The 144,179-nt window shown below is 38.1% G+C and overlaps 1 protein-coding gene across 2 annotated transcripts; it reads right to left on the bottom strand.

Annotated features, from left to right (window-relative positions):
• Window positions 1-30,081: 30,081 nt before the first annotated feature.
• On the bottom strand, window positions 30,082-96,729 carry ADAMTS18 (ADAM metallopeptidase with thrombospondin type 1 motif 18; the record flags this gene model as incomplete). 2 transcript variants are annotated; one of them, XM_079541421.1, is made up of 23 exons in its annotated part: window positions 30,082-30,197; window positions 33,261-33,408; window positions 34,320-34,532; window positions 34,900-35,091; window positions 37,279-37,483; window positions 41,734-41,860; window positions 42,898-43,036; window positions 50,866-51,110; window positions 52,264-52,387; window positions 52,559-52,689; window positions 54,082-54,254; window positions 59,627-59,775; window positions 60,138-60,233; window positions 60,673-60,826; window positions 62,299-62,436; window positions 65,289-65,394; window positions 66,041-66,200; window positions 67,022-67,105; window positions 67,587-67,786; window positions 69,885-70,167; window positions 94,230-94,546; window positions 96,373-96,457; window positions 96,568-96,729. In XM_079541421.1, the coding sequence occupies 23 exons, from the start codon at window positions 96,718-96,720 to the stop codon at window positions 30,082-30,084; spliced, it is 3,738 nt and encodes a 1,245-aa protein (XP_079397547.1). The 2 variants fall into 2 exon arrangements, with proteins under 2 accessions (XP_079397547.1, XP_079397546.1); XM_079541420.1 differs by having other exon boundaries at window positions 96,619-96,720.
• Window positions 96,730-144,179: the final 47,450 nt, after the last annotated feature.

The raw sequence follows: 144,179 nt of genomic DNA, 5'->3' as shown, positions 1-144,179 counted from the left end.
TTCTCACAGAATTATTTCAGATCTATTGATGAAAATGGTCCATCAGAGCTGTGGTATTACTAAATAATTCCCAGACTTCCTCTGAAAGCCCTAGATGTAATAGGATAAAACACTAGATTTTTATTCTCTTACTCATAATAGTTGTTCAGAAAAGTTCTCTAACCTTCAAGAAAGTTTTGAGCCCAGATCAGCAGATTAATGTACTTTCCTCAAACCATGTTATGATTCAGGGAAATCAAATCTCAGAGTGATTTGTGTCCCTCTTTTGCCATGGTTATAACTTTATAGGAATCTTAGGATGTGCGCTAGTTGTTCTTTACATTCAGTGGCTGTTAGAAAAGGATTTATATCTGAAGCTTAATGTGTGGCTGTACTGCAGGTTGCCCAGTTTCCTAATACATCACAAGGCTAATTGTATTCAAGCATGAAGCTGAAGTGAGATGTTTTCCACAGAGGTCTTCCACTAAAGTCAAGGGGACTTCAGATCAGCAGCAAAATGTCTGAAGATTTACTTCCTGGTCCACAGCAGCTGCAGCCATCACAGTCATAAGCACTGGTCTCCACGAAGGAATCTTTCAGGGCAAACACAGCATAGAAACGCCCAGAATAGCTCTGTGCTTATGTTAAGCATTTTATCAGCACAAGAGGAGAGTTCACACACCTCAACAAAAGACGAAAGCAATGTGGAAATAAGCTCTGGCAATTAACTTCCTGTTCTTCTGAGCAGAATAGCCGTGCTAACTGATACTAATGAAACTGCCAGCTCTGATCTCTGAGCAGAGGAATTGAACATAGTGTATAAGCTACCCTCATCTGCTGGCTCCGGAGCACAGCTGCCTTTGGCTATAGAGTTGTTGCACTCTGGAGTTACTATTAAGCCAGTCACAGTACTGTGTATTAGGAAGGTAGCACCTTTACTCATAGCTTGAACTAGAGACAAATTAGGTATTTCTCATAGTCAGAACACAGAAATTATTTAATTTGGGGGTTATTTATTTCATAATTTTTGTATAAGCAACCTAGACTGGTAAGTAAGCTGCAGAAGAATGTGAGAAAACTGAGTTCAAAAAATCTAGTTACTGCTTGCAACTGCCTGAACAGAATTTTGTCCCTGTACTCCTTCTCTGCTCTGGGAGAAAAGTGAAGCTAGATATAGTCACACTCATTAGATCTGTTCCCTGTGTGTCTGCTTTCTTTCACACAAAAACAAGATCTCCAAGGTTGTCTTGAATTATCCTTGTTCATCCTGTACAATCAGAGCTGATGGGAAGGAGTCTGGAAGATTTTTCATCTTAAATTATCAATAGTTTTAACTAAGGTGCCACATCAGAAGAGCAGTAATGAAATGCATAGGCTAAATGCACAGCTGTGACTTTCAGATTTTGCAAGGCTGTCAGCTAAAGAAAATATATCTTTACCGGTAAAGTGGGGAAATTTATTCCATAAGACTTTGAAAGAAAATAAATTTGGAACTTCACAGTGATATTTATTCAGAGTCACTTCTCAGCGAAGAACCACTTCTTAATATTCTCACAATAGTAGGAATCTCATAAGCATCTCAATGCACCTTAAATTCTTACCTCTGTCAAGAGTCAGCAGCAAAGTTTATAAAAATATCTGTTATCTTGTATTTTGCTGGAGAGACTCTTTTAATCAGTTCACAGTTTTCTGGTACAAGTCTAATTTTATGTAGCAAGAAAAAGATGAGCATATCTGCACTAACTTTGCAAGTTCAGAGATATTTTGCTTTGAAATGTACAAACAGATAGGATCCATGACCAGAATTACAAACGTAGATAGGCATAACACATTTGGCATTGCATTTATTTTCTTCTGAATTGTTTCTCCACACCTTGTCATTGCTTGTGTAACATATCAACAGACCCAGGACAGATACAGTAACATAAATGCCATTAGGCCGCATTCACAGTAGAACGGAGGCTCTGATTTTGTATTTACTAATATATATGCTAACATTATTCATATTTTAGAAGAAAGCTACACATGAGATAATACAGGGGAATAACAAGGAACAAGAAAAGTTCAGTCTTAAATGCTTTATTACTGCTATATCTGGAGAATCTCTACTTCATTCTATGTTGAAATAGGAATATCCATACTTCGTATTTGTAAGGTCAGAGCACACATGTGATGGTTTCTTCATGCTTGGATTTTACTAACAGGAAAGTAAGAGAGGAGCCAGGATGAAGGTCTGTGTGTCTTCCAGTAGAGACTGGGTCCAGCTGCTACAAAGTAATTTACTTCCAGGTGGCGCGTGAGTGGTAATGAGTGCTTAAGCTCATTTAGGATCGGGGCCTCGCTCTACTTCCAAAACAAGCTTGGCACTAATTAGCTCTTTAAATCACTGCCAGGTGAGTGTACAAAATGAACAAACGTTTATCTTCAATGTAGTCATTTCCAAATTATGGTTAGATGTTTGCTGAGCATAGAAGACATCCTGAGTATGTTGTGCTTTGACTCTACCTGCTCTGTAACTAAGCAGAGAACTTGTAGTTCTGGCATTGCTCCTGGACTTTGCAGTGTCTTTGCTTTCAGTTTCAACCAGGTAAGTGATAAAAGGTCCTTTTTAGAAATGGCTGCAAGTATCAGAATTCACACTGTGAGAAAAAGTTTAAATATTCAGAAATTCTTTTCCAAAGCAACAGTTGAAAATCACTGTAAGAATTTCTGCACTCTTCTTTGTCGTTTATCTCAAGAAGAAAAGCAAATCCACAAAACCTTGAGAAATGAAATCTGTCTTTGACTTTATTTCTATACCTGAACTTGATACATGTGTGTTTGAAAACTGAGTTTTTTGCTAATTAGCAACTGCATGTGTTTGCAAATGTAATGATACTGTGTCTAGTTTTTTTTATTAGGATAGGATAGCTTAATTATACCAATTAAAAGCTCTTACAGATATTGAGCCTGTACTCTGCTAACACTGCTAATACTTTTTACCTGCTACAGTGCACTTTGGGCATCTCTTAGTTTTGGTAAATCTGAGTTGATGTTGTCTTAGATATGGAAGAGAAAACCACAGCTGTATAATTTAGATATTTATTTTTTTTTTTAGAAATTTGGAAGGGCATATTGTGAATTGAAGAGAGTTGTCCCTTTGTTCTTAAGCTTTAAACTTTGACTGAATATATGCTTGTCTTTGTTATAAGCTTTAATTGTAGGCATTGGAACTGTAGTTGACTTCGCATGTTCTTGGCTTGCTGACTTTGCTCTACCCTCTTAACAGAATAAATGATCTCATGTAATAACAAACCTGACAGATCTTCATAATTGATCGCTATTCTTCACAGATGAAGGGCATAGGAAGCAAACAGAATAAAGCAGTGTAAGTATCGTGAAATGCAAGTATTGATTCTTCTAATAGCAGTACTGCTTGTCTCTGTAAGTGCCTACTTCAGCAATAAGAAATTATGGAGAAAAATAGAAGTGAGAAGTAAAAAATTAAGATCAGATGAGGGGGGAAAAAAGTATTACAGATAGCTCAGTGAGGGCCTGCCAGGTAGTCTTTTTGCCTAAAGGTTCAGCCTTATGCAAAGCCTTTAATTGTATCAGTAGATTATTTTTGAGTTTTTGAAGGCTAAAGCAGTGTAACTGAGGTAGGGGTAATACATCAGCTCTGCTGGAACTGGATACAAGTTAGTGGTGTTCAAGACCCCTTTAAATATTTGAAATGATTTACAGATGAGTGATTGGTGTAGACTGAGAGGTACTGTGGGTAATGGATAGAATGATGTGGGGGGGCAGCTTGTACCTCTTACAGCAGGCTTGCAATCTAGCAAATTGTGCTTTCAGAGTCCGATGTCCTTGATAAACAAGAAATGGCAAGACTTATTAAAGTGCAGTCCAATCATTGTTATACCCTGATACTGGATGAGATAGGTGTCAAGTTCTGTTATTGCTGAAGTTTTCACAGCATCTGAACGATCTCATTTGAGGTGTGTGAGGAGACACACTGGCATAATATGTGCACACCTATTCCCAAACCTGCAAAACCACTGCAGGAACCCTTTAACCTGCTCTTTCATCTTCTCTTATACATCACTGTTGTCTCGCAATCTGCTCCCACTGAGCACGCTGCAGTTGTCTAACAAATTTCACATTCAGATGGTTGACTCGCATTACACTCCACAGGGTCATATGAATGTTCTGAAACTGACAGTTGTGATTACAAGTTAGTTGGGTAAGAAGAGGACCCCTGGGCACAAATCTCTGATGTACCTGAAAATTTTTTTGGCAGCAGTGACTAAATCTATCCCAAGCCTACAAGGTCAATTTGCAGCTCAGTTGCTATCCATATTTATCTGCCTCACACATGAAAATTTTGTTATGACAATGATAGGATCTCTAGAAAATACCTCAAGTAGTTTCTGTGGATAGCGTGTAATGCTTGCTCACTTGAAACAATCTTCCAGAATATTTTGTTTTCCTGATGGTGATATCTTCTATTATTTTTAAGAAACAAAAAGTTCTTGGGGTAGTACAGTTTGCCTTGGTTTCAGATGTTAGTGGCCTGTAGCTTGGTAAGTCTTGGTCACACTGCTGTCATGGAGTGTAAGCATTGTTCTACTAAACAGTGGAGGGAGTTGCTTGTCTGCTAGAAGTAACTAGGGTACAGCATAAGATCATCAAGTTACCTGAATTTCACATGCTAGGTATGACATCTCACATCACTGAGGTACTTGGGATTTTCCCTCCATTCCATATTTTTTCTGTTCCTGTTTGCACTCGCTACCTCTTAAGCACTTCCAGTTTCTGATGATTTGTCAGTAGGAGTTTGTGTAATCTCACATATTTAATCACAGCAGCAGTGTGACAAAAATACCAGGTTAACTACAACTACAAAGGGGAGGAATTGTTCACACGTGTCATGTACATTTTAGAGTTAGTAGGTTTTGGTTTTTTGGGTTTTTGTTTGTTTGTTTGTTTTTTGAGCAAACAGAAGGGGCAAAAAATTTGGCTGCTGAAACTGGTTTTAAAGCATATATAATAAGGTGATACTTGAAAAGTTTTGAGTTTCATCTCTTGCCAGAGAACTGCATGTTTCAGTCCATAGAACAACCCAAGCACTGCATGGCATATGTGATACAGGTACATGCCTGAGATGGATAAAGGTTTTTACTATGAATTTGTAATTTACTAAACGAAATGGTTGACTCTTCTCAATTCCCAGGGCAGTCCACCTTTGAGCTATTACATACTGCTAAAAATAAGAGTCTCATTGCTCTGAGGTACCTGTTTAACATTGGGATGGTTTAGCTGATATTGTTCTCTGATCTTCTTCAAGAAGAAAATTGTGTAAGGAACGTTTCACAGTGGCTGGGAGAAATTGTGGTATTTTTGTGATAGGCAGTAACATGGGCACTGAAAGATGCTGGGGAGAATAGCTTCCTCTAGCACAGCCTTACATGTCTTCTGTAAGTTTTAATGTATCTAGGTAGCATGAGAGTTCAGGAACTTAAGCATTCAAATACTGTCACTGCAATTAATTGCACCAGAGGCCTAATATACCATATGCTGAAGCCAACGGGAGTATTTTCATCAGCTGGAATGAATTTTGGATCAGGTTCAACACAGAAGAGTTGCAAACTCTGCAGCTTTTCACTCTCAGAGAGAAGCTCTCCGCTATGTCAGCTAAAAGAAAACTCACTATTAGCTGAGTTCATATCGTCATCTGAGATACTGAACACATATACAAATTCTGCAAATGTAGAAGGTAGCATGCTAGATAGGCACAAAATGCATGTTAGTATCTTCAGAAGTACCAACTCTGTGCACTGTGCATGTGCTGTTATACGCCTTACACAAAGTTTCTGCTCAGTTGAATTAGTCTTTTTAGTCTAGTAGTTAATCATAAGACCATATCTTAGAAAATGCTCTCTGTTGAGTAACTTTAAGATAGGGAACTAAAATACAGGGAATGGAAATGCATGTTTTTTTCAGCACCAATATGCAGTTCTTCCTTGTGACCTAAAGAAAAGTTGCTTCAGCTCTTTCTCCATCATTATTCAATTGCTAAAATAGCAGTTACACTCAAGTAGGGATCACAAAATGCTAACAGTGTTCTATTGTGAATGTACGTTCTTGCTGTTCACAGCCTGGAATACTAGCCCTGCAAATTTTCACTTTTTATTTACGGCTTTCTAAGCGCATTTCTAGAGGGAGATGTTACAATCTCTGTCAGGGATACAAACAATAAAATATTACTACATAGACAGCATCTCTGAAGCTACAATACAATCCAATCAAACTGACACAACTGATAAAATTTGGTGCCACAACTCTTGCAGAGTCTTTACAGCACTCTGAAATGCTTGAGTACAGCATGGTTTTGAAATCAGTATGATGTTTTTGCTATAAAAACGCACTACATCAGTGCTAAAGAATAGTGTCCTTCATTGCAGTGATTTAGTGCTCCATCTCAACCCCATTCTCATCAGGAATTGGCCACCAGGGACAGCTTCAAGTGTTTTGCTCCTTTTAAGTAAGAAATCTAAATTAGTGGAAGCTTCAAATGGGAATGTATATTTTCTTTTGCTCCCAGAAAACACTCTGTCCTTTGCATCGATAACACTGATTGATTGATTCTAAATGTGCTAATCTTGTTGAAAATGGTTTTATTGTGCTTTCTCTGAGTCTAGTAAATGGGGACGGGAGGTGATAGTTACTGTAGATACAGTGTAATGCAGCTGGTGAGTCAATTCCTATATACCAGCATGTGGGAGTTGTATTGCTTTAAAAAGTATTGTAGGGCTGAGTTGCAAAAATAATGCCTCCTGTTTCATTTTGGTGGCCCAGGATGTCTGAGGCAGATGTTGGTGATGTGGCAGTAGAGGTTGAATCTTCCCACCAACACTGCATTACATTCTGTTGCTGTGCTACAGACAGCAGCAGAGAGGCAGTGTGACAGAATGGCGCCTGATGTGGCAGTGTGTATGAAGCAAAGGTGTGGAACTGAATTCCTCCACGTGGAAAAAATGGCTCCTATTGGCATTCATCGAAACTTTCACTGTATTATTTTCAGAGCAACTTACGTATTTCTTGAAGAACTAACTTTATATTTATTAGGAAAGCATTTCTTCCCTAGAGGAGAAGTTTTGGTCTCATATTATCACTGTCCACTTGATGACAGGAGAAAATATTAACCATATTCACCTTTGAGATCTTTCTGATTATATGGTACACAGTATTACAGATTTTAAGACTAGAAGAGGCCAATCCTCCTATATGAATCTTGTCAAAGAATTTGACTGACAATTTGACTGACTTCTGCAGCTAAACCCAAGAAACTTGTTCAGTAACTATCAAACTTTACCACTTTTTGTTGTTCTTTCTTCTTCCCCCTAGGAGCAGTGTAAATTTAAATGAAAGAAGCTTTACTGTGCTTTGAAATAATTTGGTACGTGTTGACTTCTAAGTATCAAATACTGTTATTAGACTTGGTGGGAAGGGTGAAAAAGACTGCATTTTTGCGTGGCATGGAATACACTCTTTGTAAGGCAAGCTCAGAGCAAGTCTCCCACCCCAGCACATTTCCTACTGCTTTCCCATATTGCTGCAAGTGATGCCACTGTCTGGCTATACAAAAAGAAACAGATCTTAGTTTTTCAAAGCTGCATCTTTCCTTCTTTCATCTGTTCTCTGCTTATCTCTTGCTGTCCTTCAGACCCCCTCTAGGAGGAAGATTAAAGAACAATATGGAAAAATAAAGGAAACAACAAGAGTGTTTATTTTTAAAGATGACTTTCTCAAGAGCCTCTGCTCTCAAATACTTACTGTCAGGTTTTAATTTTGTTGTTTGCTTTTGTGTTTAAACAAATTCCACTCTGTCATAAGCACTCCTTGTATAATTTCTAGTGTCAGGAAGAGAAACTTGAGCTTTGAATTAATTGTATAAAGGTACAATTATGAGGAGAAGCACACGGCAGATGAAATAGTGGGTGAGTTTTCTGTCTGTCTAGCCATCCGTTCATTTATTGTTCATTTCCATCTGTCTTTGCCTCACTTCCAAGATTGCATTGTGTATTTTTCTAAGTGCTATTAAGTGCCAGAGGTTTGACTGTTACATTAGCTTACCTCAGTAAGAAATAGTATTTGGTTATACTGAAATTATTTTCTGTTCAGATTTTTTAAAAATGTATTTATGTCTGCAGAAGGCTTTTATAAGGTTTATTGTGTAGCCCTTCTTAACTAGAGATATTCTCCCTGCTACACAAGACATACTTCAGGGCTTTTCTTTCCTTTGCTGCTCACATTGTATTATTATTTTCTGTAAGACTTAGAAGCGAAGTATTTTGCTGAATAAGTCTTACAAATGGTGAGGTTTCATTAGCATGGAAAAGGACAGGTTTCGGTAAGGTGGGTGGGATTGTATTAGTCATTTAAGATGACTTTCCTGAATTCTAAGCAGGTCTGATCCTACTGGTAGTTGTTCCATTAGAAGGGACATACATTTCTTGCCTTTGTCTCCCCTGCTCGAGTACAGGGATGGTAATGCTACTTTCAGGTGCAAATAGCTGGTTGGAAAGGATCGTTAAGCAATACTAAGTGTTGACTGTTTGTATACAATGTTGGAAGCTGTAAAATGCTGCAGTCTCAGAAGAATCAAAAAACACCAAAATTCTTTTCACTTTTCTTTTCTGGTGTTACAGCAGTATTTTACATGTCACATGAAAATCCGTGTATGTCAGAATGCAAAATCTGCTGCGTGGATTACCAGGAGTTTCAAGTTAGAGGATTAAAGTAAAACTGCTAAAATGTCACAGAATGCACGTAGAATAGTGACAGGAATATCCGGTGAACTGAATGATGTGATGTTAACAGTTCCAGGATGTAGAAAATGAGATGAGTATTTTAAGTTAGACAGCTAGAGTTAATGGCCAGGCACCAATGTCAGGACCTGCTGGGGGAAGGCCATGGGAACTGACCCAGGTCAGATCTGGTCCTGAGAGGGGATGCACGTTTTGAAGGAAAGAACAGGGGCTGGGGTGAGGCTGTTTAACTTCAGGTTATCGAAGCAAGATGACAATTTTAAAGACTTAAAAATACACATTCTGTCACTTTTGAACACCTAGAGGTGTGGTTACTGCTTTGTTCTCACTGTGGTTCTCTTCTAACTGAGCATTCAAACTTCTTCTGGTTTCTTGTCCTGAAATAAGGATTATGTGAATTGACTGAAAAACTCCACAATGTTGCTTAAGATCTTAACAAATTCTCAGCCGTAGCAGGGGAACAAATCCTTTCTCCTTGCTGTATTTCCAGGATCTATGTCCTTCCTCCTTTTACACATAGGTGTCCTGATTTCCTGTGTTAGCTATGGAATACTTAAACGTTGCTGGACATTGAACATCATTGTAGAATCAACTCATCCTTGAAATGCCATACAACTCTATCAGCAACTGCTGTGCTATTATGAAAAGAGAGATATGCAAGTTATTTCTCAAGTTTGTCAAATGCCTACTTTTTTATCAGCTAAAATATATTACTGTTCTTTTTCATTATTATTTTTCACTGAGAATACTTAATGCAGTAGACTTCAATAAAAATCATTTGGGTAAGAATTATAGGATTAAGACATGTAGGATTAGACTCTCTTTTCAAAGAAAAAAATGTTTTTTTGTCTGTAAGCAGTTATTTTCTTGCACTACAACTGGAAGTTCCCCAACAACCTATGCCTGAATTTCTGAAAGGAATAATCCCATCATGATGATTCCCATATGTTTTGTAAAGAGGAAAAATAGCTGTTTGTACTCAATTTGCTTGAAAAATATGCATTCAAAATATGTTATATATTTATGGTGGATACATACAACATATTTTAATGTTTTGTAAATAAGTACTTCTTTGGTTTGATGACCATTTTCATGTTGTAAGCCTTTTTGAGATACCATTCTGTTAAAATCTTAGCTGACATGCTTTGTTTACTGCTTTCTTATGACATTTCAGTGGTTTGGGACCTGCATTCTAATACCTCTCTAAATCTGATTTATTTTGTTGTTTTATTTTTGAAGTTGTATGGTTACCTCGAGGCTGCTAGGATGTTCAGAATGAAAAGAAGCGAGGAATGTTCAGTCTGTTTTACAAACCTGGCAGCACCATGACATGAACTGTTCTCTGTGTGCTCTCATGGGAGATTCCTGGTCTGAGGAGTCTCCAATCTTTCTAAGAATACCACAGCCAGCTCCTTTGTCATGTTCCCTTAGAGAATCTGAGAACATAAGAAAATTGTGCTTAATGTCCTCAGAATTCCTTCCTGACTATCTGCTTATGGGAGATGTCATACTGAAAGCCACCCATTATAGACTATACTAATTGCTCTGAATTCCATGACTATTTAGATGCCATAATGATGTTACTGATTTTATCAGTGTAGTCAGTCCCATGTGTAGAAAATGTTTTCATGTTATACTCCCATCAAGCTATGTGATAGCTAACTTTGTTACCATTTTCCTTGGCACCTCTATGTGTGGATGCAGAGAGAACTGCAGTATCTGGGATATACTTGTGAGATCCCTCAGGGTAGTACTAATTCCTTAATGGCTACTGCGATTCATTCCAGTGAAATACTGCTTGCATTTTGTGATGCTGTTCTCAGACGAAGCAACATTTCTACTCTGACAAATAGACTAGATTTTCCTTAAAGTGTTTCTGAAAGAGGAAGAGAGCTGTTACAGTGTCATGTCGGCTGTCTTTCCAACCCCTCAGTATTTTTGGCAATAAATACACGAATAGGAGAGAGATGAAGCTGTGAAATTGAATCATGATATCTCAACAGATGGTCATAAGAATCCTAAACATGAAGTGAGTGCATTGCATGTCTTACATGACTCTGAGATTTACTCATTCATGTTTTACCTTAAAAAGAAATAGCTTTGCTAATCTAGATCTGTACTACATTATTTTCAAAGATACAGTATCTCCATTGCACTTTAAGGTAGATTATTAGTTATTCTGAGCCAGGAGGCATGTAAAAAATGATGAAAGGGAATAGGCTTCTATTGAATTTATCAGAATAAGTTGATCAGTTGTATGTGAAAAGGAAGGTTGGAAATAAAAGTATGTTCTACATCCTTGCCATGACAGGCTATGGAATATTTATTATAAATGGAGACATAAAGCAGGAATAATCTTCCCCATGACCTCACTGTGATAAACTGGCTTCCTAATTCTTGCTGAGTGCTGATTATTGCTTGGCTAACACTCTCAGCTGAAGATGAAGCATGTGCTAAGTTGCAGGAATTCTTACAAGTAGGCTGAGCTATTTTCAGAAGGGCAATTTTAAGGACACGTTCTTGTTTTTACTTGCAAGATTATTTGTTTCTTAAAGCAATACAAGCAGATCCACATATACGGAAAACCATCAGGCAAACAGTATGAATGCAACTGCTCACTTAAGTATTCCATTTTGTACTTTCAATGAAGTAGGCTTGCAAAGTGGGGTTAGAGAGCTTGGTGACAGGCTGTGAAAGGCTTTCTCCAGAAACGCTTTTTCTTTTTTTGGAGGTATATATCAGAAGAACAGGTGAAACATTAATAAACTTGCTTCCATTTGTAGCAACTTGAATAGAATGCTTCTAGCTAAGGGAGCTCAGGATGAAGTGGATATAGCATGAAAGAGCAGAATGAAGTGGTACCTTATTTTGTCACTTGCTGGAAAGTTTTGAAATATATTTGTGCACTCATAAAAGGAAGGAAGGGTGCAGCTTCTTGTAGCAATTTTGCCACCTGCTTTCAGATCTCTGGAGAAGAGTTACAATGAAATGTCAGGATTAATGCTACTAGTCACGATTTTCCACTTAAATAAGCATTGTGCTTTTCATTATGTAAGAAAAACATGGTTTTACCACTATTTGAATTCAGACGAAACTGCTTCCAGGCTGTGCTTTGGCAGTGGTAGGCCTTAATCAAAGATTGACCAGAGCTTTTTGGACATAGGCCATCTCCTCCCCAAACCTGTAACTGTAGCTTAGCCAACCTTTCCACTGTGCTGACAGCAGTGTAACTAAAACTTTGAACCGTTTAGGCTTAACCTGGACATGTGATTTTAATCAAGTGTACTTGAGCAGTTGTCTTGTTGCTCCATTCTCCAGGATGTGCTGTTGCCAATCTAGCACCAACTTTTGATCATTTCCTCTTATGTTTACACAACAGTGAGTGGTAGACATGAGCTCACTTTTCCCATGTTTTCAGAGCCTTGTAATGGTAGCCTCTCTGCAATTTTGTTCCACAGATCTCTTGATATATAGATACAGGGACAAGGTGAAGAGTGCTCAGGTTTTGCTGATACCGAGTAGTAAGAATAGCATTCTGCTGGGTATGACTGTTTTAGCATTTCTATTAGTAATGTCCACGAAATATATATAGCAAGGGCTGATCATTTCATTATGATCTAAACACCTATAATTTGCCTTTAAAATTTTTCCCACATGACATAAGAGTTTCTCTAAACAACTGATTCTACCATCTCACCGTGCAGCCTGTTTCTATGACACAGCACTTCTGTTCCAAAATTAAGACCACTAGGGGAGATCAGTGGAGGGAACTGTCTCTCAAGGGCAAAATAAAATGTCAAACGGTAGGAGTGGGCACTCTATTAAGTTCTGGATGAGCTGTGGGAAGTTTTTGCTTATATAAAGTGGCAGAGCAGCAGTATTGAACAGATTGTTGAATGAATGAAAGTCCTGGAACAGAATTTAAGGCTGTGCTGTCTTGTAGGTTCAGAAGCTGTTCACATTTTTGTTGCTACAGGCTGAAATTCTGTAATGTCTTATGGCTACTGTCAGTGCCACAGAGGGTAATTCCAATCACAAGATTATGTCAGGACAAAAGGTCACAGAGGGGAAAAAATAATAATAATTTTAAAAAGTAACATCTGAATGACTGTTCACAAAAGAGGTGTTCTCTGTATCAGATATCTATAAACATGCAGAGCTCATCCACTTTTCAGGAGCAGAGGTCAAATACTTGCGAAAAGTGATCTCTAAACATGATGGGAACACAGAATTAGAGAAAATACTCAGAAGGATTGCTTTTAGGGTTTGTCACTGAAAAGATGTTAACTGCATAATGTAGAAGTTAGCGCCATACAAATATTACCTAAAAGAAGAACATAGAACTTTTACAGATGTAACAAAGAAGAAATATATTTTACACTTTTACAAGTGTTAAGAAGTATTAGCTGCTGTGTAGTCAGATAGCGATGAATTTTACACTTAAGGTGAGCTGCATAAAAGCAAGAATGTGTTATATATGTAAGATAGAAACTCAGTACCATCATGGCTTCAGGGCTAATAGTGATTGTTAACGTTCAACTGTTTTTGTAACTACAATCTTTGGTATAATGCTGCCTTAAAACAGTAGTAGGTAGCTATTTCCTTGTCTATGTGTATAAATACTTAAGATCAAGAAAGGAAATCACACAAGAATAAGCTACAGGACTTTGTAAGCTATGATAATATCAATTGTACTGAAGCAGAAGAAATAGTTGCATTATCTGTAAACATCTACTTATTGTAGATGTTGCTGGGCTGTTGGCAAATCGGGTTGCATTTGTGAGAGGACAAAGGGACTGTAAGTCACAGAAATATAGAATATCCTGCATTGGAAGGGACCCACATGAGTCACTGAGTCCAACTCATTGCTCTACACTGGACTACTCAACATTCAAACCCCCTGTCTGAGAGCTTCTTGAACTGCAGCTGCTTGGTGTTATGCTTGCTTTCTCAGGGAGCTGTTTTCATGCCCGCCACCCTCTGGTGAAGGGTGACACTAACACCCATCTGACCCTCCCCTAATGCTGCTTCATGACTCTCCATCTGTCTATGAGGAGATGTAGACCACCATAAGTCACCCCCTCAAATCAAGGGACCTCAGCCGTTTTTCATTTGCATTGCCCTTCAGACCCTTTGTGACCCTCCTTTGGATGCTCTCTAATAGTCTTATATCATTAAATCTTCCTGAAATAAATATGTGAATGTTATCTCTCCTCCTCCATAGATTTTGTGTGGAACCTTTGTGCAGCTTCTACAGAGAAGCATGCCATATGTGCAGGTTAGCTCTTCTTGAGATGTTAAAAAAAGTAAAATCAAATCAAATGACACCAGCCCTACATGTATAGGTAGTGTCAGAACTGGAGCTCTGAGGGCTGGATGACAGTAAATTCCTAAGGAACAGGGTGGAAATTTGGACAGAAAAGCAGAAAGCAATGTGGAAAGGAAATGAGGCTCAGACAACAGCGTGAGATCTCAGTGTGACTGTGCATTTTGAAGTGAGCTGAGCCACGCGAGGAGTGCAGGAAGATTTTTGAGTGAGACCTAATTAAAATCATCTGGCCCTCATGAGGGAGAGGTCTTTTTCTTTGCAATTGTTTAGTGTGTGTGAAGGGTATTTAATTAGACATGTGGAAGTGGTGTTTGAGAGGGATTCAAAGTATGCTACTTTTAGTATATTATTATGTTATTGGATTTGTGGATTACAAACAAGTCTGCAAGAACAAAGAAACTGTATTTTCAAGCTCCAGCAATGGTTTAGGACTGACACAGTCTACAGCTATGGTAGTTCTCTGTGTCTGATTTTTGGGAGATAGCAAGTAGACACTTGTAGAAACTATACAGCATCCCAAACAGATTGTAATCCACAGTGTTTGTTACTTCTTTGACCTACTCACCTTCGTACAGTTATTTTGTGGCTTATTAATCTTAAACTTTGGAGAATGGTGATTTTTTTTTTTTTTTTTTTTTTTTTTTTTTTTAAATATATTTTCCATTAGTGTCTTAATGTTTTATTTCAGCTGAACTTTTCATTTTCAATGATCACAGTTTTAAAAGATACCATCTGGGAGCTTTCTCTTTTAAGAAGTCGTCATAGGAAAAAGTAATTTAAGAAGCAGTGGTTAATATGTAACCACTGGACAGATGAGGTTCAAGCTCTGGTTGCTTTGCTATAAATCCCCATGTTCTGCATCTTCCTAACATGAGGATGAAATTGCATATTCTGCCTTTGTGGCCATCCAGAGCACTAACTGAAGATATGAAGCCATAAGTATGGAACTTTGCAGCGATCTCCCAGGAATAACTTTGCAAAGACAAACTCAGAAATCATACCTCAATATTCTGTGAACATTTATGGCTGTCTGTCAGGGGGCATTAGTTGGTTTTTGTTTTTTCTTTCACAGGGATGGAATTTGGTATGTAGTACTAAGTACACTTACAGCAGTAAATGTAGATGCTATTCTTTGTATGAACAGTAGTCATAGGTTCTCTATAGGTTCTCTTGTATCACTTAAGTCTTTATGTTATTTTCACAATGTTCAAGTTTCAGTAGCAGAAGTGTTTCCTTGAACACATATGCCAGTGATGCATGCTCTCTGTCCAAATTCTCAATTGTAAACCCTAGACTCTGGACTTTGGCTCCATTTTTTTTTTTTTTTTTTTTTTTTTTTTTAATGTTTTGTGGTGTAAAACTTTTCTATCAGTAGAAGTCTTTTAGTTTAGAAATAGTTATATAATATATAGGTGAGATGAAAAAATATATTACAATCACGCATGTACACTTGTTCCTAAACAGTTTGAAATTCACTTAGCCTTGATATCTTTTTTTTTTTGATACTTAAGCTTCCACCCAAACATTAATTTATAGAATTGCTAGGTAATAAGGAATCTTTTCACAGCAGTTCAGTAATTCAAGAGCCTTTCTCAGTTACTGCATTTACTATGAGGATAAAAACCTATGAAGCTCACTGGTAATTTTAGCATTGTAACTGTAGAGTAACTCCAGTCTCCCACAGTTCACTGAATTTTCTTCCAGCTCTTGATTCCTCACTAAGCTCGCTAGGTGGCTGTCTAAGAACACATATTTTTATTCACTTGCTAAAATATAATTCTTTCACTGCCATGCCATTTTCTGATCTCACGCTGGAGAGCACCCTTACATCAGCCATGGCAGGGATCAACTGCAAGGTCTGGGCTGAAAGAGCCCCTTCTCCATGAGTATTGGACATCAAATGTCTCTAATTAAAACCACTTTCAGCCTCCAAGACCATGAGAAAGTCTGAAGTGCAGAATGAAGTATTTATATGAGCTAAGTCTGAGCCTTGCTTGAACAACTTCCTTGCAACACCAATTTTTCAAATTCTAGATATTATTCATACAAGTAAAATCAGGGAATAAGAAATGTTATGCATAACTAAAGATATGTTGTTCTTCCAGGAAGCTAGAGGTGAGGCAAAGCAGCTTCCAGAAACCAGAAGCTGTAAGTTGTGAAAGCATAGATTCTGAAAAAAAAGAAGCGTGCCGTTCATTTAACATCCTTCACATTGTTAAAGTCGTAGAATCATCTAGATTGGATGGGACCTTCAAGGTCATCGTGTCCATCCATCAACCTGACCTACGGAGTCCCATCAGTAAGCCACGTCTCTTAGTGCCACATCCACATCTCTTAAATGCTCTTAAATATTAGAAATTCTTCCTAATATCCAATCTAAATCTCCCCAGCACAACTTGAGGTTATTTCCTCGTGTCCTATTGCTTTTTACCTGAGGAAAGACGCCAGTGGCCTTGCTGCAGCCTCCCTTCAGATCATCATAGAAAGCAATGAGCTCTCCTCTGAGCCTTCTCTTCTCCAGGCTAACCTGGCCAGTCCCCCCGCCACTCCTCAGAATTTTTGTTTTCTAGTACCTTCCCCAACTTTGCTGCTCTTTGTGTGTGCCTGTGCAACTCATTATCCTTTTTGTAATGACAGACTCAAAGCTGCAGAGTTCAAGATGTGATTTCACCAGAGCCATGTGCAAAGGGACAGTCACTTCCCTAGTCCTGCTGGCCTTTCTTGGCCACCTGGGAACACTGCTGGCATGCATTTAATCTGCTGTTGACCAGCATCCCCCGGTCCAGTTCTGCTGGCCGCATTTTTAGGCACTCTTCTCTGGGCCTGTACCGCTGCATCCAGTATTACTTTATTGCCAGCTGTCCTTACTACCAGATGTGGTCTGAGTTTGGCTTGTATGTGCTGATTTTTGTATGGTTATGAATCCTTTGACTTATGGGAAATTGCATCTGATTGAGATGAAAATTGGACCCCAAGGCTCAGACTGAGCTGATCTTTGGACACGTATCTGTTTTCCAGAGCTTTTCATTGGAAATCCTGACTTATGAAGGAAAATATGTGCAGATCTCTCTCAAGTCCTTGTGTCATCCTATTGTCTTCAATACTGCAAAATATAAAGCACAGAATAAGACCACACAGGACTGCATCTCTGTAGAGCATATCTGAATCTTTCTTGCATGGTCTGTGTAATTCCGTATTACCCCAGAAAGATGAGATATGGAATAAGCAGTGTCTTGTCTTTGCCTTAGTATAATTGCAGCAAAGCTGAATCAGCACATGGCTGGGAATGATGTTAATTGTATATGCATAGGTAGGGAGAATAGTAGGGAATATTAATGTTATCTGTACTCGATCTGTTTTTTCCCATCATTGTATTTTCAACAGGATACTTATGTTCCATAAAACAATATTTTTTCTTTTAATGTAGTCTTGTTGAAAACCTTAAATTTACCTGACACTTCAACAATATTCAAGTGGAAAAACTGAAACTAGATACTTCAGGCTGGGGGCTGGGTCAACTCTATATCTTCTGGAAAATCTTCAACTGTGAAATAGTTTGTTTCCTGTCATCAGGACACGAAATGCTGATGTACAGCTCACCAGTGCCTTCTGAGAGTTGTAATTTGCTTGTTTGCTGCCCAGCTCTCATATTTTTGGCACCTTGCAAATATATGATACCTTTTCTGCATGAAGATAAATGCATAGTTTTAAGCCTTCATTTACCATAAATCTTAATTTGCATATTGCAAGTTTAGCTGAAATAATAACAAATTGCTGAAATGTTTTTGCATGGCCATCAGGAGAATAGAAAGCTGGTGTTCTTGGCTGAGTATCTGCAGGATTAACATGAAATGCTAAAACATGATGCTGGAGCTGATCAAACCATGCAGCCTACACCTGAGGGGAATTTTTCTCATGGAATTCATAAAACTGTCCTTATTTCTTTTGATTAGATGTGACTGTTAAGTTTTAAATAGAAAGCAGCAACTTATACATGAACAGCAGTGGGAGCCTTACTGTTCCAAAGCCATAACTTGTAATCAGCATAGTTCCCTGTCAGAGTGGATTATCCTAAGACACTTCACAACCAGCTCTGCTCTCACCTCCCCCATGGCTTCGAGGGGGAGAAAAACAGGAGAGAAGCAGCGAAGAAAGGGGATGTAATTGTCTGAGAGAGACGGAGCTACGTGCCAAAATGTCTGAAGGTCTCAGGACTGTATGTTTCTCACATTGTTGGTACTTTATTTTTAATCAGCTGCTGTTTTCAAAAAGATAAATACACTGTTTGTCTCCCTCATATATATAGTTAGTATGCTGCAGTAATGCAGTTTGGAAGCTGAGGTTTAAACTTTGCTTTCAAAGAGTTCTTTGGTAGTTGCTGGCTGGGATCCATCCTGTAGGCACAAGGTTCAGAAGGTTAATGAGAAGATCAGGGAAGAGCATTTACAAAAGCCACCATCAAGAATAACCCAGTTCTTGAAGTACTCTGTCCTTGAGCAAAGTATGACTGTCATCTAGGAAGCTTTCTTTACTTTGGTTATTTCCTGAACAAGAACAGATAGCATATACAGAATAGGTATTTTTCTTTTTTTTTTTTTTTTTTTAAACTTAATTTAGTTCCTCATATAAACAAAAAGAACTAGCCTGGAAAGTTAATACTATGTATATTGTATATACACTGATAAGAACAGTTGGGTGGCAGATCATAAAATCTGCCTTGGTAAGGGAATCTCTATTCTGACCTAAAAGCAAACTAAGACATGATCTCTCATTAGAACAATGCTTTACCAGTGTCAGTAAGAGGGCACCCATTGCATTTGGTTTCATGCAGGTGTGAGGTACTAGCTGTGACCACCCCAAATAAAAATTATTTAACCAAGCTAATTGAAGAGGGATACTTGCTATACTGAACTGGGGATGGATGGTCAAAGGGCTGAAAGCAATGACTTGTTTTGTCTAATCGGATCTGAACACAGCAGATGATTGCATCATAAGTGTAATGTCCAGGATGAACCAAAAGATTATCTGCTCTTTTGTTCTCCATTCCCTCTTCTTTCCCCAGTGAAAGTAACAAGCTGCAAATTTACTGTCTAACACCTTATAGCAGACACGACAAAATATTAAATACTCAAAACATGGTAATCCACAGAAAAATTGTAGAAGAGGTTAAAATATATGCAATAATACTGGAATGTGTCTGAAAATGTCTGGATGATCTTATGTGGGTGAGAAAAAAGTCCCCCTTGTTGTTCACAGATGCAGCAATGGGTATAAAAGGAATGCACAGATCATCCAATTAAGAACAAGAGAGTATCAGCATATCCTGGACAATATCTCTTTTCTGCTTGTTGCCAGTCAGAAGATAAGTTCCCTTCTATTTTCAAGTTATGCTTCAAGGTGGAAAACTAATTTTTGGCTCCCACTGGACATGGGTCAAAAACCAATGTGGTTTGATGCAAATACTGTCTAGCAAACACAAAGCTCTTTCGCCTTGCATTTAGTGATCACAATAGGTCAAAGCTCAGGACCAGTGTAATTTCAAACTGTACTTCATAGTTCTGGCATCAACGCTCACCTATTAGACAAGCAGTTCTGTGAACTCGCTTCTCAGCTACTTAGCTCAGACGAAGCTCTTTCACCACTGCTCACACCCAATCTGCAACACTGTGGCATGGGCACAGGTTCTCTGGCTTAGCTCTACCTTACAAATGGCAGTATGACTGGTGAAATCAAATAGGATTCTTAAAATATACTGCAGTGCAGAATTGCTGTAGTAAGTAATAAATAAAATGAGTCATGAACGTGCCAGATGTTAAATGCCTTAATTACGTTCTTTATGTCAGCTACCTGAGAGTTGTGCTGATATGTTCTTGAATCAATATGGCTGATGTAGCATAAGTCTAGTCTAGCTAGAGGTTAGTAGACACTGACACTGAGCAAGCTGTATACTTAAACAAGAAGCTTATAACCAGTTCATAATTTTCTTTGCAAGTTCAATTGCAGTTGAAACAACAAAAAAGAAATCAGAATTAGATGTTAACTGGCCACAAGACACAACAACAATTTGAGTTCAGAACGTGTAATATGGTAGACATATATCACAGTTGCTCATATACAATCTTAAGGTCTCACTCAATAGCTGAATACTTTCCAAATTAGATGTTACAGTTTGTTCATAAGCAATTTTGGTTTGTAACTAGCAGTTTAGAAGTGGACACTGAAAGCCTCAAAATTAAATTGTGGTAAATGGTACAGTTTGAAGAAGTATATACTACGTTTAATTGGAGCTGTGTTTACAGCCTATTATTAACTGCTGGTTGACTTTTCCCCACACACCAGCAAAGACAGTAATAAGTAAATCATGGTAGTGATGGGCAACATAGTATTTGAAATGTATTTTTACAAAGTCTCAGCTGATGAACTTTCTGCTGACAGGCACTATCTGAGTCCAGAAATGAAATGTTCTGATCTGATTAAAATACTATCTATCAATGAGAGCGACTGTATAGTAAAGTTCTTTGAAAGTTAAACTTCTTTTAGAGGTCTTAGAAGAATGCTATTTCATCTTTCACAAAATATGATTTGCATATTTAATCTTCTTATTAAACTCCAACGTGCAAGTGGTGAAATATCATTAGCAGCGTGAATAATCTAGAAGCACTTTCCTTTTTGAGAGGTTTATCTATTTGGGGAAGAACAAAGAGAGAAAGAAAGAAAAGAGAAAAGCCAATTGTGCGATGTTTGGGAGATTCAGGCTGGACATTAGGAAATGCTGTTTTTCTGAAAGAGTGGTCAGGCACTGGAATGGGCTGCACAGGGAGGTGGTGGAGCCACCGACCCTGGAGATGTTCAAGGAAGTTTAGACGTTGTGTTGAGGGATGTGGTTGAGTGAGAACTATTGGTTATTTGTGGATGGTTGGACTGGATGATCTTGTAGGTATTTTCCAACTTTGGTGACTCTATGATTCATCTGAATATTAATAAGATAACATTGAAAACAATTTCAGCAATTTTTTTTTTTTTTTCATCTGTCAACGACGTTTTTTGTTTAGAAGTATAGAGAAATCATTGGTGTGGGGAGAAGACTTCAATTCTTTCTTACTTGTTCAACAGGTATGCTGCATATGCAATGTGGACATGTGAGTTCCAGTGCTCTGAGGACATATTGCATCAGAATGGCTTTTCCTGCAAAATGGGTCATAGCTGTATCCAGGGAAACCATCAATGGTTTGGAAGTTCCTCTTATCTTTCTTTATGGAAGGAAAATCTATCTGTTTCTGTGCTAAAATGCTGCTTCTGCATGAGCCCTGCAGGAATCCTGGCTGCCACTACAGTTTTCTGCAGTGCCCGAGGTAAGGAGTCACAATGGTTGCCATACATCACCATCCCACGAGCACTATGAAAGTTGGTCAGAAAGAGCATTATAGATAGGATTAAGTATTCCGTACAAGAACAGCTCTTGAATCCTGCAGATGTCCTGAATATCTTCAGCTGCAATCTAAATAGAGCTGTGAGAGGGCCAATATTTCCGTGGAAGCACAGGAGTGCAAGCAGGGGATTCCTGCTTTGGGGAGAAGCCTTTAGGCAAATCTGATGCAGATATTACATACACAGATATAAGGAATGGAATCCTTATGTGTGCTTTTCTATGAAACCCATTTACTTACCATAGGTAAGAATTTCCTAAGTAAATATTCATATCGTAAACCTATTAATATGATTTTTGAATGAGCTTTTGTGTCAGTTCTCCTGTGTTGTTACAAAAGGATTATTGAACATTATCACAACAGAACATAATAAACTAATGCTTAGCAGCCCAACTCGCCTAAAGGATGTTAGGGTCTGTCTTAAGTCGCTGTGAGTAATCAGCATTTAAGAAGACTGAAATATATGGTGAGAATGGCTTGATTTAATGCTTGGAAAGTAAGTCCAAAAGTGAGGGTTTAGCTAAAGGTTCATGCCTCCGTTGGCAGAGTTGAGAAATTAAATCAGATACTGTTCACCATTGAGTACTTATTATTGAATAGAAACTGCATAAAATATTTATTAGTTTGAAGTACAGCTCTTAGATTTTATTTTTATTTTTATTTTTTTTTCAGAGATCACGAGGAAAATTGCTTAGATATGACATTCAATTTTGAGGTCAGAAACTCAGGTTTCACCATTAGTTCTATTCACCTGGGACATTCAGACAGATCCTTATCCGCCCCTCTGATTATTATCCTCTATTGATAGTTCAGGCCGGCAGTGATGAGATCCCTGTTAGAAGCCTGAGGATTATAAAAAATGATTTTAGGAGACTGGGGAAGTTAGTTGATGGAGCGGGCATACAAGCAGTGTTTGCCAGCATTCCCTTGGTGACAGGGATGAACGCTGAGATGACCAGGAAAAGCCATCTTATAAATGCATGGCTGAGAGGCTGGTGCAAGCGTAAAAATTTTGGATTCTTTGATCATGGGGTGGTCTACTCGGCATCTGGCCTGAGGTCTACTGATGGGAATTGCTTGTCTCCAAAAGGGAGACGGATACTTGCCCAGGAGCTGGCGGGACTTGTAGAGAGGGCTTTAAACTAGATAGGAAGGGGGAGGGGGATAAAGCCAGGCCTGCTAGAGAGCAGCCTGGGGAAGTGGTAGTGGGATTAGGTGAGAGGCGAGGGGCTCAGCTGAGGTGCGTCTACACTAATGCACGCAGCATGGGCAACAAACAAGAAGAGTTGGAAGCCATTGTGCAGCAGGCAAACTATGACCTAGTAGCCATAACGGAAACGTGGTGGGATTGCTCCCACGATTGGAGTGCTGCAATGGATGGCTATAAACTCTTCAGGAAAGATAGGCAAGGAAGGCGGGGTGGAGGTGTAGCTCTCTATGTTAGGGAATGCTTTTACGCTACTGAGATTATGACTGGGGACGATAACGTTGAATCCCTATGGGTAAAGATCAGAGGAAGGGCTGACAAGACAGGCACCCTGGTGGGCGTCTGTTATAGACCCCCAAATCAAGATGAAGAAACAGACGAGGTATTCTATAAGCAGCTGGCACGAGCTGCACAGTCGCCTGCCCTTGTCCTCATGGGGGACTTTAACTTCCCTGACGTATGCTGGGAGTACAGCACAGCACAGAGGAAGCAGTCTAGGAGGTTTCTGGAATGCGTAGAGGACAACTTCCTGATACAGCTGGTCGGAGAGCCCACGAGAGGAACTGCCCCACTAGACCTGCTGTTCACAAACAGGGAAGGTTTGGTGGGAGATGTGGAGGTTGGAGGCTGTCTTGGACAGAGTGATCATGAAATGATAGACTTCGTGATTCACGGTGGAGCCTGGAGGGGGAATAGTAATACTGCTACCTTGGACTTCAGGAGGGCGGACTTTGAATTGTTCAGGGGACTAATAGGGGGAGTCCCCTGGCATTCAGTCCTAGCAAGCAAAGGGGTCCAAGAGAGCTGGTTGCTCTTCAAAAAGGAAGTCTTAAGGGCGCAGGAGCAGGCAGTCCCCCTGAGCTGCAAAATGAGCCGGCGGGGAAGAAGACCGGCGTGGATGAATAGGGAGCTATTCCTGAGGCTCCGGGAGAAAAAGAGAATCTACTGCCTGTGGAAAGAGGGACAGGCCACTCAAAATGAATACAGGGAAGTTGTTAGGATGTGTAGAGGTGAAATCAGAAAGGCAAAAGCCCAGCTTGAATTTAACCTAGCTGCTGGTGTGAAAAGGAATAAGAAACTCTTTTATAAATACATTAACAGTAAGATGAGGACAAAGGAGAATATCCACTCTTTGCTGGATGAGGCTGGGAATGTGACCACTGAGGATAAGGAAAAGGCGGAGGTTCTGAATGCCTTCTTTACGTCTGTCTTTAAAAGTCAGACCAGTTATCCTCAGGATACCCCTCTCTCTGACCTGGTAATCTCGGCCGGGGAGCACACTAACCCCCCTGCGATTCTGAAAGAAACAGTCAGAGACCTACTGCTCCAGCTGGACTGTCACAAGTCGATGGGGCCAGATGAGATCCACCCAAGAGTGCTGAGGGAACTGGCGGAGGTGATAGCCGAGCCGCTTTCCATCATCTGTCAGCGCTCCTTGTTGACTGGTGAGGTCCCAGATGACTGGAGGCTTGCCAATGTGACTCCCATTTATAAGAAAGGTCGTAAGGAGGATCCGGGGAACTACAGGCCTGTCAGCCTGACCTCGGTGCCAGGGAAGGTTATGGAGCAGATCGTCTTGAGGGAGATCATGCGGCATGTGCAGGGTGACCGGGGGATCAGGCCTAGCCAGCATGGGTTCATGAAGGGCAGGTCCTGTTTGACCAACCTGATCTCCTTCTATGATCTAGTGACCCATCTGGTGGATGAAGGAAAGGCTGTTGATGTGGTCTACCTAGACTTCAGCAAAGCCTTTGACACTGTCTCCCACAGCATTCTCCTGCAGAAGCTGGCAGCCCGAGGCTTGGATGGGTACACTCTTGGCTGGGTAAGGAGCTGGCTGGAGGGCCGGGCGCAGAGAGTGGTGGTGAATGGAGTCAAATCCAGCTGGCGACCGGTCGTGAGTGGTGTTCCGCAGGGGTCGGTGCTGGGGCCTGTCCTCTTCAATATCTTTATAGATGACCTCGATGAGGGCATCGAGTGCACCCTCAGTAAATTCGCAGATGACACCAAATTGGCTGGAAGCGTGGATCTGCCTGGGGGTAGCGACGCCCTACAGAGGGATCTGGACAGGCTGGAGAGCTGGGCTGGAGCCAATGGGATGAGTTTCAACAAGGCCAAATGCCGGGTCCTGCACTTCGGCCACAACAACCCCAGGCGACGCTACAGGCTTGGGGCGGTGTGGCTGGAGGACTGCGTAGAGGAAATGGACCTGGGGGTATTGATTGATGCTCGGCTGAACATGAGCCGACAGTGTGCCCAGGTGGCCAAGAAGGCCAATGGCATCCTGGCTTGCATCAGAAACAGTGTTGCAAGCAGGAGCAGAGAGGTGATTGTTCCCCTATATTCAGCACTCGTCAGGCCGCACCTCGAGTACTGTGTCCAGTTTTGGGCCCCTCACTGCAAGAAAGATATTGAGGCCCTGGAGCGTGTTCAAAGAAGGGCAACGAAGCTGGTGAGGGGTCTGGAGCACAGGCCATATGAGGAGAGGCTGAAGGAGCTGGGAATGTTCAGCCTGGAGAAGAGGAGGCTCAGGGGAGACCTCATTGCTCTCTATAACTTCCTGAAGAGAGGTTGTAGTGAGCTGGGGGTCGGCCTCTTCTCTCGTGTCATTAGTGATAGGACCAGGGGGAATGGTTTCAAGCTGCGCCAGGGGAAATTCAGGCTGGACATTAGGAAGTATTACTTTTCAGAAAGGGTGGTCAGGCACTGGAATGGACTGCCCAGGGAGGTGGTGGAATCACCGACCCTGGGGGTGTTCAAGGAAAGACTGGATGTTGCGTTGAGGGACATGGTTTAGTAGGAGCTATTGGGAATAGGTGAACGGTTGGACTGGGTGATCTTTTAGGTCTTTTCCAACCTTAGTGATTCTATGATTCTATGATTCTATGACAGTTGAAAATGAGTCAGCAGCTACTTCCTTTAACCCTACACAATGTGCTGACTGTTAGGAAGTGGGTTTTTTGGCCAGTGATCTAATTACCTCTGTCCAGGGCAGAGACAATGACTTGCCATGGGCAACGCTGCAGGTAGCAACCAGTATTTGTGCCATCTGCAGTACAAGCCAGTCAATACAGCCCCATTATGTCTATCACTGCATGTTCTCATGGGAAGCAAGTGCTACTTGTAAGTTGCAAGATAAAGAACTCCAGAAATATATACATCAAAGGGCACATTTCAGACAAACCAAGTCCTGAATTCATTTAGAAGAGAAGAATAGCTGTGCTAATGGTGCATGATGTGCAGGAAGTAGACAGGAAGGTCAGTTTGATTTGGCTTATGTTTATATAAGGAAAAATTTAGGGTATTTTCTTTAGCAGCTGTATCTTCTTGTTTCAGAACTCTTTCTGATGGCAAGATGACTTACGTCCTTGCCAAAAACTCACATCTCTGCAGTCCTTGATAACTGCCAGGCTAACAGGTTGAATGATTCATAAATATTGCTTTCCTCTCATGATAGTCACTTTCTTGGTCAGGACTGCTATTATTATTAACAGTTTCCCTACTAGCTCTGCTTTCCTCTCAGACTTAGCAGTGCTCAGTATTTGCTTTCAAAGTGCAATCAAGATAGTTCATCAACATTTTGCTTTCAGATCTCATCTGCAATGTCCAGGCAGACAGTGACCCATGAGTAATATTTCTGATCACAATGAGCTTACTGTTAGCACATTTTTTCCCCATTGTTTCCTGTTGTATTCTGGGGCAGTAAGCCTTTCATGACGTACTTAGAACGTTGTACACAATGGGGCTTCAGTGACTCTTAGAAGGGTTGGGCTTCCATTACAATAGAAATAATAATGGTAATTTATTTTATTGATGCATTTGAATAGAATTTGCTGAAAAGTAAAGGAAATAGGGTTTGTGGATTGTGTTACTATAAAACCACGAGCAGCAAAATATTCAGCTCTCTCCAACATTTCATGTCTTCTGGGCATCCAAGGTAGTTGAGTTTGATTTACACAATCAAGCCATTCATTAAATATCTGTTTGAATTTTAGGCAGATGCATCCTTTACCTGAGTGATGAAATCTGAGTACAGGAAAGAGATCTATTCCTTTGTGAAAAGACCCCATTCTGCTTCATAAAGTGAGCCTTGCAGCAATATACTTCTAAAAAACTGCCAAGCTTTGTATACCAAATACCGTTGTGAGGGCTTAGCAATAAAGCAGTTGTGGACTTGGGGTTGATCCAACCACACAATAGCACATCTTTAAGCAATATTTCCTCTTTCAACATCCATCTACAGCTCTGTAATTCACTGACAAGCGTCAATTCATTTTAATTCCAAAATTCTAGACTGGAACACGAAGCAGTTAGAGTCTGAATTCTTCTATGTGCTTAATAATTATTTAAATCACTAGTCCAAGTCACGTTCAAAAGAGCACTTGCTGGGGATCTTTGAGGAGCAGACTGAGCTATCATTTATTAGCACCTACTAGATTACACTGCGAATCAGAAGTAAGGTTGGTATTTTCTAACAACAACACTCCATGTAGCTCGCTGTTGTAAAAGGCCTGAGTGCTAATGAGTGAATGGACAAGTGGCAAGTAAATGTTAGAGAGTATATGTAAAATATTTCAGTGAGTAGATGTTGTCCCTGTTAGTCCATACTGGGTAATGACTTGGAAACTTGTTAGTTCCACAGGCAGGTAGGAGAGATGCTGCTTCTGTGACATACGTGCTTGATGTACGTGTTTCTGCTGTCTTTAGCGGGTGAAGGGTGAATGGATGGATCTGTTCTGTGTTGCATATAGGGATGCATCTGTATTTTTGTGCATTTTAGCTTGTGTTATTATGGATAAAAAACTAAGAAGTGATGTCCATTTTACCTTGTGCCAGAAAGGGGCAGAGCCCAGAACAACTGTTTCAAGGTAGCCATTCAAATGAGAACTACCATCTACTCTCGAAAGGCAGCTACAATATACTCACTTTGTTGAATAGTCAGTCATACATTCCACATTTACCAGTATAAAGGAAACTTCAAAAGTGGACAAGTTTCACATGACCTTGGAACATATGCCTGACTTTGAGTCCCTGAAAGGAATGACCTCCCCACCATTCATCATAGTGGCTTGTTAACACTCAAATGCACTGTTTTGAGAGCTCCTTACCAATGTTAACCCATACAAAACCTGAATGGCAAGGGCAGGGTTAGGCAGAGAATTCATACGTAACTAAATTTCCACTGCCCCAAGGAGCCCACTCTTCTGGGGGCTGCTTTAGTTGCTGTGCCTCCTCAGAACTGGAGTGGGTTCAGAGTCACCAGCATTAGGCAATTATGTGGTAGAAGAATACAAGAAAATGTTTTAAAGGTATTAAGGCATGATCAGCATAAACACAAACAAATGCATACACCACTTATATTACTTGATATTTATTTATAACCTCCATATTTTATTCATGAATTTTACAATTCCAAATATAATGAAACAGTTAAAGTACTTTATTACAAAGCTTATAAAATAATTAAATAATACACTTATATTTTTTGCTTTTTTTTTTTTTTTTTTTTTTTTTTTTTACATCATAAGTCATATTTTGTGACACTGCCATTTTCTTTTCTCAGTTTTCACTTAAGGAAGTGAGCAAAGAAATATAAAGGAAAAGCTATGCATTAATAAATTAATTTTTTTACATCAAATAATAAAAAGGACACAATTATTAAAACAAAACAAAACAGAAAAAAACCTTGTTGTTTTCCTAGAAAAGAATTCATAATTATACAATGTCGAATATCAAGACAGAGCAGTGTAGATTGAGATATGTTTCCAATCATCATTTCTTACACTATCATAGAATACATGTTTTTAATTTAAATTGTTGCAAAAGGAACTGATAATTTTAAGTGACCACTGTCTGGCATTAGTGCTGAGCTGGCTAATCTTATGCTGAATTGATACTTTAAAAAAAACAGTAAAATGCAGCTACATTCATCAAAAGAAGTTGTGGGATTGGGTGGAATTAGATAAATATGTCCCTTATAGCCACTCCCCAGAAAATTACAGTAGAACACAGCTCTGTCTCAGAACGGGTTTGGCAAATATGTTGGGTTGAATTTTTTTAAATTCAGAAACTTTTTAAGCTGTACCATTTGATGTACAGTGTCACATAACATCTTGGTATGGAATGATGATAAATATTGTTTACATTTGTTTTGTTTGCCGGTGGATTCTGAATTAAATGTAAGCATTAAGAGAGTGTATAAAAATAGAAATGATTTTTATTTGGTTAGAGAAAATAGTCTGCTTAGTATTTGCAATTTTTTCTTGTCACCTGTATGAAAATATAACTATTTAGAGAAGTTTGGCATGAATTAATGGACTATAATATTTCTGTTCTTTCATTTGGGCAACTGATGAAACAAAATTTGCAGAGATTTGAGATTAAAAGGAAGACATTCTTCAGTATCTTGGCATTTAAACAACCTAGCTTCTGAAAAAAATCTACTTTAATATATCAAGCTTAAATTTTAAATTTACATATCTTATGTGCTTAGAAAGTTGAAAACATAACATTGAGCTCAATAAATCTGAGTTCCTTGAGTTAGCTGAAATATGAAATTCTATTTTACTTGTAACACAGCAATGTTAAAAGTCCAAATATTCTAACACTGAATATTTCTAGGAATACATTTCAAGTTACTAGTTAACCACCTCTGAGTTTCTAGACAAAGCAGAAAATGAATTCTTCAGAACAAAAACATAAGCATGATGCAAAACTTGCTTTTCCAGCAGCAAGTACAATAGAGAAGCACCATATATCTTTGTAGTGCACTATTTACTTCTCGTGGTCACACGTGTGACACTGGGTTCTCCAAACAGTCATTTGAAAGTCTTTCTGTGAAAATGGCAGTAAACAGCTTCCTTGCCCTGGGACGATATTATCATAAAAGATAAAAAAAGGAAACACTTCTGATTCTGTGATCTGTCATGCTGCCATGCTGTAACCTTATTCCTTGAGATCCCAATCTCTTTTGCTTTGCATTCTGCTAAATTAGCCACAAAAGGCATCCTTGCCTGATTTTCTTCCTCATAACGTGACAGTGCAAAGTGACACTTGTAAGGAAAGAACTGCCCCTTGAGTCTGAGTGTTCAAGTGATCCATAGTACCCTGTACTTTAGTGAGGTCAGCAAATAAAATAAAAAAAAAAAAACCACATTCATTTTTCAACATATATCCAACAATTACTGTACCTCAGACATTCCCTTAAAAAAAATGTCTCTTCCATCAGTGGTTTACATGGCACCATGTCTTGGCTCAAAGCAAAGTTAATTTCAACATAAATTGAAGAAGAAAATTTTGCCAGTGAAGGGTTCAGATAACATGCTGCTATCAGTTCTTCTTTGTGCATGATTTACAACATTGCTTGCCATAGAATTTGTGGTTACAGACACCGTGCTGGGGTACCAGATGACACCAGCTGAAGAAATCCACACAAGAAGGATCATCTGAGAGAGAGAAATCCAAGCAACGTTTTAGCATTTCTACAAATCAGACAGTAGTTCCACCAGCACCTTGCAAAGTGACTTAATTTTCTGCATTTAGCTTTTTAGGGAATGTAAGGAATCGCACTTCTAACTTAAACACTTCAGTTAGGTGCCACGGATCAGGCTTTCAGGACTTTGACTATGCCATAGTGGTGAAAACTTAACTAGTGGGAATAGAGACAAGATGACAATGTCTTGTTCTGAAAAGCCCAGCTTCTAATTACAAAAATAAGTTAGAAAAAATGTATCGTTATGATTTCATTTCACCAACTTATGTGCAGCTCATTTATGTACATGGCCCAGTAGCTTTAAAAGCATTTCGTAGTTACTCCTTACTAGAGTGGATTCTTTAGTTTTCTTTAGAAGAGCAGAGTGGTGATTCATATGGATGCTTTGTAAACAAATCGACAATGTCTGTGAGAGCAGCAACACATTTCAGTGAGATTGAGCAAAATTTGTAGCTAAACTGAAATCTCCTATGAACAGAGAACAGAATTTGTTTACATGATCTATAAAGGGACTTCAAAAGGAGGCACTGAAGAAAATCTAGCCAATGTTGTCTGCACTCTCAGATCAATCATGTGGTTTTGGGAATTATCTTGATCTCTGTGTATGAATTTCTTTTGATTAGTTCACTACTTCACTTTTTTAACTTTCTTTTTTATGATGGTAATAGTGATACTTTTGTACCTTTATCATCCTCCAATTTATTTGAATGAATAGAAAAGTGAAAAATACTGCTCAGCTTTTAAAAACATAATCCCATCTGTAAATGCTAATCCTAAGTAAAGAAAAGACTGTCCTTGAACAAGGTGTTTTATAGGAACTAGGAAGCTCAGTGTCATACTGCATATGCCTTAATTGAGTGTTAGGAGGGATGGATCTGGTAGTTTAGCACCAGCTTTCACTTTGCTTCAACTACTGCCCACCACACAGAACTTGGCACTGGGGAACAGACAGTGCCACTTTCCAAAGCAGTCAACAGATGAAAAGCTGCACAGCTCCAGGTAAGGAAAGCTGTTCGGAGTTGGGACGATCACCCAGCATGCAAGGGTAAATTTTCAAAAATTACAGATGACTGTTTTTGTTGTGGTTTGTTGTTGTTGTTGTTTTAACTTTATATGCAGTGAGGAGCTAATGTTAATAAATCTTTATCCCCTTTTGAAGACCAGAGCACAATGCTAACATTACAGAGGTGTGGCCAAAAACTTTATTCTTGGGACCTAATCCAAAGACTTTTGGAATAAACACAAAGACTCCCACTAGCTTCAGTGGATGCAGACCAGGCTGTCAGCTCCTTATTTCTATTTACTCAAGTATTTACATGTTGTTTTAATTTTGATTCATTTCAAGCAGTTGGATTTGTTAGGAGTTATGGTGACCATAACTGCATCTAACAGATGGAAGTGACCCAGCTTGTCTAGGAAAGTGTGTAAACTCTCCCTGAAACATTAATTTCTTGACTGTGATCACTGAACTGGAGCTGCATGGCTGATAATGGAGACTGATTTGCTTCGATGTGATTCCAGCACAGCTGGTTCCTTCTCTTTTTGCTGGTTTAGACAGAAAGTTAGAGAGCAGTGAGGAGATAATTGATCTCTAGAGCCTGACGACCCAGTTATAATAAAGGTGAAAGAGTTCCTGCAGATGTGAGGCAAGAAAGAAACAGGCCAAAGCCAAAATTAGTAACAGACATTACTTCAGACATGAAATATAGCAGAGGGAGACTGGGGTGAAAGAAGAGTGCTTGCTGTATCATGACAGAAGAGAATGTAATACAGAAATTCTGAAGTACAGCAGAACTTCTTAGGAATGTTAATTAGCATTTGAATTGTTAAGAATATTTAATTAGAAAAACGGGAAGACTGCTCATGTATCTGCTTTAGGTATATTTTATCAGTATATCTTAGTTTGGATTCAGGTCTGATACTCTGCGTGTCTTGAGTTACTACAGTGGGTCTAACTCTTCAGACACCACTTCAGGGTGTTCTGCACTGAATATCAGGAATCAGTACAGATGAGGGGTTGTTGTCTAATGTCAAATTACAAGGTGCAGGGCCAGAGGTTGACCGTTGCTCCCAACTCTACTTTATTTCTCTTGCAATCCAGACGTTCTACAGACGTTACTTTCAGCATCTTGTTTTAAAATGGTAACAAGACACTTAATGTACAGTATATGAAATATATGAAAATTATTATATATTGAAAATTAACGTTTGAAGTGCTTGAACATGTCTAGGTAACTGTTACTACACTGGACAAACCTGGACCTCCATTAATTTTTTTTCCATCACTTAAGGCGTCACAAGCAATAGCCAGCTTTTGAGCAAATACTCTGGATGGGATAAATGCCTCTCTCTCTTTCTTTGATGATTCTGAGAGAATTCCCATTCCATCACTGACACAAAGATTCTTGCTACTCCAGAACTCAAAACACATTGAAGATAGAAAGAGGGATATAGCAGGCATACAAGTTAGAAGAAAGCTGAATTTCATTTTCCCTGACCTATTGGGCCGTACTGATCAGGAGAAGTAAAACTACAGTCTAGCAAAAGCATTTTTGAACACCCTGGAGGTTGTTGCAATCTGAAGCGTGGGTGGAATTTAGTGGAAAACACTAAAAATAAATTGCAAATTCTTACTGTTTAATTCTAAAGCCACTATTTTTAATCATAAAAGAGTTCCAGCATAGGACATTCACAAAAGCATAAATTGAAGCTGCAGCTCAGAACCACACTGTGCTAACTTTTAAATATATATATATATATATATATATATAAAAAACATATCTCTATTCTTAAAATCTCAGTTATACTCAAGTCTGCTTTAAGGGAGTTAACTCTGGGAAGAGAGATACTATAGTGTTGAAAGTAACTGGAAAGCTGCAAATATGGGAAAATTTGTGGAGGACCGTGTCAAATATAAATTTTAAGTGGGTGTAACGAAAAGGTAATTTTTGCTGGACATAGAGTATATCTATGTACATCAGTATAAGCTGCTGCAGAACATAGAGATGAGTTTTACCTCTTTTTGAAGGGGCTGGGCAAAAGTTAGTATTGCAGGCTCTCAGGATTGCTGGTTTCTGATGGGGCAGGCACCCAGAGGCTGGTCTCCCTTGGCGTAGGCACTGCACGCTCCGGGTTTGCACTCCCCCACCACATGTTACTGTACACTGTAGACAACAACAAAAAAATTAATTATAGAGAATCTATCGGAGCCCATGAAAGCCAAAGGAAAACATTCTGAAGTGCTTTAGATGAGACTTTCAGAGAGAGGTCAGGATCAGATGTGTCGATGCTTGGCGATTCCTATCAGGACCAGATTTTCAAAGGTGTGTGCATCTGTTCTGCATTCTTGAGTCCTTTCGAAAGTATGGTTATTTAAGGACTCAACTGAAAATTTGGTTCCTTACTTAGGCATGTAGACAAACTGAATATTACAGAAAACCCATTCCTGATTGGCTGCACTGACTTCTTTTGAACTCTAAGCCTCTGGGCCCAATCCTGCTGTCGGAGCAAAGATAAAGCTCCCCCTGGAAACATAATTATGGCAGTGTCTGGGGAAAAACACTATGCATTTGCAGGAAGATCTATGAAGTATTTTAGAGTGAATAAGCCTTTTACTTGTATGTGTTTCGTGAAAAGTTGTCTTTAAGATAAATATGATCATTTTCATCTGATTACAATTGTCAGGCATACATTGCTTCATGTAAATGTTATTAAATGAGTGTGTGGCTCATTGATATGTGACTCATAAAGTAGATAAGTTCCAGAAATACAGAAGCTTATTTGCAAGAATGTAGAAACAAATACAGACTGATCCTCAAATTAATCATAGTATTTAGGGAATTCCAGGCAATCTGTGCAGATCCTGAAATACATTGTGCGTATTGCTATGTAATAGTTCAATCACAGTGCAGTTAGAACACTGAAAAGGAAGTGTTGGGAAACAATAGTGGAATCAAGTGGCTCTGAAGCACAAATAACATTTTAGGGCAACCTTCTTGAATCTTATGACAAAGAAGTTAACTGAACCAAAATACATAGATGGGAAAGGAGGGACGAGAAAGCTTCCCATTCCTACCTGCTGCCAGGGTGAGGAATACCAGCCAGACACCACGTTATACAAAGTTTGGGATGGACAAGGTCCATTGTTACAAGCTTCTTCCAGGTCTATGTTTGGTTTCTTGATGTTTCTACATCTTCTCTGAGGAAAGGTAATTAATTTCCCATGGATGCTTTTCTCACCACATTTTAGTTCTCGCTTGCGTACACCTGGGCCACAGGAGGCTGAGCACTGCAAAAGCAAAGCACACCTTTAAAATCTATAGAAACACATTCAGAGGAGACTGGGCTATGCTCAAGATAACCTAAATTACATGAAACTACAAAAGCATTATAAAACCCCAAAGACCCCAAAGTCCACATGTGTAAACAGAAATATGAAGCTAAGTCACCGGAAGTCCAAAAAAACAAAGACATCAGAGTACATCTAACTACATCTGAATGTAAAGAACTGTGTTTTTATAGCGGCTTGCCCACAGCACCTGATTTTCAAATGTCAGCTTAGCTTTTCTTTTTTTCCTTTGCTGTTTGTGTATGTGTCCCTAAGTCAACATTGTCAAAATGCCAAAAGGAAGGCAGTGAGCCCTACTTTACTTTACCTCACTCCAGGAAGCAATCACCCACTGGAGCCGGTCATTTTTGGGGCAGCGTCCTAGCACACAGGTCTGCTGGGATTCAGGTTTATGGTCTTGGCTGCACATACTTTCAGGCAAGATTTTAAGCTTGGGAGAAGTAGTACTTGTGCAGTAGACATCCCGCTTCTTAACACCTCTCCCACAAGTCTTGGAGCACTGTGATGGAAAGAAATGTTAATTTGAGCTAGAAGAAATGGACATTGACATTATTTGTATTTTACAGCAGAACACAGGAACCATTGTTAATGTGCTCTGTAGCTGCTATTATAATGCAAGTAAGCTTGAAATTCCATAACAGTAATATCTATGTGTTAGTCTTACAGTGTTTTTCTGAGTGCTTTCTTTTTGTAAATTATAAACTCTTAACAGCCCCCATGTAGGACAAGTAATATCTTTTTTTCCGTTGATGAGGAAAGTTGGATTTGTGAGCAAAATCGTTTTTTCTCTAGACAGCACAGTTGAAAGCTACTTCTAACCTCCCATCTGAAAATCTCCCACAGCAAGATGTTCTCAGCTATTTGTTATCTTGTCCTCGTGTTGGCCCAGAGGGACAAGAAAGAGACAGAGAAAACTACCTAGGGAATCTATACATAACTTCTTCACAAGAATCTCACAAAAAGACAGAATCTGACATAGAAAATGGTTAAGATGCTTGACCGAAGTTAATTGCCAAGATTACAACGAAGCTTAGGACAAGTCACTAGTGAATAAATATGTATTGCTTGAACTGTGGTTCAGTTGAAAAGACGTTCCATAGCTTTCATTGCCTCAGCAGCCAACAAAATGCACTAATGAGCCATTTCTGATGAAATGAGGAAATAGCCCTGAAATAATTATGTGGACTCTCTATCTTGTTGCATTCTCTTCTAAGTGTTCTTATAATAATTAACAGGCACATTCCAATGCAGAATACCACATTATCAGTGTACAAATTAAATCATAAATGTTTTCTAAAGATTTCATGAAAGCAGAGTGCACTGAAATAGAACAGAAATACCTGTTTGCTGAAAATCTCTAGTTGTAATCTTATCCCCAAACAGATGGAAAAGCCTTTCATTTAAAATGATTCTCTGATTTGTGAAGAGAGACTGGGTAGTTTGCATTTTTTTCTTTTAACTCTTTTGAGCCTGTGATATAGCAGCTTTCAGCTGACTTAAAATCTTTGCTAACTTGTTGAATAAATCTGATAAGGACTTGTGAACTTAATTTTTATAGGTTAATTTAAAAAACCCAACTTGAATCATACAGCTCCTAAAGAAGGGGATAATTGATTATTTTAAAATTTTTTTGTAAAGTTTGAAAATGTGAATGTGTCTGAAGATTTTGTTCTTCCCTTTTAAGTATCTAATTGTCATATCTGTTTTTCACAGTCTTTTGCCATAGTAGCATTGCCTTCACATACACTGGAAGAAAAAATTACTTGTCTGTCCCAGTACATTACAGGGCACTCATATGGAGAAGCTTCTTAACCTGAAAAGCTTAGGTCAAGCTGTGCTTGAACACCTAAGGAATAAAAGTACCAGGAGGAGTAATAGAATTTTCAGTAAATTTAAATCCACCTTGGGTTTCACTAAATGAATATGAAAAAATCAAAATAATTCTTTCTTATATAGGTTTACTGTCATCTGTCTCTTACATCTACAGATTTCCCAATACTTGATTTATCTTCACGTTCACAGCTCGTGCCAGCAGCAACAATAGTCACAGACAGAGCAGAAATGACTTTTGTGTAAGCATGTGTGTGCTTTTTAACTCAGACTGGTTTAATGTCAAGCTTTTCATAGGTTTGTGAAGCAGGGTGTGTACACACAGGAATCTGCCTAGGGGCCTTATGTTCCTCAGGGAGATTAACTGCTGCAGTGTTCTACTAGAGTTACTCTAAGAAAGGCAAAAGTAGAGAAACAATTATTGTACGTGTAAATCACAGCTTTATCAATTCACAATTAAAAAATGTGTGTGCATTAATAAGTCCAAATATTTCTTCATTCCTTGGCTGCCAGTCATCTCTAAGAAAAGCTAATACTGCTGTAGGAACTTACCTCAGACAGGAGATAATGGCTTTGAAGAATTCACTGAACATTAAGTTACAAAACCAGAAAAAATCTTCCATCTGTTTGTATGCAGTTTGTATGCAGAAAGGACACCATATGTCCCCTTCTGGAAGCCCTCCTTTCTGACCACTTACAAAGGCTCATTAAAATATAGCTTACAAGTTATCATTTCAAATAGAACTATTTCTACAATATTGATTTTCACAGTTTGCACTGTTTCTTTCTGCATAGAATTTTTGGCATAATTTCCATTATGTCAGCAATAGGAAACACAAGTTTTTCTCCAGATTACCTGAGACCATTGTCCAGGGCTCCATTCAGGTGGGCATTCTTGACTATTGCATATCTGCACTTGTGTAGGGGTGCTAACAGGACACAGGGAATGGGCCACTACCTCCTCCCTTTGGAAAGCCTTTTTCTGGACACACTGGATGAGACGACTTTGTTGCCCTCCTCCACAAGATTTGCTGCATGCACTCCATTCACCTGCTGACCAGCTTAATGGAGAAAATGTATATTAGAAACACAGATGCCAATTAATTTTATAAAATCAACACACGTGAGTCACCTATGAAATGTGAATTATTCAGGGATTCTGCTTAATCTACTCTACTGATGTACTGATTTCAATCGAAAAACTTTAGTTACTTAATCTTTCTTCAAAGAAGAGAACATTTTGAGTGGGATGAAATATAAGGAATACAGCTAGAAAAACTAGTACTGATTATTTACAACTCACACATCTACCAGAATTATCTTGCCTATTAATCTAACCTGGAATCTGGAATTCCATTTGGACAGAGAGAGGCACTGCCATTGAGGCTGGTGCAGTATCTAGAAAATCTAACAAATCACCATTCCTTTTTAACCACATCAGTATTTTAATTGAAAAAAAGCCCTCCCTGAAAATGGAAAAGAAAAATATTCCCCAAATACACGAGTGAATGATCACTTTTGTCACTTCAGCTGCTGAAGAGACCTCCAAATAGACTAACAGAGAAGAGGACAAAACAGAAGTGTGATGGATAGGCAGTAGATGAGATTAGCTCACTGGACAGTCCTGACCTTTGCTGTTACAATGCTCTCCTTGTTACCTCTCCTTCAAAAAAACACAAACTGGAAGAAAGTTCACTCAAGCAGATACGAGGAGAAAGCTGGCATTGCAGGGAAAATGGAACCAACTTAAGTAGACATGAACCTCCCAGTGCATTTGTCACAGCTCAACAAATGTTGACACGATAGTATTCAGTGATATTAATGTCAAACCTTAGCTTGCCTCTATTTACAAAAAAGAATAGGCTTGCTAAAATCAGCAGTCCTGTCAATAGCGTTTGGAGGATTTAAATCTCCTCAGACTAACAAATTTGGCAGACAGAAGATGTGGGATCTAAATAAAACAGTAAGAATTTAACCAGCAAAAGCTGTTGGGCAAATCTACACTCCAGTCGCAGGCAAGCTTCAGTTATGAATACTGTCACTAAAATTACACAAAGACAGAAGAATCTGCCAATTGCTTAGGCTGAGTTCACTTTTGAAATGTCAATAGCTGCTTAGTATTGCTATTACTAGCACTGAGTGGGTCCCCAACCCTTGTGTAACTCTTCAGACACACATCCAAGCATCTGTCCTCAAATGTTTCCAATGTAAGATCATAAGGAACAACTAGATGGGAAAATAAGTGAAGAAAACAGAGGAAATTATGAATGATTAAAAGATTACTTGAAATCTCATATTGAAGTATGCAGCACTGAACTTGAGTATTTTACAGATTTTTAATAATTTGTGTCATAGAAAAGCTTGGTTGTCTTTTTTTGTCTCAAATCCAGCTGCTTGGCCTTCTATGGTTTCCTACAGCATTCACCCTGTGGGGACTAGAATAGCTGCTTACATACAGTTTTAATGACAGGAAAGGTTTTTTTTTTCTTTTCTTACTGTATGAAAGATGACCAGCATCCCATTTGCCTTTCTGATCACATCTGCCTGAAATCAAAACTATATTTAATTGTTTAAAAATATATAAAACTCCTACTCTGGTAAAATTCCTTTGGGAACAGAAGCGATCCCAACACTCAACCTAGTAACTTCAGTAACTGTCAAAAATACTGAGAAATATAAAAGGGCCTACTATAAGGACAAAGAAATATTAATATGAAAAGTCAGTAGTTGTGTGTTTCCAGAACACATCAGGCATTTTCTTTTTGTCTCATTTAGAAGTATGTGGACCTTCGCAATATAAACATCTGGACAGAAGTTAATAGTTTTAATCCATTCTACAACTTTTAATTACTTTCCCTTGATGTTTTTGACAACCATGACTGGCAGAGCAATCAAAAGCAATCATTTTAAAAGTCTGTTTGCACTAACTGCCCAGAAAGCTCCCTTCTTCATAGAGGAGAGGACAATAAACTTTCTTTAATGTCCTCTAGTAAACTGCCGTTTTCCAAAATTATCTGGGCTGTGATCCAAGAGTATCTTTCATTAGCTCAAATAACGTAAGTAATTATGAGCAGATTTGCCAGTTCTGAAATCCAACAACAGTGTGTAGTTCTGATGCCTATGTTCTTACTGTTGGGATGGCAGTTTTGTTCTCCCTCAGTCTTTGTTCCTATGCAGTAATTATTCCTCACTGACCTTTACAAGTCTGGTGTCTTCTCTTTCAAGTCACAAAACAGACACACATCTCATCTGTTAGTCACTTGCTTTCCTTGCCTACTATGCCCACCATATTTGTTTCTTCTTTATTCGCTATTGTTTCCTCCATTATATTTACTAATTTTTTTTAATGTTGCTTCATGTGGTTTTAAAAATAATTAATTAGTGAGTTGAATTGTTTTTTACCCACATATATAGTTTTGTGAAGCTCGGGGCTTTTATAGTTCTTATTTCTGTACTTTTTTAGGGATCAAGTTATTAATTGTGTTGTGGTAATCTAAAAATATCAGAGGAATTTTAGCATGACCATGTTGTGCTGCATTTCAAAATGAACATTCAGCATTTTCAGTGATATTTATACCAGTGGATCTTCAAAACATATCATGATATCAGTTCAACAGAAATAGAATTTTCGGTATGGTCCAGAGAGAGAAAATAGAGATGAAAATCATTTTGCTAAAGTTTCATAGCATAACAATGCTACATGAAAATGAAGGTGAGCATAAGCTGATGAAAAAAGACTCCTGGGAGCATCACAGACACTACATTTCTGCCTACATGATGCTAAGTTCATTGGTTAAAAATAAGTCTGGCAGGAGATAAGTCATATGCAAACAGATTGTACAAAGATTACTTAAAATTAGTATTCAGAAATTCATGTGGCTAAAAGCAATCTAAAGAAATTGCTGAAGCAGGAACATGGGGCTCTGATGTGACATGCTGCCATTATTTAAATCTTATCTCTATCCTTTTGTGGTTGTAATGTATAATTTACCATTTGGATTCTGTGCTCTGTGCTGTAATCTTTAAATTTTGCAGGAAATTCCAAACTATTACCGGACTATTTTTTAGAATGTTTAACATATTGCAAATTAGGGATTTTGAAGCAAAAACAACACTACCATAAAGCATATCTGTCTTTTTGCCTTGCCCCATCATCCTCGTCTGCTCTGGGGCAGATAGGGAAAACCATTAAATGTGTTATTTTTATAACACATTTGGTGGGCTTCACTGACTGCTTTTACACTTATTGTATTCATCAGCACAAGCACCAGCAGATGACACGAGGACTGACGCGCCTCACTTCTTCTGCCGTCTGCTGCTTGTGCACTGGAACTGTGTTTTCAACAATTTTCCTGTGCAACAGTTATTTTTTTCCACCATATCACTGTAGAAAATCTCCTGTCCTGGAAGTCAAAAGTTTTTTTCTGATCTTTAATATAAAATTAATATAATGTTAAAGTTGAAAAGTCGGAGTCCAAATGTGAAAAAAGCAGCAGAAGACAGACAGTCAGTGTACTCTTAAATCTCCCCATTTAAATTCTAAGCCACATGATACTGTGTTTAATTATACGAACACACAACATTTTTTTTTTCCAAAGGACTCCTACCACAGCTACTATAAATCAGTGTGACTCCTTTGTTTTTAAAGGAGCTCTGTTGATTTATACCAGCTGGATTCTAAAGGCTTATCTGTATGTCATTGTCTTCTTTTGCATCTCACCTTCCTTATGTCTTAGAAAATAAGGTTGTTAACATAAGAAATGTCTTCATATTTATTTTTGTGGGAGCAGGAGCATTGCTGACAATTTATTTGGGTAAGATAGTCCTCTTACTGGTATCAAAATACAGTATGAAGTATTTTGCCCAAAAGTCACTAATTGCACTTCACAAGATTCTTTTAGCCTAATCTAATATGTGGAATCTGAGTCAGAAGGCCAAGCTTCCACGTGGGGAGTAGCATTTTACTCAGGAAATGGTCTTATTGATTCAAGGTGAGTAAAGGTGGCAGAATGGGCTTCTAAGTAACTTAGATTTACTCAGTGTCACATAGCTAACCCCAGCATGGTGACAGAGCTGCAAGCAATCCTCAGGAGGTCTTGCTTAGCAACATTAGAAATACTGCCTCTATTATTATCATTGGGCAGAAGCCTACACAACTAACGTTTTTAAACAATTACTGTTTTAAATTATAGAATTAAAATGGGTTCATCTAGCGGGCTGTACAATTCTATGTGCCTATCTCAGAGAACTTCCTTGCTGGCTAACTCAGTCATAAGGCACAATGAAAGGCAGAAAAATGAAGAGAACTTACTGTGCTGGGCAAGGATTAGTATTGCATAGTTTTGTTTCAATTAAAGGCTTCATCCGTGGACCACAAAAAGAGGAATTAACTCGTGTACGATGATCTTCCAAACAAATTGCTTTTGCTGTAATGTGTCCTATGGAAGTATTAGAAAAAAAATGTAATAAAATAAATGTTTACTCAAAATTCAAAAGAAAAATAAGTAGGAAAGAATTTTATCTGATCCAGTCCAGGGGCATCCTTGGTACAAATCCATTGAGTTGAACTAAATAAAACAGGACTTCATTTGGCAACCAGTTTTTTATGCTAACTTCCTTAAACAGTCTGCTGGCATGCTGTGAAGTCTTAACAACAAACTAACAAAATATTTCTGAATTTCACATTTTTTTTCAAATTCAGGAACATAACATGGCATTTACTTGGGTCATCCAGTCCATTTCTCTGATATTATGAGCAATTGCATCATAGAATCTTATTTACATGACCCACTTAAAATTTAAGGACCACTCAAATTTTAGTTCTCTTTTTGGTTTTTCTTCTGCAAAATTTCCTATGTGCCACTTTTCTGCTTTCATTAGATCCTAGAATTACTTCCATTGGTGGAACATCCAGAATTTAAGAAGAATAAATACACATTCTGGTTCTGAGGAAAGCAAATACCCAGAGGAATAGGTAACAAGAAGTCTTAGGTTATGTAGAATTTCAGAGTTTAAGTTTGATGAACTCAAATATTTGTAATTAAACAGTGAGGAGATCAGTGTGCAACTGTCAATAAAGTTCTTTATAGTATTTTAGTCCTCAGTTGCTCTCCACAGGTAGATAAAATTTACTCATTATTTGTTATCTTTCTATATTCCCAGGATACATCAAAGCACATATTTAATTCCCATGTTACTTCAACAGCGAGATATGTGTACAGATTGACCTGAAGAAAAAAAGACTGCCATGGTAAGTGACATGAATTGAGACCATCATGATTTTTTCTTTCTACCACAGAGGAACTAGGAAAGGTACTTCATCTGTACTATAAGTTGTCAGATTAAAAAAGGGACCAGGTGATCAAGGTATGTATTGTTACACATGCTTACAAAATTAAAGGCAGCTGAAATGTTGGAGATGAATGTGTAAAGAAAAATGAAAATGAAGAGCATCAAATATTAAGAAGTTACCTACCCCCACCACAGGTAGCTGAGCACTCTGACTGCACTGTCACCCAGGAGTGGCTGTGCTTTTTGACAGATGTCTTGTTCTCATTCATTTTGGAAAATGTGTATTCCCAAGCAATCCCAGGATTTTTGCCTTGTAGCAGGATCTACAGATGGGGAGTTGGAGTTTGGTTTTAAGAAAAACAAACAAACAAAAAAAAGCAATTGGCGGGGTGTTAAAAAAAAAAAAAAAGGGATTCTGTGATTTGGAAGGAAGATTAAATAAGCATGATATATATATAATGTATTTATACACACCATGAAATAATTTTCCAGAGACCTAGTTCTTTGTTATACTAAAACTCATCACAGCAATTCCTAAACTGGTTCTTTGGACCAACACCTGCAGGACATACAAGGACAGTGCAGAAAGAGTCTGTCTGTCCTTTTGTCCTTTTAGTAAGTCACGTGTCCAAAGAGGAGGACATTTTTTTCATACCTCGAGATCACAGTAATGCCGAGCTCTTGCCTGAACTAACAACTGCCATGAAGTTGTTGTATTTAAGTGGCCAAAATAAGAGTAAAGCTTAAAATGTCTTGCAGATATCTTGAAGTGTTAGGCTGTGAATATTTGTCTTCGAAAACTGTTCCCCGCTTCCCCACAACAGATGTAAGAAACAAAGCAAATGCATCCTAAATAACATAAATCAGAACACAGAAGGGGGAGGATGAGAAGATATTAAAAGAAAAAAAATGTGGCAACCAGCTTTACTGCTGTGGAGCAATATTATCCTGGTGCTTCAAGACAACAAATGGGAAGAGAGCAATTGATCCTTGGCATGTTGGAACAAGAGATGTTAGTATTTATCATTCAGAGAACAACCTCACAGTAATGTCAGGAGCTTGCAGCCTCCAGCTGGGTGAGAGCCTCTGCGTAGCTCCTGTACATCATGCAGGCTGCTCTGTACACATTTTAAGTCATTGGGCTACACTCCCTTCTTCTGCATTGGGAAGTAGATACAATTTTTACAGGGAGCTGAAAACTGTAACTTCCTCTCCTAGCCAGCAGCCAAAACTAGAGCCCCTTCCCACCCTTGAAACCACAAGAGGATATGTACACAAAGCAGGAACTGCATCACATTCAGGTTTCTTATATCCTGTATCATCCCAGCTACAGATTAAAAGGGCAAAAATCAAACTCTGGAAAAGTACTGGAGACAAAATATTGTGCAGCACAAAACCATGTAATTTAAAGTCCCTGGCACTCAGTTGAAAAATGTTATACAATGCATAATGTTCAACCAAGTTTTCATCAGGAATGCAGTGCTATTGCAAGGTTACAATTTTGTCAAAGTAATGAGCATATAAAAAGTTTTCTATCGTATTTTCAAACATTCATTATAAAGCCTTCCTTTAACAACCCAATAACTGAAGTCTGCACATACAGCCAAGTTATCAGACCTACAAATTTGGAAAGACCTCCACTGCTAGTTCTACTTAACTGGATACATTCCAGCATCTTTTCAGCCAACTGGCATTTGCTCCCAAATTTACAGCTGGCAAAAAAACCTCCTTAAACATTTCCAGTTCCTCAATACTGTTTAATGTCTACCTTTAACACACCAACCACCTGACTTCAGACACAACACTCAGCAGCTCTGACCGCAGGGCGCAGAGTTATAAAATTTACAGCTTCTTGAGTTTGAAAACCACAGACTCTGTGGCTGGAATCTGCCAGATCTACTCTGAAGAAAAAGGACTGTGGCTTTTGCTTAGGGCATAAAATGTTAAAACAATGGATAAATTGAATTCTCTTGAGTAAAGAACCTTTTCCTTTTGCTGCTAATTTTGATTTCAAAGCTAAACCAATAAGTTTTCAAAACTAGCTGTGCATCTGCCTCATTCTTCGAGACTCCCTTTTTTTTTTTCTTTCTTTTTTCTTTCTTTTTTTTTACTGTGGTTATCCTATGTCTCCTGTGCAGTACTCCATTTTGCAGGTCAAAATGCTAAAGAGGCTGTCAGTATGCCTTCTTATGATTGAGCCTTTGTGCTTTCAAGGTGATCTGAAGTTGCTTGCAATACACTGAAATAAAACAGATCAATTTACACAGGATAAACTCCTCTTTCTCCCATAATAATCTAACTAATGTACAGGAATATATGCAAGAGTCTAGCAGGTTAGCCAGATGTAAAAATGACCTAGTCTCTGCGAAGGAGAAATAGGCAACTACTACTTACAAAGTCAAGCTGATCTTAAGCAAACAGCCAAGTAAAGGAATAATTACTGTTTACCTGGATGTGCTTCCTATATCTGCTGAAAGAAAATATATTTTCTTTTTTAACTCACTCTGCATGCGCATCACTTATGAAATGGGCACGAGCCCAGACTTTAAGCCCCCGCATACATGGTAGCTTTGATTTGCATCTCCAGATTGCATCAACATTTCCTGGGTCCCTCCCATGTCATGTAAGTCTTTGATAATTTCTTGAGGCGCACGTTAGAGCTAAGCTGTTTCCACTGAGCTATAAGTTACACCAGTGAGGGCAAGCTAAGAAGCTTGTTGGTGCAGAAGGTCAGTGTCTGGCTATGTTGGATATATTTGGATTTTCAGAAAGATGCTTGTGAGACTGCAACTTTTATCCACTCTGAGTCTACATGCCATTTAATAAATGTATTAACATCCAACATGCTAACCCAGATTCTGATTTCTTTGATTAGTCAAGATTAATCTCACTGGCATTCACGAATTCAGCTTGTTTTCAGTAGTGTAAATGTAAGCATGGAGTATATGATGCTTGTGGAAAGCTGTTACAAACAGTTAAAAAACAGGATCACTGGCTCAATGGGCAGTTACATGGGATCCCTGACCATGGCTAACACCAGGAGCTTCAAAGGAAAGTGAAAGAATACCTGTAGAGAAAATCATCACTGAAGGAAGAATTGCAGCTACGTTGGTTGCTTAAGCCAAACCTTAAAACAAAAGAGTTTTTATCCTTTCAATATTTCTAAAGTCACTTTAAACAAAATCCTAACTAAAAGCTTATGACAAACAGTTTTTTTTCAGGAAAATCCACTAAGGTCATTAAAAGGGAAAAAAAAAATAATAGAGTATCCTTGAGAGGTCCTGCATGATCTCATTCCTACCTCAGCTGTTTCAAATTTATCTTATGTTGTTATTGTGTCTCCATTTTTTAAATTTTTTTTATTTTTTACTGTTCACATGCCAAACGTACAACCTTCAGGGACGCTGTCCAGCTAGTCTCTCTTCACTAAAGGAGAACTCTTTTATCTGTTGTATTGAATCAACATCTGTATCTTATAAGCACATCTTAGCTTTCTTTAACTTACTTTCTCTTTAGGGGAAATCAGTACAAATTTATCATCTAGTAGCTAATAATAAATGTAATGTTTTATAACTACAACTTGGCTTTCTCCCAGTGGCAGCTCTACCATCAGAAAAGTCTTTCCACCTGGCCTTCTTTCTCTTTTTTTTTTTCCCCTATTGACAAAGAGGAAGTGATTTACTGATTTTAATTAGACACTTGCCTGCTTTCAAGATCCATTAGCCTTCCTGTGAATATTTACCTCTTTGTAAAGCATCCTTTCCATCTGTTACTTACCGTTGTCAAAATAAATCACATTTTTTTCACCACTATTTCACAATTCCTTGATCAGATATTTCACCAAGTCTGAGGTAAACATCAATGAAGGCACTGATTGTATCTCATCCTGAAAAATGTTACAGGGCTTTCTCAAATCAGATAGAAGTTAATTCCTCATTCATTTACTGATAGAATGGACAAATCAATCATCAAACTATTGTGTTTTTAAGTTAGCTTATACAGTATTCTTGGGGTTGGCCTAGTAGTTCAATTTCTTTTGCACTGTCAGAGTCTTTCCCTTAATTCCAGTCAGTGGTGGAAGATGACTGAATATTTCAGCAAACCGAAGTCATCAGTGACCCTCATACGTTGAGACCTGTGTCAATGGAGCCCTCTGATGTCCCTGATGCTCTGTGAGCATCTTATGGAAAGTAATTTCAGCATTTAGAGGTGATGACTTTCAGCCCTCATTTCCTAATCTAGATGAATGAATGACAAATTTACTGTTTGTTCTTCCTCAGGTTAAGTATTTTTCAGTTAAGATAAAAATACTGTCAAGGTCTTTAAGTTGGCAGTGGTGACCTTACATGACTGACAAATAAATAAGCTGAATATATTCAAGTACTTTTAAAAAAATCCAGTATGTTTCCATTTAAGATGAGACAATTATGGCTACAGAAATCATATTTTCAAACCTGGTATTGATTTCTGATCCTGAATTATCATTTAACTATCATATTTCTATCATGTTGACCTTTGTTACTTCCTGTCTCATCTGAATTTGGACATTTTGGGAACTGCCTTCTCAACCCCTGAATATTTCTCATTTAGGCTTTTACTGGTTTCTACAAACCCACAATCACCAAAGTATCAATATTACAAACAGCCATTTCAGAAAGATTTACAAATTTTGAAGGGCACTGGTATACACTGCTTTGCTTTTGCTACATCTGTCAGCTTACTTCTTCAACAGTCCAGAAGGTGCTTTGATAAATTCTTAAAATCTCATTTAAATCTGCATTTAGACTTCCAGAAGTTGTACTCAGGAAATACTCGTCCTACAATTTGAATTGTGCATTCTTCACACAATGTTCTCCTCCTCCTCAAAAAACATTCGGCCACTGAATTTTGTAATTTTCAGTCCCACAACTAGCTGAAGTACAGAATTGCTGCTCTTTGTCTTCTTTGGTCTGACTGGTTCCATAATTACACATACATAACATATGTAAATATATATATGTGTGCATTTGGGGTTGGGTTTTTTGTTTTTTGTTTTAATTCCAGGATAGATAAAAAAAGTATTTCGTGATTTTCGTCTCTCATCCGTTACTGAATAGGACTGCAAAGTCTGATTAAATGAAACGTGTCAGCTTAGCTATTGGAAAAACCTGATAGAAAAACACAGATGCACAGGAACATGATGTACAATGAGACATAAATATGAAACATAGTATGACTGTAAGGCTGAACTATTACTTGTGGTATGCAAGACAATAGGGAATTTCAAGGTTTTTTTCTTATTTAGGTTTCATTCTTCCTTCTTAATACATGCTTCAGATGTCTCTTTCAAGAAAATATTTTGGAGAAAAACTGCATTTCAAAGGAAGTGATTGCCTTGAGCACAGATGTGCTAGACCTTTCTGGACCCATGTTTGCAGAGCACTGCTCCCATCCTATCCTGTGAATGTTGCTCAGAGGACGTGTGTAACCTCAACCTTCTGGATGCAGCAGATTGATTTGCATCCAGAAATGCAGTTGAAACCCTGGGTTGCTTGGGTCACCACACAAATGTCTAGCAAAACTATGACTACACAACTAAGCACAAGCTCTGCTAATCTGTCTTTCTGATCATGGTAGAAAAGCAATAAATACATCTACAAAAACTTGTATTTGGTGCTTGCTTGAAAAATTCCAGTATTTACTCCTGCAGTTTATTCAGTTTCTCAGTCCCCGCAGTGTATGTTCTTACAAGGACCTCCACTGAATTATTCTGGAGAAAATCTAATCCAGAAAATAATTATTAAATTGGTGTTGAATATAACATAATTAAAAATAAAGAAAAAATATTTAAATTACAGGAAGAAATTGAAGTCTGGACCCTGGAAAGCTTCATCTTGCTGAAAAGCAACTTAACTGGATAAAAAATTTGCTGGCAGGATTTATCTTGTACAATTCTTTGAAAGTTACAAATGAGATAAAAGCAAATCTACAACATAGCATGCTTAAATGTTCCATCATTCAGCCTTCCAACGGTTTCTAGTATTTATTGTTGAGTGGGACTTGTTTCACTATTATGTTGCAAGTAGATATTCAGCAATCTGTGTTTTCACACAGAATTGTGTTCTTTAGTTTTCATTGGCATTTTTTTGCTGCTTAGTTATTGATAAAGCATAAATAATGGAGATCTCTGAACAAACAAGATTTTGCATATTTTCCAGAATTCATCTTGTTGCTTAAATTATTTAATGACATCTTTATTACAGCTTACAGATACATATAATTGGGGAATACATAACTTTAACATTTGCAGTTGTTAGAATCCCTAGTTACTGAAGTCAGTGGTGTAGGCATTTCAATAAAAATACAAGGAAAGTTTAAATAAGCTTTTGTAGGAGCAATACCCTCGAGTTAAATGCTAAATCTCAATAAAACTGTTTAGCATAATATGATAGGATGAAAATAGAAGTGGTACTTGGCATTAAGTGTTTTTTCTTTAATCTTTATTCTGTGAAGTATTTGCATGACATGCAGCCAAGTAAGTCATCTAGAGGCAATTTATTATTCATACTTTAGTTCTATAATAATGGTGTTCAATTTACTTTGTATTATGACAAATAAGATTCCTGAGAGTTCAGATTAGCATTTCATAACATTCATAAGTATGTATGCTTATTTCTTTGTTATATGGCTATTTTGGAAATGATTTATGGACATGGAAGCATGTCTGTAACTTGTAGGCCAAAACTCTTCTTTGGACTAAAATGTTCTTGCTAACCTATACTTTAAAAAGCGATTGCAAATTGTGATAATCTGCTAAAATACACACCTTTTTCCTATGTCAAACTGTCCATCCTAAGGTACTTTAACATATGTTCAAGGTCTGTGAGCTTCAATGGTGCTTAAATAGATGCTTAAGTACATTACTCAGTATGAATAATGGTAAGGCTCCTCAGTATTTAAAATAAAACTTGACTGAATAGCTGTGAAAGTTTAAATAATCCTTGAAGAATGTATTTCATATCACAGTCTATATTTGTTGTGTTTCTAAGTTTAAAGGAACAAAGCTGTGTAATGGAAACAGGATGCAGATTTCTTGGTTAACCGCTCCTGCTAAACTTGTGCAGAGAGCAGTGTTCAGTTACGGTGTTACGTGATGGGATGAAGAACCACCAACCACTGCCTCAGAGTGGGTACAGCCCTCATGCTCCCCACATACTCTCCAGAGAAAGGGGTGTTTGCTAGTGAGCTGGAGAGGGTATTGCTGGAAGATGTGGGAAGGAATTGAATCTCTCCTGGGGAGTGCTTCTTCCTTCTCCCATAACAGGATTAATCAAAACACACATAACAGACAAGTTAAAATGCAGGGATTTGCTAGAGCCTTCCGACAAAGCAGGACAACTAATGTGGTGAACAGTCCACTTAGGTGATTCAGTCAGATATCGACCCTCAGATGTTCTGATACATTTAAACAGAAAATCTAGTAAGGCAATCCAATGCAGAGATGTTTCCCACAACAGAAGTACTTGTGGCTCATTTTCAGTGCATTGGTGTATCAAACCATCTATGTACCAAATTTACTTTCTCCTCAACGTAGTCTCAACACAGGACATCTGGCAGACAGAGTAAGTAGTACAAAGTCGAGTGGGAGATAAACATATACAAAAGTTTTTATTCTAGATGCTATCGCCAATAAAACCTAATTAACAGAAACTACCCAGGAGCCTAATGTGTGGTGCTTAGACCATCTGTGTCCCAAGGTAGACGTAAAAAGGACTACACATGCCTGCATTTTCCAAGGTACTATTTGAAAGTGTTACTTTTAAGCCCTATAGCATAACTGAGATTTGTTTTTTTGCATCACTAAATTTTATAGCACACCACTTGTGGGATGTGCTTATAATCACTACTACCATTGTGCAGCAAAGGAGAAATAAAATATGCTACACGCTATGTTCTATGCACCTTTCTTTTCACTGAATTTGTGACAGTTTTGTAAACTTCAAACCTTGATGAACTGCTGAAAGGCCTTTCAATCTAGCATGACTACACAATTAAGTCTGAATACTATCATGAGTCAACGCTATTCTTTAATCTCTCTGAGAGCTACAGCTAAAGCTGTCGATACTGATTCTGTAATAGACATCAAGGGAAGAATAAATAGAAAAAAGCTTACTTCAAAGACCAGCGTCTCATTAGTTGGTCCAGCTGCATATAGACTCTCTGGATGGTTAAATGAGCGCTGATAATCAAAAACTGTTCCAGCAAAAGGAAACTTTCCTGGCCAGTCAATTGTCCAGTCTCCTGTTAGATAATACTTTTTACTGAGATTGCGCACTGCGAGGTAGCTGGTGGAGATCTGCATTTCATGGAGGTGAATGCTGCGTGCTCCTGCTGGGACAGTGACCACAGCATAGTAGTCTGAAATAAAAGAAGTAAAGCAACATTTTTGCAATTGTTGTACAGACAGAGAAGGCTTCTCCTTCTTGAGCCAATTTGAAAGATACTGAAGGCAGCTGTTCTGATCTACCAAAGTTACTCCATTTCCATAAGAAGAAAGCAGTTCTGATTTTAACCCCCCTATGCAGTCTGTAATCAGAGTGACTCTGAGGTATTTCAATTCCTAGAATTTTTGTGTCACTCAAGACAAGAAGCAGCAAGTTCACCTTAGAAAAATGTAGAACAGAATAATGATGGTTTCACTGTAAATGTTTTACTATGTTTTCCCTGTATTTCTCTACAGTAGGGAAGGTCCTACTTCAGTCATCAACAATCTTTTTGAGGTCAGATGCACCGTGATAGAGCCCCCACAGTGCCCCATATAACACTGGATCACTACTTCATTCTACAGTCAGTTCATACACTGCTGACAGCCTCCAGCACTCACATTGCACACAGCTCATTTTGCAAAGCACAGTTAGATTATTCTAGTATTATATTTCTGTATAACAATATCCTAAATAATTTCCTGCTACATCTCACTGTAGTGAGATGTAAGATGTCGCATATCTTATATCTTCAATTAATGGATCTGCGAAATATCCATGGGGGTAAAGAGATTGTGCTTCAGTGAGAGGATTTTATAGCAAACCTGTAATAGACCACTAAAGAAAAGTCTTCATCCTAGTGACTGGCTCATCCTCTATATCAACTGGATTGCTTTCAATCAATTTAATTTGAAAATGGGCATGGAAATACTCTCCTGTTTGGCATTATGCTGTGTTTCACTTCTTATGGTACACATAATGGGAAATTCCATTGTCCCATTCCAATCAGAACTGTTGACACACTTGCACAAATCCTAAAATCTTTTTAAAAAGGAAATTCATACATAAAAGGAAAATGTTTTAAGAAACAAGAGGAATGCCTGCAGATTAACTAACCAAGACTTATGTTCGTAGCTTTCTTGTTACCAAGAAACAGGAGAAATGTGAACTCTTCTCTCACTCTCCCTGTGATTTTCAGTTCACATCTGGACTTTTAACCACTGCCCTAATGAGCAAGGAATCATATATATTACATGGGGATACAGCAGAGCAATGAGTTGATGATCATGTGGAACAGCTTTCCTTACCATTAGCTTTGTGCTGGATCAAGTATTGGCCTTTAAAGAACTTGCATGTTGAATTATCTCCTTTACAAACTCCACAAGCATCCAGTACAGCTTTGGAACCAAGTCCATGATCACACCCTACTTGCTGCAACCAAAAGGCAGAAGTGAAGGACTCAGACACAAGAGATTTGAAGAAACAGCTGCATTTTCTACAAAGGAATCAATTTCCCACTTATTATTATTAAAGAAAAAAAAAAAAAGGAAAAAAGGAACAGTAAGAGACATTAGGATTGTAAGGAACTTAATTTTATCTTACTTCACAAATTCCATCAATGCAAACGTCGTAATTATTAGGAGAACACAAGGTTCCATCCTTCACTTTGCTGGACATTGCAAAGAAGAAGTCAAAGTCTTCAGCTGTGCAGTACAATTTACATCTATCTTCCTCTGAAGGGAAAAAAACAAAAACAAAGAAGTATTACTAGACCAGGGGCATGGCTTGAAAATAAACAAAAAAAGCAACACAAAGCATCCAGCTGCTTCTTCCTGCATCCTAGGTGACAATTAGCAGCTACAAGAATTAATTGTGTCCTGACATGTTAGGATCCCAAGATAGGTGGAATTACAGCCAAATATCGTTTAAAACAATGTGTGGGTTTAATGGTCCACATACTCAGAGAATTAAGAGTTGAACAGCAGTGTAAAAGCAGGCACATTGTGTGAGCTTTGCTGATGTGGCCATGATTTCAGCTCTACTTGTCCCCAGTTTCAAATTTCATTTTTTATTAAGAGAAATTGGAAATTGCAATATTTGTACTTAATGTTTATTAAAATTTTAAAAAGATAAGATTGCACAAGTGCTCAGCTGGAAGCTAGTACCGGGAACAGGTTTTCCCCTAAGCAAGGCACATTTCCTCTAAAAAGTCCAAGCAACTGTCAATCAAATTTCTTCTTATTCACATATAGTGCTTATAAAGGACTGATAAATTATATGCTGGCCAATACAGTGATGCAATTGTATGTGTTGACACAAAGCATTATTTTAATACCAATACAGCAATATAGAATGTTCAGGAACATGAAATTAAATTTGAAACAGTATTCTTTTTTATTCAGTTGGGTTTTCAATTGTAATTAGGACTCCACTTTCTACAGAGGCAAAGCATCTGTAGCAGTTTTGAGAAAGAGACCGTGTTATCAAGAGTACAGTGGAGAATACTGATGCAAAGTATTTACAGAATTAAGATGCATAAATTAAAAATATTATTTAATTCCACAAAAGACAAGAGATAGCTATTGATACCTAAATTTTATAAAGATCTCTCAGTGAAAGATGACTTCAGAAGATGTACGTCAGTACATTGTTTATCTTTCTGATTCTTACAGGACTGTACCAGTAGAAAAGTGAGTTTTGTTTATGATTAGATTTTGAAATCTGAGACCATTCCGTAGAAAAGAAGATTCTGGTAGTTTTACTGTGTGAGCTCACATTTCCCATGCAGAAAAATTAATGGCATTTTTGTTGTTGTCTGTTATTTTGGCTTTATACTAAAATATATCTAATATAATATTAAAGAAAGGAACAGCAATGGCGAGGGAGTCATGCTAAGGACAAAGATTTAAATTCTCAACCGAAATGAACTCTGCGTGTTCGTACAGATGGTATCACATAAGAGGACGGATTCAACTACGCTGGAAAGCAAACATACCTCAAATAAGCCAACTGAATTTCTGTTTGCTTACATCAGGGTGATATTTGCCTAACGAATATGGATGAATTACAGCTGATAGCTTGCTTCCTGCAATTGCCTTTGTCCATCGAAGCTGTGGCATAATTACCTTCCACTTTAGTATATGGTTTCCATTTGTAGTACCATCCCCGGAAAGGTTTGCTGTTGTATTCTGCACACTGCTGGGCACGGAAGTCCAAGCTATTTGCTGGACATGGCTGATTATTGCAAAGTTCATAAATACGACTGGAACCTTGGCAGAATTTGCCACCATACTGTGGCCTTAAAAAGAAAGAAAAAAAAAATCATTGGCAACACCTACTTTTTATGTGATTGGCATGTTACACACACATTAACAGAGAAAATAAGAGTTGTCTTGGGGAATCAGTATTTCTTACGCAAACCATTAATTTTCATAGTTGCTAAAACCCAGCAAAGCAGTTGCCATGAATTATCTTCATGGATCACTGCAATCTCAGCAAAGATGCAAACATCTAGAGGTGAACAGTGTTTTCGCTAATTAAAATTTATAGGGCTATTTGTGTTGGCTGATTTCACTCTTTTTGTATGGCTATCCTTACTCTGCTGTAATGCAAATGAACATGTGCAAAAATTGCCTATCACACTGGGAGTTAATAAAGGATAACACAAAACCGATCAGATGAGAACAAAATAATCACATTTCGTTGTTTTTATTTTCTGGTAAATCGTTTTTTAAAAGCTTGGTTTAAAACAGTGAAAGGTAGTAGGAAAGTATGCATAGTTGCCTCCTGTAAGATACCACTGATATCTGTGGGTAACTTCAAATGTATCATATCTGCTTCAACAAACCATAATTTCCCTTACTTTGGAGAGGATGAAAAGAATGCATTCTGTTAGTTTGCTCATATCTTATGCTATCAGAATAATATGTACGTGTGTGTGTTTGTTACTACTTGATCTATGCACACAGCTGTAAGCCAATGTAAAAATGTAAGAACTGCATTTTTTAAAGTGACTGAAGGGTCTCATAAACTGCTGAGAAATATACTCACTCACTTTTTTATTCCCTCTGGATCTCCTAAGAATCCACTGATGTTATTTTTGCAGTTCCATTGCTCTCAGATATATATCTGCAAGCATTGAGCCAAGTCTTCAAAACCCCAAACTCTTAAGAACTTTGTGATACTATATTATTTATTGCATCAAATAAAAAAAAAAAAAAAAAAACAAACCAATTCTGCACACATCTATACTATGATATTTAAAAATTAGGAAAACTTGGAAAATAAGCTATGATCTTTCAGTGGTTGCCATGAGCATATTACACACATACACACATTAGGGAAAAATGAGCATAAAACATATGAGATAGTAAAAGTACTTAGACAAATTATTAGTTATTTAATAATTAGTAGTAGTTAAGATAAATTTAAATATAAATACTATCAAATACATATTTAAATGTAAAATATTACATAGAAATGATAGCTAAATGTATAGTTAATATAAAAGGTATGGGTGCAGCAAGTATGATCAGTATTGCTTGTTTAAAGCCTTAAAAAGCATACTGTAAACTGTAAGCTGTACCAAGTATCTCAAGCAACTTCTGATTATGGAGTAATACGGACACAGCTTGGTGCAACAAGAACGAGAAAATGCACATACATTTTATTTTTACACCATTGCTTACTATAAATTTTAATTCTCATACATCTAAGCCATTAACCATGCTGGGGCTTGCTTCTCGTGTTTTGAGTCGCCTTGGAATGTGCACAATATCCAAATTTTCTCGAAGAGAGAAACACTTTTCTACTCCATTTAAAACTGAGTTGAAGCACCAGAGAAACATACTGTGGAAGAAACACTTTAGCTGACCTTTTCTTGTGCTCATCTACTAACTATGCCGATACTAGACAGTACAGCAGTAAAGGTCTTAGAGTCAGATTTTCTGTCTTAGGTGGTGGCAATTCATTCCTTGAAGGGCAGGAAGGATGTGAAACATCCATGAAGTCCAGGAGTGTTTGTGTTGACTTTGCAACTGGGGGACCTTGCAGTTAAGTCAGCCAAGTGTTGGGTTCTTACTCAAGTCTCTACAGATTTTCTTTTCAGCTTCAGCACATGTATGATTTTTTTGACCTCTTCTACCCCAGAGAACAAATCTGCTTTAGTGTACAGAAAAGAAGCAACCTTATTCCAAGTAAATGCCACCAAATAAATGATATAATAGAATTATTTATGGCTAGATCATGATCTCTAGCCACAGGCTTGTATTTGAAGATGGTATAAAATTCCACCAAACTAGGGAAACACTGAAGCAGGCATTCTGTTCTCCAGCCCTGTCACAGCAGTATTTTGATCTTACAGTACACTCCCATTACTGAAACTGCTGGCCAGAAAATCCATAGAAGCGTTTCCAACTTCCTTTCTTACATCATGATGTCAGGAAGTGTTAAGTAACTCACAGGAATCTAAAGGGCTATAAAAGCAAATTTCAGAGAAAAGGCTATTATCTACACCGATAAAATCATGCTTCTGTTAGTTGGTTTATACCAACAGGTTTTAGCTTTGAGGCTAACAGAAGCTCTGTGAGTATTACCATGCTCATTGGTATTCCACTATAGCAGTATAGTGCCCTGAGTGCAGATGAAGCCTAAACTTTCATGTGCGTACCTTCCCAGCTTTGGCATAGGCTGGTAAAGATGCTTGCATGAATAAATGCTGATAGAACTGAGGCCATACTGATGATAACTGGAGAAGTAAGTAACTAAGTAAGAAAGGACTGCAAAAGATCTGTGTCCAAAGAATGAATTGTAAAAGCAGCATGAGTACAAAGCTGCCAAACTCCACTTGATACAAGAGTCAAATATTAAAATGCTACAAGTGGAACTTAAATAAGTTGTACAGTTTCTACCCTTTTCAGAATACACTTAATGAACAATGAAGGAAAATAAAATTGCTATTCACTGGAATGCAACATGAAGTATAAAATCATGGAAGTAATCTGATGAGGGGAAACATTTAATGCATTAAACTGAATAGGGAATTAAACTGAAATTTCTGGACTACTTTTTTTTCCCATGGTTTGTAATTAATTTAATTCAACTTCCTATTCATATAATGGCCATGTTATGACAGTGTTACAAAGATGGACAGTAGTTCTCTGCACATATTCAAAAGGTCTAAAATGTCTTTCACAATCAGAGATATGATTTAGGTATTCATTTAAATCTCTCACTCTTTAGGTTCTTTCTCAGCAAACTATTAACTGATTTAACATATTTGTATCTTGGAAAAGTACCTTGATTGTAAAATGTGATGTGTGAAAACCAGATCCATGAATTTACACTGGGACAATTTAGAGAAACATAGTGATTTTAGCAAATCTTGCTGGCCATGTTCTACAGATGACCTCCATACGTGTTTGTTATTACAAATTCACACAGAACTGAGGTGATAATTCAGAAGCCATAGCCAGAGCTGCTTGGGTATAGACAAAACATCCATCTTGTAATTATCAAACAAAAGGAAATTGAATTGGTTGGATATCATTTTCAAGAGGTGAATTTCACATACAAACACAGATAATGAGATTTTCATAAGCAGCAGCCTGGAGCTACATTCCTCACCTGTCTTTAAGCTTTTAAGTAAGGTATGTCACCACTGAAATCACCAGAAACCTAGAAGTTTCCCTCAGTGTTCCTAAGTCAGTTGTTCAGAAAAAATGGAGTACTAATCTTAAAAAAACATGTTAGAGTCCAGTCAGTTCTTCAGAGATCCACAGCCCCTGTCATAATCTCTTATACAAACACATATTATTTATTGGCATTCTCAGAATTTTGCTATCCAAAATCATCTATCAGGCATTTGAACAAAACAAACATTAGCTCCTACACAAACCTGGATTAAGAAGACTGAAATAAATATCTTACGTATGAAATAATATATATATTGAAATGTATAAACATCTGAAATGTATTTCAGAAGTTCAGAAAGAAAGGAATCATTATTCTTTGTTTATCTGTAGATTTAGAAGTGAACAATGAACAGTCAGTAGGCTATAAATCTTTCCATATGGTTTAACATTGAAAATGGGTAGGATCATTTTTCTAATGATTCTACTTACATACGAAAGTTCTGTGATGTGAAATACAGTCACCTGAATATTCATTCACTGTTATACAGTGTTGTGTAGATGGCTTTTATACAGTCCTTTAATCACTCTTACTCTGAGAGAGATTTGCAGTTTATTCTCTTTGCTCTGGATAAACTGGAGTTACTGGATAAACACTACTGCAATAAAATTAGATTTTGTAGAGATACAGTCCAGTTCTGACATTTGGTTTTACATCAGGTTTTACAGAAGTTAGAATAGACAGATCACTCTGAATGCAAGTTTTAAATTCAAAGTGCTACAACAAGGCACATTTCAAAAAGAAGAGCTTTTGCATTAACATCATTTGAAATCATTACTAATTATTACAATGAGCCAATCTGAAACATTGCAACTAATGTACTTTTTTCTGCCTCAGGGGGAAAGTGACATCCATACATGCAAATGTAGCAGGAAAAACAGGCTCTAAGGTAAGAAAAAGGTTTTGATATATGTATGACAAAATTAAGGCTTTATTCTCTTGCTAAATACTTTTAAAAATGAAAATATCCAACTAGTTTTATGTAAGAAAAACCACAGAGAAATGACAGAAAAGGTTGAGAATGCTCTGCTATGAATCTGCTAAGATTGACTGACTGAGGGTAATAAAGACTATTTTAACTAATTTACATTTTTGCATTTTCCCTTAACATAATATATGAAGCTTGGATATTACTAGTGTAGCACTCTATAATAGGTATGAGGGTTCCTTACAGCCTCATATAAACTTCTCATGTTTTCTTTTTTATTATTATTATTATTACTGTAGTTTAAATGCTGTTTTTATTGTGTGCAATGACAAATTCATATGGATGTGCATGTTAAAGTTTTGTATGGAATAGTGAAATCTTTTTTTTTTTAGTAAGTTGCAGTAATTTGAGTACTTGGAAAAGATTTTGATCTGATAACATTTCTACCATGAAATAGTAGTGTGTGGAATAGTAGTATTTACAGCAGTAAGACATTCACTAGAGGAACAAACCAGAAATGTTTTATGAGGTACCATACAATTCTATGGCTCAGCAACTTTATGACCTGTGAAACGTGGAAGAATACAAAGAACATGGCAGACATACAAAGTCATCTGTCTACAACCATTTTGATATTGACTTTAAACAACTTTTGTTTATTATACAAGATAGTCTGATCCCATCAGGAGTCTTTTAATAGCTTATAAGAATTATTTCACTTACTCTTAAATTATTAGGTGTGAATGTGTCTGTGTGGCATTTCTCTACTGCAGCAGGTGTTTGATAAACTGCAGTGTCACACAATAAATTCAGAAAGTTGGGCTGTATAGATGTTTCAGTATTCTAGAAGTCTTCAGTCAGCCACTGCTTTCTACTAGCAGAACATACGCCTGTCCTTCAGCTACTGACTGGTCTTACTGGACATGGAAAAAGAGCCTGAGAAGCATTTCACACATATTTCTCTCAAGAAATTGACTATATTCTTTTTGTTTTCTTTTGTTTTAATAACATAAATAGTATAAAAACAATACCTTTTCATATCTATGTCTTACTTTGGATTGTTGCAGTGTCTTTCTTGATATGTGACCCCACTTCCACAAGTCCGAGTACACTGTGACCACTCAGACCAGGCAGACCAGTGGCCATTTACAGGCTTGGGTCCATGATCACCATATTTGACACACTGTCCTCTTCGACACCACTGCCAAAAGAATGCCAAAAAATATCCCATCAGAGTTAGTGGCACCTAGTAGGTGCAAAACAGAAAAAAAAAAAAAATAGGACATTTAAAAGCTCAAGTGCTTTAGCCTAATAAACCAAATGTTTCCAATTGAGATAGTTCTCAGTTTGACAAGAACTCCGAAGTAGAACACTGTCCAAGCTCTGAGTTTAAGATCTTTAAAGTACAAGTCTTCAAAACTGTTCTTTTGCAGAATATATTTTTTGGGTAATGTTCTCCAAAAAATCCATGTTAGCTGATGGTCCTGGGCTGTCAGAACCCCAAAACTTCCCATGTTATTTAAAAATTCTGCTAAAATGTTTCCCCTTTTGTCATTCACTTACCATATTTATACCACAAGCTGTTCCTTCTGCTGCTGGCATGAATTTTGTTTCACATCTGTGACCCACTTTATGGCACCAGAGAGATTTGCAAATATCCTGAAGAGAAGAAAAAATACTAATCCTTCATCACAAAGTTGGGTCAGTTTCCCTTTTTTCTTGTATAACTTTATAAATCCTTACCAGACTTCCCAGTTAATGCATAGTAGTAAAACAAGAAACTTCCTCCTTTTGCCACCTCCCACATCCCATGAAAGTTTTCATCAAAGCTGTATTGCCTGTTCATTTCCTTAAGCATAAGGAAATAAGCATAAAGGCAAGGTCTTGGGTCTTATGTATTCAACTGCACTTCTTACGACTCCTGAAAAGAACAAATTTCCCTTTGAAACTCCTCTGGAATGATGATATCTCTAAAAGGAGGCAAAAAGCCTTCAAAGCAAATTGCCAAGCAAGGTATGGTAGATAAATAGTCCTGGCCTCTGGAAACCTCAGTGTTATTTTTACATATTTACAGCGTTACAATAATATCAATAGGTACCTTTACAAAGCTGAGGTTGCACACTTTTGCTCTTATTCCAAACTGCCATTTGCACTGGGTGTCAGCATCATACATCTGCCCTGGCAGTTTGTCAGGGTATTTATACTGTCCAGTTTGCTTAGGTTCATCAATCAGGCAGGCAGCTTGAGCTGTACTATAATGAGAATGTAGTAATAATGACTGTGATCTTCGTATCAAAACAATTTGTTACAGAACAGTAAAAACACATAGCATGGTATACAGTACTTTTAATTAGATTTATAGTCATGTACTGAAATAAGAATATCTGGTTGCAGGAGCCAAAAGATCTTGACACATCTTGTTGATAGCATGACCTGCAAACTTTTATGGAGGCAAGAATTTCCAGGCTTTGGCTGTTGTGACAAAAAGAATTATGTCACTTTCTTCAGTTCTCTTTATTTGCATATAACCAAGAACAAGTTAATCTATTCTGCTTTTTTCCTGAAGTGGGTTCCCAAATCAGGAAACAATGGAGACAACACAGATACCAGCTCATTTCAGTGTTCACATAGTGTGGATTGACAAACAGAAGCCTGCTGCAGCTTGTGTGCTTTAGGCCGGCTGGATCCAGCTAAATGCCAAAGCTGTGCTATGGTCTACTTTTTTTCCTTTATCTGTGTTTGAGAAACCATATATTTGGAAGATCACTTTGGATATATCTTCCAAGTGTAAGTCTCTTGGGCCATACTGCACACTGGAGGGCTTACATGATTTTTTAATTCTAAATTTGGGTAATCTGAATATGCTGCATCACTGAGGAAGGCAAAATCACCAGAGCTCTTTCTTTTTTCCCTTTTCCCTTAATGCTTTAAGATACTAAATGGGAATTCGAGCATTGGATCCACAGAACATAGGTGCTTGATTCTTGCTTACTTTAAATCCTAGATCTACAGAGATCCTCATAGATCCTTACTGGATCTCTGTCTGATACCTGTTACACACTTTTGCATAATGAAGTATAGCCTCCCTATGTACAACAAACTCAATAAAAGGAAAGTTCTACGAGAAAAGAGTGCAGTTATGATGACATCAAATGTAAACTAAAATACAGCTTGTTTAAAAGCATCACTGAATAATGCTAACACTCCGGAGAAATAGATAGATCTTCAGATCTTCTCTCTTTTTTTTTTTTTTCTCTCCAGGAGAAGTGTATGAAAAACTTAAAATTAAAACTTAAAACTCATGACACGAGCTAGATCAAGAGAGAAACTTTAGGGAGAAAGTCCACTAATGTTAATTTACATTTTGTAATGACTTTGGTAGCACTGACTGCTCTCTTTTATGTTTATTTCCTGCTAATTCTCTAACAAACCTAGTTGCTGACAGGAATGCCTGAGAAGGAATGATATGCCAGACATTAATGTAGGATATTCATAGAAGATGAAAGTCATTCTTTTGAAATGAGGCAGGACAAAGGCACTTAAATACCATACCACCTGTATGCCTCAAAAGTCCAAGTGTGAGAGCTCAAATAGTGCACTGGTTTGAGTAGATTTTGAAAGAGGTACGTTTCACACTTAAGTAATTTTTATGTCTGTTCAAAAGTTCAAGCCCAGTTAGTAAGATACATTCCCTGGCTCTGGCCCAGATTTACATCTGACCTACCTGAGAAATTTGTTGAGATACTGCCTGCTGCATACAGACCAAGAAAACACTCCATTGTTTCCTGTGAGTGTGGGAGACATAATATTTCCCTCAGCTTTTCTACAAGGATTTCCTTCTCCATCATGAATCATACCAAAGCTGAAAAAGAGCCATACATAAGAGTGAAAATGTTGATTAATCAGAAGCCAGAAACAATTTGAGGCAGGAGAAACACATTACAGGCAACACTTCTATGACTGAAATCCAGAGTTGAAAACAAGCACAAAGCACCACAAAAATGACAGTTATTATGAAACAAGCTCCATTTAGTAGCATTCAGATTTTACTGCCTTCAGTCTAATTAGAAAAATATAGTAATTTTTCAAGAAAGACCCATATTGGTGATGAATAGGGGCTCTGTAGTGTGAGCCCATGACAAGACAGTGGCATCTAATTACCAGCTGCAGACTGTATGAGAAGTTTTACATTTAACCATTTCTTACTTTTTCATGAAATCCTGCCTGTTTGTTTTTTCATGAATTGCAAGTGAAAGTTATTATCATCTGTTTCATGCTACATCTAAAATGAGCACATGCATTCAGTCATGAAAGCCTTTCCCTGTGCTTACAAAAACAACTACTGCACTTGGCCACCTTGTTGGACGTTCCATAAGAAGCCAACAACTTACAGTATTTGGAGTCAACTGCCTCTTGCTACTAATGATATTGCTCTTTGAAGGAACACTTAGAGGCAATACAGAGAAGAATCTACTATATCACCTTCTTCAATAAGCAGATTAACAGATGATGAATTCCATGCAATATCATGGTGAAACAGAGAGATACTAAGAAGTTCAAGTGAAAACTATTGTTCTTTGTCTTTGCAGTCCTAGTCAAATGAAGCAAATGAATGTCAAAATCAGGTTTATACTCTAGATGCTCTATGTTCACATCTCTAAAATATTAAGTACTTTATAAGGAAGAAAAAAAGTCAGTCAACCAAACAAAAAAACTGCAGCTGATGAGTTGTGCAGACAACTGTTGTACAGAAATTACCCCAGAGTCACTATTATTACTAGTTAAGGACAGCATGTAGGGCCAGTTGAGGAAAACATGCATAGTATATAAAGAAGCATTTAGTAGCATTAATAATAAGTAAGCAATAGTAAAAGCCACATTGAAAATGATAAATGATGTGGAGCTTATGATCATAATAAATTTAATTTTCATAATAAATTTAATTTAATAGGTTTTGTTTCACTATGTTGTATTTACTCATTATACAGGGTATTTGTGAATTTCAGTATGTTCTGAATAGAAATTTCATAGTCTGTTACTTCAACATTGTAATTCATTGGCAACTTTATAAATGCAATGTGTGCATGTGAAGAGAATATCCAATTTACTGGGCTCAGTCCTCTATTATAAATCACTGCAGGCTCATCAGTTACTGAATGTGTTGCCATCAACTGTGGCTCCAAGCATGCTAAAATATATGGCTCATTCCACAAATGGACCAAAAAAAAGTCCCAACTGAGCTAATATTTTATAATCTTTTATAAGATACAATCTTTGTTCACATGCATTGCAGCCAAAGAATCCAGTTTTAATATCCACTGACATAATGGGCTCTCAACTCCCAAAGAAAATGTTAAAACTTTCAGGTAAAGACATAAAGTACTTAAATGAAACCATAAAAAGACTGTAACAAAGAGGTGTGTAACTTTCAAAAACACACGATGAGTGAAATGAGAAAACTCCAAGAAATGTCCTTTATGCATCATCTTGTCAAAGAAATACTTTTTACCACAGTATGAACTTTCATTATTTGCCACAGAACATCACTTGTTCTCCAAGACAAACACAGTGTAAGAGCACTTCTTAACCTGTTATATAAACACTGATCAGTAGACAGAGATCCTGAATGTTCAGAATTGCACTGAAGTACCTCACACCTTTAGATGATAAAACTGAGTACTCTTCCCAAAGCTGCATTCTGTGTATTTGTGATTGCTTGGATTTCCTGGCAATAGTTTTGAGGACATTTTTCTTCCACAAATCTCTGTATCACAGAGACCAAGTTCTGTCATTTTACACGTTACCCTGGGTAGTCTCAGGAACACGAACATGAACATAGGATAATAAAGCCGGTTTGTATCTGGGGTAGATGTTTTCCAGAATGTAAGATGCATATCATTAGACAAGAGTATAGAAGTATACCAAAGGCTGTGTAATGTAAGAATCAAAAGCAGTGGTGGAAAAGAAAAAAAAAAATCAACACTGAAGAAAAGGTATTCCAAGTGTAATCTCTCAAAGTCAGTAAGAAGAAAACAAATAAGAAGGAAGATTAGTCTACCAAAGGGGGTAATTCTTGAAAAATGAGCTATGGGCATAATTCTCTTCCTAATTCTGATGGAAGCGCATTAAAAATCTACTGAGGTCAGTGAAATTGCATTAGTGTGGCAGGAGGATCAAGCCCTACGCATTTTACATATTTGGTCCTACTGAATGCATTGGCTCTGTTCCCATGGACTTCACTTGTAGCTGGATTATTCTTTAATTCCTTGTTTCCCTTCAGATGTATAGAAACTTGTGAAAGGGTCACTCATGTAGACATTAGGTCATAGTATATACTGTAGAGCATATTTGTACAATGAAAACTAAATAGTCCTGATTCAGCCATGCAGAAGGATTCATGCCTTGAGCAAACAACAGAATACAGTAGCACTGCTTTTGAAAGATACACAGTAAAGTGACCGTATGTCCACACTTTCTCTAAGCCTTGATTTCAGGTTTGTTCCATAGAGAGTAGTGATGCTACTGTACTGCCAGTGGTTAGCCAGAATTCACAGAATCACAAAATCCTCAGGATTGGAAGGGACCTCTGGAGATCATTTAGTCCAAATCTCCTGCTAGAGCAAATTCCCTAGAGTAGGTTTCACAGGAAAGCATCCATTCACATACAAATTAAGCTATAGAAGGAGCAGGTGAGACTCATGAAATGTAACTTACTTGTGTCCAGATTCATGAGCAATTGTAAAAGCCAGTCCAAGGCCTGTATCTTCATTAATGGTACAGCTACGGTATTTGCTGCACATACCACTGATAGGTGCAAATCCTGAAGGAAGGAGACAGTAGAAAAGGTTGTTCCTCTACAGAATGCTAAATACATATATCATCTACACTGATCTTAATAACCATTCTATCATGGTGCGTAAAGATGCAATATGATTTTCTTCTTCACCAGATTTATTATGGAAAAATTAAAGCAGACTTCTATTTGACAATAAAGGAGATCCTGTATCAGAAGTTAATGCAACACAAACCTAACCATCCTAATTGCACTTTATTGGTAAAGATTATTCTTTGCCCCTACGTGTCTTTACTGTTCCCAAATAAGGGAGGAATCTCATTCAAAAAGGGTAAGTAGTCATAATATAAAATATAAAATGTAAAATATATAAAATAAAAGAAGGTCAAAACAAATCTAATCAGAATGGCTCGTAAACATTTTCAGAATCCCAAATATTCCTTCCAGAGGTGATAATTCAGAAGAACGTCTTCAATGCAATAATTCTGGAAATCTTTCTCTGCTAGGTACTTCAAAGAAAACTATGTAGTATTAATACTGCATGGTAGTACTGCTTTTTCCTGTTCAACAAGTCTAACATTATATGCAAAAAATGACTTTTCTTATTTTAAGACACTGCAATGTCTATAAATGAAGATGTTGCTGTTCACATCCAGAAGTTTTCATATCATACCTAAAGTATCACAGGGCTCATTTTTCCAGGAGCAGATATCAAAACCTGTAAGCAAGATGGCATGGTCATGGCGCTTTCCATTCTTCCCAACTAGAGCAGATTGCCATTGACAAAAGCTATTCAGTGACTGGTCCGCATGGTGGTTAATCAGTAATCCACCCTGTAGGTATTTCAAAGACAGAAATAAGATGCTTCCATCAGTACTTGAGAAAGATCACTGAAGGAAGAAGAGTTAGTTAGGGAATAGGGATTTTTCTTTCTCTGTGTGAACTTACGCATTCCTATATTTATTGTTTGTGAGGACCAGCTGGTGAATGAATGTATTAGAATTATAGAATAAAACTGAAGCATTCCCCAAATAATATTTTCAGAGTCAATGGTTGGAATTACAGCATACAAATACATTTGATTCCCAATTAAGCTGAATGCTGAAATATTTTCTACCTTGTGATTAGTATGTGTGATACTTCTCTGGAGGACAAATATTATCCAGTTAAATGAATACCTCACAAATTTCTTTTCATCAGAAAGGTTTTTTCTTCTTCTCTTTCAGGACCATTGACAAAACAGTCAGCTCCATTCCCACTTCTGCTGTATGCTGTCTACACTCTGACTTTTGACTCCTTCCTTCTGATTATTACACTGGAGAGCTTAGTTCAAAACCTTTCAATGTATTTAAATGATTCTTAATTAGATTTCTCTTTACAGCTCTCTCTAAGAAAATGCAGGATTACTGTTAAGATTTATCTTAAGGTTCTAAAGAACATTTAAGTGAAAATTAAGATTTAGTATTAAAAAATGGAAAAACATGGAATGTAGAAAACATGCTTTTTGAGGTTTTTGTTATTTCAGTGTTCTTCTTACATTTTATATCATAACAAACTCTAATGAAAGTTCACATACATAAAATGGGAATGTCCAGTGTTCCTTGTGAACAGTATGAAGCAAAATATGCACCACAAAAATTCTGACACAACTCACAGGCTCTTGTTCCAAAAGGAGGAGGCTCACAACGATAATGTTTATGTCACTTCCAATTGTTCCATCTTTAAACAGACTAGAAACCTGCAGTGATTATTGAAGAAGAAACATCAACTACATATATAAAAAAATCCTAGTCTAGTAGACTAGACGCATGAATTGAGTTATCACGTTCAGCTTCAATTTTCAGTACATTAATGAAATTATATACCTTGTAGGATTAATCCAAACCCAGAATTATGCCCCAAACCACTCCACTTATTCAAAGTGAATTTTTATTTCTCATGAATGACTCCTTTGTACTGCACGATACACATTTTAGAATTTAACATTTTTAAATATTTTCCAAACATTTATGTTCTTTACACGACAGTGATCTAAAAACCCTTTTTTTAAAAAGCTTCTTGACCTAAGTAATACACTAGATGACACCTGAAGAAGAGTTTGTGTAAGGTGTGCATGCTCTTTTTGCTATCACCATTTGTCTGATGAAAGATACGAGTTTGACAGGACAATATTCCACAGGAAAAACGTCATAACACACTTCAAGTACATCAGATCTTACCATATTCATAACTGTTAAAATATATGTTGTTACATTTTCCTTGCCATGTTTCTCCACCATTTTTTTATCTGCCACAACAAGAGTTTCAACATTTAGACTTCCATTTTTCTGAATTTTAGCAGATGATCTCCTGAACCTAGCAGAAGTCCCATATTCATCTGAACGAATATATGTCTCTTCTGTGGGTGGCTTAGGTGCATCTAAAAGGAAATAAAACTCAGTTTGGGGAAGAGTTCAGATCATTTGTGAGCAGTTTTCATCAGATAAGGAAATAACAAAGATTTAGAGCCTTAGATTATTTTTACAGTATGTAATACTTCTGGGCAGGAAGCTCTTGTATATTTATCAAGAAGATCTGATTCCTTCTTCAGGGTAGGATGATTACAAGAAGAGAACTAAATAAGAAAACCACACACATACATATAGTGTAAAGTAAATAAATAAATAACCAATATAATAAAATGGTGGCATCTGTAGGAAAAAAATAAAAATAAAAAATTAACAGAATACCCACATTTGGCCTGTCCTGAGGAGTTTGGGATGTGCTACTTACATAGCAGGGTTCATAAAAAAACTCCACAACAGATGTCCACTACCAGCACAGAAAGGAAATACCACAAAAGTAAGATTCTTGTATTCCTATTTACATGTTCTGTAGACTAATCTACAAGCAGTAGAATTTTGCTCTTGGATGAGCTTCACTGCTGCTTACAGAACCTAAGCAGAAATATGTTTTAAGCATGGTCTACTGACTAGTCGCTTTTTATGATCTGAAGCCAGATTGTGAGAAGGAGTTTGAAAGATGATTATCTTTTCCAGCCCTTACAAACTCCCAACACAGGAAATTTTAAAATATGGTGAGTTGGTCAAGCTGTCTTTATGACAGACTGCTCTTCCCTCCTACTGTTCAGCAAGCATTGATTCATTCCTAGGTTAGGTTAAATTAATCTTAAATATAGGCAGTATTAATAGAATTGATTTCTGTTCTGCTGCATACTCAGTGCTTGTGCATTTGTTTTTTCAAGCTAAAATTTTCTATTCCAGGTGGCCAAATTAGATGTTCTCATTTAATACAGGAACCAGCACTGTGTAAAAGCTGAGGAGGACATGAATAGTTCTGAATTTGGACAGGCAGTAATAGAGGATAGAGTGAATAAGATGTAAGAAATTCAAGTGAACAACACAAATAAAATAAGATACCACAGAGCACATGAGCTATTCTAGCAACATTTTGTTTGCTCTGAAGCAGTCAGCACGAAAACCAGATAGGAGGAAAAGGTCTCCTGTATGTAATGAGGTAGCTTTGACCTACCTCAGAATGCACAAGTTTACAATTTGAATCACAGCACCTGGCATTGAAGCCTAGCTTTCAATTCAGGAAACAAGGCTTCTGAAGAAGCAGTCAGTTTTTAAAAAGCAGTTTTCAGGCTTCAAATAGGCCTCAGTCTCAGACAGCCATCATTTCTGAGATCTCCTTTCTCATTCCTTCCCTTCTATTTGTTTTTTCTCTGCATTCCCTTTATGGCTTTTGGAAAAGGAACTTGCTCACTTGCTCAAGCAGGAAGCTGGAAGAATATAACTGGATTGACAATATCTTCAATACTGTGAGCAATCCTAAATCCAAAAGACCCTTATTAAGAAATTCAAGTCAGAAGCAGATCAGCTTTCAAAGAGAGTCAACTGAACATTCTAAGTACACATATAGAGTCCAAAGGGACTCTAAAATGCTTAGAAATCTGGGGCCTAATGAAAGACTCGGAATAGACCTTGGCAGGATAATATGTTTTAAAATGTTTTTTAGGAAGTGGCTCCAAAATTTTATTTAAACAGTTTAGTTAGGAAGTTCTCAGTTGCTGAAAATTTCATTATCATACGGTGAGTTCCGACAGATTTATTCTCCATCCTTCATAAATGAATGATTCAGAAAGCTTCTCCTCCATCTTTAAGCCTAATTAATTATATTTCCCCAAACTAACAGGGAACAGTTCAGGGACTATCTGTGGAAGAGCAGCAATATGAAACAGAATACCTTACTGAAAACTATGTAAATGTCAAAAAAAAAAGTCAGGCAAGGGATCTTTTGATCTAGATAAACTAAACAGTGATTCTGATTGCTTAATAAAGAAATTATGAAGTCAATTTAAAGGAATAATCACACTTCCCATATCTATTTCCCTTTATAGCCATACTATTTTAAATTATTACATCTCCATCACAAAGCTGACTAAACTGCAGCTATCACCATACAGTCTCTAAGAGCCACTATCTCAAACAAGGAGAGAAAGTTTCCTTACATACATTTCTTGCGACGTCCACAAAAATGTTGCTTTTGAAACCTTCCATGATGGTAACCATTCGCTTGTGCGTGATACTTGTGGTAAATGTGAGTTCTATGATGGCCAAGAGAAAAGGATTTGGGATTGGACTCTACTGTGTACCGGTGCACCTTTTCTTCAGCTGTTCGTTTATATAAGACATGAGGATGATGCCCAGCAGGTGATGTGTAGTTGTGCTCCTGCGCCAGCTGCTGAGGTAATGGAGATATAAGGAATTCGATCTTCCGTGTCCTTATCAAACCTGACTAAAAAAAGGAGCACAAATTAGAGGACGATTGTCAAAGTTTACAACTGGAATGTGCTAGCTCTTAAAGTGATCTTCCAAAGCCTCTGCACAGACTGAAACGTGGTCCTCTAAATTGGATTTACTCAAGATTTAATCTGGATAGTCTCCCAATTAAATATGCATTGTTTCACTTTGAATATGGCCAAGTTTCATGTTTGGTAACACGGAGAACAAAAATGTTGTACCCCACAGTATTAGCATAGCACTTTCGCACAGTGTTACAATTAACTTTTTAGGCAATATTAATGCTGGTATCAGGTTAATCTAAGCAGAAATCTAAGCATGTTATGGTACAGCCGTGCAAAAATAAAGCATCTAAAAATTTGAGTGCCATCATTCAGTGATCAACTCCCAACAATTTAATCAACATGAAGCTATTTACAATTTTTGTCCTCATACAAAAAAAAAAAACCTGATCAGTGAAATCAAGTATCTTGTCATTTTCTTTCTTGGAGCCCAGAAGACCGAAGTATGGGAAATCTATGTTGTATTTTTCACATAGTGTCTACACATAAAAATCCACATGTGATGAAGTGTTTCCAGGATCAGGGCCAGAGAAATGTGGGTGGCACTGAGGAAATATTTCCATGCAGCTCATTAATCAGTTATGATTTTATTTCATTTCTTGGTTTTGTAAAACATGTAGCAATAAACACTCCTTTTTACCAAGTCAAAACCCAAGAAGTTTCATCAGGTAATTCTATTACATTATATATGCAATACTAGATACAGATTTTTGTTTTGCATCAATGAAGCTCTACCATGTGCCAACACTATCCTGCCAAAAACTGACATCCCATGAGAACTACATATCTCTAATGCTTCAGAAAAATATGTGCAGACACACAAATGTCAATTATAAACCATCTTGTCCAACTTATCAAGTCCCAGCTCACAATTCTATCTCCTTTCTCAAAAGACATTCTCTGAAATGTACACGTTAGACAGGTATTCTCTAATTTCACCTCTGAAATCGATGCTTTTCTTTACCCAAACCTCCTGCATCCAGAATGCCAAAAAAAGAACAAAAGAACAAATTTTAATGCCTAGTACAAGCCCTGTTTTTTTTAATGATTTTTGAAATTTTCTGCACTTTCAGAACTGTATCCCATGAGGAAAAATCAACAGAAAATGTAAAGCAAGTGAAAATGAGAAGTTACATGTAAAATCTTCACATCTTTAACTGTCTACTAAGTCAATACTAAAACTGAATTTAAGTGTATTCCAGTTAAAAAGATATTTCAGAGACATACAAGCTCTCCATAGACTATAGTCAGGCACTATGCACTCTGCAAGGAAATTCACTTCTGTTTTACCAACTCAATTGCATCTTCATCATGCTCTCTGGTATGGAGTCCTAATGATAATACTGTTAAAATCATATTGTGTTCTTCATTTTGACAACATAATTGATGCCATATTATTAACTGGGATGGTCTGTTTGACTCCTGAAAATTTATATGAAAGTAAAAATAGATCATACTATGATTTACAATTTACCTCCTCTCCTTTTTTCTACACAAATTCGTAATAATATATCTACATCTACTTGACATTCTAAATAAAGGCTAAAATTGCCTCTGTTGATAAAAGAGAGGGAACACAGACAAGAATTTAGTTTGTCTGCTCACTGCAATAAGTTGGCATATTTCAAATGTCAATTCTCATTTGGTAATGGTAAAGTACTTTCCTGTAGGAAAGAAGACTAATATTTTAATCTTTGTGATGCCATTATACAATTTAAAAGTGGTTCTGAGATGCAATCGTTATCTTCTGAAATGTACTGGTAACTGTGAAGTGCTACTTTTTTTTCTTTCTGCTGGAAAACAGAAATACAGTAAATCTGGTTTTTATTTCCCCATTTTAAAGATTTCCACATCTGAAATTATTCCTGTAGGATTCATTTTGTAAATGAATCAAACCATATGGAACAAAGCATTTTCTGCATTTTCCTATAAGAAGCCATCCCTGATGTACACCAATTTGCACCAAATGTAGCCCCAAATGTAATTTCTGTATTTAACATCATAAAGGCAGATTAAGAATTGTGGGAGGGGAAAAAAAAAAAAAAAAAAAAAAAAAGCCAACTGAATTCTGTACTTCTTGCATATTGCTGTACCACTTTATAGGCTGTCATCAACAGAGTGCCTTACAAACGTATTCATTTTTTTCCAGTAGGAATGATCCTGACTGTCTCATAAGACTTATTTTTTGGACTTTACATCAGATGCATCCTTCAAATGGTAACATCTAGTCTTACCAAGTCATCATCAAGAAGAACGGAGAAGTGCCATGCAGCAGTCTGGACACTCAGTCACAGACCATTCTCCATTTCTTTCCATTTCTTTCAGGTATGTGATGATTTCAATGAATCACATGAAAATAATCTCTTTGGTATTTCAAAAGCAATGCTGAGAATGCTGACCAGGCTTCTAACAGAGACACTCCTCTGGAGTGCAAAGTGGGCAGCGGGGCAGTAACTGCCAGATACCCTTCTTATAGGTTCTTGAGTGCTTTGGGTAAAGTAAAATGGTCTGCGACTGTGGCTGGAAAATATGCCAGCTGAGAAATACTGGAGCACAGAGGCAGGATACTAGCACAGAATCATCTTTTCTAACTTCCCACTGCCAAGGAATTTCAGCTCCTCGAAGCAGACTGGGTTTTGGCTAGTCTGTACTTCTGGGCAGTGTCAGTGTCCTTTGGAATTTTTCCTACACATACACGAAACATCACTGTAATCATCAGTTAGATGCAATACATTTCTCCACCTCAAGTAGTTCAGTAGATGAACAAATACTGTCAAAACTGTCATGGAAATTTTAAGTATTAGGTTTTCATATTGCCAGCATAGCTTTAAGTATACATGTGCTTTTCCTTGAATTAGAAGTCAATGATACCTTTCCATTAACTTTGATGGTTTTGAGACCAAGCAAGAAGAGGAACAGATAAGTCCAGACCCCTTTTTTTTTTCTTCAGATTCTCTGCACTTAGAACACCATGAGAGAAAGCAGCATGGCAAAATCTAACATTTTTAACAAGTCTAGACAACACAGCATGAAATTGACAGGGGACTCCCTCTGTCCCACTGTGGCTATCATTAACAATAGCAGTGATTGTGAGAATATGGTGGGAAGGAAAACCCAAGAGACTGCTCAGTTGGAATCTGCTGCTCTCTAGTTCTTCCTTCAAAACACACATTTGGTGTCCTTCTTTAAGGCATCTTCCACACCACTGGGAAGTAAATTGAAAGACTGTGTAATTGAAAGATCTGTGTAGGTAGCAAATAATTTAGAATCAATACATTGGAAGAACTTACAGTTTGTTTGCAGAAAAGCTGAGAGAAGATTGGAAGGCAACATTCTTCCCACTCATTATGTGCAATGAAATGTTTGCTCAGCTTTGGGCTAAAGAAACTTTCAGACAAGAATACATCTTCGTAAGATTCCTAAATATCAGGGGCTTAACAATAAGGTAAGACACTTGTTCCATTGTCTTGGTGCAGTTCAAAAGGAGGACAAATCTCAAAGAGAAGTTTAGAGATGGGAAATGATAAAATTTCAGCTTCAAGATATTTTAATATTATTCTAGAATAAAAACTGAAGAATAAAGGGAATTCTTTGAACTACCAAAATTTAATTTTAGCCATTAAAAACTAGATAAATCTTCCACTGGTCTCAAACTTACTCAGTAGTCTTGATAGAAAAAGGCAGAAAAATGTATGTTAAAGACTGTTCTCATTCTGCCTTTTAGTAGAACTGCAAGTGGCTGCTTCCATTTGCCTTCCTCTGTTTTCTTAGACTTAGTGAACAGTATTGGAGCTTACCAGCCAGTAAATCTAATTCATTTGTATGTTTCAGGATCTCTAAGAACCAGACCCTCCATAAGAAATGCAATATTGACAGTGAGGGATAGACCATGCAGAGAAGTATTTTTGGGACTTCTACTTCTTGCCTTAAAAACAACAAAAAACCCTACATTCGGAGATAGTAAGGAAACCCTTGCTCTCAACCAGAAGAGTCTTGTGGCTATCATTTCTCTATTTGCATGTAAGACCCTTTCATTAAATGCTAATAACATTAAATGCAACAGCTTGGCTACACGCATAATGAAGTTACAAGAGTTTTGTAATTGAGATAAAAAATCCAAGTAATGAAGTAAGGAGCATAAAGAAATGAAACAGAAAATTAAAATGTGAATAAAAACTGCAATGTCTCTGCTTATCAAAACTACTCAATACTGACTGAGGCAAAATTGAATTATGGTTCATATGACCAGGAGTATCTCAACTAAACCAAGTGTTAAAAAAAAAATGCATAAACTATCTAAGCAATATAAGTCATTTCCAGAATGCTTTATTCAATGTTATGAGCATATAATAAAATTAAGTGTTAAAAAACATTTTGTCATAAGTGGTGGCTGTTAAGACCATGGCCAAAGAAGTTAATGAATCCTATTCCACTAGGTGGGTGTGCATGTAATCAAGATGAAAAATCTCTCAAAAAGGAAGAGTTAAATGTAGTTACACCCATTAAAATTGCTCCAAACATTCATGCAAAGTTTTAAGAGATTTGACACAAGGCCAGTCGAAATTGGCATAAACCTTTACACAGACAGCAGTGGACATTGATCCAAGACTTCTGTTGTGTTATTTTCCAACTGTCCAGCTCTTAGAAAACACAAATCATTGATTCAAACATCTTAACGAGAGTTACAGCACGTATCAGAGGCACAAAGTATAGCTTTTACTTCCGCTTAAATAAAAGTGTAAAATAAGAACTTTTTTGAAATAGAATAAGAAGACATGACCTAAGAATGGTTTCTGGTTATTTAAAATTATCTGAGGTCCACAACTACAAGTTTCTTTTTATCTAGTATTCACAGTATTTTTGGAACCAGCTAATGTCACAGCATCCTGGAATCTTTTCCCATCGTTTTTGAAGTGAAAACTCATGAAATCATATTGCCATATGTTGCCGTAGTGCCCATACTTGCCTCCAAAACTGGGCAAATGTCTGCTTTCAAAAACCAAGATACTGTACTGCGTGCCAGAAAAAGGGAGAGGTCCCCCAACACACTTGTGCTTCTGCTCAGACTTCACCAGGCTGGTGGAGAGATGAGTCCTTTCCCTTGGGTTTTATAGGTGGATAATGGTGGTCTTTCAATGAAGTACAGAGATGACCTTTGTGTTTGAGATCCAATTCTGCACATGGTCTAAGGCAGCTGGTGGCAAGCCAACCTTGATTAGAAGCAAAGTAGCTGCTGAGAAACTGGGTTTATGAGCTCAAGCATGGCATAATGTTTACACATCCACATGGTATTTTGGAATGGAGACAGTTCTTGGCCAGCAGTTTGGAGAACAGCAACGGTCATTTCAGATCCACTTCAAATGCACACTCAGACCTGACAGTCCCCTATGTATATAGCAGCAGCCTGATACAAAATTTTCACAATGCAGGGCAAATGTGCTGGTTGTTTATAATGAATTTTGGGAAAAACCTTGAATAGGGGGTAGTGATCCAGCATTCTTATACATACCACAGAATTTTTGTTTCTCCAAAGCAAAGATATTCAACCAATAAGAGTAGAAGGTTGTTCAAAGCAATGCCACATCATGTAAGCAATCTAAATAAATAATTATTTATTTATAGAATGTGTAATGGAGGTAGACTCACCTCTTGGGATAGGTTCAATTGGTAGTCTGAAAAACATGCAAGACTACAACCTTACTACAGTGATAAACCAAATTATTTCCAAGAATTATAGCCAGCAATATAGTATATGGTGACCTGGAATTAGAGATACCTGATATCACTAACTGACTTTTTGAGAGATGGGTTATTGAGTACCTCTCAGGTTAGGGTCAAAATGTTAGTGCTCTGGAAACTATAATAAAAATGAGCAAATTAAGATGTAAAAGTGAGTAGAAAAAATACATGCTACATATCTGGCAAAGCAGAATGAAGGAGCTGAATTGCAGCAAGTATAGCAGAGGTGAAAGATATCTTTACCCTTGGGAAGCAGCGTGAGCAAACAGCCAAACCAATGGCAGTATATCACGGTAATTAAAGAAGTTTGTTCACTCTGCTATGACCAGCCTTCTGGGTTGTAGCTGCAATGGAGACAGCAGCAGCTAACAGAGTTAAGGCATATTTTGTCTCCATATCGTGCTTCTGCTCCCCTCAGAAGGGCATTTCAGCCATGTGCCCATGTTGTTGAAGCACAGGGTGAATTAAAGAAGGTTCTGAGGCACAGCAACAGGGACACAATCCATGATTTTCCATGCTAGACATCCAGGAGCTCCTGTTGAACTGAACATTGTCTCTGGACTGCAACATTTTCAGGGTGCATTTATACCAGTTTGGGAAAGAAAATGTTCTGGGAAAGTAGTGAGAATGGACTCTCATGAGGTTTCCAATAATATACAGGCATTATTGAAGTCAGAGATCCCACGAGTAAAACTCGGAGCATTTTCATTTTTGATCCTATCCCAAACCAGGCAGCACAAAGTCATGCGAACACACTAAACAAAAGAGAATTCAAATTAACTAAACTTTTCCCTAGCTTTTATGTTTGCCAAACAAATTCATCCATTCTTCAGAAAAGTATCAAGTCTGTACAAGAGCAGTTTCTAATGACTATCCCAGTCAGGCAAGTACAAATGTAATATTTTATTGGTCTCAGTCCTTGGCTAATGAGAATAACCTCAGCAGACCTTTCCTGATTTTCACCAGATTGTAATATCTGGCTCTGTACCACAGCAAATGTTTAGATTAAGTTAATGGACTTTATACATACTGAAGTATTTTTATCATCAAAGAAGCATTAGAATCACTGGTTGCCTATTTCAACTTAATAATTGCACAGAAGATCACATGTTTCTTTAGGTTTTAAAGGAATCATACAATAACTCAGTTTACTTTGTTTTCCAACATAATGTAGATTTCTTGCAAATACGAAATGTTAGGGATTCGTAACAACATAGCATTTTATTATCTATGGATCTGACAGAAAGAAAGTAAGAAGTTGAAACTGCAATCTGAGTTAGTCATGAAAGACTACTCTGTATGGCTGCTCAAAAGAAGTGCAATGCAGAACATTCAGCAATTACTAAAACAAGATAACAAAATTGCATGTCTTTAATTATTCCTAAATGAACAAAGACAACCTTATCTCTGAATAGTGCCTTTGTATTTTTGCAGTTGACTGAACTTGTTTAAAACATCTTTTTGCAATCCTCTGTCAACATAAGGCAAATAAGGAAATACTCTTGTTTTTTCCTTCATTGAGGAAAAAAACACTCACATTGGTATTTAAATGTCTTAGATGTATTAAATTGGTATTCATTGCAGGGTAATGAGATATTCTAGAACTAACATAAATTTCATTGTTTAGCCAATGATTAAATACATGCTCTTAAGTACCTGAGCTTCCTCATTTCTCATGTTAAAACAAAACAAAACAAACAGCAAAAAAAAAAAAACCACATAAGCAGTCATCTTAAATAGACAGAATAAAAATACTCATGTAGACTACAGCATTATGACACCATGGACAGACTGTTAAGATTTAAGTGCCAAAGGTTTGCCAAGCAGCACTCAAGATCACTTCATTAGCAGTTCCATCAGTATTGGTACTGACTGAGTTTTTGGCTTGTTATAATGTTTCTGGAAAGCAATTAGCTAAAACCAACAACTTGAATTAAGATTTGGTGGCTGTACAAGCAATTGGGTACTGCCTGGTTAAGCAAATCCCTGCAACTGTGAGATAAAATCTTGATGTTTTATTAGTTATGACAGTTCTAAAATCCAACACAAAGTAAACAGGAAACAGCAGGATTGTTTTATGAATACACTTATGTTTCACTTTTCCTAAAAAGAGGCAGCCCATATTTGTCATGTACTGTCTTACAGTTGATTAGTTACTTATGGCACACCAAGAGTAATAAACCAACTGACTTCAGAAGATAGTTTAGTTAGTCTCCTAAACTTGCATGTAAGAAAGGTCATTGCTGGATCAGGGCTTAATGGAACCCTTTGCATGTGAGAGGAGCCCTACCTTCTGGAAATTTTGAAGCACAGAAGGCACAGATATCCTTGTCCTCTCACTCTGGGTGGCAGAACAAAATTAAAGTACCATTATGTTCTACTCAAATCTTTGAAATGTGGCTTCAAAATACCTACTCAAAGGACTAGGTGCAATGAAAATGCACTGGAAACACTCTCTTCCTTCATGCACAGCTTATTAGTTTTATGTTGATGGGATTAATACGTATTAATATTCTAGGGAAACTGTATGGCTTCTGAATGAATCTTCCGATCCTGCAATTGTGATAAAGGCAAAACCAGTAACATTATTTAAACAATAATGACACTGAAAAAGGACTGCTTAAAGAAAAAATACAAATGATGATGATAAATAACTAAAACCAGTACTTGGAAATTCTTTTCCATAGGTATTTAGCATTAGCAGATGCTTGCTTGTTTCCGATCAGCAACATTCCTTCCTATCGGACATGTAACTCTAAACACTACAAGTCATAAATCAGGCCTCACAGGAAACAATACTGTAAACTGTGAGATTTTAAAACAAAATGCTGAAGGTCTTTGGTGTTTTGTTTGCTTTCTGATTTCTTGAACCATTTTGGATGAATCTTTAATTTTTTTTTTTACTATTTTATGATTGTGTGTATGGGAATCATAGTCTTTTTTTTTTTTTTTTTTTTTTTAGTGAAAACTCAGCTTTTCTGGTGATGTTAGGATTTTGGCAGCTATTCCTTTCAGAACTTTATGTATCATGAATGAGAGTGGCAGACAAGCCTGAAGACACCCTGTTGAAGTTGCAGCCAAGACACTGAGCACACCGCTAGCTGACAGCAGACACTTCACTCTGCTCAGTGACTTACACTGACCGCACCAAAGATCCACAGGGAATACTCTAGACAGTGACAGTTTGCTACCCATGCCTACTTTTCCCCAGTGAAGATCTTCCAGATAAAAGCTCTGGCCTGGCAGAGCTGATGCAAATGCATTTGAGGGGGCAGAAGATCTGAGCCTGTCTGACCCGCGATAATTTGCATTCAAACAAAATAAATCCAGTTCAATTCCCATAGCAATTTTATTTTGCTATGAATAGCTCAGGCAGCTCCAATAGTGAGGAGCTCGGGTTACATCTGATTGCCAGCTGTATTGCTTACTAAGAAGTTAGGTCAGTGGTTCCCAACCTTTTAATTTTCCTTGTTGGAGTATACATTGCTATGGATTAGTTACATGAGAGAGTGGTCACAAGGAACTCTGTAGGGAATAAAGTATCAGCTTTGCTGATATTCCACATACACAGACATACATATGTTGAAATATCTACGTGGGAAGGAGAAAAGGAGTGGAATAAAAGATCTTAGGCCATTAAGGGAATGGAAAACAAGAAGCAAAGATGGCCCGAGGATGAGAACGTCAAGCTGATGCCTGCGTTATCTGGATTCAGCTCCCAGTTCTTTGTCATACAGCTTCTCCTTATTTATCAGTTTGAAAGGCAGGATAGTATATTCTATATTGTAAATGCTCAAAAAAATTGCAAAGACACACATTTGACCAGTCAGATGATTCTATGTCCCTCACTATAGAAGCTCACGGCCTTTCTCCTGCTGCAGCCCCAACCTTCAGGGTGCCACTCAGCAGCTTGAGCACACAAACCCATAGTAGCTAGGTACTTGCCACTTAGCCGGACTCTGCACTGGTAAGCGCCCTGCCCGAAGACATGCTGCTCAAATACAGCTCTGACCACCATCTGTGTCTCATCACATCACTGGGTAGACTTCTGCCATGTGGTCCCCATCACAAGAACCTGAGTGCTAATACATTATGTGACCCAGAAAAGTGGTCACATCCACTGGAGTCTGAGGTTTGATAGGGTCGCTCCTAACAAGAAATTCCCTTACTGTAATCCTGGCTGCTTTACACATGGCCATACATAATGTGATTATTTAGCATTGACAAGAAAGGAGGAGTGGGAAAGAATAAACTTAGCCTCTGCTTTTGCTTGTAATAACATTTTCAAAGCAGGCCAGTAGCCTGAATCACACTGTCTTAGTTTCAGCTGGGATGGAATTGTTTTCGTCAAGAGTGGTATGATGCTATGTTTTTGGTTCCAGGAGAAAAACAATGCTGATTACACACTGATGTTTATAGTTGCTGCTAAGCTCTGTTGTACAGAGCCAAGGCCATTCTCATTGAAGGCCCAAAGGAGCTGAGAGGGAACAGAATCAAGATAGCTGGTTTAAATTGGATAAAGAGGTATTCCATATCACATGACAACATGTAGAAGAAGTTTGGAAGGGAGTGGGAGTTCACCTCTCTCTCTCTTCTGCTGCTCAGGGTGCTAGCTGGGCATTCGTTGGGGGTGGCAACCATAAGCAATTGCTTTTGCATCACTTGTTATACGCATTTATATATATGAAGTCATAATCATTATCCTTTTCCTTTTCTTTATCTTAGTAAATAGTTTTATCTCAACCCACAAGTTCTACTTTGTTTCTGATTTTCTTCCCCATCCCACGGGGAAGGGAGGAGTGAGCAAATGAGTATGTGATGCTTTGTCACCTGCTAGGTTAAACCATAATGCATTTTCTTTCTAAGAAATGACAAATCAGTAAAACTTCAAAGGCAGTTCATACTATTAACTTGAAACAGGGCAGCAGCATATCACCAAATTAAATTTAGGCCTCACCGTTTTCTCAGTTGGTCACAACACAAGAAACCTTTCCAGGACAACTCCATGTGGAAGTCAGATAGACAGTAAGCCATACAGACATCCTTAGTCTGCAGGTCTTAGTTTAGAACGGACATTTGATTAAGAAGTGAGTTATTTGCTAAGCCAAATATAGTAACTGCCATCTATAGTCCATGTCATGAAATATGCCCACATATTTCTGGGCACAGCTTACAACCTGCATTCACATTATATTGTCAAGTATACCATGGGTCCAAAAATTTGATTCCTTAATTGTAGGCAAATGCAACAAGCTAGCAAACAGTGGAGCCCACATGTACTGCCTCATTCCTGTTCTGCTTCAGAACTGTGCACTCATCCATACTCTCTCCCACAAATTATGCTATTTTTTAGTATAAGGGAATGATGCACAAAGGTGAGCATGCCAATTCTTTTGCTGGTTTTACTAGTGAAATTAAAAGCAGAAAACCTGGGTGAATTTGTCCCCTTTAGAAAAGCATTTGATACTCTTATAAATGAAAGTTTGGTGAGAAATTATTTTCAGTAAAATTTTCTAATTGCAGTAATTCCTGTAATAGAAGCAAGTTTAATCTCGTGCAAAAATCACTACAGTATGTTCTGGTGAGGTACGAAATATGACACAGTGTCAAGACAGTCCTCCTAAAATTGAGATGATAACAATGCTGCTTTAATTTTGGTCCATATTTTCAGTAAAAAGTGAGTTAAATTCACCCCTTCTCACTCTAACACACCAATTTACATCTGTTGACATCTGTAGTGGAAATGCTAAGTCATGGCTTAAAACAGGGATTGAACACCTGGTGGGAAGGCAGGGCCAACCCAGGGGAGCTCAGGTGCATGCAATGCATCTGAGTGTCTGGAAGGTTTGGAGCCAGGATCCACCCCTTCCCAGACCTTATTTAAAGATTGGCAGCGGAGGTAAGGGTTTCTTTTGATAGAGATCCCTGCCTATGTGAAACCTTCTAAACGTAAGTAACGTTTTTCCTTCATTTCTGTGTCTGTGGCTGCTTTTGTGTTTGTTCTCATTTGCTGTAGCTAAAGACCTGCTATTACTATCCCACTATAGCATTACAACATCCTATCTGCTGATAGGGTCAGAGAGCAACACACAAGTCTAAACCAGCATCTGGACTGTTAACATAATGGTTTGTAAGTATTCAGATCTGTATTTGACTCAGCCTTCCTTACTAGGCCTGCAGAATTACAGTGGTTATGAAAGGTTACTCTGATTTTCCTATAAGTAGACTTTAGTATAAGCTAGTGAATTAAGTTGAGGTGAGTCTTGAGAAAAATATGAAAGACTGCATGGAAATAGTTACATATTTTTCATTAACAAAACTAGCTCCATCATGTACCTCAGAAAATCAGTGATAAGAACAGAGTACAAAAAAGAGCATGAGGAGAAGACAAAGATTTCTGTTTCTACACAGACTTATAAAAACTGATCCAAAAAAACAGGCCTTTGATTCCTGTTTCAGCAAGCACACAATAGTGATTTCTTTTTTTCAAGCAAGTGAATAGCATTCATGAAAGTGTTTGTACAGTAGAGTGTACTACTCAGTGTACTACTTCCTAATATATTTTGTGGAGCTCCAGAGATCAAAGAAACCTTCTGAGGATATTTGAGACCTCAAGAAAAATAAAATGGCAAAGGGAAGGTTGTACTCAAAAGTAACTTTTTGTTCTGTGAGGTATTGTCTGTATTAAATTGGTCCAAGAAACCTGGAAATCTATTGCCATAAGTGTTGCCACAATGATAAGCACTATCAACCTTCTACATGGAACAAAAATGCAGGGAAGTCGAGGGAGATAAAATCCTATGGAATATGTTGACATCTTAACATGTTGCGAAGTTATAAAAGGATGGCTTAAAAAAAGAAAATCAGCAGAAGATTTAGCATGCAAAATTTCCTAGGCAACCTGACCTTCTTTCTGCAATGAATCTACTGAACAGTAGGTTAAGCAAAGGTCAGGTTAAATGCAGGTTAAGAAAAAAAGCTTCCAAGAAGAGGAATGTGCTGTCAGGTTTACAGAGGCTCTGGGACATCGTGGAAGTGAGTGAGAGTTACAGACACTTCAGTCTCATTTCTATCCCAGGGCTTGCTTGTGCTCCCTGCTCCAGCCTGCCCCTACAGAACACAAGAGCCCCAGTGAACACTCGTGATTTACTATTCTTGCATTCTAACTTCTCAGCTGTATCCTGTCCTAAGCCCATCTCTCACATTAGTGTACCTCTGACTTGTCCCCAAAGTCATCTGGCTGCTGAGTGGTCACTTGGGCTTTCCCTGGCTAAGGGGTCTCTACCTGCACTGCCTGCCAAGAGACCAGTGACAGGAAGGTATTCAAGTGCTATTCATCTCTACGCATTTTCCTACACAAGATCTTACATGTTTCTAGGAATTAAAATGCGGTTTTTACACTTCTCAGCGTGAATTTGCCCAACTTAATATGTCATGACTAAAGATGGGATTGTTCATGCAATCCATGTGGATCATCAGTCATTTACTCCACCTTTCCTTCTTTCCATGTGGTAACATAAACAGAGGAAAAGCCAGAAAGACCTCTTGTTGTGAAACACTTCCTCTCGTCACATTATGTTACACTTTACACTTCTCCCACAAAGTAAAACCAGCACTGTTAATGTCCTATAGAAGTAAATTAGTCACAAATAGCACCATGGGGAACTGAAATATTTTGAATATATACCATATAATCAGGAAACGCCCACCCTCCTTATCTGCCAGGGAACCAGGAAACTGAAAGCTTTGTAATTTTAAACTGCCCATCAGTTGCTATGAATCAATCACACATCTCACTTTGGAAAGTTAGTGTACATAAGGAATGCAGTTAAGATAAGAGAGAGCTGAAACTACACTCCCACTCTTGTTGAAATAGTTTCAGCCCGTGATTTCACACTTGATGACTCCTGTCCTGGGCTCCTCTCTTTGTGCTCCTCAAAAGGAGGATATTGGACATATTTTTTTGAAAACATTTATGCTATTATCAATCAATCCTAAATCTATCTCATTTTTTTTTTTTGTATTAGTAAATCAATTGTATAAGATACTTTATGAACTCACACAATAAGTTCTTCCTTTAGCATATGCTAATACATAACGATTGAAGTAATGCCAGAATAATATATGTCACAGTCAGTTTTTGCAGCTACTTTACATCCAGCCACTTACTATGAAAACCAACCAGAAATGAATCTCATCAACTCTCTCCTTAAAATTTAAGCTAATTTCTGGAAGAGACATGAAAGAGTTCATTTAAATAGCTAGAACATGGTATCACTATTTAATGGCAGAGAAGATAACAGCTCTAAAAAGCACTACCCCGTGCAACTTTACATAAATAACAGTGCATTAATATTTTGCTGTCTTTTGTAAAATCAAGATCAACATGGGTACCAGTTCAGTGCTTTTGTATAGACATACACATATGTATACATAATTTTTTTTCTTTTTATTGGCTAGTGAAATGCAAAAAGTCAGATCCAGAAGGTGAAGTGCCACATAATCCAAATGCCACACTTGACTTCATCAGGATTTGACTGTGATTAGACCAGGTAAGCTCTTTCCAGTTATTTATCTTTGAGTATGTTGCTGGTTTTCTGGGAAGCTGTTTGAATTCCTGCTTCATTTCACTTCTGGCTGTTACTAGCCTGAGCAGGCCATGAGAAGAAGATAGGGTCAGTCTGCAGATTGGTTTCTTTGCCTTTCAGGTAGGCCTGACTCAGTGTAATCTGTTTATACAGCTCTACCTTGAGCTACTTACAAGATGTGTTTTGGGTCTGCCAGTGGAAACTGACATGCTGCACTTTCCTTATAGACTAGCAGTACCTTCCCTCTGAAAAATGTATTTCTAAACCAAGTAGTAATTACAGTAATTTTACCAAAAAGGTACTGTGTGCCTCTTGATTCAAAGGCCAGGATGGAAGAAGAGAAGGGAACTTTCTTGAGGTCAGGTTCTGACCTAAAGAATTATAGAACATATTACTCATTATAAACTTTAGATGAAGCCCCTAAAAACAGCAGGTACTTATAAGTGACAGTAGAAGATATCATGCTGCAGGGATTAGAGCTGTACACTTCTGTCTCAGCCTGCTAAGTTTCCTTTTTCCTCCCCCTTTGCTGAGGTTTTAGCTGCTAGAGGCAAGAAAACAATCTGATCATCAGTACGCATTTTTGGGAATGCAAAATATATCCATACAACCTTCAGCATGGTTTCTAGCATGAAGAATAGCCAGTAACCAGAGAAAGAAACTGGGGACTGGAGATACTGTTGTGGTAGGCTGGTGTCTAGTGTTTTTACAGACAGTTATTATAAACAGTGTAATGTAGAATGATCCTCTGTCAGAAGAAGTAGTAAAAAGGGGCAAAAGTGACAGAAGCATATTTTCATCCATATTATAGTAATCCACAGCTCCACGGGAGGCTGCAGAAAATTCAGGCTGGCCCTAGACCAAGGTTTGTACTTCAATCTTTAATTTATACTTGCATCAACCAAAATAAATAGCACAATTTTCTGTCAAGTGTTAACAGGAAATGAAACTGGGTAGCCACATATTTAGAAAGGTTTAAACTTTCTTCTCTGACCACCTTCATACCTACTCTGTACCATTACCAGGTAGTACTTCAATAGCTATATTCAGTGAAAATACTTATTGAGGTTTAGTCTAGCCTGAATTTAAGAACTACTGTTTTGGTGAATTCTTTCTTAAAAAAAAGAAGAAAAAAAAAAAGTACAGCATAAGACAAGCCTACTTATGACAGAATTATTTTTAAATCATAGAATGCTCAGTGTTCTCACCAAAGTGCACTAATTTGCAGAAAGAGAAAGCAAATCTGTTTTTAATTTTATTATTTGAAAAAATCTAATCATATTTTGGTGTGATATAAATTTTATATTTCATGGCAAAAAAACTGTCGATCTGAAGAGTAATCCCTGTTTCATTAGTTTGTGTATTCTGACACAGTATATAGTATTACATTCTTAAATTAGTTGGAAGCTGCACTGTGCTGCAGAGTATAAAAACAAAAGTGAGGGCTTAAGCTAGGTCAAGCATATTTTGTACAAGTCCATTAAAAATCTCATTCTATTAATATTAATAAAGATGTTGAGACACAAAAGTTCTTCAATTAACATATTAGGCAGGCAGGCACAAGCTTTCAAGTGATCCCACTGTGAACAGCAAGAATCCAGTCCTCACAGCATAAAGCCATGAGTGTGCTGTGTACATAGTAGTGCAGCTAGAAATGCTAATGCCACAGAAGAGTGAAAAGGCAATGCCCTATTGTCTCCATAAGTAAACATCACTTTATTGCTTCAGCTTCCTCTTTAACTAAATGTGTGAATGCTGAATGTTGCTATTCCAGTAAGAGTAACTTCAAGACCTGTTACCTCTGTCATCATACTTTTTTTTTATTTCACTACTTTGTGGCAGGAACTAGCTGGGAAGCTACATATAAGATTCAGGAAAATGATTTTTGTCTGACTGCATAAATTGTTTGTAGATTTCCCTAGCCTATGGACACTGTAAGAAAGAAATTAATTTGAACTTTCCAGAAATTACTTTGGATAATAATGGTTCCCACGGTACTAAGCTCCAACCATCAAGACTCATTCACTTGCATATGACCTAATTACTTGACATTTCTTCACCTCATTCTTAGTGACTTCCGAGCATGATAAACAATAAAAGGTTACTGATGTCAAACTATTATGAGTCTCTAACACACACTAAAGCTCGTACTGAAGCTTAATACATTTGTAAATTGTGTTGATCTGCAAGGCATTATGATTTCAGGTTTCTGTAAATGTTTACCTCAAAGCTTTAGTCAATGCTCTGCTGTCTGAACCAAAGTAAAGTTCTGCTTCCATCAGCTATTCACATAGCTGGTCGACTCACTGTCAGAGCAAATCAATAGGAAATTCCTTTTGCATACTGTAATTTATGGTAGACCTGCAGCAACAGAATTGGGATTAAAATGGGATAAGAAAAGGCAAGAAAGAACCAACATTTCTGCTCCCAGTGACATGATCAAAAAGACAGAGGAAGACCTTGTTTGTAATACAGTTATACATTAAAGTTCAATTCAGATACCATGTAAGGGCTAGTCAGAGTCATTTCCAACACAAAATGAGTGAGTTTTAGGAAAAAGATAATGAAGAGTGAACTTCAGTTGTGTAACTTGCTGTAGATTTAGCTCTCGCAGAGATAGCCAGGTTTAACCCCTGTTCTGCTAACTCACTGACAAAATACCATTTAAAAATGTGTCTCACAGACCAACAACTTCTGTGCATGATTGAGAGTCAGGTTAGAGGAAATACTTCTAGTAACTAACAAAGCTGTTCACCTCAGTGGAGCTGTTGCCAGTTTATCGTTGGACACTGAAATTTCCAAAAAGAAGACAGGTATTTTTCTAGAATCTCCTTGGAGAGTTATAAATACATAAATGAAATCAGACAAAGCTCTGAAATTGTCTTACTGAACCAACTATAAATTATTGGCATAGCAGCCAATTGCACAGCAAGGTCGCAGTTTTTATTGTACCCCATCCAAGAACTGTGAATTTCAAATCACAGAAGGTGATAACAGGCCTCTGTCATTCTCTCACAGCTGGCAATACCAGGAATCAAGGTCAAGTTCCCAACTGAACACAAGCGTAGACATCACAAAGCTGTCATACTCAGGATGCTGGTTTTGCAGAGAGGCTAAGGAAGGAGAAAGCTTAGAGGGAAAGACAAAAGAGGATTTACAACAGTTTTGATACTATTGTTTGTTCTAATTAAGTGGGCTGTATAGCATGGTCAAGGCACAACCAGCATACCCCTCTGCTTTCCACTGCTGTGTGCCATGTACAGAACTTTGGGAGTGGGCTGCTTGAGATGGACTTGAACTACAGTTTCACAGACTGTCACTTTGTTTTGAATAAGTGAAAGGCTTTAGATTCTGAGTCTGCAAACCTGGTATTTTCCTCAAATGCTTTTGAAGTGGAGGAAGAAGGAAAAAGAAATAAAACCTTGTTTATTAGTAACAAAAAGCTGCTACTAGTTTTTAGAATCTGCTTCTACATAGAGAAAGACTTTGAATGTTCAACAGTTCACTGCTGTGGAGAAAAGAATATGTTGCATCTCAGCAGCAGAGATGGTATGATCCAAACAAAAATAGTGGCACTTAAAATAAAAATCCTCATTTACATCAAAGACATCCTGTTATGAGGAGGTCAAGTCTGTGCAGACAGGTCATCCTCTCTTGACCCCTATGGAGGCATTTGACTACTTGTTTCTCTCTAACAGATTGACTCTCTAAGGGAAACTGTGGGAACTAAAAGTTGTGGAAAGACTTTGCTATAGCAAGAAAAATGCTCATGTTTCAAGGATAGATGAAGTCTACTGATTCCTTTAGAAGTTGCATCACTGCTTCTTAAAGAAGAAAGATAAACTGCCTATTTATGCAACAACTCTGTTTCTGGAACTGTTTTTAGGGTGCAAGCAGTGGTGCTCATAACAGGCTGAAGTTTGGTGTGAGAGACACCAAAGAACAATTTCTGTTAATTGTTAATTCCTGTTAAGCAATAATGGAGCAGGCAAAAACAAGTGAACAGGCTAGCTCCTGTGGGCAGCCTTGAGACCTGTTGGATGCTGACAGCCCACTGTGTTCATGCAGATGGGGCCAAACTGCTCTTGGACAGTGACACAGTATTTCTTCTATGCGTGTGCAATTTTTTTTTTATTATAAAACCTGGAAAAAACACTACTGCTATCACCTCTCCTGCCCAGTGTGGGCAGATTACTTGTACAGCATTTAACCTCTGAAATTCAAGTTCTCACCCATGAGAAATCAGTTGGCTCACAATGCCTGGGATACCATAATCCTTGTGTTGCAGAGTTAAACAGAAAATTTTTCAGACAGCTATAGAGAAGGGTAATCAACAATAACCTATTCATCATGCAATTCAGTTCCAATCGGAGGTCAATAGAAGGCTGAAGTCAGAAGTATTCTGCATTTGTCTAGTATAATTTAAAATATCTTGACGAATATGGCTTTTCCTCACTGTCACTTCATTTTCCTTGAAATGATTTTCCTCCTTACCTCTTGATTGTATTAAGAGAAGAATAATGGCACAATGTCCATCAAGACAGGGGACAAAATGATGGTCTTGTGAAACAGTTTGAATTTTATAAGGGACAGAGATGTAATGGTGTGTGAATATAAAGAAAGCCAGTTAACATATGTTCCAATGCTGTTCATTTTGTTCCCACGTAAAAGCAAAAGTACAGATTTGCATATTGACTTGTGGAAGGCCTAAAAATAGTTTTGAGAATAAGTCAAATTGTCATTTTTGTGCTTGGTTTCTTTTCGAGGTCCTACTGGGCCAAATTTTGTCCTATTTTTACAGCTGTAGTTTTCTAAAGGAACTTCCTTATAAGCAGCAATTGTTTTGTACTTTCACCAGCAGCCTGGCTCACTGATTTTGACGGCAGTTTGTCTGAATAAGAACCTTGGGATTTGTCTCAACATACTTAATTGGACTTAAAGTGTGAGCTCTGGGAATAAGAGACTGTTGTTAGCATGAACTTAAATAATGCTAATACAGGGTGCAATTAAATGACTACAAAGAATGGGTACATGAGTTGCCTTGCCTGCCTGCCTCTTAGGTGGCCAGACTACATTAAGAAGCTTTAATTTTGTGGCTTCTTTGATACTTTGAGCAAGTCCTGCCCTCAGACATGTACACACAACTACCATTGAATTAATACATCTCCTGTTTATCTCTCACTACTACATCTAACCCTTTCTCCAGTCGTAGACTCCTCTGACAGCTCAGTGAGTGTAACATGATTCATCCTTCCCTCCTCTTTCTCTTCCCTTGACTAGACACTAACAAACAACAGAATTTGAGACAAGAGGCCCCTTATAATGAAAGATTCAATCACATCTTACCAAAAACAAAGGAGGGCACTGGCTAGTGCATGAAGCTGACTCCACTCTTCTAATTGCTGCACATAAATAAAAGGGCAGAATGGCACATATTCTCCTCTAGTATAAGCAGGAGCAGTCTGTCAGGTCTCCACACTGGCGCACTTGTTTAGGGTTGAATTTGGCCTAAGCAATAAAATTATGTATTTTATGGGACTTTTATTGTTCCATTAAATTGATTATAATGTAAAGCTAAGAGAATTCCTTCATGTTGTATACATATTTCTTTAGGGGGCACATGCTTTGTGTTTGCCTAATACATGACTCCTCCACCAAACAGCTGCAACACTCCCACAAATGTTACATAAAAACCAACTCATTCATTATGATCAATATTCTATGTCTTGTGCACTGGAGTATGCTATAAACTTCCTCGACTCTTTCAGAGAAAGGTCTTGTTCACAAGGGAACATCACTTCTGATCCTAGAAATACATGTTTAAATTACTTTCAAGAATGTCAGCAGTCAGATTATGTTCTTGAGACAACTTGAGTTGTATTCTGCCCCAGTTTAGTGTGTGCTGCAAACAACTTGCCATACAAGAGACAGAACAGAGAGAAAAAGTATATAAAAAGAGACAATCAAACCACAGAGAGTAGTAAAGCTTTTAGGAACAATGTCATCCTGAAGTGGGTTTAAAGATGGTGAACCTGACACTAATATCTGTTTTTAATACAGGAGAGAGAATGTCATGATTAAAAGGATGGGCAAGGAGAATACAAATGGCCATATTGAATACTTCCTAAAAGATTTTCTTATCCTAACAGTGGCCTACACTATCTCCTTCAGAAAACCCCTTTATTATGAGCGTTTGGCATAGTCTGCGTTCCAGTTATGTAACTAAAGGCAATTACAGGTAATTTGATATTAACTGAACAATAGTGGGAATCAAATTTTAATCTGAATAAGTAAGAATTAAGTCAGGACTTCAGAAAAAAATATATATAATTTTGGGCAGAATGAGCAGTTTGAATTGAAAGTGAGATGAAGTGGCAAGACAAACCAGTAGCCTGGATGTACGCACTGGGATAGCACAAGGAATTGAAGGAAACTCCAAAAAGTCATGCTTGACATACACAAGAGTTTTATTAAAAGCGATAGTGAATATCAGTGAAGAAAGGAGTTGAAAATTTTACCCAATTTTCTATTTGGGCCACATTGTGATGATGCCAGAAGAACAAACTGCTTTTGTATTTACAAATGTAAATGAACTCACTGACCCAAAGTTAAAAGAGTTGAACAAACAGAAACAGCCCTGAGAGTAAGAATGTATTAGCAAAACATATGAAAATTAAAAATAAAAATTATCATAGTTGTTTTAATATTGTCTTCTCTCCAGACAGCCCAGAATTTTTTTTTTTGAAGGTACATAAAGTACCATTTTTTGAGCATTTATAAACTGAGCGAATCTGTGTGATGTAGAATATAAGCCTGAATTTTACTAAATGTTACACACTTTATTATTAGGTATGCATGATGCTGTTACTTAATGGCTGATGGTGAAGCAGGCATGTAGAAATATCTGAACAAGATTTCCTGCATACAAGTTAATTTCATCAAAAAGACTGGAAAAACACGGTACAGCAAGCAAGGCATATGCTGAATAAAGAAAAAAGGGCGGGGAAAAAAAAGGAATTTTCCTGTTGACAATCAAAGTACCTAAATATTTGGGTGATGAAAAGGCAAGAGATATCACTCAAAGCAAATGTGCATGCATTATCCTAAAATACTAACTTAATTTACACCAGATAAAGAGCATGGATCCAAGTTTGCCTTTTGACCCATCGAGAAAATAATCTTGATGGATGGAAGCATTTGGTTTCCGATCAACAATTCAGCATGAAAATGTGAGGCCTTAGTGTCATCTAAACTGTTAAAATGTTAGATGCACACATATCTTAATAGATGATACTGAAGCAACAAATTCTTGCTCCTTTCCAGTGTTAAGTTAAGGTCATTCTGTCTAACAAACCAATTCATATAGACTCTCTCAAGAGTCCACTCTGCAGGCAATGGCAGATAACAGACAACTGAATGACTGAATACTCTAGGTCATCCAAAAAATTAGATCAAAGAGTCCCTGTAGTCTATTGAAATGCAATTGCTTCCAAATCACATTGTGGTGTTCCAGGCCTGAAAGAATGGGTCACTGCAATTTTATTGTAGAGAAGCTATTGCTAATGAAAGGAACAATGGAAAGATTAGTGCTACCAACCATATAGAAGAAACACCACTTTCGGTTTAATTGCAGTGAACAAAGCAAATAGGAAAGAAGGGCAACCAAGTGACAAAAGTAGTTGGTGCAAAGAGGATATAGAAGCTATTCACAAGGTTCTCCTGGTCAGGGCAGAGCGTCCAGACTTAACATATGATTACTGAATTTGGATCACAGTAAAAAGCAACGCGGTTGTCATTACAAACAGCTGATGAGACATTTTTAAGAAAGCAGTCTTGCAAGCTGAAAGACTAAGAATTGTGTTGATAATTTTCCTGCCAGGCACCAGTTGCACTGAAATTAATAAAAGGATAGGGAGAAAGGAACAATTATATGTTGTGATACTGACTGTGCAGGAGATTATTAAAAGTTATTTTAAATTGGTAAATGAAGTAAAACAATTTAAGGTGACCTATGTTGAATCTTGGGACTGATTAAAGAAGGAGACAGATTCCAATTGCTAATAGCATAGATACTGAAAAGGTTCTGCCATAATAAATTTTTTGAAGCCACAATATTTATTCTCTTTTGATCAGTTTCTGGATCTTTTGTAAGTAAAGCTTACCAGTCATAACAACCTGTATGTCGAGACAGTGGTAAAAGATCCATTTCAGTCTCAGTTAAGATCACTACATTCTGTTTCTCTGTGACCCGAGGCAGACTTGAACCTTCCTTCTCCAGACAAGACATGACAAGCCCAGCTCCACTTAGCTCTTGATGCATGTTAGAAAATAAAACGTGACCAAACAGGGAGATCACCCAAACTCCAGCTGTTGTACAGAGGCAGAGCGCTTCCCTTACAGGAAATGGCAAACACTGCAATAAGTTAAAACAGCTTTTGTCTAAATAAAAGTGATAATACCTATTCGTTTTGAAAATTAAGTTTCCATAGAAATTCCCGACTAAGCACATTTGATAATGACACTTCAGTACTACAAACATAAAAACAAAAAAATTCATTCCAGCTCCTGGCATTTGCTCCAAAGCCACATTTGCAACTGTTCAAATGAACTGGAAAATACTAATTCATCTAACTGCTGTGACCAACGCATTTAAGTAGAGCATTCAAAATATTACCAGACTATTTCAACCAATTATCAGTATTCAACAGCTCTTCCTAGTGAACCACCCTCTTCTCAAGTCTCTGATTATTATTTCAAAAGGAACACTGGACGTCTGAAGTGCCCCTCTTTTAGTCTTACCGTGCAGTTTAATAGCCCTTATGATCAATTACCTTTGCAAAAGAGATTTCTAGAGGGTGACCCAACATATCCTTTGGACCTCTGAACCATACAGCATAAAGATAGCTCCATATAACCTAGCACTGTTGAATGTCACTGTTCTAATCTGTGTCCATATGAAATTTGTGAAGTGCAAGATCTTTTGCCTTAAAGCCATTAATAACTATTAATTCTGTAGCTAGCTATTCTGAATTACATCAGTAAAGACCTTTCTGGAGGAAAATAGCACTATCAAATACATTTTGGAAAAAAAAATTATTTGTGCATAGTAATTTTTCATGAACAGCCATTAATAGAATGTATGCAAAGACAGCATTTAACATGTTCATAAGAGATCAACTCATCAAGACTTATAAACCAAAGTAGGCTGGAATTGCCACAGGAAGCTAAGGGAAATTGGTTCATAACTCCTGCTGTGTTAGGAAATTCACCCTTCCTTAAAGCAGTTGACAAAACTAGGTATACATTTTTTTCTCATTAGTGTGGAGTTTGATTTTTTTCTTTATTCACAGCAGTTCACAATAGCAGGAAGAACATTTATTTAAGAGGAAGCAAAACAGGTAGAAACTATCACAAACTACAAGAAACGAAAACTTCTATGGGATAGTTACTAGGCCTAGCAGTCTTCTGCTTTTTTCCTGAAAGATCCTTAAAGGTGCGATACAGTTAATTAACTATACCTATACCTCTTCTGTTAAATGCAATAGCAACCAGTGGTATTAAGAAAATCACCAAATGGCATATGGTACATAAAGATCTTTGCCAAAACAACCATGGTTCCACGTATGAAAATAGTTTTGAGTACTGATTTGTTTGAAAGAGACACTTACCAAGCCTACACATGTAGATATTGCTACTGACGAGGTACTATCGTTCCTTATAAATCCCTGGTAGAAACACTGCTCAATTTCATGTTCCTGAGAATTTGAGACTCCATCTTTCCCAAGTACCTGGACAACAAAACTGTTGCTTAAAATGGTTGAAGGCTTAAGTTCTAAGTGAAGCTCCTGTCCAAATGCTGAAAATTTGTAGTGCAAGGAACTCCTTGAACTGTGAGTTGATCTCTTTTTCCTAGTACTGTGCAAAACATTGTGTGAAATGTATGATCCACTGGCATCCACTTTGACGGGTGTCACAAAGACATAATCTGTAACGATAAAGTTAGCCATCAGCTTTAGCATCCAGCAAATACGGTGTCATTCTAACACAGCAAGCAGCAGGCTTTTGTTATGGTATGAAGAATTCCCCCATTCAGGGAATAGCCTGAAAGCTCCACAGGCTATGTGTATATAGGCTTGGCTGCATGTATTCACCCTGTAAGTCACACAGCCTCTCAAACAGTGTTTGTTTCCTTTCTGCCCCACTGAGAGGTACAGACTAAGTAGCATAGCTGTGAACATTCCCACAATCACTCTTCTGAAGACATTTGTCATCACCAGCAGATCTGTAGATTTTCCCCTCCCCCTGTATTAATTGCTGTCAAATGTGAAGGCTGCTTTGGTTTGAGGCTTTTTTTTTTTTTTTTTTGGTCCCTAAGAATGCAGTAAATATTGTATCACTGTAGGGGAAACCATGACTGGGACTTTGTAGAACTGTACCACTTGTTCAAATGGATTAAAGGATTAATTTATTAATGCCTTAACTGAGTGAGACCTCATCTCTTTGTAGTGACTTGATTAGACTGGGTTTCAAATTGTAACTGACCTTCAGAAGAAAGAGATTACATGCTACCTAATAACCTTTAGTCAGCCATTGCTAATTGCATGTCAAAGAAATTTATTGTTTTGGATAAAATACACGAAAAATTACAAAACTTAGCTGAGATCTACTTGTAGTAAACTATGAAAGGAAAAAACAGAGGCTCTGATTCAGCTAGCTTCACAAGCAAGTGCCTAGCCTGAAGTCCATCACCACTGCTCTTGATCTGTCCATACACAGAGCCTGGATACAGGCTCTGAATTTTTGTCATTTGCTGAACTAGCGCCTAATCCCAGTGCTGTGAGTAAGTACGCTGAATAACCTGCTTCCCAGCCCCACTGAGCTGTTGAGTTGTATCTCTGTGCACCCTTAAAGATGCCTGTGCATTTGACAGTTAGACAACTCACTCCTCTCCCTCAATTGAAATAACACCATTACAAAAGAAGAAAAAACCTTCTTATCTTGTTAAAGATGTTTCAGATACAATTTCCTGGCCTGAGTAGATTTTATTGGGTACACTCTAAGCTGAACACATAAGCAGTGATAGGCTGTTTCTCTTTAGTGGAAACAATGCATCAAGAGCTTTTGCTTTCCTTGAGTAGCGTTAATCAGCGTCAGAAATCAGAACGCTAAGCAGGCTAGTGGCCAAAAAATGCAAGCAGCTGCTGGAGTGAGGGAATCCCCTGGTGAACAGGCAATGGGTGCAAGAGGATTTTCCTTCCTGCACCCTGGTATGGTTCTCCATTGTACTTTGTTTCCCCACTCATCCAATAAAAAGCACATACTGCACTTCAACCTTCCCAAAGTCATCAGCATCTAAGTGCTAGTCTCTGCAGCCTGGGAACAAACAGGGCTCTCATCACACAGCCTTTTCTCTCCAGGTTTGCTCTCCCTTATCCTGCAGCGTGCCACTTCCGCTGTCCCACCCAAATCTTTTTACTACTTTTGTCTCCTTGCTTCCATAACAAATATATGAGGTTTTGATGTTGTGGCTACATACACATTCATCTTTCTAACTGCATATGTATATATGGATGTATTTACCATCTCATTTATTCATCCTCTTTGCCTGTAGACATCATTCCTTGTAGTCTTTGCACACAGAGCTGATCAAGTCAGTCTTTGCCCAAAGTTAGCTGTTTTACAGAAGCCAACTCACTTTCACTTTATGCTCCCCAAACGCTGAAGCTTCTTCACTTTAACTGCTCAGTCTACCAAGAAAAAAGCGTCTATACAAACGTTCATATGCATAGATACAGAAAGAGCAATACAAACCATGGTTTAATTCACTGCTACTGATGCTGTCACTGGTTAAACTTGCTGCATGAGACATGCAACAGAGGCAACACAGCTGAAGGGTCTGCAAGAGAAAAAAAAAAAAAAAAAGAGAGAGAGAGAAAAGAAGTATTGGGCGAGATTCACTTGACAAGGGAAGGCAGAAAGACAAGGCATCAGAAACTGTGCAGTAACCTGCTGTGCAAGTACACTAGGCGATTGCAAAAGAAAGTGCTCTCGACCTGCCTTTACAGCGTTTCCAAGCCACAGGAAGGTCGGGAACTGCATGGAGCTGCCGCTGAGAATCGCGGCAGGTAAAGTCCAGACGACCAGCAGGAGACAGTCCATGTTCCGCCGTGCACCTGGCGTGCTACCTGCTCCCCGAAGCGCGCGGCGGCCGAGCCCGGATCCCCCGCATGGTCACCTGGGCTCTGCCCCGCAGCAGCTCCGGCGGCCGCCTCGCAGCGCCGCGCCCCCGCCGTGCGCGACGGCGGAGCCCATGGAGCGGCGCCCAGGTGAGCGCGCCCTCGCCGCCCAACGGCGCGCACGCTTTAAGCCTCCTCCGCCACCGCCGCCGCGGGGCAGCGCTGCCTCCGGCGCCGCGTCTCGGAGCGGTCGCCGCCCGGGGGGCGCCGCGGAGCGGAGCGGGCGGGACCAATAGGGAGGCGGCGGGGCCGGGCCGGGCCGGGGGACTGGGGGCCGGGGCTGGGCTGGGGGGTGCGGGGGGAGGCACCTGGGCGAGGGGGAGACGGAGGCGGCTCCTGCGACGTCCGGGAGCGAGGAAGGGCAGGGCTGAGGGGGAACGGCGGTGCCGCAACACCTGCGCCGGCGGGACGAGCGCAACTGGGGGCGAGAATGGAGAGCTGAGACGCAAGGCTTCATCAGACGGACAAGCGGGTGATGATATGGGGAGAAGGGAATTGGGGAAAAGGAGAAGAGTCCAGCGCGAGCCATCCAGCTCCGAAGTGCCGTTCGTTCGGAGAGAATATGCTGTTATTTTCTATTATTTTCAGAGGAAACACACAATCAAAACCAAAGATTAAATTGCCCGTGGAGAAAACATATTTGTGATAGCCAAGACCTGTTACTGAACACGGAACACTGATGCTAGTAGGGGAGCTGGCTTTGTGCAGTGGCTTACAGGTACTAAGCCAAAAGCAGCAGCAGGCCCTGGGCTTGACACATCCAGTCCACACTGTTAGGTTACAGTTTGTCTTCTACGGAAAATGTCAGTAAAGGATGAAAGGTCTAAATAATCTGGAAGGAAACTTAAGTAGTGGAGTTAATGGGACAGACCCAGGTTAGCACACAATACAGAACTTGTTTCTGATGGTTTTGGCTGCACATAGAGAAGTGTCCCTCACCTCACGATCTACCTTTTGTGCCGGAGAGTTTTCCTGTATCTATCTCAATGCAATCTCACTCAGAATCTCCCCCTTCCTGGTGTCACACCATGCAAACAGGCAGTGGCTGTGTCACCACCAGGTGCCCACTTGGCTCAGGATGCAGCTCCACTTGGCTCAGGATGCAGCACAGCACGGGGTGGGGTGAACTGGGGGCCAGCTCCATCCGCCTCCTTCCCCTGGGCTGTCTGGTGGTTGCTGGGGGGCAGTGCCTCACACAGATCAGAAATGCTTTCCCTTCCAAAGCATTTCTGTCCCTAAACCTTAAAAAAACATCATAGGTGTGGAACTTCACCTCTATTTCCCAGTGGTTTTACATTATCACCTTGCTGAATACATCACGGTAAAGTTTCAAGACCTTTTTGTAACAGTGCACCTCTCACCTGTCACAGAGTATATTCAGAAGGAACAGCTGGCTAGAAGTTTACAGCAGTCACAAAGCACGTAAAATGTGCTCTGCATAGGAGATAATAGGAGAAGAGAATAAAACCACAGGAGCTATAATTTTATTATCAGCCTTCAACACTCTGAACAGACAGACCTAACTGTTTTCAGTAGACTATCTGACTGGAAAAACTGACATTTTATTTGCTGGAAAGGGAAGCAAATAAGTATACAAACCTATAGCAATTACAAGAATTGTTTAAAAAGGAAACAACAAAACTTTCATCACAAGCCTAGAACTCCCTAGAAGAAAGTCCTGCTCTTGATTTCTGTGGAATTAAGACTTCACCCCAGGGATTTGTAGTTTCTGAGAACGATCAAAGAAGAAAAGAAAAAAAGCGATACTGTTTTGCGTGACTACAAATGACACGTGTCTAACTTTGAGTTGGCATCAGGCAGGGGACCCCAACCTTCCTTGGCCTGTAGGCAGCATCACTGATCAGTTAGCATGCTCAGACAGCATCATACTTTGCTCTCTGAGTCAATCATGACCCCAGCAGAGATGGTCATAAACATCAGAGAATCCTGCAGGCGGCTCCTTACCATGTGCAAACATTGTTACCATGCAAACCATTAGCGAAATAAAGCTCCACAGTGTGGTAAACAACGTTGTGTCAGAGGGTTGGCTTTCTCTCCCACTCCCTAGCACTTCCCATCTCAGGCAAGCACCTAGGATGTATTCCTTCATTGCCATAACACAGGCTGTTCATGGATTCTTCTCTCTTCTCACCAGGCCATCAGGTTGGACACTGCTAAAATTTTTTCATGCTAATCAGTTCTGTCATATTTTCAGTGTACTTGTTTGTATCCACCTGCTGAAATTCTCTTCTATCTACGTGAGAAACTCTTCTGTTACCAGTGAACACAAGGAAATGAAAAGTCCCAGTCCTTGATTATTTGTCTAGATACATTTGTATTAGAAATTAATCTGAATAATGTGCATCAAATTTCAATCATATATGCTTGACAGCTGGGAACAGAGTACTTCCAGTGAGAAAAAGCAGCAGTGTAGGCTTATTTATATCAGGTACTTTAGTCACATTGTATTGAGTGAGTAAGAATAGCAAAATCAGAGCAAAAACAGTTTCTTGCTACCTCTGCATTTACTTTCTGCAACTCCATTCCTCCTTGACCATTTCTGTGACTGTTTCTTACCAGGGAACATACTTGTTGGGTTGTTCATTACTCCCAGGTTAATCCTGATGCTCTCTCTGTGCTGATCCTCATGAAGATGTTTCACTCTCAGCAGGCTTTGGTGCTGACTGATCACATGCTGGGCTAAACTCCTTGTGGAAAAGTCTTCATGAAAACACCTTTGCAATTGAAAAGGATCCTCTTTAGAAAGAGCTGGTAGTTTTCAAGACTGTCAAGTTCATCTTTGTCCCAAGCTGAGTAGTCTCCAAAGTGCAATTACTTGGTTAGGCTCCATGCATACCATAACATTTAAGTTTTTCCTTTCTTGTATTATTCATTCAATAATCCCAAGGCAATTTGTGAATTTATATACTTCATCTACACAGTTCAGCAATTATTACTCACTTGTAGCAAGGTTAAAAAAAATCTTCCAGATCTTCTAGTCCAGCAAAACATGTGTGAGTTCATAATTTGTAGAAGTGTTCATACAGATTACATGTAGTGGCAGGATGTAACCAACTGGTACAAAACCAGCCTGGCTGTCTGTGTGTTGCCTAAATTCACAGAGCACCATGCAGTTAAAGAAGAGGACAAACCTCTCCAGCTGGCACAAGTGGCCACTGATCCTCTGCTTGGCTGGCACACAGACTCTGAGGAGACAGGCTGCTGCAGTCCTTCCTGCTGGGACGATCCCCATGCAGAAGGGAGGTTGCACACACTGCTCTTACCTTAGTTGGTCTTACCTCCACAAACCGCATTTGTAAAGCATAGACAGTGCCTGCTAACAGCACAGCTACTCCTATACCATATCCTCTCCTCTCTCCCCACATTTTAAAAGCTACCCTAATGAAAAGAACCAACAAATCCTTCTTTGTTTACTTCCGTGAAATTTGAAGCTGGCCACAATATTCTCAGGAATGGGAAATGCCAGATTAGCATATACCCAAAAGCACATGCAAGACACACTTCAGCATTTTCAGCAGTATATAGCTTATAATATAAGCTACTGTAATAAAGTTGCTTTTGCATGATGGTTAATTGCATTCTTCAGTGACACATGGCATGGGCTACACAGCGTCGCTGGTTATTCTGTTTATAGGTAACTATATTTCAGCTGACATGGAAACTGTATAAGTAACAAAAACATCTACTGCTTGACGTGGTGTGGTTCCTCCATTAATTCATGTTCCTTAAGGGCCTGAAAGTTCACAGAATAAAATTCCACCATCTCTCCAGTTTCTGTATTAAATTCTGCTTTCTGCAGAAGCTTCAAAACACGGTGTGAGGACTGAAGTTATTTCCTCAAATGGTCTTTAAACACAGTCTTCAGATTGCATCCTATAAATTCTGGCAAACTACAAGCAATAAAGAGTAATCTCTGTGGAATAGGTTTTCACCACCATTTACAGTAATATTTTCTGTCAATAAGTCCCTAAGTTCATTTCACATAGCTTTTTAATCACCGCCACTGGAAAAGGAGCTTGATCCAGCATTCCTCCTGCACCCTAAGTCCCAATGAAATCAAAGAAACAATGTTTACATTTTTTCCTCACCCAATTTGCACGTAGCACTGGGCTGTTACAGTCCCAAAGAAATGCTTTTGATTACAAATATTAAACACAATTTTCTGCTTACATGCATTTCTCTGTGTTGCACAGCATGTCCATCCTAATTTGATTAGTTCTACACATTTACTTGTGCTAGCTGGACATCCTACTTTCTGGCATGGAGCATGGAGTTCCAGCTATCCTGCTGACTTGCTCCTATTGTACTTGCTCCGTCCTGCCACACCAGAGATTTGGGCTCAGGAGCGGAACTAAACCCACCTCCACGCTGGATGCTTACGGCTGACATGCAGAAACTTCCCAGAGCAATGTTCTGCATTTCTCTTGCAGTCAGTGCTGTAGGCTAATGCTTAGATTTTAGACAAGATTAACTGACTTGCACTTCCAGTGTCACCAGCAATTTTTAGAAGGGGGAGGGGAGACCAAGGCAGCAAGAAAGACAACATAAAAGCTCGGCAAATTGCGCTTACCTGGCTCCAATCCAAATGTCAAAAGTTGCTGCCATGGCATCCCAACACACTCTGTGGCTGAAAAGTGAACAGGGGGAAGCTGCAGTTCAGAACACGGGGGCTTTGTCACACACCCACACCAGAATTAAATGAAAATGTCCATCACTAATAGAAGAAAAATAAAAGCTGTCATTGTGGGTGGCCCAACTATGGATTTGCAAGCAGTACATTTTAGAAGAGTTTTCCTGGACAATTTCCAAGTGTAATTAAAGAACAGGTACCTCCAAACTCACAGAATTCTAATAAAAACAATTATGCAGTTTATAATGTTGTGCACGTGCCAAAATTTCTATTTATACAATGGATCAAAAATGGCACGGGAGAAATCGTGCAGACCAGCAGGTTCAAAGATCCACTTTGAAAATGCTTTTCATAAATACTGATTTGCAGTATACCTGGAAGGACATGTAGCCTACGGAGTTGCAAAGATGTATTTAAGATTCCTGCAGATTTCTTCTAAAACACTTTTTGTTTCAGACATACTCTGGCATAACGTGCGAGAAGGAAAGCCCTGCCTCTGTTACAGTCAGCCAGCATCTGCATCCCAGAAAAGGATAAATCAGGCCAAGAAAGAAAATTCATATGGAAGTTTCAACCTCTTTCTTCCATGATAGGAATGTATGAAGTTGCTCAGCCCCAAAACTAATGGCACTGGGATGAAATGGTACCTCAATCATTTCTTATTGTGTACAAAATGTACTTGTTTCATCCTAGTGTGGCTAGATGTTCTTCTAGCCTGCTCCTAGTAGCACCACTTCTTCTCACCCAAGCTTTACATACTATCTCCCTCTTTAATTTAATTTCTGTGCTAGAAAGATAAATCCTCCTGATGTGGCTTGTATCCTTATTTTAAAAGCTACCATGTGAGCATCAGTTTGGGTTGCTGTTAAGACAAGATCCAAGAAGAAGGTTTTCCTGATTGAATCCAGTTAGTTTTAGAATGAGACCCTTCCTGGGTTGAAAATTTCCAGTGCACTCTGGGGACTTAATTTTCCAAGGTACTAAGAATTCAGAGCCCCATTTGAGATCAATACGAACTGAACCTGCTCAGCCTTTCTGATAATGATTTCCTGTACCCTTTTGAATAACATGCCCTGAGAAGAATATTGCTCGGAAGATTTTGTCTCCAGTCCCTTTTACATATGTTTCTTCTTTTATTTGGTACTAATTTCATGGGCCAAGCAAAGAAGAAAATTGGCTTCTCTCTCCTCTGAATTTCATTATTTGCAGATTTTTTTAATACAAGATAATGCTTCTTTGGCTGGCTCCTGGGATTCTTCTATTAAAAACTTCCCCCCCTTTTCACATCAGTAAGCCTTTGTTACTTCAGCCTTCTTGCTGGGAACATGGACTGCAGAGAAGTTCACAAAGTTTTTCGGTCCCTTCCACGTAACAGTTGCAGTGTACCTGCAAGTACTTTATTATAACATTTTCAATTAAGCCTAAGCCCATTTCGTAGGAAAATTAGGTGCTTTTACTTCAGATTCCAAGTATGTTCATCCTCCCTTTGCAGTTGTCTGTCCAGACCTACAATCTTTATCTTCTGCTTACACAAAATGGACCTCTTGGTGGGATTTTTAAATACTGCTTGGCAATTGAGTAGGAAAATGTCTCCCACAGATACGGAGCTGTTCAGTATCTGCTTCTCTAAGGGTTAACAGCACCAGGCAATGCTTTACAAAGAAGGTGTCTAAAAAACCTGCATAGATATTCTGTTTGCTGTGTATTGAAAGACTTCAATCTCTTTTACCATAATAAGAGTGGGATGTGTGTTAGACATTGGAAAGCTGTATTACTTTTTTGGAAGACCAGATTTTAATTTCCTATAGGCTATTCTGTACCAGATTGGCAGCAAACAATCACCTCACAGCTCTGTATGAAAGCATGAACTCTAAATATTTTGATTACTCTACTGTCTTTCACTAGTAAAACATGGCCTTCACTACTTACCTTTCATTTTTTTGCAAAGAAGGACATTTTTTACCACTATCTTTCTTGCCAAAAGATGACAATAACCCATGAAGAATATGGTAGTGGTAGTTGTACCGAACCCTGTGAGCTTCATGCTGAACACACACAGAACGGAAAATTGGTCCCTATCCCAGGAGCTCAGCTTACAGTTTTTAATTTACCACAGCTTTCTTTGCATTCCTAATTTGCAAACAAAACTGTTCCCTGACTGTGGTGTTGATTTCCAAAGGTAGTTCAGCATGTTTAGGAGTCAAACAGTTTTACAAACAAAATGTTATACTGGTTGCTGTGACAGCATTTAATAATATCTTCCTATGTGTGTGTACTGAGCGGAAAGTGTTTGATTTGTCTATTTTCAAGAAAGCCTGGTGTTGGGAAGAAAAAGGAATTAAATCATTTTAGGCTGTATGCCTGTAACATTGAAATTAACAGCCACTCTTCAGCTGAAAGCGGTACCAATGGAGTTGGACCTAATGGTGGCAAATCTGAGCTATCTGGACAAGCTCTTCAGTGGGGAAGAATGTAAAGCTAACCGGTATAGTTAAAGAAGTGATTTGTAGGCATATACACAAAGAGAAATGTGGAACAATATTCATGAAAATTCCAATGATGTGGGATAAAACCCTACTCAGAAAACCCTCACATACAAGTCTAATGTTATGTATGCCCGTTTTTGCTGAGAAGAGCCTGGTAAGCAAAATCCTTTCTTTCCTTTCTGTTACAAAATACCAAATACTGTGAAAGTGTTGTTTCTTCACTATGTAGATGAGCTTTTTAACGTTAATAAAATTGATACCATGCCCTTTTCAATCATTTCCCTTTAATGAGAGAAGAGTTTTTTTTTTTTTTTTTTTTTTTTTTTTATCTTGAACTAAAATGAGATTTCAAATCTTCTTCTTGGCAATGCTGACAACAGCAACATTGTGCTAGAACTTCATAACCAGAAACTGAAACCGATTAGTTCATTTGAGAGTAACCTGATTATTTTTCACCCATGCTCACTGGATAAGTTTACTGAGTTGCATCTAGCAAGAAGAAAAGTGCTGATTTCAGCTCTGCCAGGCAAGCAAGCGTTGCCTCTGTCCTCGTGGTATGAAACTGCAGTCATACACTGCACGGTGCATGGGGCATTCATAGCATCTTTTAGAGCGATATGGAAGGCCTCATGTGTCTCAGACATAGCCAAAAAAAAGCAATTTACAGTCAGAAATCTACACAATACAGTATACAGCTTGAGTTATCCTGGTCTTTTTTCATGATTCAGAGCAAAATGGAATGTAAGGAGAACAGAAATGCGATGCGTAAATATGAATTAGACTGACAAAGTGCTTTTCCTTTTTATGACCTGTAATAGTGTAAGCCACAAGTTTTTTCAGGATCTTTTATGTCCTTCTGATTATATATCCGTTCACTTGCAATCACATTCTAAAGGTGTCAGGAGTAGCAAGACCTAAATGTTGTTCTCATGAGTAAACATCGCTGTTTGCAGCTGCACTACGAACCGAGAGAAATAGGCAGTTTATTAGATATGTCTTTTCCAAACACATTTTTTTCTAAAATCCTGCTTCATCACAGTGTACAGACAATGCGATCTAAAAGCATATTGCTTTGGATGAGGTCCAGCCAGCTGGGATTCCTTTCCAAGGACCTGAAATAGAACCAAGGCAGGGCATACTGAGGTGAGCAGCTTCCAGATTTTACCTGCAAGCTCTGTAGGTGGCCTAAGGCCACTTGAATCTAATCCAAATCAGGCACCTGGCCCTGGCCTGGATGCCTGCCAGTTTCATAGCATATTCTAGCCCTGAATTGTTGTGTCTGGACTTATTTCATGGCTTATTGTTGTATGTCTTTTCAAACTAATTCCTCACTGAAAGACATTTGAAATTCAAAGCTTTCTTCAGTTTCCCACCTTATTCTGGAGTTGCAGACACTTGCCTTACTAGGCTCAGGGAAAACCTGCTCTAAGAACTCACTAAATGGAGCTTAACACTTTAGTAGCATGCAGGTCGTTGTTCTTGAGAGGAAGAAAAGGGAGAAAGGGTGCTTATGTGCTGGTTTACTTTGTTGATAAACATGATGAGATACATCTTTTGTAAGTTTTCACCACAGAGTTTTAAGTGCCTGTACTGTTTAATTTTCAAACTACTTTTTTTTACAGGTGTGAACTGAGTGATCTCTTTGCAGTGATTAAAGCTTGGTTTTTTATTAACTGAAAATGTGGCTTGTATATGCTAGCCCTTGAATTATTGTAGGGCTTTTGTTATGGCTCAGTCTTTCATATTTTAGGGAGATTTTTCTAATTTCTTCCTTATGTGCTGCCTAGAAGCAAATCTAGTGTGGGGCTTCATGACTATTGGACTTTTTTTTGGTGTACCATTTCAGACTTTTTCATTCTCCAGAACTCCTAATGGAGAAAAGAAATCCCCTAAAATCCAAATGTGAGCATTTTAGTCACTGTTCCCTCTACAGAGGAATAGAATACTTAAAATACTTAAGGGAGAATTTAGTAGTGGGTGATACATGTAAATATGTGAACTTTTCCCTTAAAGCCAAATGTTTTGCTTTTGATGTTGAAATATTTTAAGTGGAAAACACTGCAGGATTTCTCAGTGTTACAAGGGCAGCTTAGACGGTAATGTATTCATCTTTCTTCTTCCTATCAGATCTGTCAAAATGGTTTGTATCTTAATGATTTTGTAAAATCAGCAAATCTAATCCTTACCAGACGCCTGGACTTTATACTGCAGTGTTGCATATTCCTAATTACGCTGCTATCTGGCCATTTTAATACTTGATTATCATCATTACACCAAGCAGTCTACTTAGCTGAACTTTTAAATGAACAGAATGGTGATAAAAAATTCAGCAGAGATCTGCAATCTTCTTTCCTAAGTCTGATGGCTTTGCTCCCACAGAAAACATGCTGCTGTTTAAACAGCCCAGAAAAGGATTACCTGACCAGAATAAATAACTACTGCCTTAGGGCATGTTCCCTCTTGAATGTTGATTTGAAATTGCTGATCAAGTGTTAGATTAACTAAATTATTTACAACTCTCAATTAATAAATACCAAAGCAACATTGCTAAGAAAACCACACAGAACATTAAACAAAGAGAGTAATGGCCATGTCTGCAAAAATCACTTGGAACGGTTTGTCAGATAGCAGGGCATTACGCAGAGAAGAAGAGAATCATCTTCAGGGCTAAATCAAGGAGAGTCTGTTATTTCCCACCTAAAAGTCTAGTAAATGACTCAGAAGGATTTAAGGACTGTTGGGCCTACAGGAAAATCACAAGTAACTTCAAAGTCAAGAGAACACTTAGCCTGAGATTTATGTGTTGTATCAGCAATAACGGAAAGCCCAGGAGAGACGAAGGGTTCAAGACACAAACCTATTACGTGTGTGTGTAGAGTGTGGAATGTGGGAAGCTTAGGGCTACCATATTTCTGTCCACATTTTCCCAGACAAAATGAAATGCAGTGAAACTAATGTGTCTGGGATGCATCCTTGATTTATACACATGCACTAAGTCCAGAGTGAATTGAACTTACTGTGCTCACACAGATCACCTATTCAGTGCACACACATTAGATCCCATGCATCTCAAATGTTTGAGATCCATTGTTCATATAGCCCAGAGCAGATGCAACCATGTGCCATAGATACATCTGCAAATGACCTCGATCACCTCATCAGAATCCTAAGCAGACATCCCAATACTTCAGAAAGCATCTAGGTAGAAGAAGAAGAAAAGGTTAGATGCAATTCTTGGTATCCAGCATAAGTACAAATTTCATTTACTATGCTGACTGGTATCATTAGAAAAATATCTGAGAATATCACTCAGATCAGGTCAGAAAAGAGGACCCACATCAATAGATATTTGAAATGGAGAGTTCCACTTAATTGCCCAGAGTGCTTTGAGAGAGAGAAAAGAAAAAAAGACATTACTGTCCAGTCTTGTCTAAAGAGGGACAGAAAAAAATGCTGATGTTCAGGAGGCAGAGATACATCTTGAAATGTCAAAAATCCAATAAGCCATATTCTCTCCAGTCTAGTAGATGTGTTTGATCATATGCATTAAAAATCCTGACCTTAAATACAGGTTTGGAGGATTTTTGTCACTTTTAGAAAGTGTATTGAAGCCTGAAGCCCCTAGATAAAGAAAGACAAGGCTTTATGTTCAGTATAAATGAACTGTTTGGAACTCCAAAATGTATGCTAGATGGTTTTCAAGACTCCTTCAAACTCAAGCCATTCTACACTCATGCATGCCTTGCCTTGAATTGTAAAACTGGAAAGTCAAATATTGAAGTAATTCTACCCTGCACAATATACCACCATCACTTTGTATACTGGAGTACAAGTGCATTTGGAATGCATAGTGCAACATGCTGTGGCTGACAGCAACTGAAAGCTAAGTTGTCTGTAAACTAGTTCCTTTGAACCCTGTCTAATGTCACTGTACCATGACTCATGTTCTGCAGTTACTTAGTGACTGGCAGTTAAGAAACATTTTAAGACAAAAGTCTGATTTTACTTGGCAATATACTATGATGATTATCAAGCCAGGATAACTCATGCAACTCCTATCCCTTTGGATTAAAAAAATAAATAAAATAGGGCTACTTTTTCTACTTTTTCCTAAAATCTATTTCATTTCAGCACACAATGACAGAGAGACATTCAATGTTCAATTCCAAGCTTCTGTGTCTAAGTAACCTAACTCATAGTGTGCCCACAAATATTTTCCAAAACAGTATGAAAATAATACTCAGCAAGTTTTCTAAATTCCAAGGGCAGGACTCACAAAATCACAAACCCTGTAGTACTTATCTTGTGACTTTTGCACCCAGTCCCTCTGCATGCCCTAGCCTGAAAAGCTGACAGTGTGAAATTGTCTTGCTACACACCTCTGAAGGATACGCTAGACCTAGTGCATGCATAAAGGAATTCTGTTCTACACCACCATAACATTTTATACCCCATCTGCTGCAGGTCAAGACAAATTCCATCTGCCAGTAAACCTGAAATTCCATCCAGCAGATGTCAGAAGTGAGCCTTGCACACTCATCTTCATGTCCCATGCTGTTCTGTAGGTCTTTCCATGGCATGTACTGAACTTAATTTACAGATAAAATGTAGATGATGTAAAGACATTGAAATATAATTCAAGTTTTATGTAAAAAAAAAAAAACAACAGTGAATATTTCTATTCAAAGGGTGATTATGTGGGAGACTTTTTGCCTTTTTAAGAATTTCTGTCTTTTGACACTCAAACTGATATGATTATTAAAGCTATCACTTCAGTTATAACTTCCATTTTTTAATGTCCTGTTTCCTTAGATGTGCTGTTATCATTGATAGCTGAGCTTTGCAGAATTTTTGTGCTGCCACGTAATTCTGAAACATGGAAATTTGTAATACCAAGGCCTATGACACTGAGGCATTGTAATCTCATCATCACTAAGTCACGACAGGCTGTTTTCTACAATTTCTATATCCATTGCTCTACTGAAACTGAAGCAAAAGTCTGTAAATAGCAAAAACCAAATACACTGCCTTTCTCATTTAGAGAATCTTCCTAACTATCCACATAACTGACAATTCTTACAAAATTCTCAAAATCCCTGAATGTATGGGAACAGTTGAGTCATGGCCTGACCCACTGATTGAGCACCTGGGAAAAGAACCTGGTCAGTCCTGGGACACAGGTGAAGGCAATTCAGCTGTGTGAGCAGAAGGGCTGCAGCCTGGCTGCACCTCTCTTATTCCTCATTTAAGGGTTGACTGCCACTGGGAAGGATCTTTCTGGAGATCCCTCCTTGGTGAAGCTTTCCCCAGTGAACCTGGAATCTTCTGATACAGGTGCGCAATCTTCTTCCCTTTCCTCATAGCACCTTTCTGTTGTGCTGGTCCTTTTGTTGTCATATCTTTGTTGTAATGCCTTTCCCACTGTATTGATTTGTCTAACTGCTACACTCATACCACTTCTCAGCAAAAGTAGTTGCAGTAAAACTGGGTATTGGTTTGCTGAAAATTATTAATGAGGCTTCACAGGCTCCTTGCTGTGTACGAGTGTTGGATTCTCCTAAAAGTCTCTGCTGGAGCATAGCTCCACTCAAGTCGTGTTTCCCTGCCACTTCTAGCTAGGCAGGATTTTAGCTAGCTCAGAGTATGACAAATCAGCAGTGCTGCAACCATAAACATCATAGCAAATTTTTGCTAGGAAATATAAAGCAACTCATGAAACATCTGAAGTCAGTATAGATGTCCTATATTGTGTATACCCATAAACAAACTGTAGGAATCAGTCCAACAGCTGGAACTTCCTGAGGGAAAGAGAATTGCTCCCTTTCTGTCAAAGGGAGAGGGGAGTGCTATCATAGGTTTGTACAGCCTGCATATGGAGAATCACTGCAGTGACTCTTGGGAAATCAATACAAAGATACTTCAGTACACTTAGGAACAACTTCCAGAAAGTAAGTAGAAAGGAAGGTAATTAACTCTTTGCGAGTTACTATCTAAGTAGTACTTAGTATCTAAGTGCAAGTACTATCTAAGAGTCACTATCTGAGTACCTAGCACTTATGTTATGGCATCCAAATACACCTCTGTGTTTTCACAGGAAGATTTTACTGGGGGGGGGGGGGGGGGGGGTAGGGTATTTAGTGAGGATTTTGTTTTGGAAGGCAGTGCAAGACTGGAGACTACTCCATTGTGTTGCCCACCACAGCTTATCTATCGCTCCTGGAGAAGGAGAGTCCTCCAGAGATGTTCCAAGAGAGGCTTCAACTTGTAAGACGTTTCAAAGGAGCCTCTTTTCCCCAGCAATGGCAAGTGCTTTTCTTCCACAGAAAATATCATGCATAGGTTTAGGTCTAGCAGCATTCTCAAGGTCAGCTACATGATTAATGTCTATTGAAACCTTTAACTGGCACTAAGTCCACATGCACAAACCTGGGAGCCCTACTTGAGTATCTACGTTGGTGGTAGTTATTGTACAAAAAGAGGAGAATTTGTTCAGTTACCTTAGCTTCAAAGAATTCTGGTTGTTCATTTTGTTTTTAAAAAAATATCACTCCAAATTCTAATCTGTAATTAGCTGTTGTAAGTCTGCAGGTTAAACTTATAATTTAAATTCAAGAGACTTTAAAACTGTCTGGACAAATTAGATATGTACTTAGAGTACTTGGCAGTTCTCCAAGACAAACAGTATCTGTTATTATCAACAGTGCTAATGTTACCAGAATAGTTAGGAAGCCTTACAAATCAGCATGACAAATTAAAAAGAGGAAAAACAAAAGTCTCCGAAGGCAAGGAGTTTTTAACACTCATTTAAATTTAATCTTCATGGCTAGATTTGTTTCCACAAACATAAGTTTGTTGTAATTAGCTACTGAGACTGGAACTTAATGAGTTTAATAAATATTTCAGGCTGTTAGGAGATGGAAGTGGCATTGTGATGACTGGAGATTTTCTGCAGTTCAGTGAAATATAAATGAAGATTAGAAATTAATAATTAAGAGAATTGCAGTGACTGAATCACACATTTCCTAAGGGCACTATCCAACTCTCTGTGGAGTGGAAAAGTCATTTGGAACAAGGCATGGACCATAAGCTTCTAAACACTTGTCCAGCACAAGAACAGAAGATCAGGCTGCTGGAGGTACACATTAAGGAAACATAACAATTATGCACAGTGCCAGCAGAATATTTTCCCTAAACAAGAGATGGAAGAGTGCAGTGGAGGTCCTGTCATTTGTTTTAAAGCCATGTTCACTGCCACCACCTGTGGTTATAACATAGTGGCATGGTGCCCTGTGAAGAAACAAGTATCAGGAGCTGCAAATTGAACTGCAGGGTGTGTAAGTCTTCAGACAACAGCCCTCTTCACATAGATTTTTTTTTTTTTTGAGCAGCAAAGTATTTTTCCTTTTCATTTGTTCCTTTGTCTTAGAATACATCTTTGAGATCCTATAGGAAGCCTTAATTTTCAGTTTGGAGTTTGTAACTTTTAGATCTAAGTATGTTTCACTTACATTTAATGTTCTAATATACATGTAATAGAACTAGCCCACTGCTCACAATCTAGATTCCTATATCACCAGAATTTAGAGACAGTCAAGGTTTATTCTTATCTCTAGCATTTCTCATCAGATATGAAAACTGTCTGCAAGATCAGAATAGAAATGTGTAAGTAATGAAGTTGGTATGTACTGATGTTTGCATGGCGAATTATGCAGTAGAAGTCAGTTGTGCATAGATTATTTGCTTCAGTTTCATGTAAAGGAAAGGTCAAAGGTTACAATAATAAGATAGGAACTCTTCCTTTTTAAATGAAAGCTAATACCACATGACTTCAAAGAGCCTGGAGCATTACCTCCTCTTCACTACTATCACCAAAGTTAATAATAAACACTAGAAGTTTAGACATAGGAAGTTCCAAATGCTAAAGTTTTACTCTTTTAGTAATGACTGACTATTCTTACAGCAAGGATGATCTTTGCTTTTTAGATGATGAAATCGCTCTTTAGAGGAAACAAATTAAATGCTGCTTGTTAGGGAGATTATATCTCACAATCCACCTTCATGTGCCTATGTCTACAGATACTTCTTTAAGACCTGCCAAGGACAAAACACTTCCATCATACTGGAGCAAGCACTAACCCAGACCCCGCAGCTTGAAGTGGAGTCAAAGCTATTGCCCAAGCTCTCAAGAATCTCATGTCTTGTGTTGTGTAGGGAATAATATATGGATTACCTAGTCCACATTGTATAATTCACTACTTCAAAGGAAACAGAACCACCTGTTTATCAGGTAATTCTAATGTCATGGAAGACTGAAGGCTGTAAGATTAGTTTTAACTATAGAAATAGGAAAATAAATATCTAAATACTAACATGGAAACACCTGTTACATCCCATAAAATATATTTAAGGCTCTGAAAATAGAAGAACATCCAAACAATGGAGAACTGTCTTCAAGTCTGTTCTCAACTGTTATTTCAGTATTTGACCATGTTATCATTCCATTATTAGGTATAATCTAGCAGGCAGATGGCATTTTGCAAAGCAGTTTGGGGCCGCTATCCCTTACCTTGATTCCCAACAAATACTGATACAAATACAACAAATACAATTATTTTAAAGTGGTGTGAAAATACCTTGAAAAGGAAAAGCCTTACAAGTGTCCTTGACTTCTTTTCTGGATCTTGAAACTACAATGTTAATTTAGCCTGACTCTCAGGTTAGACAAAAAGGTAAACAACCTGAACTTTGATTCGTAGCGAGGGGCTTTTCCTCCATTCATTGCATCTTTCTCCATTTTATTCAGTGGTCCTGAAAATGGAGCAGTGTCAAACTTGTTTTCCTGGTTTGACTCATGCCTCATTCCTTATGCAGAAGGAAAAGGGGATTTTCACATGAGTTCAGTATGTCCTAAATTATCCTTATTTTATGTAGTTCAGACAGGCTCTTCCCCTGATTTAAATACTTTGCAAAGTACATATGTCTCAAGAAATATCATTGTGTTAACCATGAACATACCAACCACAAAAATCAGCTTATCTCAAGCTGTTCATAGAGACTGGAAATATAATGAATGATGAAATTAGGAATCAGCTGTCATCGCTTTGTAATACCTTCACCCCATCTCTTCTCATAATTTCACGTGGTTATGATACAGAACTCTTTAATGACTGTACAAGTTGTGTATTGAGGTGGAAAGATTCAAAATTGCTAGGAAACTTTTTTTTCTCATGGATTTGTCAAGTTTACCTCTCTATTAGCAGACGGCAAAGCAGTTGAAAGCTTCTGAATAGTATATTTCAGTAATTACTTCCACAGAATATGAACATGGTTGAAATAGTATAGATTAGTAAAAAATCAGAAATTCAAATAATGAAAGCTAACCAGAAACATGTTGAACGCTTTGCAAATAAATCTTTAAAAATCAAAGCTCACAGAAGTATATTCTCATGCACTCAAGTGGAAAAACATGATCTCAAACCAAATGTTTATTTTTCAAACAAAGGAAGAAGTAAGCAGTCCATTTTATTTCAGTGTCTTCATTGTGGTCTAATTAATCAAATCAAAATGGAAAAAAAAAAAATGGTAACAATTTGCCAAACACATAAGTGATGTCTGATTCTGATGATTACACAAACTCCCCCAGACAGTCTGAATTATTTCTAAAGAACAGAATTTCAGGGTCTTAAGAGCTTTCTGAACTTTTTCTCATAAATTACTTTCAGAAGATAAAAAAAAAAAAAAATCTACCATCCAACACTTGTATTACGTGGAGAATTTAAAAGAGAATTTCACTTCTTCATTTGAATTCCTGTGTATACAAAAAAAAAAAAAAAAAAAAACAGCACCCAGATCTCCTTTATAGAAAGGCTCCAACTATGAATAGCTTCACTAAAATAGGTATGACTACAAAATGAGCACAGATGCAGGTGTTTGATACCTCATTTATAACACGCATTCCTGATGAACTCAAGTCATTTCTATTCATCTCTCAAGTAGAAAGCAAATACCAATACTTTTATGAAGTGCCTTCATTAAAAGAATTCAGAGTTTAACAGATGCTTGTTTCTTGCCACGTTTCCAGCAGCTTGCCAGGGGCAGCCTTTGTGCCTGATGGCAATGTACTTAACGTTATTTTACACTTATGGTGACAGATCTATCCAGTGACATTCTCTATTTTTATATTAATGCCATGTTAGAATTACACTCTTACATCGCACACATGTGACTCAGAGACATTCCTGAACAGGTTTCTTACAGCTGAAAACTAAATCTATCAGTCACCAAATATAAAATATCCCTGAAGCAAAAATGCATCTCAATAAATAACGAAGTGAACGTAACTCACTGTTATTTTGCTAAATGACAGCTTATTCACTCCAACCAGAGAGAGAGAGAGGGAAACTGTTAAACGTAAGCATACTGGAAACACTGCATCACAAAAACAACAAGGATGTGCAGGTGAAGCAATTTCTTGAACACTACAGCCACGTGTTCCCCCTCAGAGCACCATGTGAACCACCACACTGGGAATTTAAACACAGCCTCCTTGTGTTCATATGCAGTATGTAAAGACATCTTAATCTATGTGTTCGTGCGCCCTATGTGTGGTCTCACTTCTGCTGTTAAAACTCTATTCCTGAATTTCTTACTATAAAATAGTTGTTCTAAGCTGGTATGGAAATAAAGCTGCTCAGTCGAGGGAACTGCTGTCAGTATTATGTTCCCTTTACCCAGGGTACATGAATTTAAAGGTAACTGTTTCCTTAATAAATTAGTGGAGGCCACTGAAATCAGGAGGAATCTTTTCACTTGTGCTTTTGTTAGATTAGGCTTGTATATACTGCCTTGCTGTAACACGGTATCCTGATAATATTGAGAAAATCAAGTCTCCTTTGCTTCTGTGGTAGCAAAAGAAGCCCTTCAAATTCTGCATAAAGAACCCACTCGTGTCTGTAGTCAGAGGAGCACTCAGAATCACCTTGCTTCTGAGACAGCAGGCTGGCTTTGGTTTGGGATCAGTGCATCACTGCATCACCTCATCCCTTAGAAAGACTGAGCTCTCAACATCATCACAACATTTTCACACTGTCCTTGCAGTTCAGCTGTGGAAGTTCAAAGAGGAGTAAATTTTCACCTGATTATGGCCTTAATATCTCTTGTTATTATTGCTTTTGAACTAACAATGTGTGCTTTAGTCAATAAGGTAGTTGTTTTCTTTCTGCCAGGCATTGGAGTTTGTAAAGTCTCTATAGCTGAACCAAAAGAAAAGAGCAGTACGTTTCATGAAACAATTTATTTAAAGAACATCTGCTTGAGTTTTCAGAATGTTGCTGTAGGATACAGTTACATTAAACTGTAAGACAAAAATGTCTGGTTTTACTGTGTTCAGTATCTCAGTTATTAAGTCAATTTTATAGGACCACTTATGTAGGCTGAAAGTTTTCCTAATAAATCATTATAGGATATTTAGGCCTCTCTCTCAGTTTGTGGTCTTTGTTTGTTTTCCAGTAACCACAAAACATCTGAATTAAATTATCTGGCAAATTTGATTACTTGTATTCCAGAAGTTGTACATCTTCAAGATATGTGGATGTCATTGCTACATCAGCAATCTTGTTTTCTGACTGCATTTAAATCACTAGGTTTCTCTTTCATTGTATTGCTATCACAGAGGTGTTAAATCATATACAAGCAATATAGCACAGCTTCAACCTCTTCTAAATCTGAACATATAAATTAAAGCGGAATACTAATATTTAGATCACGTTGCATCCTGTTTGTCCCTTTTTAGTCGTGACCCACTGCTCCTCCTGCTGATGAAGCAAAAAAAGTCTCACCCTGTATAATGGTACAGACTGTGTGGCTTTATCAGGAACAGTTCTGAGAAAAGGTTTGTGACAATACCTATGTGACTGTTTTGTCCATTTCCACAAATCCTCTAATGAAACTAAAACAATTACATTTCCAAGTGTCTGAATGATCCATTTGAATATGCCTTGCCTTACAATGACTTGATTGTATTGAAAATTTTGAAACAACATTTTGAGGGGAACTCAACTTCTTGCTTTTTCAGAACTTAGATTCTTCAAAATAACTAACAGCCCACCTTTTCACCTTGATTTAAAATGATCTTCTCTTCATAATCTCAGTACCTTTACCACATATTTATGTTCCAGACAGCTATGTTTGTTTGCTTACTTGTTGCATCCACAGTGTAGATGAACTAGCACAGCAGGGGTGGTGAATGCCTCTTCATGGGACTGCAGACAGTAAGAACTAGTCCACCTTAATTTACGAATTATGATATCTTCACGTAGATATTACTTTTTTGGGAATTGCAAGTTAAAAATCCCCTCTTAATTTTCTTTATTTTGCTTTTTCTGCTTGAAAGTGAGCTATAATTGTATGGAAAAACTCTTAAATCTAAAATAAAAATCATTTAAAAACAGCTTAAGCCACTGGAGAGCAAGCATAACCCATGAAATCCATTTGCTATAGCCTGGGAGATGTATTTCCATGTTAGCACAGGGAATACAAAAGCTAATTAAATTAGTTATTAAATTAAGCATAGTTTTGACACAATACAGTGCACTGGAATTTCATACAATAAGCTCCAGGAATTACTTGGGGTCAATAAATAATTACCTCGGCAGTCCCCCATGGCACACATTGTCCCATCAGGCAAGAGAAGAATGCCCCACACATTCCACAGTTCAAATTGGGCTTTTGAATGTTTAGATTTTTTGGGTGGGCGGCACAGAAAGAAAAGGAAAATGAACAGTCTTTCAACAAACAGTTTGATATAGCATAATAGGAGCAAAGAGCCTTTCGACTCTACTTTGCTCTCCTGGACCATACTGCCAGACAAACGGGCTTTCAGGCACTCTGTCACACTCCAAGCTACATTCCACATTCCCTTGCTTTGGGCACCATCTGTAGTTCGCATATTCCTTTAGGACACCAAACATCCCTGGGAAAACAATGACTAATAACAAGTCACACACAATGCATAGCCCATTTTCACACAGCAGAAGCCTCAGTCAAAAAACCTAGACGACAAAGGCTTTAAACAAAAAATACTATCTATCTCTAAGCAGAACAGTATTTATCTGGTCCCCTAGAGAATTCTTCTCTTGTTTCTGGCTTTGGGGTTTTTCTTTGACAGAGGGTGCTCTGCTTCCCTGTTGTTTGAGGTAAAGAAATCTACAACAATGTCTTTCTCCATTAAAATGTCCTTGCAAATGTCTAGAGATAAATTCACGGGATTTTTAAAAGCCTCAGTGGATGCGGAGCTGGAAAGCTAATGTTGTTTTACTGCCACAGCAAGAATGTTACACAACATCAGAAAACCTAATGAATCTTCACTCAGAGCACACAGTTGGTTCATTGCAACACAGCTTGCCTGCAAGCACAAAGCCCAACAGTTTTGCCCTCACCAATCTGCCTGTGCCAGGCCGAGGTGCAGGGGGAGGCTTTCTTCTCATATGCTCAGTGTTTGCAGAAGCTTTGGCTACTTTCCCACATATATTTGACAGCTGTTTTATCTTACGGATCACTCGGTGCTTTCAGGATAAGGGAATGTTTCTACAGAGGAAGTTGGTGAAAGAAAGCAGCAGAACACCCTTCCTTAACGTATCCCCATTTTCATGCCGTTCCAGAGGTAAACTGCTAAGCATTAAATACATTATTCACCATGTTCGCATCTCAGGGGGTTTCCCAAGCCTTTAGCAATGCTCTACTCTGTGACAGGAAAATTCCTGCATTTTACATGCATTCTTTTTGTTATTATTTAATGTTCCCAGTGTACGAATTGTAGAATCTGTGCCTATGGCAAGTCTGCTGCAGGTCTGAGCTTCCGTGGGACACAGCGAGATGTTATGGAGGCCTAATAAGTCTTTCTTTTCAAATAGGAACAGCATGGAACTGCTTAAAGGTGAAGTTTTCAGAATAGCAGCAGAACATAGCATGATGCCTCAATTACTCTGCACTACCAGGGAAGCAGCAGCAAGGAGCGTGGATCTTCTTTGGCAATACACGAGGACGTGCAGGTACTTGTTCTGAACCCTTCACTTATTAAGCATAGTTCAATTCAAGGCTTGTGATAGCTCCGTTTCATAAGTTGTCTTGCTTGAAAGCATGATCAGGATCTTAGTTCCTTCATTTGGTCCTCTGAGGTGCCTTGCACCAGCTCTTTCCATTCAAAGATATCTCGTAGAACAGTACAAGATGACCTGATCTCAGCAAGGGAGCCCATGCCTGACATAGGAGACATGTACAGATGGGTGTATTTTTAACATCCAGGATATGTATGCTTTTGCTTTTCTCTTCTTATGGATGCACATTTTACATCATGCTTTAAAAAACTTACCTCTTGCAGAAGAGAGACATAAACGGGAGTTAGGAGGATTAGAAGAAAAGGAGTAATAGAAATCTGTATTAAGTCTTACTTCTGTTGCTAACTGAATATGCATAAGAAAGCAGTCTTATGCAGTTTTATCTATCTTCTCTCTGAAGCTGAGCTGAGCTTGTACTTTGTACTGAGGAGGAAAGACAAAGATCTGTTTTACTTTGTCATGTATTTGGTCTGGCTACAGCAATAACAGCCCCACAGAAGAAACTCAGCCCGCTGCCTTGCAGACATGGCTCTGTGTTTACGTGTCCTACAGAACATTAGGGGGTTGCTTTGTTCGATTGTTACAGAGTTCACCACAGCCTAGTTCTGAAGCCCACCAACATCGGAATTTTTGTTTTTCAATTTGCACCAGGTTTTCCTGCAGCTCTTTGACTTGTATGGACTTGTATTTCGTTGTTTTCATTGGTCAGGAAAAGCACGAAAGGATTTCATAGGGAAACTTAAGAAGGTCTCAAGAATCTTCGGTTTCAAAGATATTAGTAGGACAGTTCTATTGAATTTTTGGGTGGCTCCAGGCTCGGAGCCCTCCTGTAGTAGGCACCCCATGGTATATTACTGGCTGTTTCCAATGAACTAGTAGGAGGTGATTTATTAAAGAAAACAGTACCGTAGAAAAAGATGCTGTCTTATGATGACTAAAGGATCTTTAACCTATTCAGTATCAGTACAAATCTGGGGCTGAGCAATGTATTAACTAATTGCAGCATGTTAGGTTTGATATGGGCCAAGAGAGATCACTGTAACACATCTCTGAAATACTCTTTTTCTTTGAGCTCCTCTCATGTTTTTGTATCTCCCCATCAAGTATTTTGTTGTATTTAAATTACAAGATTGTTTGTCAGAGATCTGCCTTTATTAAATATTTGCACAGGGGCCAATGGAACAAACTGCTACCTTTGAGGAGCTCTACAGTGCAAACTAGTGATGGCAACTCTCCCAAAACCTGGACGCAAAAGGACTTTAAGTTTATGAAGGACAGATTTTGCAGCCAGGCTTGAAGTTTCCTCTCCACTTGCCTGTGCAGTCTTATTTTGGCATGCATGTCTTATGGTATGAACTCTTATTACAATCTCATAGGCCTTGTACAGGAACAGGCAATGCTCGCTACTTGACCAAGTCCTTTCCTTCGCTGCATAACCACCTACATTCCCTGCTGCACATCATCCGTACTCATGCAGTGCCAAATACACTGTCTTGCTTTGATTGCCTGGTTTGAGAAGCATAGGGTTTAACTTTTAAAAGCAATTACATTATACAGCATGTTTCCAGTCAGAACAGATGGCAATGCAACAGACATCTTGTCACATCTGCAAATCAGAAATATTAGCTTAGATATCTCGAGTTGGATACCCAGAAAATGAGGAACACAACATTACCATCTCCCAAACCCTGGTTTAAATCACTTACTTGTATTAATTACATGGAGTGTCTGCCAGACCTTGAGAATCCAGTTCACTAGACAAGCACTGAACTGTCTTACTACTTGAATCCTCTGCCCCTGTTACTGCAGCCATGACACATCTCCTCAGAGATCTCTTTGAGCTGTCAATTATGAAGTAGCTTCTTCTCAGGTATGAAAGCTTATTTTAGTCTGTGTAAACTGAGCAGCTGAACATAGGTGTTCATTAGATTCCTATCTGGGAGGAGAATTTGGCACACATTTACTGCCTTGCCTCAGTTTTCAAAGGAAGTACCTGTGTGATCCTGCCACATTCCTAGTCCTAACAGATTGGAAAAATGTGGCCTTAGAGCATGTTCTGTCCCACACCTGTGGCAGGTCCAGGTATAGCCTCAGTAATAAAATCAACTGCAGTACTCCAACATTAAGTTCTCATAAATTTCTACTGCACAAAATGCATAGAGTCCTCTTCAGTCCACCAGAGATTGATCTTTTATAATTCTGCACAGCTCTAGGACTTGGCTTGGACTTTCAATCTCTTTGATCTGAATTTGAGCCTAGAATTTACCAATTGCTCTACTCTCCCTGTCTGTTTCAGGCTTTATGTAATGACCACGTGGTGATGTTACTTAGAGATCCACAGAACAGTCCTCTCCTACCAGCCTTATCAGTCTCCAGATGTAATCAGCAGTTCCTTTTCCACAGTGAGTATACTGTGCAATTACTATGCAAAAAAGAAGCATGATATCTACCCTGTCTGCTTTCAAGACCCATCCTTATAAACCTTTTCATTTGCTCAGCTACTTTTTTGCCCTTGAGCTCTATATTATCCAAAGCTGTCAAGTCACCTCTGAGGACAAGGAGAAAAGAACCCCAGTAACAAGCTAAATTGCCTATGCCTGCAAAAATAATACATATGGGCAAAAGAGTGCTTATGTTTTAAAGCTTATGATATAGAGACGAAGATTCACTCTCCCCTGAAGGAGATGGAGATGAGAGTATCTTCCTCTGAAGTTTCTGTATTAATTAAAGAGAAAATAGTGCTCCTCTGGAACAAATCCTTTGTGTTACTTCCTAATCATCAATTTACAGGAGCGGTTTCTAAAGCAAGGCCACCCACGGATGGCTCTGAGATCATTAACAAGATATAAATCTTTTAATAAATAATCTCATAGGCATGGCATTTTAGGAAGACTGGTACCAATTTCTACACTGTGTTAAAGCCTGCTGTGAAGTTAGGCTGGATGCCAATGCTGGAAAAGAACAGCCTGAAGCTTGGCATGGCAAACTTCCAACGAGCAGCTTTAGCCTGTGCGTGGTCAAACTGTGCTCTTCTGGGGCACTGCTCTGCGGATGTTATCACAGGAAGAGGCCCATATACTGTAGTGGAGTATTAGTGATGTGTAAATCCAAGTGTTTTCATGCTGTCAACTGAAGCCTACTTAATACAGATTGTGTGCGCAGCATGTAAAATAACAGGGTGAGCATTTCCTTTCCCCACGTGCTACAGCCAAGTCCTTACAGCAAGAACTGGGAAAGAAAAATAACTCCCCTGTCAATTTCATTTAAATTTTTCAATAAAAATATGGCATGTAGTTTCTTCAAGGGCACATGTGTCTGTAGCAACAGAAAAGGACAACTTGCAGAATGAACATAATCATGCCTGTGCTTTCCCTGCTTACACAGCTTTAAGCGTGATGGGTGATCTCAGAGGTAGCTGAATGCAGTGCCTTTCTGACTGGAATCATAATGCCAACAGGGAGATAACAAATGAGATGGAATATCCAAAATGTTTTTTGGATGGGGTGTGAGCAGTTGCCAGCAGAAATAAATACATATGATCTGCCTTTCTGCTGCTTTGTGTACGGAAATGCAGTGTTGGAGCAAGGTGATGGGTGTGCATACATCAATTCTCCTTGAATGTGCCAGAGTAGGTAGAAAAGAAGCCACGAGAAAGAATTATAGTAGTTTCCCTTTTATTTTTGTGATTTCACTTGTAGTCAGCCTTGTTCTTTCAGACGTTTATAGTTGTGTTGTCTGTTGTGTTTACTGTTTATACTACGCCCATAGTCAATGCATTTTGTATGGAAAGTGTATCTGGTGTCTTTTAGCAGCCTTTCTTTTCCCTGTTTTTAACTGCTTGGTCTGGCTATCAGGTTTGAATAGTTAACATATACTTAGTCTATTCTATGGACACTAGCATAAAGCCTAGAACAGCTTATTGGGGTGTGTTACAATCAAGAAAGACCTGAAACAACTTAGAAAGGATGCTTTGTGTATTCCCTGCTCCAGCTGATTTAACTGTTGGTTAGGACAGAAGCACAGCATGTGGTCAGCCTCTTTATATGCCTCACATTGTCTTCCTTGAGACTATGCTAACACTATATTGCTGAGTACAAGTGTTCATTTGTTTATGCTCTCCCCCTCACCTCCACCCTGGGAATATATATAATGGAAGAGAAGTACTTTGACCTATTTTTACGCTTCCCAGTATTCTGGCACCAGCCAACCTTCCGTATGTAGCTGTTATGGTTACAAAAACACTGTTAGACCAGCACCTCGGCAAGCAAAAGAGGTAACGAAGTGCTGATACTGTAAGACATGCAGTCCTCGTGCAGATGACTCTGACAAGTCCAGCTGTAAAAGATAATCAGATTCCTTTTCTTAAGGAATATATGTGCAGCTCTCTTTAGTTTTCTGACTTTGGAACTTCAACATTTTGCCTGCTATGGTAGCTAAAAATTCAATCTATTACACTTTTTATGTTCATAACACTTTTTCTTTTAATGCTGATTGGAGATTTGTTCACAAAGTTGCAAACTTTTTTTTTTTCAGGCAAACACAAATTCAGTGATTTAGTTCAAATACTGTAAGATTTAGTAATGGATGTGAAGCTTTAAAGCTATAGGAATTCAATTTTCAAGGGAATAAGACATAGAAATCATGTAACCTGAAGTCCATGGGACACACTACAAAAATTTTATCAACGGGATCCTGAAGTTGAGTTCTGAAAAGGCCTATGTGTAGTAGCAAAAAAAAAAAAAAAAAAAAACACCTTGAACTAAGAGTGTGCTCTCATTTTCTCAGCAGCTAGGAGGTATGTTCATTATTTTTATTATTTTGAATGATTTACATTCTTAAACCTATTACATTTATTAGGATGAAAAAGGATGGACCTGAATTAATTCTTATTGATAAGTTGGTGAAATGGCTCTGAAATAAATGGGCACTAAAAGTGTGTTTCATTATATTAATCTCATCAGCCATATGTCTCCTGTCCTACAACACTATGTAACTGTTCAGCCCTTGGAAAGTCAGTCATTTCTTATGATGAGTAATTTAACTATTTTCACTACATGCCCTCAAGATAATTTCTCCAACAGGATGTGCAACTGGTTTTGTTTAACAGTAAAGTATTCATAAGGAAGTATTCAATAGTGACGCGTTACAGGAGTTGTCAAAGCAGAATGAAAAGAAGGAATAAATGCAACTCTTATACATATGTGATCTAGTTCAGCACATTCAACAGCTATAAAGAATATCTCTAGATTCATTTCACAGACAGCGCTCATAGTTCTGGGTCCATTTTTCACCACTTCAGCACCTGGATGGACAAAAGTATACAAACTTTGTCTTAAAACTGGTGTTTATTTCAGGTAATTTACTTCTGCCCTTTGCAAATATCCTACTAGTTTGAGAGAGGAAAAAAATAAAAATTATCCTGTATACTAAATAATTTTTCTAATTTTCTTGTCCTTGCAGGAAGCCTTAACAGAAGAGTTTGTAGAAAGCATGACAGAAACCCATTTGAGAACATTTTCTCCTGCAGATGTTGCCATCCCAAGGGTAAGAAAATGTCAGGAATTGTTTTGCCGTCCCATGCAATTATGTGACAAGCTTCTAAATGCATCTATCTCAGTTATCCACAGTTGCTGAAGCATAAGATAAGAAAGATTAGGTTAGCTGAGAACAGATAAAATATGAGGGTCTGCTTGTATATTAGTCATTGGTTCTGCTAAACTTGTGATAACAAAAAAAGTCTTGCTGCATTGCTTAAGATGTGCTGCAATCACTGCACCTGCATATGGCAACATACTGCTTTTCACTGTAGGATTTCAGCAAAACAAACTTTTCAAATATGAGTGATGCTATAAGTCAATTAAAATAAAGGTTTGTGGAGGAAATAAACTTGAAGATCTAATACCTGCTTGTGCTGTGTTATGCAGCTTTCTGGCTGGCAGTTGATTTGGGCCAACTCGCATCATAGTTAAGATTCAGGAGATTTGAACATTTATTGTAAACTGAACTTGTCAAAAATGCAAATTATAGTTATTTAAATTCAGACTGGGAGCTGTGATGTCAGTCTTTGCAAAAAAAAAAAAAAAAAAAGTCAATGGCATGTAGATAAATAAGGGTGGATTTGCACATGGTGGTTTTTAGCCAAGCAAACATGAGTTATTTTAATCGGCAAACATGAACATGATTACTCCTGAAAGCCAATGTAACTATTTTCAATAAGCCATCATCAGCTATTTCTTCTTTTCATTCAAATCTGATATTCTCAAGTCTGGGCCAATACAGTCAAGACCCATCAGACCCTCCTGCTTGGAAATCTGAAAGTGAATGAAAAACCTGCAGATTCTTTGCTCCCTTCCTTCTCCAGTAGTCAGGTTTTCTGGCTCATTTCCTCTTCGAATCAAGAAAGCAGGACTGCTTTCCTAACATGCTATGGTCAGTTGTCAGCGGACAGAGCAATCATGAATCCAGATGAATGCCAGAACAGAAAAAGACCTGGTTCTGTGCAGAACGGCAGGAGGTGAGTAATGCTTGTAGATGAATTGTGGCACTTGTTGGCAAATGTTTCGATACTCAGCAGGTGGTTTTCCCACTGGCCATCCCAAACCACAGTGCTAGCAGAGGAGAGTATCCTCCTAATCATTAGGTCAGCCTCTCAATTTTTCATTAGATATAAATTATAAGGTCCTTGTAATTGAATTAAAGATTACTTTTATAGGATTGTAGATGATCTGTGAGATATATGTATATATATGTATATAAACTCTTATATGCCAAATGCTTTAATACCTATGAGAATCCCTTCTTTGATGAAAGATTTGAGCTATATGATCTCTACTGAAAAATTTGAACCAGCAGCTCCCAGAAAATGTAATTGACAGGGCTTCTTATAAGGAATTTTAACTGAGTAAGAGATAATGGTATGTGGTTAAGTAATTAAAGCAGGTTATCAGAAGAAAATTCAGAGTGAGATCTATTAGACAATGAAAATATTGTTCTCAGGAAGTGACAAAAGCCACATCATTTGAAATATTTAAAGCCAGTTTGTTTAAAGCTTTAGAGAGGATAATTATATTGAAACAATCTCCATTCACAAAGAATGAAGTCAGCTTTCATTCAGGGGTATGAAATAAATTACATGTCTGGCCATTGTTGTCTCTAACCGAGGTGATTCCATGCTTTTGCTTCAAGGGATGCTGCATCATTCTTTATCTTTGTTTTCACATAGGAAAAACACTTTTAAAAAGGAACAGACTCCCAAGGCCACTGCAGTAGTCAATGCATTGCATACATAACAGTACAGTAAGACCAAAATGAGTAAAATAAACGAATCCAGTACATCAAGTTTCTGATAGAAGCTGACCAAAATGACCAACATAAAGCCAAAATTATTAGTGATTTGTAACTGAATTTTTACCTCCTTTTCAGTTTTTACTGGAGTATAAACGGATGGTTTGTACAAACGTGTTGGTTTGTAAAGTCCCACTCTGCAATATCTGACTGATTGTCTATGGCAAGCACGTGGCTCAGCACAGCTTGCAGTGCAGTCTCTGAGAAATGCAACTACCAAACATCAGTGTGCTACTAATCCCATCTGGGCTGAAACAAGGGCATGGGGGGTAGTGCAGTGCTAACTCAAGTTATGGCAAACACGTCTATACATTTTGTTATACTGACTAAACATAGTCCTGTGAATGACAAAAAATATGCAGCCACGTCTTCCATTTTAATAAAGGAATCTGAGAACAGGTTTTATAAGGGCTGCCCCAAAAGTAATGTCTCCTATTTTACAGTGTAATACAACATCAAGAGGCAGATGTTAGTTGAACCTTCCTGCCAATATTCTGTTACTGTTCAACAGATGACAGCAGAGAGGCAGTCTGACAAAATGACATCTGACTTGAAAGTATGTATGAAGCAAAGGGGTGGAATTGAATTCCTCCACGTGGAAAAAAATGACACCCACTGACATTCATTGATGCTTGCTGAACGTTTATGGAGACCAAACAGTGGATGTGAGCAGCAGTAGTGACGGGTTATCTCTGCTGATGCTGATTTTTACAAGTGCAGCATGCATGCTCTTGTTGGGGATGTTGCTGGCAAAAGTGTGAAGCTAATGGTGGTGAATGTGTTAAAAAATAGTGTTTTGTAGCTGAGAATTTGTTCTACCAGTGTTACTGTGTTCATTCTATCTGTTGCAGTTTCTATGGAAATAAATAGAGACACTACTTTCAGAGTGATCTACATGTATGTGGCCTAAGACAACTCCTTTCTTCAGGCAAGCTGAGAGGTTGGACAGCCATGGTCTATGGTGTGTTCTCCTTAAGTAAATTTCATAGGCTCATCTGAAAGCACTTTTTGCTTTTCCATAATGTCAAGTCTGAATTCTGCTGAATGGATGATCACAAATTAGGACCACCGTGTCGTTATATCACTCGCTCACATCATAAATTAGCCGCAGATGGAAAACATTGAGGAGTAATTTATAAGCTTTCAACTCTAGGCCTCATTGAGATGTGCTGTAACTGCTTTGCAATTATCTGTTGGAGGAAATATGTAAGAACATTCGTAACTGGGCCACTAGTGTGTTCCTGTCTGAGAACAATGAAAATGATAATTACTGTACAGGAGTTGTATGCTATAATAGAGACTTCATATTGAGGGCTGATATCCAAATGGAGGTTTTTGATGCAGGCATCTGCTAATATAATATTTACTACTTAACTTTGATATGGAAATAAATCAGCTAGTCTGGTTAATCCCTAGACAATTGTTAGGGCAAAAAGCAAAACAAAACATCCCTCCCACCCCTCAATGCCAACTAAAATGAACAATTATACAATATATTATTACAACAAGATTTCCACTTTAAAGTCATTTACCAATGGCCTTAAGTGCCATAGCAAAAGGATCAAAGTCTGCTACAGCGTGATCAAAGACCGAGATGCACATCCATTCAAATAAATGTGTATTCTTTATCAATTACCTAATACATATCCCTAGTTCCAGACACACACAGACTCATATTTAAATAAATCTTGGTGGCAATCCATTGATCATAAGTGTATCCACAGTGCAGTGGCTTAAGCATATGCAAAAATATCTACAGGAATGGGAAATTAATTTTCAGCATAAATCTAATCATATGTTGTGCAAAAGTATTAAGGAGAGTAGTTTGACTTTACTAAAATTTGTTTTTAAAAGGATTCTATGTCATTTTGCACAATTCTTAGTGTCTGCATACACAAACACATGTATGTTACCTTTTAAAGGAGATGTGTACACAAATGCAAAAATAAATACATGTGTATCTACATACTTATTACTTAACTACTCAGCAATTAAATGCATGGTTGTGGCTTAGTGCATTTTTCTAATACATGCAAAGCACACAATATATATTACTATATTGTAATATTAGTAGGAATTAGGAAGAAATAGCAGAAGATTTTTATCATGAAAGAGTTGGCACTAATAAAGAGAAATAAATAGCTGAAAATTTGAATTCTTCCCTAGCAACTACGGGGTGTAATTTAGTCCCACTCCCTTCACCATGTTAATGACTGTTTAAGTTCAGAAATTCATGTACAAATATTGCCACCAGGCATTGGTCAGTATTTCAGCTTTGCATGCTAATCTAATCTCTCCTGCCCATACACAGAGTCAAACTTCAAGCTTTACTACTTCTTAATGTCTCTATGGTACCACAAGCACCACACAGGCCACCTCCTGACAACATGAGATAGCTAAATTACATGGTACCTACGCAAAAAGAAAATGGTGCAGCAATTCCAGCTGTTTCACAAGCTAGAGATAGACCAGGGACTTCTACCTGCCCTGTAACATTTTCTTCTGAAAAGCACTGGGATTAGCTATTCAGATTGTAGGCACTGTGCCAGCAGCCAGCATGCAGGAGGACAAAGGGCTGTGGAGAACAAGACATGTCTAACTCCCTGCCCGGCACAGAGCAGCACAGAATGCTATCCTACCATCTCAGTTTGAGAACTGGCCTGAAAGCTTGGACTATTTTTCTGTGCTACAGTATCAAAATAAGTTCTCTCCAATCCTTTTCTGCACTGTCAGTGTGGTTGTGGCACACCTATGCCTGGATACAATCAAATGATTCAGCTGGCATTAGTTATCTACATGATCTTTCTAACATCAGTTTGCTTTGGAAAGCAAGCATTATCAGTTTGAGTGGAATTCAGCCTACACAACTCCATTGGCTCCAGAAAAATTCCAAATATAATTTCTTTCATAGCCAATACAATTATTTCATGATCAATGATGTACAAAATTTGCTTCCTAATCTAAATCGGTAATGGTACTAAAATAATGTATAAATCTATATAAAATAAGATATGCTAGATCCCTGTGTGTTCTGTTGCTAATATTATTGTACTCCTGTATCTCATTTAAGATGCAAATCTGCCATGTACTAAAAGGCTATATCATTTGTCCACATTAAGGCAATATGTTTGACTAGAAATCTGATTCAAACCTTTTCAATGTGCTCTAGGTCCTAAACCATCATAGACTTTTTTTCTTGCAGTATCTTCTGGCACAGCAATTATTTGACATCTTTTAGAGAACATTTTGCATACAATATGAGTATTTATTATATATAATTGCATAGCATTTCCTCCAATAATTGCCTAATTTTTTAAAAAGCTAATTTGTTTCCACAGCATTTGGGGAAGAACAGAAGAGCCTAACATTTCTGGTCTACAAATTAGAACAAGCTGCTTGAAGTCTGATCATTTAATAAGCCATGTTAAGCCATTTTTAGATTTTGGCATACAGTATTGGGCTGAACTATAAATTTTCCTTTTCTTTTGAGCTGCATTTTTTGTCAGTATAAGGCCACACATGTCTGTAAAAGTCATAAATTCAAGTATGGCTCTGTGTGTTAATTTGGAGGAGTCAAGAAAGATAAAATAATATGTAAACAGGGACAGGACACTTGCCCTTTAGCTCTAGAAAACACTAGAAATGCATCAAAATGTATATGATTCCCATTGCTCTCTGCACATCAGTGTGAGAAATCCAGAACTCTGAAATTCTCTGTGCTAACAGGCACTTGCTGTTTCTTATTTGCATAAAATTTGTTTGATTTACAATTTCAAAACACAAAGGGTACTGGTGTTGTTCAGTTTTTCCATTCCAGATTTAAAGGAGTTAGATATAAAATGCAGTATGAAACAGCATTAAAACAGGACTTCCTGTGGAATTTATTTCCAGTGCTCCTTAAAAGTTGCGGCTGAGTTCATTGAATTCACTGAGGAGTGTGGTATTACCTAATGTGAGAAAGTGGATGGAAGGGGGGTGGGCAGAATCTAAATAATCTTAATATCTTAATATCTGCCATCAGAAAAAGCAGTGGTAGGTATATAATACACAGTTAGCTTGTATACAATGAAGTGCAATCTTTGGAAGGTACGCCACATCCACAGGATTCTCTCCCAACATCCCTTCAAGAAAGCTGTCCTTTTATGTATACAGCATAGCCTCAGTGTTACTGTTGTATCCAACCAGGTGGGTTCTCACATTCTGTGAGAAACCTGATGGATGCCTACAGCAGTTTCCCTTCACGGGGTGAAAATAATTACCTGGCTGATATATGGGCTTCTGTTGTGGTTACCAATACTTCATTTTTCCATTAAATCATAATTGCTATTTCCCAAAGCACTTTGAACCAAATGCCTATCATCAGCCAGATAATTATATTTGTTTCTGGAGATTGCTAGGCTTCCATGTCACTCACTATAACTGCCAGCCCTGGTGGAAGATCAGGGTCATGAGAAATCTATGTAGGGAGGAATAGCTGAATTTGCTGTTTAACAATAGTTCTTAACAGTTGGCTTTGGCTATGTCCTGAAATGCGCAGCCAAGTGCAGCTCCAAGAAAACTCTCTATAAAGCTTTTTCAGACAGGTGGCAGCTGCAATGCAAAGGCTCCTTTTTCAGCTGAGAAACAGACCACATTGGGAGCATATATTTAAAAATTTTAGATGTACTTTTTCTGCTTTTGCAGTTTCTGAAGTAACAGCTGCTTCAGCTGAGTTGCCGTGGTCAAAACTCTCAACATCCTTCTCATAATAACAGATGCATTATTAAGCAATATGAAAGACTCTCTCCAGGGGAAGGAGTCTGGTCTTGAGGTGCCAAAACCCGCAGATATTAGTAAAATGATTTGTGAATTTGAAACTGCTTAGTTCTGTCTCTCTCTGTGTTAATAATGAATTCATTACAGTAGAGCTGTAGTCCTCTCCACTGTCCAAGTGAATTGTTGCCTTTCTTTGTCCAGCAAGCCAGCAGTTCCTAGCAGAAGTCCTGAGCTGATACTTAAAGAGATTGCAGAGACATTCTCTGTGCAAGCAGCCACCAGGCTCCTGTGCAGCCCAAAGGCTTACAGTAAGGTTTCAGTGCTAGTGACCTCAGGTGGTTTCAGGTTGTGTCATCTGAGATGTGGACAGAAAATATGTGTTTATACTCTGAATGGTTTGCTACCAAGCACTGCTTCTAGCCTGAACTAGGAACAAGGACAGTCAGACCAAAGAGAAAAAGGCCAAGGGCTGCATTTCTTTTTGGTCTCAGCTAGTGATAATGCACTTCAGTTTCTGAGCAAAACTACTGCTTTATACAGTCAGTTTTAAAGTCAGTCTATTAGAACTGGACATTCCTTAGATTTATTCAGTGAATTGACTTTGTCAATCCCATTACAAGTGGAAAACAGCAGTGAAAATAATAAAAGTTACTACAAGACAAAATGGTCCAACATAAAGAAAGGAGTCTGGCAGGGATGTATTTTGTCACTCACTCAGCCGTTCAGACCCTACGGCAAAGTGGTAATGTACATTGATCATTAGATTATGGATTCTGAATCTAAGGAAACAGATGGTGTGGTCTTGAGTATAGCATGATGATGATGATGTTAATGATGATGATGATGACATCCTTCCTTGTTGCTTACTCAGAGGAATCTCTGAGTAATGGGATTCTGGTCATCGGAGTGTCTAAGTTTGTGTTTTTTCTGAACAATATATATGTGTGATGTTTTCTGTTTTCCCCTCTCTAAGACTGATAAAGTCCAACAACAATAGAAACTGGTAGTGTAACATCTGGGGAGGAATTTTATTTATTCATTTTTTCCAGCATCAAGATAAGGACTTCACCAAAATATCCATGAAAGATTAGTGATGGCCCATGAAAACCAGATAACAGTGAAAGGCAATATGGACAATTACAGAGCTTGCTCTACTTCGTGGTTTCCTTGATTTCCTAAAGATAGAAAAGGTACAGGCGTGGCAGATAGAAATGATATTAATCAGAAGGTAGGGCATTAAGTAAATGATGCAGTGAACTCCTTAAAAGGAGCTTAGTGGAAAAATATAGTCACTTATAAGCTTAGTTGAAATACTAATCATGGAATCATTGAATCACCAAGGTTGGAAAAGACTTCCAAGATCATCTAATCCAACCATCCACCTACCACCAATATTTCCCCTCTGAACTCTGTCCCTTACACAACATCTAAGTGTTTCTTGAACACCTCCAGGGACAGTGAGGCCACCAATCTCCCCCTTGCCACAATCTCCTTTCAAATAGTTATGACCCAAGTGCAGGATCCAGCACTTGTCTTGTTGAAGTTCACTGCATTGGCCTCATCCCAGCCCCTTATCTGTGAATGCATCATAGCATCTGCAGACACCAAGTCTTGTAGACTAGTGACCAACCATATAATAAACGCCTAACACTGTGACATCATGTGACACAGGCCACATGCTATCGTATCTGTGAAGAATATTCAATGCAGCAGCCCTAGCCCTTCTCTGTAATACATCTGGAAACAGATGTTAGCTACCATGTCTAATTGGACCATCTTATTAATTTAATGAGATTAAATTAATTTCCTCCTAGAATATTTTCAGTCAACTTGTAGAACTGCTTACTTAATGGATGTGGTACTCAGAACTACACATCTGTGTAATTTTCACACATTTCTTCTGGAACAAAAAAAAACAACACACAAAAACCTAAAAAAAAACCTGACCAAAGTTCTTGCCTGACCAATATAGATGTTTTACTTGTTCTTATGACCATTCAAATCACCCTTGCCATTCTGATCACGATGTATTAGTTAGATATAAAGAACAAAATACATTTGGATGTGAGTATTACTAACATATAGCAAAATACAATAAAAATGTGCTGTTATAGTAACACAGTTGCAATGACAGTTGCTTCTTATTACATTTTTAAGAAATAAGAATTTATTAGTGCATAATTTGTGACTATTAAAAAAGTATTCTTTTGGGATGTATTGCTAATATTAGGAAAATGCTATATGAAGATCAAAATGATAACATGTATTATACTTGATATTTTTGCATGCAGCGATGAAAAGTTTTTATTCTCATTTTTACACAGACATTCTCTTCTCAAGTGATTTTCCTAACTCCTTTTGAAGGTCAGACCAGCATGGAAGCAAGTTGGCCTGAGTCAGCACAGATAGTAGCTGTATCATTCTTTACACTTTTAAGCCTAACTCATGTATTTTTTCAATTACAGAAAAAGAGTTTGCAACAGCTTTTTCAACATATTGCATTTCAGCTTTCAAAAATAAGCCTTCAGATATATGCCCTTTTAAAAACACAAAAAGGAGATTTCAGTTCAAAATGAAAAACCCATCATTCCAGTTAATAAAAAACACTTGTTAAAGCAAAGATGAGACTTGGTGGAAATGTAAGTTTAAAATTATTTGGACTACATGTATGTGTAATAAAAAACCTCCCAACAGAGAGGATACATTTTTACAACATATTTCTGTCATTTCTTGTTTTGTAGAGTACAGAAGTACTTGTAGAACTGTACAGACAGAAGATCTTCTGGCAAACTACGACATGGAATCATACTGAAAATAATGTAGCAACGCAAAGTTTGCTCAGAGCTGAAAGCACAACACATTTCCAGTCACTAAAATAACATGCAATTTATTGCCATTTTGCTAATTAGAAATATTTCTATTTCTATAATGACTAATGTGAATGTAGTTACAAAAAGCTACAGTTGCTATTAAGAATAACTGGGTTAATTTGTTAAGGGGATTTCTAGCAACTTCAGTTCAATTGAAGAGCTATTGTAATAACACAAAGTGATTTACTTAAATCTTTATGCAGGCATGCTATCTGTTACTATGTTTTCCCAGGATATGACTCACGACAGTCAGAAAAACTGTTTATTCAATTCACTCAATTTCTTAGAATGCTTAAATTTAAGTGACAACTCCTCTACAGTACCTTCAGTGTTATATTCAATATTAACCCTTTTTTCCCTTCCAATTTTCTTTTTTTGTTCCCATTAAATCAAAGTAAGGCAGCAGAAAATAACGAGGTCAGTGACAGCTTTCCCCAAAAAGTAAGATCTACTCTCCTGTTGGCTAAGGACTCTTCTCAGTTAGTGAGAATGCTTTAGGCATCTTTCATTCTTTCCATTCTAAAAGTGGAGAAAAAGACCAACTGCCCTTGAAGCAGCAGGAAGCTCCGTCCCAGCTGCTGAGACAGACAGAGATAGCAGCAGGGGACCCCACTCACTCCAGCAGCTGGGAAGCATCTATTTGGGTGTGTGGATTGGACTTGTGTGACTATTTGTGGAATCTGTCTACGCGCAGCTTACGAATCCTGCATTGATACTTTGAATCTGTTGCTATTAAATTTCTTGAGAACTGGAATGCCATGGTGGCCCACATCCAGACTTTAGGTGGGCTGACCAGAACTCTGACAGTGTCGCCCCATTATCCATACAGGCAGCCTAGATATATGCAGACCTGACTTGTAAATACAATATGGTTGCCTCAGGGTAAGTAGGAAAAAACAGAACCTATGTGTGTTCTCTTTCATTGCCAGTTTCTACCACAAGATCAGGAACAAGGGCATGTGACTAACCTGAATTTTGACGGAACAATTAGTGTGTTAAGGAGACGAAGCTAAAAATGCTGGTGATCAGAGCAAATAACTGAAAAACTTTTTTTAGTTCAATCTTGCACTGGAAAGTGCAGTATCTCTTAGAAGGTAGACACATGCATGCTCTATGACATAGGATTCAGAGAAAAGATGATATAACGTATTTCCCATTCATCAAAGGGTTATACTTCATAGTAGAGTCATATTAGGAGGGCTTTATCTTGTGCTCAATCTCTCAAAATATACACTCATCAGAAGAGAATTTGTGGCATTCAGGTATACACAGAGATGAGAGAGGATAGCTGTAGGTGAGGGACTGCTCTCACTCTCAAAGCACACATTTTGACTTTGAATCTTCTGAGGGATTCCTTTTCTATTAAAAACTCTGTTTCATTCCATTTCTGCTTCCAGATTAATTACATGCAGCTCTTACGTTGATATGAAGAGAATGTCAACTTTGTTATGTACCTCTTTTCTTGTCACTCCACATTGTTGCACACCGAAGCTGTTGATTTATTCAAATTATTCAAAACTAGCTTAATAGTTTTGTATGTTTTCTCCTGCCTTTCTCCTGCCTTTCAAACTTCAGTTGTCTATTTATCACTCCATCTCAGTCTCCACTCTTTCGGTAAGAACTCCATTGAGCAGAAACTATTTTTGGCTCCATAAAGTGCTGAACGGTCTAAAGGTGCTTGACACAAGGAATCTTTGATTCTCTGGAGGTCATGCTGTTAAAACAATATTATAATTTATCAAAAGATAAGATTCAAATCTCAGTTCATTTAAAAAAATGAAAATAAAAAAATACAGCACAGATACCCAGTTGTATGAACTCTCTCAAACCAGTTATGAATTACTTACAGGAATCTGTATTGACCTGTCAGAATAACATTACATTTAAAATTATGAAAGACACACAAGTTAGATCTTCCTATTTATTGTACCTAAACATCTCACCTTTTTACTGCATCTTTACCGAAATACATAGATTATATCCATTCATTAGTGAACTGAGCTTCTTTCGGTAAGGAAGTTTTGGCTTCAGTCCCATTGTGACCAACAATAATTCCCTCAGTCACAATTCTGACAATGTTCCTCAATTTCAAGGTTACATTTTCGACAGGAAAAATATCAGCCCCATCTTTATTCAGATCATCTTGAATAAAAAAATATTGTAATCAATCCTTCTCTGAGCTCCAATCCACAGTTTTCAAAGGAAAGGACTGTTTTATATTTAAATATTTCAGATTTACAGACATACTGAAAACACATTTCAGAGATTTATTGCTCTTTTTTTCTTGCTGGTCTTATGAAGATGGGTCTATGTTGCTGACACCACAAAGATGTAAACACTCTGGATAAGAAATAAAGAGTAACCCCCATCAAGAATGAGATCCAAGCCACAAGACCTATAAAATGGTTTTGGGTGTTGCAATGCTAAAAGCATGCTTGCTTGTAGACTGCTAAACTTGTTCTAGCAAGAATTCTGGACTTTCAAAAGTTTGTTGTATGACATGTACAGTACATAGTTCTGTGCTCATGCTCTGTGAAGATTATTTACAAGTTTTTGTAAGAAGAATAATATGTAGAAACTGAATATTTTAAATGAATAAGCTTATTTTTGTGTTTTTTTTCCTATTAACATTTTCCTCTTCCTTTTTTTTTTCTTCGTTTCTTCCTTCATTATCCTTGCTTTTCCTGTCTTTTCCATCTTAAAGAATATCTCTGCTCGTTTTTCCCTTCCTAGTGTCAGCTTTGAACCTGTGCCTGGCAAAGTGACTGGGAGCAGAGTTTCTGTGCCATGTGTGCTGCCTTTGAGTACAGAACAAAGATTCTTCATAGTTTCAGAAAGGGTATTTATCTCACCTTGAAAAAAATGCATGAACAATGCATCCCCAAAAGATTATTTATGTTTGCCTTTTGCTTTATGAGTATTGAAAAGATTAGTGAACATGAAAATGCCTGCGGCAATGTGTGCAATGATGAAAAGAGACAGAAGAAAGGAAAAAAAAAAAGAAAAAAAAAGAGGAAATCCGACTTACTAATTAAAGTTGATTAATGATCAAACTTCTATTGTTTTGGGGACAACTCTAGGAAAGCTTGAAAAAGAAGCAGTAATGAATTTTTATTCCAGAATCACTCAAACAACTCAGCTGAAGTCAACAGTTTGGCTTCTTGAAAGCTTGTCTTAAACGCCTTTCAGATAATCTCTTCAGCACTGTGATCAGTAGTACTCTTTCCCTTCAGATAGGGCCATGCATCACTTCTTCACTGATCTAGTATAGTCCTGATGCTTCTAGAATTGCAGAAAATTCAATATTTTTCAATAGCAACACTTAATTCCTATGCTAAAATATGGTCATCTTTTTAGCTTCAGAAAAACAAATACTGCCCAGAACTTGGATTTCCCTTCAGTCCACTGCAGCATGAGAACTAGCACTTGTATCCAGTTAATGCTCTGTTCCTCCCATGCTCACACAGTTCGTTTGAAAGGATTGCCCTGTATATTCTTCCTGTACCGAAACTGGATGGTTTGGCTCCCAATTATGAGCAAGTGGAGTTTTCTTGCACATGCCAAGGAAACTGAAAAGAAGATTATCTTCAAAGACTGTGGTTAGCTTTAAAAATGTCTAGCGGGTACTGAGGATGAAAGGAAAAGCTTTTATTCCTGCCCCTTGTGTTTGACCAGGGAGAGAAACTATCCCTTCAACCAAACATCATTACCTGCCTCAGCTTTCTTTAAATGGTACATTGACAATTCAGTGGCACTGCTTGATGGAACCACCTACAAATGGCATTAGAATTGGTACCATTTGGGCTATTTTTCTCCTAGTAATGGACAACTTTTCTTGCAAAGCACAGTCTAATATTCTGTGTTCAGTACTGTGCCTATTCTTGTAGCTTAACAATCTCTTCTCAAGATTTATGTAATCAAATGGCATCTGCTACATTTCAAGAACAAATATGGGATATCCAAGACTTTAATTTAAAGATGATGCCTTCAGCTGTGTAATACTAAATAATGTCATGTGTCTGACATACCCATTAGAGCATGTGGGATACACCCTATAAACATGTTTTAAATTAATTTATGCTTATGGAGAAAAAATTGCTTCCTTGCTTATGAGAATTTTTTATTATTATTAAGGAATTTCCTGGGCCAGCCTTTTTTTAACTATAGCGCATGCTCGTTTGCCTGTTCTTGGAGAGAAGGTACATCTGACTACATATTCACTCTGCATGTCAATAGCATGCCAAGATCTCAAAAGACAGGATGAGGCAGAGAAAGGATTTCAACTTCAGATTTCTGTATTTTTTTCTCATCTCATAGCACAATTTCACTTTGGTGCAACATTCTTAATATGGGCATTAGAAAATAAGGATTAAAATGAAGGTAAAAAGAAAATTCAAAGCAGGAATTGAAGTAAATTTAATGTAAATTATTTATCCTACATAGATTGGTAGTTCTTTTAAGTAAAGATACTTCTCCACTTTCCAATTATGGAGTTAACACAGATTCCCGTTTGCCTCCTCTAGATTAAGTATCCCCAGGAATGTGATCAGAAGCCATTGATCTTCTTGATTTTCGAATGCTACGAAGCACAAGGAAAAATTTGAGAGGATGGGGTGGCTGTTGACTGTCAAATTCAGCCTGCTTCTGATAGCTTCTTAGAATACAACTCCTTGCTATTTGCTTACCCCTTCAAAGTGTTGCTGTAATGTAGTGTAACACAGGTACCATTGTTCCTGTAATCTCTAGGATAAAACTATTTGAAAACTTCAAAAAGAACACTGATTTAAAATAACAAAGCAAAAGCTCTCAATCCCAGTACACTTTGGGCAAAGAGACAAGTTGATGTAGGTTTGTTATCAGAAAGTTACTTCCTCTGACTAGTTTTTACAATGCATGCCTGTGATATATTGAATTATTCATGTAATTGACTTCACCATAGGGTACTACAAGGTTGAAAATTACCCTATTACCCTTTTACTTTGATCTTTAAACGTTATTCTTTGTAATTGTGAGTACAAATGCACTTGCAAGAGCAGAGTTGGTAAGACCCTCTGGACTAGTTTATGACCCTTTGCACTGACTTCTGAACAGGAACTCTCCTGTGATTAAAGTTGGGTGCAGCTATATTAAGCTGCTTGCTTACCGAAGATTCTGGTTTTGCATGTACTATAGAAATGAGTTACTTGTGCAGCAGCAACCAACAGTATTGTGTTGACTGCCTTGTACCTACTAAGGAACTAATTCAAATATATAGTTAACAAATGAGACTTGAAATTAGAGTTCTGGCTGAGAAAGGAACAACATAACCAGGCCCAAGAAGAAAACTATTTCCTTTTCATAGAATCATAGAATCATTAGGAATTGGAAGTGACCTTTGAAGGTCATTCAGTACAACTCCCTGCAGTGAACAGGGACATCTACAGCTAGATCAGGCTGCTCAGAGCCTGGTCCAGCCTTGCCTTGAAAGTCTCCAGGGATGAGGCATCCACCACGTCCACAGGCAATCTGTGCCAGTGCCTCACCACCATCACTGCAAAAGGCTTTTTCTTATATCCAACCTAAATCTACCCTCTTTAAGTTTGAAACCATTTCCCCTTGTCCTATCACCACAGATCTTGATCAAGAATCTGTTCCCCTCTTTCCTGTAGGCTGCTGTCAGGTCACCTCAAAGGCTTCTCTTCTCCAGGCTGAACAGCCTGTCCTCATAGAGAAGTGTTTGATCCCTTGGATGATTTTTGTGGCCTTCTTCTGGACATGCTTCAATAGATCCATGTCTTTTCTGCACTGAGGCCACACTACTCCAGATGAGGCTTCATCAGCACAGAGTAAGAGGGGCAAGATCACCTCCTTTGCCCTGCTGGTTTCTTATCATGCAGCCCAGGAGACAGTTGGCTTTCTGTGCTGCAAGGGCACATTGCTGCCTTATGTCCAGCTTACTATCTACAAGTACTCCCAAGTCCTTTTCATCAGGGCTGTACTCAATCCATTCATCCCCCAGCTTGGTGGTGGAGGTTGCTTTGACTGAGGTGCAAGACCTTGCACTTAGACTTTTTATTGAATCTCATGAGGTTCTCCAGGGCCCCTGCTCTAACTTGTCTAGGTGTCTCTCAAGCCTTCTTTTCAAAAGTTCCTCATACCCATAGGCTCTGGAAGTTTCTGTCAGTTTTGAAGACATAACTTTGCACGGAACTAGGAACACTCTTTATATCCCAGAGTTTTATTATATTGGAATAGATTAAAAACACTTCTGCATTTTGAGAATTAAACTACTACTATTGTTCTGTCATTACTGAATAATTACTGATAACAAATATAACAGTCATTAGGGAATACAGCTTTTATGACGCACATGAAGCAGAGCAGAATACCCTTCCCACTGGGGCCATTGTAATAGCATAAATAATTACACATTTCTGAACTGTAATAAAATCAGTAGAAACAAAGTTTGTGAAACACAAAAATAAGATTCTGCAACTGATTAAGCAAAAAGAATGGCATTGAGACTATGATGTAAACAAAATGGAGTTCCAACTTGGTAACATGACTCAAAACTGTACATTAAGAGTTGGCTGAAGGTTCATATTCTTTCCCTCATTATTCTCCTTTCATGTTGTGCAGAGGCATAAAGAGCTGTTTGGTTCATTTGGGAAAAAAGGGAATCATATTATATTATCTTTCCTACGATAATCTTATGAACTGGGACAGACTATCCCAAAGCTTTCTCAGCATTCAAGATGCAGATGGATTTGTATCATTCTGCTGTTACTAATCACTACTTGTCTTTGACAGTTCTGAGCTAAGATGGCAGTTTGACTGAAATCATTCAGTCTTACTCAGAAAGGACCAAAGATTTACTTACATACACTTGCCTCTTTGTATCATAAATGAGCTAACTGTAATGACCAGACTGTTTCCCACTGACAAGCCTAATCCTTACACATGCACTTTAGCTTGCCCATCAAGTCAATCCCCATGAAACCCTGAGTTATATTTTCCCATCAATATCAATGACGTGATCAAATCTTTTCTGGTACTTATCTTTGCAATCAGGTTGTCATTCCTGAAATGTCTTTCATTCTTTCCCACAACAAAGACAATCAACAAAGAAACTCAAAAAAATTCACTGTTTGATGAGTGCAGATTTGCCTGTATCTTTTAAAGTTAGCTTATCCACTAAAGCTGTAATTAATTCTTATACACGATTATGTTTTTTCTTCTGATCCCAGCTTAAAGCCAAATCTGTGCAATAGGACCAGCCACATAGAAAATCCTTCAGCTATTAAGCTAAAAACACACTAAATCCACATCTTAAAAGATGAAATTCAGAAACGTGTAATGACTACTACAGGAACAGCAATCTAAGTACATTTAGTTTCAACTTGAGTGCCAGTAATTTCGAATAGCCTAATTACGCTGGACTTTTTAGCATGTATTATTCTCTGACCTTTTTGATTGGACTAGGAAACATTAGGGCTTAGAATGTTAAATACTAAATTACGTTGGTGAATGATGAGTCATTCTGAAAAATGAAAAGAGGTATTGGTGAAAACACTCAAATTCGTGAACCCCCCCAAAACTTTCTAAGAATCTCTCACACTAAAACTGCACAGTAAAATATTCTGCTGCAAGTATAAAAACTCACCACAAACAAAAATTCCAGTTACATTTAAAAATATTAGACATGTTAGGTTTTGCTAAAAGAATGCCAGTTTCTTTTAAGCAGCTCTGGGAGGAAAAAGAAAGTTGACTGTAGCTTTTGTTTTACAATTTGTACCAGAAGAACAGAATACATGAAGTGAAAAAAAAAAACATATCAGGACTCCAGTGTTTCCTGAACAGAGTATGCATTTTTGTCCATGGACTTGAAACTGTGCGTTAAAGATCTGAAGCCACATACATTGAAAAACAGGCTGCAATGAATATGACCGGGCTGAGAATTTTGCTAGAGCAGCTCTATCAGAATAGTAGACAGTTAGGTTATTAAGTTATCATCTCTCAGCTACTGTTTTCTCATGATTTACACATAAGTTTATGTTTTACAAAATAAACACAAAATGTTAAGTTTAAATTCTGAGTAGAATTGTATTGAAGTGATCTCTTGGAGACAGATGAAATTAAACCTCATTAACATTTCCTGCCTCTGAACATAAATAGTGACAGGGTTTCAAAGAAAGACAGACCTCTGAATGAAAGACTACAATTGCTATTGTCATCTTTCAGATGTGCAGAAGCCATTTTGAAAATTGTTCAAAGTATAGGGAAAAACTTTATACTTTTGCAGAGTGGACACTAAGGCTGAGAGAAGCCTGTGTTAGGCTCTTGTCTCCAATTTTCTGCCCTGATTAACTACAAAGACTGCTAACTGTGTATGGATGTTAGTTAAAAGCATTTGGTATTTGCTATCTGTCTAGTCATGTCAAAATTAAAATCTTTCTGTGTAAATATTGGGTCAAGAAAAGCACAATAGTGGTTTTCACTCATTCATTTTTGTTTATAACTCCTTTCAACTACAAGTATTTATATTTATATCATATCAAATGTGAATGCAGCCAGTTACAAAAGCACAAATTAGAAAAAAATCAATTATAAAAATACTCAGTGGAAATGGCAATTTCTAAATGTCATTAATCTGAGGCACAGTTTGTAAACAAATAGAGGATCTGATTTTCAGCAAGCTGGACAGACCATTATTCTTGTGTTGCACATCTAATTTCTGTTTACTGTTATTATACATCAATACACAAGTGAGGAGCTAAATTCTGCCTTCTTTTCCTTGCCAAATAACACTGACTTTCTTACACACAGCTTCCCAGACATGATATAGCCAGTATCCTGCATACTGACAGGACCATCTTTATGCCTTACAGTCCACTGAATTTCAAGTTCAAATTCACATTTTTATATTGTTTGCCTTTTCATTCCTGCTTTTACACAACCTGATTGATTGGATGATTATTCCACAATGGCTTACACATCTGGGAGTCCAACATCTGGATATGTTCCCATTTAGTGCACGTTCCCAAGAGCCATCTTATATTGTCAGTGGTGAACTGCATTTGCCTCCTTGTAACTTACATGAAATAATCCAGAAGCTGCCGAGTCCTGGGGGTGGTACCTCAGTAATAGTTTTACCTCCAAACTTAGGGTTTAATTTAGTGCCACTTGCATGATTGCAAGTCATTTAAGCCAAGATAGCAATTTTCTTACAAGATTCAGTGATCCACCACAATTACTTGTGGTAGATGAGCAGCGTGCAAATTTGGTCCATAAACTTTAAATCTACCTGGAAACTACATGCATACACAGTAACTGTTTAATAACTGTTTCATAAATGATGTTTTAAAGCTTAAAACTGATGTCTTAAAATCAATTTTTAACAGCCCTTTTGCAATGTGACAGCAAAAAATAATCTACTGCCTTGAAATTACGGCTTGAAAATATTCTTAATGCGTTGCACAATGAAGTCCAGTCTCCCTTGTGGTGCAGTACTCCTGGGTGACCATGTTCAACTACTGAGGACACCAAGAAAAATGTGAAACAGAAGAGTTCAGCTAAATAGCCAGTTCACTGGTTAAATAAAAGCCATCCTCTCAAAGTTCTCCACGTCCCTGGGACTCTAAGACATCACCACGGCACAATTTCTCTGCTCCTGCAAAGTACTTGCATTCTACTAATATATATATATATATATAATTTTTTAACTTATTGATTAAAATGTTCATTTGGACTTGAAAGAAAAGGATCTGAGTTTAGCACTCCTCTTTGTGAAGTATATTTTTGGACTTTGTAAAACGAGCTTGTGTTCTGACACTCCCAAAGAGCACTTTCACACATCCCTTTTGCTCTCCACCATCTATACTATTCATTCTGTCATTTAAAATTGATCTCTTTACCTTTCTCCTACTGCTAAAATAATTTCTGCCACAAATAGTCATTACATTTCCACTTGGGTCCTTTTGCCTATGTAAATTAATCTCACTTTTAGAAGAATCAAGACGTTTTTCAGGTTTCACATACAGCTGCTTAAAGAAAGGGAAATGTGCCATATGAGGTTTACTGAGCTCCAAATTAGATGATTCCTGGAAATTCGAATAGAAGGAAGGGTTTGTATTTGTTATTTGCTAGTAATTTTGTCATGTTAGGAACTCTTTGACTGTATTTGAAAATGATAAATTGATAAAATAAAAGTAAAACCTTACAGAATCACAGAATCACAGAATCACAAGGTTGGAAACGACCTGCAAGATCATCCAGTCCAACCACCCTCCCATTCCTATCACTGCCACAAGCTACTAAACCATCTCTCGTAGCTCCTCATCCAGGCACCTCTTGAACACTACCAGGGACGGCGACTCCACCACCTCCCTGGGCAGCCATTCCAGTGCCTGACCACCCTTTGAGAGATAAAGTTTCTCCTAATATCCAACCTAAACCTCCTCTGGTATAACTTCTGGCCATTTCCTCGGGTCGTACTATTTGCCTGGGAGAAGAGGCCAGACCCTTTTGCACCAGAACCTCCCTTCAGGAAGTTGTAGAGTGCAATGAGGTCTCCCCTGAGCCTCCTCTTCTCCAGACTGAACAATCCCAGCTCCCTCAGCCGCTCCTCGTAAGACTTGTGCTCCAGACCCCTCACCAGTTTCGTTGCCCTTCTCTGGACACGTTCCAGGGCCTCAATGTCTTTCTTGTAGTGAGGGGCCCAAAACTGAACACAATACTCGAGGTGCGGCCTCACCAGTGCTGAGTACAGGGGGATGATCACCTCCCTGCTCCTGCTGGCCACACTATTTCTAATGCAGGTCAGGATGCCTTTGGCCCTCTTGGCCACCTGGGCACACTGTCGGCTCATGTTCAGCCGAGCATCAACCAACACCCCCAGGTCCCTTTCCTCTTCACAATCATCCAACCACTCATCCCCAAGCCTGTAACACTGCCTGGGGTTGTTGTGGCCAAAGTGCAGAACCCGACACTTGGCCTTGTTAAACCTCATCCCATTCATCTCAGCCCAGCGATCCAGCTTATCTAGATCCCTCTGCAGGGCCTCCCTGCCCTCAGGCAGATCGACACAAGCTCCCAACTTGGTGTCATCTGCAAACTTACTCAGGGTGCACTCAATCCCTTCATCTAAGTCGTCAATGAAGACATTAAACAGGATGGGCCCCAGT

The sequence above is a fragment of the Tetrao urogallus genome, assembly GCF_951394365.1.
Source record: "Tetrao urogallus genome assembly, chromosome: 12".
Taxonomy (NCBI): domain Eukaryota; kingdom Metazoa; phylum Chordata; class Aves; order Galliformes; family Phasianidae; genus Tetrao; species Tetrao urogallus.
The sequence above is the reverse complement of the archived record's forward strand: the minus strand, read 5'-3'. Positions and strand labels throughout refer to the sequence as shown.